At 47.5% G+C, this 144,179-nt stretch overlaps 1 protein-coding gene across 3 annotated transcripts; it reads left to right on the forward strand.

The window, feature by feature from the left end:
• The first annotated feature begins 18,601 nt into the window (after nucleotides 1-18,601).
• PARD6A (par-6 family cell polarity regulator alpha) lies at nucleotides 18,602-117,213 on the forward strand. 3 transcript variants are annotated; one of them, XM_075577120.1, is made up of 5 exons: nucleotides 18,602-18,766; nucleotides 30,357-30,579; nucleotides 73,346-73,456; nucleotides 81,107-81,139; nucleotides 116,180-117,213. In XM_075577120.1, exons 1-5 carry the CDS (start codon nucleotides 18,695-18,697, stop codon nucleotides 116,974-116,976), a joined length of 1,236 nt encoding a protein of 411 aa, XP_075433235.1. In that variant the 5' UTR covers nucleotides 18,602-18,694; the 3' UTR covers nucleotides 116,977-117,213. The 3 variants fall into 3 exon arrangements, with proteins under 3 accessions (XP_075433235.1, XP_075433234.1, XP_075433236.1); XM_075577119.1 differs by having other exon boundaries at nucleotides 18,604-18,778; XM_075577121.1 differs by having other exon boundaries at nucleotides 18,607-18,778; nucleotides 73,346-73,417.
• Nucleotides 117,214-144,179: the final 26,966 nt, after the last annotated feature.

Below are 144,179 nucleotides of genomic sequence, written 5' to 3' on the forward strand. Positions count from 1 at the left end.
TGGACGGTGGGGTGATGTGATGTTACTCAAGCCTCTTGCATGCTGGATGGTGGGGCGATGTGATGTTACACACACTCCTGTTGCATGCTGGATGGTGGGGCGATGTAATGTTACACACTCCCCTTGCATGCTGGATGGTGGGGTGATGTGATGTTACACACTCCTCTTGCATGCTGGATGGTGGGGTGATGTGATGTTACACACACTCCTCTTGCATGCTGGACGGTGGGGTGATGTGATGTTACACACTCCTCTTGCATGCTGAATGATGGGGTGATGTGATGTTACACACACTCCTCTTGCATGCTGGATGGTGGGGTAATGCGATGTTACACACACTCCTCTTGCATGCTGGACGGTGGGGCGATGTGATGTTACTCAAGCCTCTTGCATGCTGGATGGTGGGGCGATGTGATGTTACACACACTCCTGTTGCATGCTGGATGGTGGGGTGATGTAATGTTACACACTCCCCTTGCATGCTGGATGGTGGGGTGATGTGATGTTACACACTCCCCTTGCATGCTGGATGGTGGGGTGATGTGATGTTACACACTCCTCTTGCATGCTGGATGGTGGGGTGATGTGATGTTACACACATTCCTCTTGCATGCTGGACGGTGGGGTGATGTGATGTTACACACTCCTCTTGCATGCTGAATGATGGGGTGATGTGATGTTACACACTCCTCTTGCATGCTGAATGATGGGGTGATGTGATGTTACACACACTCCTCTTGCATGCTGGATGGTGGGGTGATGTAATGTTACACACTCCTCTTGCATGCTGGATGGTGGGGCAATGTGATGTTACACACACTCCTCTTGCATGCTGGATGGTGGGGTGATGTGATGTTACACACACTCCTCCTTCATGCTGGATGGTGGGGTAATGCGATGTTACACACACTCCTCTTGCATGCTGGACGGTGGGGCGATGTGATGTTACACACTCCTCTTGCATGCTGGATGGTGGGGCGATGTGATGTTACACACTCCTCTTGCATGCTGGATGGTGGGGCGATGTGATGTTACACACTCCTCTTGCATGCTGGATGGTGGGGTGATGTGATGTTACACACACTCCTCCTTCATGCTGGATGGTGGGGTAATGCGATGTTACACACACTCCTCTTGCATGCTGGACGGTGGGGCGATGTGATGTTACACACTCCTCTTGCATGCTGGATGGTGGGGCGATGTGATGTTACACACTCCTCTTGCATGCTGGATGGTGGGGGGATGTGATGTTATACACTCCTCTTGCATGCTGAATGGTGGGGGGATGTGATGTTACTCACGTCTCTTGCATGCTGGATGGTGGGGCGATGTGATGTTACACACACTCCTCTTGCATGCTGGATGGTGGGGTGATGTGATGTTACACACTCCCCTTGCATGCTTGGACGGTGGGGCGATGTGATGTCACACACTCCTCTTGCATGCTGGATGATGGGGTGATGTGATGTTACACACACTCCCCTTGCATGCTGGATGGTGGGGTGATGTGATGTTACACACTCCCCTTGCATGCTGGACGGTGGGGTGATGTGATGTTACTCAAGCCTCTTGCATGCTGGATGGTGGGGCGATGTGATGTTACACACACTCCTGTTGCATGCTGGATGGTGGGGTGATGTAATGTTACACACTCCCCTTGCATGCTGGATGGTGGGGTGATGTGATGTTACACACTCCTCTTGCATGCTGGATGGTGGGGTGATGTGATGTTACACACACTCCTCTTGCATGCTGGACGGTGGGGTGATGTGATGTTACACACTCCTCTTGCATGCTGAATGATGGGGTGATGTGATGTTACACACACTCCTCTTGCATGCTGGATGGTGGGGTAATGCGATGTTACACACACTCCTCTTGCATGCTGGACGGTGGGGCGATGTGATGTTACACACTCCTCTTGCATGCTGGATGGTGGGGCGATGTGATGTTACACACTCCTCTTGCATGCTGGATGGTGGGGCAATGTGATGTTACACACTCCCCTTGCATGCTGGACGGTGGGGGGATGTGATGTTATACACTCCTCTTGCATGCTGGATGGTGGGGGGATGTGATGTTACTCACGTCTCTTGCATGCTGGATGGTGGGGCGATGTGATGTTACACACACTCCTCTTGCATGCTGGATGGTGGGGTGATGTGATGTTACACACTCCCCTTGCATGCTTGGACGGTGGGGCGATGTGATGTCACACACTCCTCTTGCATGCTGGATGATGGGGTGATGTGATGTTACACACACTCCCCTTGCATGCTGGATGGTGGGGTGATGTGATGTTACACACTCCCCTTGCATGCTGGACGGTGGGGTGATGTGATGTTACACACACTCCTCTTGCATGCTGGATGGTGGGGTGATGTAATGTTACACACTCCTCTTGCATGCTGGATGGTGGGGCAATGTGATGTTACACACACTCCTCTTGCATGCTGGATGGTGGTGTGATGTGATGTTACACACACTCCTCCTTCATGCTGGATGGTGGGGTAATGCGATGTTACACACACTCCTCTTGCATGCTGGACGGTGGGGCGATGTGATGTTACACACTCCTCTTGCATGCTGGATGGTGGGGCGATGTGATGTTACACACTCCTCTTGCATGCTGGATGGTGGGGCGATGTGATGTTACACACTCCCCTTGCATGCTGGACGGTGGGGGGATGTGATGTTATACACTCCTCTTGCATGCTGGATGGTGGGGGGATGTGATGTTACTCACGTCTCTTGCATGCTGGATGGTGGGGCGATGTGATGTTACACACACTCCTCTTGCATGCTGGATGGTGGGGTGATGTGATGTTACACACTCCCCTTGCATCATTGGACGGTGGGGCGATGTGATGTCACACACTCCTCTTGCATGCTGGATGATGGGGTGATGTGATGTTACACACACTCCCCTTGCATGCTGGATGGTGGGGTGATGTGATGTTACACACTCCCCTTGCATGCTGGATGGTGGGGTGATGTGATGTTACACACACTCCTCTTGCATGCTGGATGGTGGGGTGATGTGATGTTACTCATGCCTCTTGCATGCTGGATGGTGGGGTGATGTGATGTTACTCACTCCTCTTGCATGCTGGATGGTGGGGTGATGTGATGTTACTCACTCCTCTTGCATGCTGGATGGTGGGGTGATGTGATGTTACTCATGCCTCTTGCATGCTGGATGGTGGGGGGATGTGATGTTATTCACTCCTCTTGCATGCTGGATGGTGGGGGAATGTGATGTTACTCACGCCTCTTGCATGCTGTATGGTGGGGCGATGTGATGTTACACACACTCCTCTTGCATGCTGGATGGTGGGGTGATGTGATGTTACACACTCCTCTTGCATGCTGGATGGTGGGGTGATGTGATGTTACACACGCCTCTTGCATGCTGGATGGTGGGATGATGTGATGTTACTCACTCCTCTTGCATGCTGGATGGTGGGGTGATGTGATGTTACTCATGCTTCTTGCATGCTGGATGGTGGGGGGATGTGATGTTACTCACTCCTCTTGCATGCTGGATGGTGGGGGGATGTGATGTTACTCACGCCTCTTGCATGCTGGATGGTGGGGCGATGTGATGTTACTCAAGCCTCTTGCATGCTGGACGGTGGGGTGATGTGATGTTACACACTCCTCTTGCATGCTGGATGGTTGGGGGATGTGATGTTACTCACGCCTCTTGCATGCTGGATGGTGGGGCGATGTGATGTTACACACTCCTCTTGCATGCTGGACGGTGGGGCGATGTGATGTTACACACACTCCTCTTGCATGCTGGATGGTGGGGTGATGTGATGTTACACACACCCCTTGCATGCTTGGACGGTGGGGCGATGTGATGTCACACACTCCTCTTGCATGCTGGATGATGGGGTGATGTGATGTTGCACACACTCCCCTTGCATGCTGGATGGTGGGGTGATGTGATGTTACACACTCCCCTTGCATGCTGGATGGTTGGGTGATGTGATGTTACACACTCCCCTTGAATGTTGGACGGTGGGGTGATGTGATGTTACACACACTCCTCTTGCATGCTGGATGGTGGTGTGATGTGATGTTACTCATGCCTCTTGCATGCTGGATGGTGGGGTGATGAGATGTTACTCATGCCTCATGCATGCTGGATGGTGGGGGGATGTGATGTTACACGCTACCCTTGCATGCTGGATGGTGGGGTGATGTAATGTTACACACTCCCCTTGCATGCTGGATGATGGGGTGATGTGATGTTGCACACACTCCCCTTGCATGCTGGACGGTGGGGTGATGTGATGTTACACACACCCCTTGCATGCTTGGACGGTGGGGCGATGTGATGTCACACACTCCTCTTGCATGCTTAGACGGTGGGGCGATGTGATGTCACACACTCCTCTTGCATGCTGGATGGTGGGGTTATGTGATGTTACACACTCCTCTTGCATACTGGATGGTGGGGTGATGTGATGTTACACACTCCACTTGCATGCTGGATGGTGGGGTGATGTGATGTTACTCACTCCTCTTGCATGCTGGATGGTGGGGTGATGTGATGTTACTCATGCCTCTTGCATGCTGGATGGTGGGAGGATGTGATGTTACTCACTCCTCTTGCATGCTGGATGGTGGGGGGATGTGATGTTACTCACGCCTCTTGCATGCTGGATGGTGGGGGGATGTGATGTTACTCACGCCTCTTGCATGCTGGATGGTGGGGCGATGTGATGTTACACACACTCCTCTTGCATGCTGGATGGTGGGGTGATGTGATGTTACACACTCCCCTTGCATGCTGGATGGTGGGGTGATGTGATGTTACTCACGCCTCTTGCATGCTGGATGGTGGGATGATGTGATGTTACTCACTCCCCTTGCATGCTGGATGGTGGGGTGATGTGATGTTACTCACTCCCCTTGCATGCTGGATGGTGGGGTGATGTGATGTTACACACACTTCTCTTGCATGCTGGACGGTGGAGTGATGTGATGTTACACACTCCTCTTGCATGCTGGATGGTGGGGTGATGTGATGTTACTCACTCCCCTTGCATGCTGGATGGTGGGGTGATGTGATGTTACACACACTTCTCTTGCATGCTGGATGGTGGGGTGATGTGATGTTACACACACTCCCCTTGCATGCTGGACGGTGGGGTGATGTGTTGTTACTCACTCCTCTTGCATGCTGGATGGTGGGGCGATGTGATGTTACAGACTCCCCTTGCATGCTGGACAGTGGGGCGATGTGATGTTACACACTCCTCTTGCATGCTGGATGGTGAGGGGATGTGATGTTACTCACTCCTCTTGCACGCTGGATGGTGGGGCGATGTGATGTTACACACTCCCCTTGCATGCTGGATGGTGGGGTGATGTAATGTTACACACTCCTCTTGCATGCTGGATGGTGGGGGGATGTGATGTTACTTACTCCTCTTGCATGCTGGATGGTGGGGTGATGTGATGTTACTCACGCCTCTTGCATGCTGGATGGCGGGGTGATGTAATGTTACACACTCCCCTTGTATGCTGGATGGTGGGGTGATGTGATGTTACTCACTCCCCTTGCATGCTGGATGGTGGGTGATGTGATGTTACAAACTCCCCTTGCATGCTGGATGGTGGGGTGATGTAATGTTACACACTCCCCTTGCATGCTGGATGGTGGGGCGATGTGATGTTACACACTCCCCTTGCATGCTGGACGGTGGGGTGATGTGATGTTACACACTCCCCTTGCATGCTGAACGGTGGGGTGATGCGATGTTACACACTCCCCTTGCATGCTGGACGGTGGGGTGATGTGATGTTACACACTCCTCTTGCATGCTGGGTGGTGGGGCGATGTGATGTTACACACACTCCTCTTGCATGCTGGATGGTGGGGTGATGTGATGTTACACACTCCTCTTGCATGATGGACGGTGGGGCGATATGATGTTACACACTCCTCTTGCATGCTGGATGGTGGGGTGATGTGATGTTACAAACTCCCCTTGCATGCTGGACGGTGGGGCGATGTGATGTTACACACTGCTCTTACATGCTGGACGGTGGGGTGATGTGATGTTACACACTCCCCTTGCATGCTGGACGGTGGGGTGATGTGATGTTACACACTCCTCTTGCATGCTGGATGGTGGGGCGATGTGATGTTACACACACTCCTCTTGCATGCTGGATGGTGGGGTGATGTGATGTTACACACTCCCCTTGCATGCTGGGCGGTGGGGCGATGTGATGTTACACACTCCTCTTGCATGCTGGACGGTGGGGCAATGTGATGTTACACACTCCCCTTGCATGCTGGATGGTGGGGTGATGTGATGTTACACACTCCCCTTGCATGCTGGACGGTGGGGCGATGTGATGTTACACACTGCTCTTACATGCTGGATGGTGGGGTGATGTGATGTTACACACTCCTCTTACATGCTGGATGGTGGGGTGATGTGATGTTACACACTCCCCTTGCATGCTGGACGGTGGGGTGATGTGATGTTACTCAAGCCTCTTGCATGCTGGATGGTGGGGCGATGTGATGTTACACACACTCCTGTTGCATGCTGGATGGTGGGGTGATGTAATGTTACACACTCCCCTTGCATGCTGGATGGTGGGGTGATGTGATGTTACACACTCCTCTTGCATGCTGGATGGTGGGGTGATGTGATGTTACACACACTCCTCTTGCATGCTGGACGGTGGGGTGATGTGATGTTACACACTCCTCTTGCATGCTGAATGATGGGGTGATGTGATGTTACACACACTCCTCTTGCATGCTGGATGGTGGGGTGATGTAATGTTACACACTCCTCTTGCATGCTGGATGGTGGGGCAATGTGATGTTACACACACTCCTCTTGCATGCTGGATGGTGGGGTGATGTGATGTTACACACACTCCTCCTTCATGCTGGATGGTGGGGCGATGTGATGTTACTCACTCCTCTTGCATGCTGGATGGTGGGGCGATGTGATGTTACACACTCCTCTTGCATGCTGGATGGTGGGGCGATGTGATGTTACACACTCCTCTTGCATGCTGGATGGTGGGGTGATGTGATGTTACACACACTCCTCCTTCATGCTGGATGGTGGGGTAATGCGATGTTACACACACTCCTCTTGCATGCTGGACGGTGGGGCGATGTGATGTTACACACTCCTCTTGCATGCTGGATGGTGGGGCGATGTGATGTTACACACTCCTCTTGCATGCTGGATGGTGGGGGGATGTGATGTTATACACTTCTCTTGCATGCTGAATGGTGGGGGGATGTGATGTTACTCACGTCTCTTGCATGCTGGATGGTGGGGTGATGTGATGTTACACACACTCCTCTTGCATGCTGGATGGTGGAGTGATGTGATGTTACACACTCCCCTTGCATGCTTGGACGGTGGGGCGATGTGATGTCACACACTCCTCTTGCATGCTGGATGATGGGGTGATGTGATGTTACACACACTCCCCTTGCATGCTGGATGGTGGGGTGATGTGATGTTACACACTCCCCTTGCATGCTGGACGGTGGGGTGATGTGATGTTACTCAAGCCTCTTGCATGCTGGATGGTGGGGCGATGTGATGTTACACACACTCCTGTTGCATGCTGGATGGTGGGGTGATGTAATGTTACAGACTCCCCTTGCATGCTGGATGGTGGGGTGATGTGATGTTACACACTCCTCTTGCATGCTGGATGGTGGGGTGATGTGATGTTACACACACTCCTCTTGCATGCTGGACGGTGGGGTGATGTGATGATACACACTCCTCTTGCATGCTGAATGATGGGGTGATGTGATGTTACACACACTCCTCTTGCATGCTGGATGGTGGGGTAATGCGATGTTACACACACTCCTCTTGCATGCTGGACGGTGGGGCGATGTGATGTTACACACTCCTCTTGCATGCTGGATGGTGGGGCGATGTGATGTTACACACTCCCCTTGCATGCTGGATGGTGGGGTGATGTGATGTTACACACTCCCCTTGCATGCTGGATGGTGGGGGGATGTGATGTTTCTCACGTCTCTTGCATGCTGGATGGTGGGGCGATGTGATGTTACACACACTCCTCTTGCATGCTGGATGGTGGGGTGATGTGATGTTACACACTCCCCTTGCATGCTTGGACGGTGGGGCGATGTGATGTCACACACTCCTCTTGCATGCTGGATGATGGGGTGATGTGATGTTACACACACTCCCCTTGCATGCTGGATGGTGGGGTGATGTAATGTTACACACTCCTCTTGCATGCTGGATGGTGGGGCAATGTGATGTTACACACACTCCTGTTGCATGCTGGATGGTGGGGTGATGTGATGTTACACACTCCCCTTGCATGCTGGATGGTGGGGCAATGTGATGTTACACACACTCCTGTTGCATGCTGGACGGTGGGGTCATGTGATGTTACACACGCCTCTTGCATGCTGGACGGTGGGGCGATGTGATGTTACACACACTCCTCTTGCATGCTGGATGGTGGGGCGATGTGATGTTACACACTCCTCTTGCATGCTGGATGGTGGGGCGATGTGATGTTACACACTCCTCTTGCATGCTGGATGGTGGGGCGATGTGATGTTACACACTCCTCTTGCATGCTGGATGGTGGGGGGATGTGATGTTACACACACTCCTCTTGCATGCTGGATGGTGGGGTGATGTAATGTTACACACTCCCCTTACATGCTGGATGGTGGGGGGATGTGATGTTACACACTCCTCTTGCATGCTGGACGGTGGGGCGATGTGATGTTACACACTCCTCTTGCATGCTGGACGGTGGGGTGATGTGATGTTACACACTCCTCTTGCATGCTGGATGGTGGGGCGATGTGATGTGATGTTACACACACTCCTCTTGCATGCTGGATGGTGGGGTGATGTGATGTTACTCACTCCTCTTGCATGCTGGACGGTGGGGTGATGTGATGTTACACACTCCTCTTGCATGCTGGACGGTGGGGTGATGTGATGTTACACACTCCTCTTGCATGCTGGATGGTGGGGTGATGTGATGTTACACACACTCCTCTTGCATGCTGGATAGTGGGGTGATGTGATGTTACTCACTCCTCTTGCATGCTGGATGGTGGGACGATGTGATGTTACACACTCCTCTTGCATGCTGGATGGTGGGGCGATGTGATGTTACTCACTCCTCTTGCATGCTGGATGTTGGGGCGATGTGATGTTACTCATGCCTCTTGCATGCTGGACGGTGGGGCGATGTGATGTTACACACACTCCTCTTGCATGCTGGATGGTGGGGTGATGTGATGTTACTCACTCCTCTTGCATGCTGGATGGTGGGGCGATGTGATGTTACACACACTCCTCTTGCATGCTGGATGGTGGGGTGATGTGATGTTACACACTCCTCTTGCATGCTGGATGGTGGGGTGATGTAATGTTACACACTCCTCTTGCATGCTGGATGGTGGGGGGATGTGATGTTACACACACTCCTCTTGCATGCTGGATGGTGGGGTGATGTGATGTGATGTTACACACTCCTCTTGCATGCTGGACGGTGGGGGGATGTGATGTTACACACTCCCCTTGCATGCTGGACGGTGGTGCGATGTGATGTTACACACACCTCTTGCATGCTGGATGGTGGGGTGATGTGATGTTACACACTCCCCTTGCATGCTGGACGGTGGTGCGATGTGATGTTACACACACCTCTTGCATGCTGGATGGTGGGGCGATGTGATGTTACACACTGCTCTTACATGCTGGATGGTGGGGTGATGTGATGTTACACACTCCTCTTGCATGCTGGATGGTGGGGCGATGTGATGTTACACACTCCCCTTGCATGCTGGACGGTGGGGTGATGTGATGTTACTCAAGCCTCTTGCATGCTGGATGGTGGGGCGATGTGATGTTACACACTCCCCTTGCATGCTGGATGGTGGGATGATGTGATGTTACTCAAGCCTCTTGCATGCTGGACGGTGGGGTGATGTGATGTTACTCAAGCCTCTTGCATGCTGGACGGTGGGGCGATGTGATGTTACACACTCCCCTTGCATGCTGGACGGTGGGGTCATGTGATGTTACACACTCCTCTTGCATGCTGGATGGTTGGGGGATGTGATGTTACTCACGCCTCTTGCATGCTGGATGGTGGGGCGATGTGATGTTACACACTCCTCTTGCATGCTGGACGGTGGGGCGATGTGATGTTACACACACTCCTCTTGCATGCTGGATGGTGGGGTGATGTGATGTTACACACACCCCTTGCATGCTTGGACGGTGGGGCGATGTGATGTCACACACTCCTCTTGCATGCTGGATGATGGGGTGATGTGATGTTGCACACACTCCCCTTGCATGCTGGATGGTGGGGTGATGTGATGTTACACACTCCCCTTGCATGTTGGATGGTGGGGTGATGTGATGTTACACACACTCCTCTTGCATGCTGGATGGTGGTGTGATGTGATGTTACTCATGCCTCTTGCATGCTTGATGGTGGGGTGATGTGATGTTACTCACTCCTCTTGCATGCTGGATGGTGGGGTGATGTGATGTTACTCATGCCTCATGCATGCTGGATGGTGGGGGGATGTGATGTTACACGCTCCCCTTGCATGCTGGATGGTGGGGTGATGTAATGTTACACACTCCCCTTGCATGCTGGATGGTGGGGTGATGTGATGTTACACACTCCCCTTGCATGCTGGACGGTGGGGTGATGTGATGTTACACACACCCCTTGCATGCTTGGACGGTGGGGCGATGTGATGTCACACACTCCTCTTGCATGCTTGGACGGTGGGGCGATGTGATGTCACACACTCCTCTTGCATGCTGGATGGTGGGGTGATGTGATGTTACACACTCCCCTTGCATGTTGGATGGTGGGGTGATGTGATGTTACTCATGCCTCTTGCATGCTGGATGGTGGGGTGATGTGATGTTACTCACGCCTCTTGCATGCTGGATGGTGGGGTGATGTGATGTTACACACTCCTCTTGCATGCTGGATGGTGGGGTGATGTGATGTTACACACTCCACTTGCATGCTGGATGGTGGGGTGATGTGATGTTACTCACTCCTCTTGCATGCTGGATGGTGGGGTGATGTGATGTTACTCATGCCTCTTGCATGCTGGATGGTGGGAGGATGTGATGTTACTCACTCCTCTTGCATGCTGGATGGTGGGGGGATGTGATGTTACTCACGCCTCTTGCATGCTGGATGGTGGGGGGATGTGATGTTACTCACGCCTCTTGCATGCTGGATGGTGGGGCGATGTGATGTTACACACACTCCTCTTGCATGCTGGATGGTGGGGTGATGTGATGTTACACACTCCCCTTGCATGCTGGATGGTGGGGTGATGTGATGTTACTCACGCCTCTTGCATGCTGGATGGTGGGATGATGTGATGTTACTCACTCCCCTTGCATGCTGGATGGTGGGGTGATGTGATGTTACTCACTCCCCTTGCATGCTGGATGGTGGGGTGATGTGATGTTACACACACTTCTCTTGCATGCTGGACGGTGGAGTGATGTGATGTTACACACTCCTCTTGCATGCTGGATGGTGGGGTGATGTGATGTTACTCACTCCCCTTGCATGCTGGATGGTGGGGTGATGTGATGTTACACACTCCCCTTGCATGCTGCATGGTGGGGTGATGTGATGTTACACACTCCCCTTGCATGCTGGATGGTGGGGTGATGTGATGTTACTCACTCCCCTTGCATGCTGGATGGTGGGGTGATGTGATGTTACACACACTTCTCTTGCATGCTGGACGGTGGAGTGATGTGATGTTACACACTCCCCTTGCATGCTGGATAGTGGGGTGATGAGATGTTACAAACTCCTCTTGCATGCTGGATGGTGGGGTGATGTGATGTTACACACTCCTCTTGCATGCTGGATGGTGGGGCGATGTGATGTTACACACTCCCCTTGCATGCTGGATGGTGGGGCGATGTGATGTTACACACTCCTCTTGCATGCTGGATGGTGGGGTGATGTGATGTTACACACTCCTCTTGCATGCTGGATGGTGGGGCGATGTGATGTTACACACTCCTCTTGCATGCTGGATGGTGGGACGATGTGATGTTACACACTCCTCTTGCATGCTGGATGGTGGGGGGATGTGATGTTACACACTCCTCTTGCATGCTGGATGGTGGGGTGATGTGATGTTACTCACTTCTCTTGCATGCTGGATGGTGGGATGATGTGATGTTACTCACTCCCCTTGCATGCTGGATGGTGGGGTGATGTGATGTTACTCACTCCCCTTGCATGCTGGATGGTGGGGTGATGTGATGTTACACACACTTCTCTTGCATGCTGGACGGTGGAGTGATGTGATGTTACACACTCCTCTTGCATGCTGGATGGTGGGGTGATGTGATGTTACTCACTCCCCTTGCATGCTGGATGGTGGGGTGATGTGATGTTACACACTCCCCTTGCATGCTGGATGGTGGGGTGATGTGATGTTACACACTCCCCTTGCATGCTGGATGGTGGGGTGATGTGATGTTACTCACTCCCCTTGCATGCTGGATGGTGGGGTGATGTGATGTTACACACACATCTCTTGCATGCTGGACGGTGGAGTGATGTGATGTTACACACTCCCCTTGCATGCTGGATAGTGGGGTGATGAGATGTTACACACTCCCCTTGCATGCTGGATGGTGGGGTGATGTGATGTTACTCACTCCCCTTGCATGCTGGATGGTGGGGTGATGTGATGTTACACACACATCTCTTGCATGCTGGATGGTGGGGCGATGTGATGTTACACACTCCTCTTGCATGCTGGATAGTGGGGTGATGAGATGTTACAAACTCCTCTTGCATGCTGGATGGTGGGGCGATGTGATGTTACACACACTCCTCTTGCATGCTGGATGGTGGGGTGATATGATGTTACACACTCCCCTTGCATGCTGGATGGTGGGGCGATGTGATGTTACACACTCCTCTTGCATGCTGGATGGTGGGGCGATGTGATGTTACACACTCCCCTTGCATGCTGGATGGTGGGGCGATGTGATGTTACACACTCCTCTTGCATGCTGGATGGTGGGGTGATGTGATGTTACACACTCCTCTTGCATGCTGGATGGTGGGGCGATGTGATGTTACACACTCCTCTTGCATGCTGGATGGTGGGACGATGTGATGTTACACACTCCTCTTGCATGCTGGATGGTGGGGGGATGTGATGTTACACACTCCTCTTGCATGCTGGATGGTGGGGTGATGTGATGTTACTCACTCCTCCTGCATGCTGGATGGTGGGATGATGTGATGTTACTCACTCCCCTTGCATGCTGGATGGTGGGGTGATGTGATGTTACTCACTCCCCTTGCATGCTGGATGGTGGGGTGATGTGATGTTACACACACTTCTCTTGCATGCTGGACGGTGGAGTGATGTGATGTTACACACTCCTCTTGCATGCTGGATGGTGGGGTGATGTGATGTTACTAACTCCCCTTGCATGCTGGATGGTGGGGTGATGTGATGTTACACACTCCCCTTGCATGCTGGATGGTGGGGTGATGTGATGTTACACACTCCCCTTGCATGCTGGATGGTGGGGCGATGTGATGTTACACACTCCTCTTGCATGCTGGATGGTGGGGCGATGTGATGTTACACACTCCCCTTGCATGCTGGATGGTGGGGCGATGTGATGTTACACACTCCTCTTGCATGCTGGAGGGTGGGGTGATGTGATGTTACACTCTCCTCTTGCATGCTGGATGGTGGGGTGATGTGATGTTACACACTCCTCTTGCATACTGGATGGTGGGACGATGTGATGTTACACACTCCTCTTGCATGCTGGATGGTGGGGTGATGTGATGTTACTCACTCCCCTTGCATGCTGGATGGTGGGGTGATGTGATGTTACACACTCCCCTTGCATGCTGGATGGTGGGGTGATGTGATGTTACACACTCCCCTTGCATGCTGGATGGTGGGGCGATGTGATGTTACACACTCCTCTTGCATGCTGGATGGTGGGGCGATGTGATGTTACACACTCCCCTTGCATGCTGGATGGTGGGGCGATGTGATGTTACACACTCCTCTTGCATGCTGGAGGGTGGGGTGATGTGATGTTACACTCTCCTCTTGCATGCTGGATGGTGGGGTGATGTGATGTTACACACTCCTCTTGCATACTGGATGGTGGGACGATGTGATGTTACACACTCCTCTTGCATGCTGGATGGTGGGGGGATGTGATGTTACACACTCCTCTTGCATTCTGGATGGTGGGGTGATGTGATGTTACTCACTCCTCTTGCATGCTGGATGGTGGGATGATGTGATGTTACTCACTCCCCTTGCATGCTGGATGGTGGGATGATGTGATGTTACTCACTCCCCTTGCATGCTGGATGGTGGGGTGATGTGATGTTACACACACTTCTCTTGCATGCTGGACGGTGGAGTGATGTGATGTTACACACTCCTCTTGCATGCTGGATGGTGGGGTGATGTGATGTTACTCACTCCCCTTGCATGCTGGATGGTGGGGTGATGTGATGTTACACACTCCCCTTGCATGCTGGATGGTGGGGTGATGTGATGTTACACACTCCCCTTGCATGCTGGATGGTGGGGTGATGTGATGTTACTCACTCCCCTTGCATGCTGGATGGTGGGGTGATGTGATGTTACACACACTTCTCTTGCATGCTGGACGGTGGAGTGATGTGATGTTACACACTCCTCTTGCATGCTGGATGGTGGGGTGATGTGATGTTACACACTCCTCTTGCATGCTGGATGGTGGGGCGATGTGATGTTACACACTCCTCTTGCATGCTGGATGGTGGGACGATGTGATGTTACACACTCCTCTTGCATGCTGGATGGTGGGGGGATGTGATGTTACACACTCCTCTTGCATGCTGGATGGTGGGGTGATGTGATGTTACTCACTCCTCTTGCATGCTGGATGATGGGGTGATGTGATGTTACACACACTCCCCTTGCATGCTGGATGGTAGGGGGATGTGATGTTACTCACGCCTCTTGCATGCTGGACGGTGGGGTGATGTGATGTTACTCACGCCTCTTGCATGCTGGATGGTGGGGGGATGTGATGTTACACACACCTCTTGCATGCTGGGTGGTGGGGTGATGTGATGTTACACACACTCCTCTTGCATGCTGGACGGTGGGGTTATGTGATGTTACACACTCCTCTTGCATGCTGGATGGTGGGGGATGTGATGTTACTCACGCCTCTTGCATGCTGGGTGGTGGGGGGATGTGATGTTACACACACTCCTCTTGCATGCTGGGTAGTGGGGTGATGTGATGTTACACACACTCCTCTTGCATGCTGGATGTTGGGGTGATGGGATGTTACTCACGCCTCTTGCATGCTGGATGGTGGGGTGATGTGATGTTACTCACTCCTCTTGCATGCTGGATGGTGGGGTGATGAGTTGCAGATCACATTACTACAAACTAAATATTCACTGGTTACATTGTAGCTACGGTGTCATGGGAGACCAGACAATTTACACCTTTTTTACCAGGATAATTCATTCAGCAAAACAAGTTAATGAAATAAATGGAAGTTTATTCGCACAAATTCGCTTACACACAATGATACACAAAATACAGACAAAAAGACACACTTACTGGGGGTGAAAAACTAGACTTTCCTAGGTGCAGGGAACCCTAAATAAGAGTTTTACCCTGACTGGGCCCGGAATCTCCTGGTACCCAAATCGGCATGAAGTTCCACACGCCACCGGTACGTTCTCTTCTGAGAACTTGTTCCCTCCTGTCCGCAAGTTACTCCAAATCTTCTGGAACTCAAATCGGCATTAAATCCCAGCCGCGTCCGCTATGTACGATTTTGAGAACTTGGTCGCAGAAAGTTGGACTTAGTCTCTGGCGGGCGCTTTCTGGCTTGAAATCGAAGCCGGTTGCTCTGCTATTCACACAAGAGCAACTTTGAAAAGCTTGCGCTCTTACTACTGGAGAACTACAATCTGATTGGCTCACAGATTCTTATAGTATTCTGAGTTTCCTTCACAAAACTCAGTAACCAATCATCACATGGAAAAAATCCCAAGCAACCAATCACAGCCAAGCCGGCTAGAAAAGCCGGGTCAGCAGGAAATCTGAACTAGCCAAGGAACATGCGCAAGCCTGCCACATTTGTCTCTGGCTATCTCAATGCCACCTGCTGGGTCAGGCTCCATCCGGTCTGGCAGAGCAAGTGGAAGCCCGGATGACTGCCATTGATCTCCGGACCTGGTACTCCGCCTTTCCCCGCTACCCAAATGCTATTCTCATCTCTGGGCATCCTCTGACTGCTTTGAACTCCGATGTCCAGCAGACTTACCGGCGCCTATGGGTTATCTCGGGCAGCCTGTTTGGACATTGGTTCCAAATGGAAAAGCACATTACATTATTAAAGTATATTTTAATACACTTGGGTATATGTTTTAATATACTTCTGGGTCTCTGGGTACAGGGGACAGAAGAAGAAAGATGTTCTACTTTTATTTCTAACTGCCTTATTCCCCCCACACACACACACCATCTTTAACACTCAGTCAGGACTCTTAGAGTCCCCCCTCAACCTTATATACAGTTGGGGAACCCACGAACCCTACACTGGTTCTGGGTTACCTTGGCACTAGCTTGGGTACTCCCCTTAACCTAGGGATTCCCTCAGCTACAGGGATGCCTATTCATCCTTGTGCCTCATTCTCCTTTCTGGGCTGTGCTGAAGCAGGGTACCCTAGTGGTGAGTCCCGCTTGCGTTTTCAAGGGGAGATTTTGCCGGAACAATGTGCCAACATGTATCCGAGAATCAGGCATGATTCCCGGGTACATTTATGGGGGAACCGACAACTCCGGACCCCAACCTCCTAGGCATATTCTGTTAACGGATCCTCCGCAAAACCCCCCTTGAAACTCCCAACCTACCTATCCCTGCTGACTGGCATGCCAGGAAAGGGAAAAACACCAAAAATACTTTTATTACAGTGTATGGAACCAGTACAATGTTACTGAGCCCAAGAGCTAACTCTCTTGGACCCTTATACACGGATCAGGGGTAACCAAAACGGGCTTAGCCTTTATTTGAGAGCCTGGTTACCCCCTACCTTCACATACGGGACTCCCTTTTTCCTCCTGAAGGGAAGTACCGCTCTTATGTACTGGGAACGGGCCAAGAAGCGCTAAGTGCCCGAGACGGAGCCGCTCCCCTTGATTTTTGGATTGTGTTCTTTTTTATCTTTGTTGTGTTGTTGCCTTTTTGGCCGTGTATAGCACCTTTTTTTGCACTTTATTGTATTGTATGTCTTTATTTATATAGCGCCATAAATATACATAGCGCTTCACAGTAGTAATACACGTGACAATCATATAAATAACAAATAATACAAGTAACAGGTCATGGGAATAAGTGCTTCAGACATAAAAGTAACATTAAGGAAGAAGAGTCCCTGCTCCATGGAGCTTACAATCTAATTGGTAGGTAGGGGAACATATAGAGACAGTAGGAGGGAATTCTAGTAAGTGCGTCTGCAGGGGGCCAAGCTTTATGTATCATGTGTTCAGAATATCCACAGTGCTATTCATATGCTTCTTTAAGCAAATGTGTCTTAAGGTGGGTCTTAAAGGTGGATAGAGAGGGTGCTAGTCGGGTACTGAGGGGAAGGGCATTCCAGAGGTGTGGGGCAGTCAGTGAAAAAGGTTTAAGGCGGGAGAGGGCTTTAGATACAAAGGGGGTAGAAAGAAGACATCCTTGAGAAGAACGCAAGAGTCTGGATGGTGCATATTGAGAAATTAGGGCTGAGATATAAGGAGGGGCAGAAGAGTGTAAAGCTTTAAAAGTGAGGAGGAGAATTAAGCGTGAGATGCGGGATTTGATTGGAAACCAGGAGAGGGATTTCAGGAGGGGAGACGCTGATACAGATTTAGGAATTGTGATATTTATAGTGTGTAACTCTCCCGGGTTACCCCCCTCTGGGGAAGTATTTGTTGGGTAGCTGCATCCTGACAGTGCCCTGTGTAATATGCTCTATTTATGAGATTTCTTTGCTCTCTTTGCATTACATTGCTTTGTGTTTGACCTAATAGTGTCACAGCTGTCTTTGAGTGCTGCAGATACTCTCTTATTTGTACAGTATACTGTCTGCGCTTTGAGTCCCATTGGGAGGAAAGTGCTCTATGAAATGAAGTTATTACTATTGTTATTATTACATTGACCTGGTGCATTAACCCCATTGAAATTCAAAATAAAATAAAAGTATCACTGACTTCCTAGCAGACATGGTGCTGCTTCCTGGAAGAACCCCCATCCAGTGTATCATGTGTCCCCATGTACCAATAACCAACAGCCCCCTGTCACTGTCACCCCCTTTGTGACGCGGGCCAAGCATTGGAATTCTAACACTTCGCTCTCTGGTTGCCCAGGGCAACCATTGTCAGCAGCATTCTACGCCAAGCTGATGCTACATTGTATCCCCGCCCCTCTCCCAAGCCCCGCCCCCCCTCTCTCGGGGGTGACGTCATGGGCGCTTGTGCAGCCCTCTGTGCCCGCAGCTGCAGCAGCCAGTCTGGATCAGAGAGGTGGAGGGGGGCGGGCTGCACCTGCACACCGCGATCTGCATGGTGCTCAGCGGGAACACCATGGCCAAGCACCACCGGACCCCTTCCAGGAGCCCTGACAGCATCATCGAGGTGAAAAGCAAAGTAAGGCGACTGGCAGCGAGCACCCAGCCCCCTTCCCACTGTCATCATTAATAACCCTGTGCCTGCAATCACCCAGGGCAGGCTGCACACAGTATGGTCCTTACTGAAGCAGAACGGTGCACAAGCAAGTGACACCTTTGGTGGCATCAGGCATGGACCTCTCTTCCACCAATGAGATCGCCATTAACATCCCAGTAGCAGATCAAATGCATTACAATCTATTACATGGCCTTACTAACCAGTGTAATATCGCATGTAATCAGTCTCCTTTAACACATCAATTTCAGATCAAGGACATTACAATCATTGCAAGTCATGACTATAACAGCTGTAATATCACTTATGTATGTTAACATCTCAGTATCAGATCAAGTGCATTAACAGCTATTGTGTGGCATAACTATCCCCTGTAATATCACATGTAATGTCTACTAACGTGTCTCCATCTCAGATCAGACCAACTACAATATATTCAAATATATTGCATGTCATCTCTAACCTCTACAATATCACATGTAATCTCTATTAACTTCTGAGTGTCAGATCAACTACATTAGCCCTCATTGTGTTGGTGGCCTCTAGCAGAAAGGGGTTAAAATCCATTGCATAGCACTACTAACCTGTATACTATCACTTGCAATCTCCAACCTACTATAAGAATTCAATAGAACATCAGGGCAACTGATAAAATATATTGCGTGGCATTACTACCCTTTAAAACAGAACTTCTAACGGGCTTATCCCTAAATTAACATCTTAATATCAGATCTGGGAAAGTATTACATTACACTCCATTGCCCAACATCACCTAACCTTGGTAATGTCACATTTCAATGTATATTCCCATCAACAGCAACTTGCTATCAAATGTACTAAACTATTAAAATACATTTACCACCTCAACAATATTCATTTTAATCTCTAGTCGTCTTCCCTGGCAATAGGCATTGATGGACATCCTTGACCTCAACAGTACCAGTTTTAATCTCAACTCCTCTCAAATTAAATGTTAATATAAGACCTGATAAACTATTTCATTCATAGCCATTGCATAGCATCGGTAACCGTTATAATAACACTTGTAATTGGTGTACCCCTAAAATAACATCGAAATATGACAAACTGTTATATTACATACAGTACCATCACTTCACTTTTTCATTTCCATTCCCCCCTATAATAACATTACTGTGTTAGACCCGAGAGATAAGGGAAGGGGAGGGTCACTGTCTCTAACACGGGACCTTGTCACCTGGTGCAAGTCACTTTGCACACCTGTAAGCACTGCAGGACTGGGACTGATACCTGAAAACTTGTAGCCATACTGCACCCTAAAAAACCCTACAAACCCTAACCCCTTACCCATAAAATCGTAACCCCTAATCCTAATCACCAATCTTAGGGTCTAAACAAGTGTCCCCAGCCGTGGAGAAAAAGTCCCTTTCTGCTCTATAACAACACTATGGTTCGAATGACAGCTTAGCATCACGTACTACCCCACATCTATATACTGTGCAGCTATATCTGCTCGAGTATACAGTATGGGAATAACAGGTCTGATTAAACTATTCTGTTTATGTCTATTGCCAAAGTAAATAAATCCATGTGTAACCTTCCTGGGAAGTAAGGGGGTCTCTGGAGATCAGGGGCGGCAAACTCCAGTCCTCAAGGGCCACAAACCGGTCCAGGTTTTCAGGATATCTCTGCTTCAGTGCAGCTATTGAGGATCTTTTGGGGAGGACTCTATGCCTCCTCTGTATGTTCGTGTCTGTTAACCCTATCCTCTTTGCACCGGCAGGTATAAAAAGTATATTTATACTTTATACATCATCATATATATTATATCAGGGTGAGCGGTAGACCACAAGTTATGTATATATCTCTGCTTCAGCACAGGTGGCTCAATCAGTGGCTCAGTCAAGGACTGCACCACCTGTGCTGAAGCAGGGATATCCATAAAGCCACGATCTGTTGGTGGCCCTTGAAGACTGGAGTTGGCCGACCCTACTGTAGATGAGCCGCTTTCATGTCAGCTCCGCCGCAGGGAGCGCCGGTTACTTCCGGGTATTTCACTCCTCGGCGTCACGCGGACCAATAGGAAGGAACGGGGGACGTTGCAGCTTCCTATTGGCCTGCGTAATGTGGGAGCTATAAACGCCTGCAGGGGATACCACCATCGGCACCTTTTCCAGGGGAGTATCTCGGGAACCAGGCGGCCCCTGGGGCTGAGATTATACCCCCTGCTTCCCACCTATGTAAAGAGAACCTTGAGCAGAAGGAACTGCCCCCACACAGGTAGTATTTTAGCCTCTTCGTTGCCAGAGGGGCCAGCAGCAAAGAGGTTAATAACTGCCATTGACCTGAATTGTAGTTACTGTCGGATCCGGCGCAATACTCCACATCGCGTTTTGACGACTCCCGTCCTCAGACTCTTATTACATAGAAATCAATATCCTAGCTGCACTTATGCAGAATAATCAGAGTCTGATCTGATAAACGCCTACATTAAAAAATCCACAGAATTCCAGCACTGCCTCCGAAATATCAACTTTATCCCCAGGCCCCTCCGCTCCCCACAATAATCTTATCAACCCCTCTGCACGGCCGCATTCATAGCCCTGGCACAGGAATAGTACTCCATCTCTAACCCGCAAAGGGATCTAAATATACATATAAAACCATCAGGGAAACGACTCTATTGAAGCTTACAATGCCAGCTTTTTATAGCAGTGTAATGTATGTATCAAGTGTGTATCTATATAACAGTATATATACAGTACATGTGTGTGTCTGTATCTTTTTAACAGTAAATATACACAGGTGTGTGTCTGTGTATCTATATAACAGTATATATACAGGTGTGTGTCTGTGTGTATCTATATAACTGTATATATACAGGTGTGTATCTATATAACAGTATATATACAGGTGTGTGTCTGTGTGTATCTATATAACTGTATATATACAGGTGTGTATCTATATAACAGTATATATACAGGTGTGTGTCTGTGTGTATCTATATAACTGTATATATACAGGTGTGTATCTATATAACAGTACATATACAGGTGTGGGTCTGTATGTATCTATATAACAGTATATATACAGGTGTGGGTCTGTGTGTATCTATATAACAGTATATATACAGGTGTGGGTCTGTGTGTATCTATATAACAGTATATATACAGGTGTGGGTCTGTGTGTATCTATATAACAGTATATATACAGGTGTGGGTCTGTGTGTATCTATATAACAGTATATATACAGGTGTGGGTCTGTGTGTATCTATATAACAGTATATACAGGTGTGGGTCTGTGTGTATCTATATAACAGTATATATACAGGTGTGGGTCTGTGTGTATCTATATAACAGTATATATACAGGTGTGGGTCTGTGTGTATCTATATAACACTATATATACAGATGTGGGTCTGTGTGTATCTTTATAACAGTACTAGCTGAGAGCCCCGGCGTTGCCCGGGATGTTTGTGGTGTGGGGGTGGCATTTGGGTGGGGAGTGATCCACGCGGGCCATGGCGGTGTGCGGTGGTACTGCTGCTGTGGCTGTACTGATGGTGATTGTATCGGTGTGCTGATTTGGGAGGGTTTCTTGCTGATGTGGGGGTGCGGATGTGGGTGTGCCGATGGGGGAGGTGCGAAGGTGCCAATGTGTGGGTGCTGATGGTGTTGATGGGGGCTGGGAATGGTGGGGAGCCGAAAATGCCAGTGTGCTGGGGGGGGGGGGGGCATGGGATACCGGTGTGCTGATGTGGTGGTGCTGGGGATAGTGTGTGTGTGTGTGTGTATACATGTGTGTATACATGTTTGTGTGTATACATTGTGTGTGTGTGTGTGTGTGTGTGTGTGTGTGTGTACGTACGTGTACGTGTGTGTGTGTACATTTGTGTGTGTAAACATGTGTGTGTGTGTACATGTTTTTGTGTGTGTGTACATGTGTGTGTACGTGTGTGTGTGTGTGTGTGTGTGTACGTGTGTGTGTGTGTGTGTGTGTGTAGGGCCAGGCCGGGTGAAGGGCCAGGCCGGGGGGGGGTGACGCGCCGGGCCGGGTGAAGGGCCAGGCCGGGGGGGTGACGCGCCGGGCCGGGGGGGTGAAAGATCCCTTCCCGTGCGGTTACTTACCTCACACCGGGCCGCGCTCCTCCTCCTCCTCCTCGGGTTCCTCGGCGGTCTCCGTTTCCCCCGGCGATGCGGAGCTGAGACGCTCAGGTCAGGAGGTGGTGTGGGCTGCGGCCCGTACAGCTCCCGACTGACAGAGCGGGAGCAGCGCGCGCGGGGATGGTGAGCTGGGGGCGCGGCCTCTAGGCCTGAAGGTGAGAGCGGCGACAGCGTGCTCTGGGGGGGGGGGGTAGGGAGCACCGGGGGAGATGGAGCACCGGGAGAGCGGGTGAGCACCGGGAGAGCGGGTGAGCACCGGGAGAGAGGGTGATGTTGAGGTCCCGCGGAGTGGTGATAGGGGGGGTTCCGTTGTTGCGGCAGCGGCCGGGAAGGGCGGGGGGGGGGGGTCAAGGCCGGGCAGCCGTTAAGGAGGGTGGAGAGAGAGAGAGTGTGTGTGTGTGTGTCAGCCGTTAAGGAGGGTGGAGAGAGAGAGAGAGAGAGAGTGTGTGTGTGTGTGTGTGTGTGTGTGTGTGTGTGTGTGTGTGTGTGTGTGTGTGTCTGTCAGCCGTTAAGGAGGGTAGAGAGAGAGAGTGTGTGAGTGTGGGTGTGTGTGTGTGTGTTTGGCCCGCCCGTCACTCCGCCTCAGGCCTATGAGAGGTGTGCCTCCACCTCAGGCCAATGAGAGGTGTGCGGGGGCGGCCCAAGGGACCAATGAGATTTCCCCTAGGGACACCGGACATCCAGGCAGGCAGGCAGGCATACAGTGCTTTCACTAATATAGTATAAGATATATGCAGGTGTGGGTCTGTGTGTATCTTTATAACAGTATATATACAGGTGTGGGTCTGTGTGTATATAACAGTTTATATACAGGTGTGTGTCTGTGTGTATTTTCTTTAAACTCACACACGTACAATCAGTATATATCATGACATACTATATACCACATCAGTGTGTACGTCATAATGTTAGTGTGAGTACATCCGCATGTCTGTGTACAGATGTAGCAGCCGAGACCGCCTCCGGCACCGGGGTAATCTACGGTCATGTGACCCGTGGCAGCCCCGACGCCGTGGGGAAACCAATCCAGAAGCTTCAGCGCTATCCTGGCGCTAACCGGGCACGGCTTCAACTATTTTACTAGCAGATCTCGAGCCGCTACCTCCCATGCCCCTCCAGCGGACCTGTGCGATATTGTCTGCAGTGCAGTGCCGGCTGCTCTGGGCTCGGGTGATATATGCTATGTGTGACTCCCTGACCCTCTGGCGGACCTGTGCGATATAGTCTGCAGTGCAGTGCTGGCTGCCCTGGGCTCGGGTGATATATGCTATGTGTGACTCCCTGACCCTCCGGCGGACCTGTGCGATATAGTCTGCAGTGCAGTGCTGGCTGCTCTGGGCTCGGGTGATATATGCTATGTGTGACCCCCTGACCCTCCGGCGGACCTGTGCGATATAGTCTGCAGTGCAGTGCTGGCTGCTCTGGGCTCGGGTGATATATGCTATGTGTGACTCCCTGACCCTCCAGCGGACCTGTGCGATATAGTCTGCAGTGCAGTGCTGGCTGCTCTGGGCTCGGGTGATATATGCTATGTGTGACTCCCTGACCCTCCGGCGGACCTGTGCGATATAGTCTGCAGTGCAGTGCTGGCTGCTCTGGGCTCGGGTGATATATGCTATGTGTGACTCCCTGACCCTCCAGCGGACCTGTGCGATATAGTCTGCAGTGCAGTGCTGGCTGCTCTGGGCTCGGGTGATATATGCTATGTGTGACTCCCTGACCCTCCGGCGGACCTGTGCGATATAGTCTGCAGTGCAGTGCTGGCTGCTCTGGGCTCGGGTGATATATGCTATGTGTGACTCCCTGACCCTCCGGCGGACCTGTGCGATATAGTCTGCAGTGCAGTGCTGGCTGCTCTGGGCTCGGGTGGTATATGCTATGTGTGACTCCCTGACCCTCCGGCGGACCTGTGCGATATAGTCTGCAGTGCAGTGCTGGCTGCTCTGGGCTCGGGTGGTATATGCTATGTGTGACTCCCTGACCCTCTGGCGGACCTGTGCGATATAGTCTGCAGTGCTGGCTGCCCTGGGCTCGGGTGATATATGCTATGTGTGACTCCCTGACCCTCCGGCGGACCTGTGCGATATAGTCTGCAGTGCAGTGCTGGCTGCTCTGGGCTCGGGTGATACAGTATATGCTATGTGTGACTCCCTGACCCTCCGGCGGACCTGTGCGATATAGTCTGCAGTGCAGTGCTGGCTGCTCTGGGCTCGGGTGATATATGCTATGTGTGACTCCCTGACCCTCCGGCGGACCTGTGCGATATAGTCTGCAGTGCAGTGCTGGCTGCTCTGGGCTCGGGTGATACAGTATATGCTATGTGTGACTCCCTGACCCTCCGGCGGACCTGTGCGATATAGTCTGCAGTGCAGTGCTGGCTGCTCTGGGCTCGGGTGGTATATGCTATGTGTGACTCCCTGACCCTCCGGCGGACCTGTGCGATATAGTCTGCAGTGCAGTGCTGGCTGCTCTGGGCTCGGGTGGTATATGCTATGTGTGACTCCCTGACCCTCCGGCGGACCTGTGCGATATAGTCTGCAGTGCAGTGCTGGCTGCTCTGGGCTCGGGTGGTATATGCTATGTGTGACTCCCTGACCCTCCGGCGGACCTGTGCGATATAGTCTGCAGTGCAGTGCTGGCTGCTCTGGGCTCGGGTGATATATGCTATGTGTGACTCCCTGACCCTCCGGCAGACCTGTGCGATATAGTCTGCAGTGCAGTGCTGGCTGCTCTGGGCTCGGGTGGTATATGCTATGTGTGACCCCCTGACCCTCCGGCGGACCTGTGCGATATAGTCTGCAGTGCAGTGCTGGCTGCTCTGGGCTCGGGTGGTATATGCTATGTGTGACTCCCTGACCCTCCGGCGGACCTGTGCGATATAGTCTGCAGTGCAGTGCTGGCTGCTCTGGGCTCGGGTGATATATGCTATGTGTGACCCCCTGACCCTCCGGCGGACCTGTGCGATATTGTCTGCAGTGCAGTGCTGGCTGCTCTGGGCTCGGGTGATATATGCTATGTGTGACTCCCTGACCCTCCAGCGGACCTGTGCGATATAGTCTGCAGTGCAGTGCTGGCTGCTCTGGGCTCGGGTGATATATGCTATGTGTGACTCCCTGACCCTCCAGCGGACCTGTGCGATATAGTCTGCAGTGCAGTGCTGGCTGCTCTGGGCTCGGGTGATATATGCTATGTGTGACTCCCTGACCCTCCGGCGGACCTGTGCGATATAGTCTGCAGTGCAGTGCTGGCTGCTCTGGGCTCGGGTGATATATGCTATGTGTGACTCCCTGACAGGGGAAGATCAGGGAAGATTTAAGGACTGGCGTTTGGTGTTTACTCACTACTCTATATTAGTATCGCAGGCAGAATGCCAATTAGGGTCCTACCCGTTGCTGGCAAAACACAGCTAATATTGTAAGGGTGCTCAACTCCAGTCCTCCAAACCCCCTCAACAGGTCAGGTTTTAAGGGTATGCCTGCTTCAGCACAGGTGGCTCAATCAGTGGCTCATTCGAGCCACTTTTGCTGAAGCTGGGATATCCTTCAAATCTGCCCCGTTGGGGCGTCTGCAGCTCAGCAGCAGTGTAATATTGTACTTTTAAATGTTAACTGCAATCTTTGATGCTGGCATTTCCTAAACAGATTGCATCTCTTGTAAATAACATTAGCATTTTAAAGGTTAGCATGGGAGGCACCCCTGTGCGAGACCGCCGGGTGTGCGCCCTTGTACAACGTGGAAGGGATTCCCTCCGTAGTCACCGTGCATTGGCACAGACAGCATTACACAGTAGCAATGCTCAGAATAGTATGTGGGACGTGATGTTCATTGATAGTGAGTGTGTTGATCATACTGTTTAACGAATTAGCCTTCTCTATCCTTCCATGCACTGCGGATTACAGCGTGGGATATCTATCTTTACACGCAGACATACAGTACGATGCGGTTCATGGCATTTTCAGAGCTACCGTGTGTCGTTAAACACAGCAGCTAGAATAGTAACTATTGTCACTTGTAAAGACTTACCTTGTGTCTGAAAGAGGCAACCCAAGACGGCGATTATTTTTATGGCAAGTTTCCCCCCCCCCAGAGAATTGAAGCATGGGGTCACCGGAGCTGAACCCCATTCATTTCGGCTCTGGGGACCCCCTGTCTGCGGAGATACTTGCCTCTATAGTGGATGCTGGTAGCCGGTAGGCTAGCTTGGATCACGTCTCTTCTAAGTTCCCGGGCCCTGCGGGCCAATAGGAAGCTGTGATGTCATCCGGTGCGGCTTCCTATTGGACCACGTGACGCGGGAGCTATTTAAAAGCAGAGGGTATACAGGAACCTACTACAGAGGTCAGTATCTTGGGAAGCAGGGGGTCCCCAGCGCTGAAATTAATGGGGTTCAACTCCGGAGACCCCCCTCCGCCCCCCTGCTTCAAAACTTTGCAAAAAAAAATCCCTAGTTTGGATTGCTGCTTGAAAGCTGCATTTGGACCATGAAATGTTATTATTATTATTATTAGAGATTGTTTCTCAACAATACAGTATGTTGCAATCAACACATTCCTGCATCGTTACGGTGCAGTCCAACTTAAAAGCATACAGTATATTGGAGTTAATACGTAGAGATTACTCATTAAACAGCTTCTGTGCAACATCTCACAGCTGTCTCACTAACTGGGCATTTGTGTATTGACTTTGGGCCAAAATCCTAACTCCAAAAAGCATAATGAGAAATATAGTGGAATATATAGGTGCTGCTCATGTTGGGGGTTCATCAGATACTCAAATATCAATGAGGATATTAATATGTACAGGTTAGAGGATAGAGGGGAGGGGGGAGATATGATCTAAACCAGGGGTGGCAAACTCCAGTCTTCAAGGGCCAACAACAGGTCAGGTTTTACAGATATCCCTGCATCAGCACAGGTGGCTCAGTCATTGACTGAGCCACCTGTGCTGAAGCATGGATATCCTTAAAACTTGACCTGTTAGTGGCCTTTGAGGACTGGATTTGATCCCTCCTGATCTAAGCTTTCAAGGACATTAAGGGTTTCAACAAAACACAAGAAAGAAGCACATTTTGGAGAAAGACGAGTGCTAGAACAAGAGGTCACTCTGTGTGGCTGGGGGAGGCTGGTCAAGGGGAAGAACTTCCAGGAGAAGGTGGCTTCGTGAATAAGAACCACTTAACCCACCTAATGTGCCCATTATCCCACCTGCTGGAAAATATCAGACCCTACTCGATCCTCGACTTCCTTTCATATTTAAGATACTGTAGCCTTAAATAGTCTGTCCCAAGCATGTGTCCATCCCCTTGTATTAGCTCCTAGAGGGAGGCTATTCCACAACTCCACCATCTATTCTGTGAAGAAGGACTTCTCCCATATCCCGCCCTGCGGCGTCAGGGCAGGACCTCTATTTGTAGCACTTCCTTCCTCTGTAATATACTTCCCCCCCCCCCTGCACCTTGTTTAAACCCCTTTATGTATTTGAACGTTTGTCATATCCCCCTCTCCCTTCTCTTCTCGAGGCTGTATATAAGAAAGGAGCAGTTCCGTCTGCGATTATCTCTCCTTCATTCCAGCTGCGTTCATTTGAGATGGATCTTCCCAAGATACTGCCGGTAGCATGCCTGGATGGGTAAACCCTATGAAGGCTTAAATCTGTTGTGGGGCAGTAGCCAATAGGAAGCTGTGACATCATCCAGCGCAGCTTCCTATTGGTCTGCGTGACACAGGGGATCTAAACCTCCATTGAGCACCGGCAGTCTCTATTTCAGAAGCATATTGAAGCATTTTCATCTTCACACATTATCCAGCTCTCACAGCTCTATCTCTGCTTCCCCAACGCCAACTCCTTCAATTATCGCGCAGGCACGCGACACACACCAACCTTCTCACCCCCCCTATACCTTATGTTCCCACTTACCTTTCCTTATAGAGTGTAACCTCCTGGGGGCAGGGCTCTCCTCACCTACTGTAACAATGTATCTCAATGTCTGTTACTTGTTATTTTTCATCCACCAACCCTATTGGACTGCTCTACGGAATATGATGGTGCGTTGTAAATAAATGATAATAATAATAAATCTGAAAGTAAGTATCGCAGGAAGCAGGGGGTCCCCGGTCACACGGTTCATCTCCAGGTATCTCAGGTTGCAGGGGGTCCCCGGTCACACGGTTCATCTCCAGAGATCCCCTGTTTCTAACCTTAAAGCTGCAGTTCAGTCAATATCCTGCATGTTTGTTTTTTTTAATAAATCAGTTCTGTAGTAAGAAAAAATACTTTTAGCATTTTCTGTTTTTAAAAAAACAACTTTGAAAGACCAATTTTCTTGTATTCTATTTTAACAGCCATTTGCTAAGGCACTGCCCCTTCATGTCCTGTCACAAGCCCTGGCACACCCCTCTGTCAGCCCTGCCCTCCCTCTAGCACATGTCAGTGCAGGAGTGCTCATGAATATTCATGAGCTTCCACTGAGAGACAGAAGCAGAAGAAAAACATATGCCAGCTCTAATTATGTCAGCAAATTTCGCCTATCAATACATGGAAAACGAATTGACCTGCAGCTATACAGTTCTTTAGGTAATTAGAGATTGCCCACATGAAACTATTGAAGTAAAAAAATAAATGTAAAAAAAAAAAGACTGAACTGCAGCTTTAATGGAGCGCTGCTGTAAGGTTCTTTAGTCTTTCCTGGTTGGTTTTGTGCTGGAGACCCAGCAGCATTTCTGTGCTTTCTTTCTGCTGTTCTTTCCACAATCTAGTTTGTTTATATCCTTCTGATAGTATGGGGCCATATTTATTAAGCAGTCGCTATACATAACACGCCTTCTAAACATTAGAGCCCATTTGAGTCAATGGCCTTTAATATGTGTGTCTTATGGCAGAAGCGTATTATACTAAATAAACGTACAGTATTACGCTAAATAAATATGGTCTCCAGAACTGAACGCAATGCTTGAGGTGAGGTCTTACCGATGGTCTATAACAGGGGTGCTCACCTCCGGTCCTCAAGACCCCCCCCCCCCCCCCCCAACAGGTCAGGTTTTAAGGATATTCCAGCTTCAGCACAGGTGGCTCAATCAGTGGCTCAGTCTTTGACTGAGCCACCAGTGCTGAAACTGGGATATACTTAACCTGATTTGTTGGGGGGTTTGAGGACCGGAGGTGAGCTTCTCTGATCTATAAGGTGGCATCACTACCTCTGCTACTAATATCTCTCCCTATACATCTTGGCAGCTGCCGACTTTCCCCACGGCTTTGTTACATTGCTAACCAAGTCAGCTGAAATAATGACTTCCATGTTCCTTTCCCCCATGGATCTATTGAAGACAGGTTGACAACCCATTGTATTGTGGCATAGAGGCATGTTGGCTTCTGCCCCCTGACCGTGTTGTCCTTGGCTCAGTTTGATGCAGAGTTCCGGCGCTTCGCCATCACGGGTTCCTGCGCCGGCGGCTTCCAGGATTTCTACCAGCTGATCCAGACCGTGCACAAGATCCCCTGCATGGACATCCTATTGGGATACACCGATATCCACGGGGATTTGCTGCCCATCAACAACGATGACAACTATCAGAAGGCGTTGAGCTCTGCTAACCCGTTGCTGAGGGTCATAATCCAGAGGAAAGGTAGGGCCTGGAGCATGGGATGTGTGTTAGAAGTATTGTGAACATGGTAGGTAACATAGAATGTTGCAGGCCCTGTCCCAAAGAGCTTACAACCAAGCTTTGGTGCCAGAAACACAGGGAGATATATCACGGCATATTTGGAACAAAACAGGTGCAAATTGCAACATGTTCTTCTTGTCTCTGTGCATCCATGTATCAGTCTGTACTATGGGGTTTTGCTCCGCGTGCCTGAGCTGGCGGTTGTTGGGAGTGTTAACCTTCTGTTACTTACATTTCTTAGGGGACTCAGATCGGGGGAGTGTTTGTCAACCAAGTGTTTTCTTTACCCTTAGCCTTCCCTGTCCTTATGAGAGAGCCAAGAAAGATAAGGGGAGGGGTGGGGAGGGGGCTATGCCTGTGCAAACTCTTGTTGAACACACCGTGACATCAGACAAATGGGAGGAGCCAGAGGAAATCTCACCCCCCTCCCAAGTCTCCGCTCATCGGGCTTACAAACTAATTTTAGAAAAATTATTTAATTATACCCGTGTCAGATTTGGGTAAAAATCACCAGTGAAGGAGAAGGAGCGGCTCAGTGAGGAACGACACTGACTGGAAACAATGATACTGGGTGTGAATCAGGAGAACCGGGTTCAAATCCCGGTGTCGGCTCCTTGTGACCTTGGGCAAGTCACTTTATCAGCCTGTGCCTCCGGCACCATGAACATAGATTGCAAGCTCACCTGGGCAAGGACAGTGTCTGTAACTAATCCTGTGTGCTGCGTTCCGCGCACTATACTGTAATTGTGACGCGCTCTGAGTTCCATTGGGAGAAATGTGCTATATGAAATAAAATTATTATTATTATTATCAATTGTCCAGATGTCACCTCTTCACCATGTCCTACTTTGCTCCTAGGAGCGGTTGCCCCTCATACAGAGATTGTTGAGAGAGACCTTTCAGGTCAACCTGAGCAGACGGTCTCAAGGGGAAGGGGCAATTATCTGCCGCGGTCCCACCATGGATATGAGGCCCAGTTAGGTAGTTAGAAAAAAAGTTAAGTGAAATCTGGGGCTCAAAAATATTTTTAGCAACAAGAGACAGTTGAGGGACCTTGAGAAGGGCAAAACATGTTGTCCTTTTTGCCTCAGATCCAATAAAGCTATTTTGTATCCATGATTGGGTGCTGCGTCGCAGCTTTCTCGTTTGCAGTTAGGTATTTAAAAGGCTGTTTTCAGATCATCTTTGGCACATCTATCGTGTTGTTGTTTACGTCTGAGTTGGCATATTTGGGGGTGAGCCGTCACCCTGAGCATTGCGTAGGAGAGAAGTCCTCAGTGTTCTCAGTGTTGTTATCTCTTGGAAGTCACAGTCTCCTGCCCTGCAGGAAACCCGAGATAAGCCACGAGCCTCGAGCCAGCAGCAAAAACAACCCTTTTTTCTAAAAACATTAGTCGCCCTCAGCTTTTTTTCTGTCGCAGTCATTAGTAGACCAGCAGTAACTTAAAGTTACTTTTCGTTTTTTTATCACGGGGCGGTGCATAGTTTTGACGCATTGCTCGATTTTCGTCAAATATAATAACGTGTGCGTCTTAATTTCTTGGCTACAAAAGTTGATGTAATAATAATATAATAACTTTATTTCATATAGCACTTTTCTCCCAATGGGACTCAAAGCGCTTCACAATTACAGTATAGCACACGGTACGCAGCACATAGGGATGTTACAGGCACCATCCCTGCCCAGATGAGCTTACACTGTGTTTTTGGTGCCTGGGGCACAGGGAGATAAAGTGACTTGCCCAAGGTCACAAGCAGTCCGTGTGTTTCCTCACTGAGCCGCTCCTCTTAGTGACACTCCCCACGTTGCAGTCCGACACTCCCAGCACAGAAGTTGAAGTAAAAACCTTGATACACTGCGCAAAGAGACGCAAGATGTAAATGACGCAATTTGTACACTTTTTTTTTTTAAAACACGTGTGGTTTGCTTTCCTCTAAAACAGGGGTTTTTAACCTTTGAAAAGCAGCAATCCCAGCCTGTTTTTTTTTTTTTTTTATGCATTCGACTATTCTTAGCTTTGGGAATTCCCGGCTTCACAAGAAGTTTAGTTATTTTCCGGTAAAATTCAAGTGAAAACAAAGATGCAGTGATACCCTTTTGATTACGTATTGTGATTGTGTGGGACCCCTTTAAAAAATACATTGGGACTATGGAACCCCTATCTGTAAAAATACTCGGAAGACGCTATGTTTTATACCGCGTTGTTGGATGAACGGGTAAACAAAAAACCCACAAAACGTATTATTCTCTAGAAGGCCGTGATGTATGAACAGTTCTACGGTGAATAATTATCCCTGCCAGCGAGACGCAAAGTGAATCTACAAGTTGTTATTTTCAGTTTGTGACGTGGAGAAAAAAGTGCGCTCCAAAAAAATAAAGTGTGTCCTAACAAATGATCTGTGTATAAGATACACAAGGGGTCCCCAACATGGTGCCCGTCAGGGCCGCCGACAGGGAGGGGGGGAGCCGGTACAACTGCTCTTCCTCGTGCAGCGGCCCCAACCTCTTTCTCCACCCCTGGATTGGGCCTGGTCTCCGGTGTTAGCCCCGCCCCGAACATCAGAGGTTGGGCGGTTCGGCACTGGAGGCCTCCAGTTAAGATGTGTTGGGAGGTGGGGGTGTTACAGGAATGGTGGGAGGGGGGGAGGTGGTTATGGGAATTGGGGGGGGGGGTATGGGAATTATTGGAGGGGGGGGTTATGGGGAGGGGGGGAGGTTATGTGAATGGTGGGAGGGGGGGAGGTTATGTGAATGATTGGAGGGGGGGTTATGGGAATGGTGGGAGGGGGGGAGGTTATGCGAATGATTGGTGGGGGAGTTATGGGAATGGTGGGGGGGGGAGTTATGGGAATGGTGGGGGGGGGAGTTATGGGAATGTTGGGGGGGGAGTTATGGGAATGGTGGGGGGGGAGGTTATGTGAATGGTGGGAGGGGGGGAGCTTATGTGAATGGTGGGAGGGGGGAGGTTATGTGAATGGTGGGGGGAAGGGGGTTATGTAAATGGTGGGGGGAGGGGGGTTATGTGAATGGTGGGGAAGGAGGGTTATGTGAATATTGGGAGGAGGGGTTATGTGAATAGGAGCAGGTTATGTGAAGGGTGGGGGGGTTATGTGAATAATGGGGGGTGGTTGGTGGATGGTGGGAGGTTATGAGAATGGTGGGAAGGGGGAGTGGCAACGTGAATGGTGGGGAGCATTTTATGTGCAGTGCTGGACTGAGACATAATTGCGCCATGGGCGGCCTGAAAATTTGTTGCCCCTGTAAAACAATCGTTTTTTTACAGGAGCGCCAAATTTTTAGTCTGTCCGTGTGCTTGAATGGGGGCTCTGTCACCAGGACTACTCACCTTCCTCTGTCCTTGAATTTCCTCGACGCTCGGCTCTTCCCAGCCACAGGGTATCTGGTGCAACCGCCGCTCCAACGCCATTCGTGAGTGCACCCGTGCCCAGCAGGGCACTCATCTTGGTGGCCAGGACACATTTTTCTTAATTTCCCGCGCACCACAAGGGGTTTGGAGGTGTGTCCTGGCTGCTAGGGGCCCTGTGCTCACGTTCGCGGGAAGTGTCTGGGATCGGCAGCACCCTGCAGCTAGGGAGAGCCGAGCGGTGGTGGTGGCAGGTGAGGATGGCAGAGGACTGCAAGGTGACCAGCGGTGGTCCTTGGTTGGCGCTCCGGGCAAGTGCCCAGCCAGACCGCTCCTTATCCTGCCCCAGTCATGTGAATGGTGGGGGAGGAGTGGGGATTATGTGTATTGGAGGAGGGTGCTGCCAGCTGCTGCGTGCTTCCCACCAAGTGTAGTGTAGTCTGTGTGTGTGTGTGTGTGTGTGTGTGTGTGTGTGTGTGTGTGTGTGTTAATTGGTTGGTTCTCGCCACTTTCTCTTGAACTCTCAAGTGTGCTCTTGGGCATAAAATGGTTGAGGACCCCCGAGATACACATATACACTAAGATGTGTATTGCACAAATATATAAAAAAAGTATATACCAAAGTGTTTATAAATATATATATATATCTCAATTATGTGATAAAGTGCATAAACATCATTAAAAATCTGTTTAATAGTAAAAAAATAATAATAATAATTCAAAACCCAGGCACATGTTACACTCACTCATTTGTTATACATACAAATGCAGTCACACCTTTTAAGGGAAGTGTGGTGCCCTTTAGCATATGTCCTCCTAGGTCCTGAATGGTCTCCCAGACATGTCTACTCCCACCTTCTGTTACCTGAGTTCTTCCTGTAGGAGACACGCTGGATTTCCAATTGGCATGTGGCTTGACTGGATACACAACTTGCATCGTTCAATCCTACGTGTTTTGTGGCAGCGTCACTTCATCATATATATGTGTGTGTGTATATATATATGTGTGTGTATACATACATACATACATACATACATACATACATACATACATACATACATACATACATACATAGTGTTATATCCCTGGCGCTCGGCACATATATCAAAACATATATAAAGGATATGTACAACCAGAATCGATGGTACTGGCAGATCCAATGGAGTACTCCACGTGTAGATGGTCAAAGATGGAATAAAAATAAATACAATTACATAGCGTAATACTATATAATAACCTAAACAAATATACACAAATACACAAAAACACAATACAAACAACAAATGCTGAGAACAGACAGGTGACTGATAGTTATAAAAAACACATTTAATAAAACACAATTAATAAAACGCAAATAATATTGCTATGAGTATAAACATGGAATAGGTCCCACTAATACACTCCTGCTGAAGTACCTGCTTTCCAGAAGTAAGAAGGTAACGGGCAGTGGATATTCAGAGAGTATCCCCTCTCACCTGTGGCCAGTCTGCTCCGAGCGTTCCTCTTTGGCATCGGTAGAATGCTGATGTTCGGCGTCGGCTCCCGGGTGGAGCACTCCCCTGCTCTCGCGGGGACAGACCTCTGCAGATCTGTGGCTCCAACCTCTGTGATACGGACAGCCTGTGAATGTGTAACCGCAGCTGCAGATTCGCAACAGCAGATTCACCAGGACCCTGCTCAACAGTGATGTGCGGATAGTAGCGGCAGATTCGCTCGTGCTCTAATCACTGTAATGGTCCAAATCGGTAGTCAGCGGGGATGTCAGCTAGACATGATTATTGTTATACCCCTGAGGAAGGAAGCTACGTCTTCCGAAACGTGTAGGGTGGTCCCGCTCTACACTCCACTACTGGACCACCCTACGCGTTTCGGAAGCAGGTACTTCAGCTACAGCAGGAGTTCATTAGTGGGACCTATTCCATGTTTATACTCATAGCAATATTATTTGCGTTTTATTAATTGTTTTATTAAATGTGTTTTTTGTAACTATCAGTCACCTGTCTGTTCTCAGCATTTGTTGTTTGTATTGTGTTTTTGTGCATTTGTGTATATTTGTTTAGGTTATTATATAGTATTACGCTATGTCATTTTATTTATTTTTATTCCATGTTTGACCATCTACACGTGGAGTATTCCATTGAATCTGCCAGTACCATCGATTCTGGTTGTATATATGTTTATATATGTTTTGATATATGTGCCGAGCGCCAGGGCTATAACACTCTTTCCACTCATTCTTTCTGACCTGGGGTCAGAGTTATATCATAGGCAGCCAGCCATTCTTTCCAAGTGAACTTATCTATTTCCATATTTAATATATCAAGAAATTAGCGCTACCTTATTTGTTTTTCTACATACATATTTCCAAGAGATTATAGAAAGGAAGAAAAGTATTGGTAACAATAGTTAAAAAAAAAGGGGGGAATCAAAATGGCCGAAGTGGGAAATATATAAATATATACATATCCAAAACACTACTCTTGGAGTCTGAGCATGCATATACATCTACATTGATGTCGCCGTTAGAATCTACAGTGTAGTTTGTTAAAGGGGTCAACCAATTATTTTCCTTTTAAATATTTCATTTCTCTGAAATGCTTTAAGCAAATTGTCTGAAAAAGGAACACAAGTTGCAAAATAACACATTTAATGTTTTGTATGAAGAATCCGGTCGATGAGATGTATCACTAATGTATTTTGTATCACTTAAAAAAAACAAGCAAATAATTCCACGATGGGGGCTGCACCGATTTGGGTGAAACTTCTGGCAGATCTAAGTTAGGACGGCAGAAGGGTTTCCTCAAAATGTAATCCGAATCGGTCAAGGTGTTTGGCTTGTGGAGAGAGAACGCAAACACACAGCCAAAGAGGTGACAGTCTAGTTGAAATCTTCACTTCATATCGTTCACTCATCCAATTATTGCTCTGGTGGGTATTATCATTTTGAAAATGACTATTGGTTTAATTCTATATAGTTTGAATGATTAAGTTAGCAAATATGATAAACAGTTATCTCCCTCTTGCCTTATATACCTTGATCATTCTTAATCTATTAAACACTTGATTAGATATTCCCAATTTGTCACATAAAAGTGCATTTAGTTTCTGGGCGAGTTTGCATGGCAAAACTCGCATATTAATGCATAGGTTGTACATAATAATATACAATACTAGCTGAATTATAAGAAACCAACCTCATCCCTCCCCTCCTCCTCTCACCCCCTACCCTCTTCTCTCTCTCCCTCGTCTCTCCCCCCACCCACCGTCATTTCTCTCCCTCATCACTTTCCTCAAATACCTTATGATGTCCCCAATTCTTTCCGCCTCTCTCTTCCTCTCCAGTGTTCTTACTTTCTCTGCACTGACGTCCTCTCTTTCTTTCTTCATCTGCTTTCTGTGTAAATTTAAACCTATCTGACTCTCCTTATCCGCCACCAGGCTATGTGCATTATGTGTCACCAGTATGATGTCACGTGCCAGATATATACCCTGTCAAGTACAACACCCAGTTGCTGACTTGCTTAGAGACATTGTAATAAGTCACAGAATTAAAAATAAAATGTATCCGAACCCCTGGAAGCACGGGAACAACCCGGATGTTTCGGGAATACAAATGAAACAGCAGACTCACAAAGTAGCTCTCTACGCAGATGAGGTTTTCTTAACCATATCTAGACCTCTCACTTCCCTGCCCAATCTGTTTGATCTCTTGGGAAAGTTCAGGGTTTCAGGCTTTAAAAATTAACCAAACGAAATCGGAAGCCCTGAACATAAATCTACCAAAAGAGATGGAAAACTTGACAGCCATTAATTTTAAATGACAACAGAAAGACATCAAATACTTATAATATCACAAACAACTATAAAACTTTATATAGGGCCAACTTCCCAAAATTACACCAGATTCTTAGAAGACATCAGAGTATGGTCGACCTACAATATATAATGGATTGGTAAAATATATTGTATTCAAATGAATCTTCTCCCTCGCATTCTTTGCCTATTCCAGACGATACCTGTGCCACAGAGACGGAAGGACATATTCTCTCGCTTCAGTCTCTGGTCTCTAAATTTATATGGGGTTATAAGAAACCGAGAGTAAAAGGGAAAATACTAAAAAGACCCATTTTGGCCGTGGGGCTGGCGGCACCTTGCTTGTTGTCCTATACTACAAGGTGGCACAATTATGCCAAATGTCTCAATGTCGGGTAGATCCCAGCCGAAAAGATGGGTGAAGATTAGAAAAAGAAGCCTGCTCTCCCGTAGTGCTAGACAGCTTGATTTGGTCCCCAATATCGGTATTTAAAACTATTAAAGAACTGCTGGTCCCGATGACCAACTCTTGGATGATCTGCGAGGCCGCTAAATTGAAATGCTCCCTGACCACCAGAAACTCATTAATGTCCCCTCTGTGGGGTAACCTGGAATTTGCTCCAGGTCTGCACAGTGCAGATTTTACAGTTTGGAACAAGAAGGGATTCACAAGACTTAGAGATCTGGAGGGAAACAAAAGTATCAAAACATTTGAACAAATCAGATCAGAAAAAGACATTCCCCATTCGGAATTTTTTAGATACCTCCAGATCAGAGCATTTTATAATAAACACTCATCCTGCCCTCAATTGACGAATTTCGAACAGCTCTGTTTATTGGAAACAGATACAAGGGGACTTACATCGGAAATGTATAGGTAAGTAGTCCGTTCGAGCCCCGACTATGCCCATAAACTTAGTTACATGGCCTAATGGTAGTCTGACCTGGGTGAGGTGTTGGAGGATATGAAGGAGAGAAGGAACCCAATATAGCACTCAGGTTCACACTCTGGTGGTGAGTGAATGATTTAAAAACATAATCTTTATTAAACAACAATTATAAAATATTGGTCGAGCGACGTACTAAGGGTGGGTTGATCCTAAATAAAGAACACCATTTGGGTCTGGATCAAAATAATTAGTGTGTGCCAGATGAATTTAATAAATCACTGGTACTGAGTTCGCACAGTATTCCTGATGCGGACCTGTGTGGTAGGTGATTAATCCAGGTGTGTCCGGGTAAGTACTGAGATTGCAGGTCACAGAGATATAATATATAGTACTTAATGGTAAGCGTGACCTAACTGATAGACATAAAAAACAAATACACTATGTATATCAGTGGTGGTATAGTACAATCAGCTAAGCTCCTCAATGGTGAAGTGTGTGTGCCCCTATCAGTGTCAGAATGACCTAAGGTTAACCCTCTGCGTGCTATACTTGAGGGGTGTGTGGACCTATATATACCAGCGTGGTAGGAGTCAGAGGTAAGTATCCTGACTAAGGTCATAAGGGTCAGTATCCCAATCTGGGAGACGCTGATGGTGGGGGGCAAGCTGTTGACTCACACTAAACAGAGTGATTTTAATTGAAGCTGAAGGAACCTCACGGATGGTATGCAGCACCCCAACACTGCAGGGCAGCTGCAGTATGCTGAAGGTACGTTCCCTCAGTACTGTGATGCCGGAACACTATCCCTATAAACACCTTCAGGAGGCTAAGAGTGACCGTCGGGGCACTTTTGTCCTGTATAGAAATGCACTCGCAGACTACCGCATTAACTCGCGGTCTCTGAGAGTCATGAGGAGGCAGTCCTGATCTGCGCGTGCACGTGTATACTGAGTGACTCAGTATACACGTGCACGCGCAGATCAGGACTGCCTCCTCATGACTCTCAGAGACCGCGAGTTAATGCGGTAGTCTGCGAGTGCATTTCTATACAGGACAAAAGTGCCCCGACGGTCACTCTTAGCCTCCTGAAGGTGTTTATAGGGATAGTGTTCCGGCATCACAGTACTGAGGGAACGTACCTTCAGCATACTGCAGCTGCCCTGCAGTGTTGGGGTGCTGCATACCATCCGTGAGGTTCCTTCAGCTTCAATTAAAATCACTCTGTTTAGTGTGAGTCAACAGCTTGCCCCCCACCATCAGCGTCTCCCAGATTGGGATACTGACCCTTATGACCTTAGTCAGGATACTTACCTCTGACTCCTACCACGCTGGTATATATAGGTCCACACACCCCTCAAGTATAGCACGCAGAGGGTTAACCTTAGGTCATTCTGACACTGATAGGGGCACACACACTTCACCATTGAGGAGCTTAGCTGATTGTACTATACCACCACTGATATACATAGTGTATTTGTTTTTTATGTCTATCAGTTAGGTCACGCTTACCATTAAGTACTATATATTATATCTCTGTGACCTGCAATCTCAGTACTTACCCGGACACACCTGGATTAATCACCTACCACACAGGTCCGCATCAGGAATACTGTGCGAACTCAGTACCAGTGATTTATTAAATTCATCTGGCACACACTAATTATTTTGATCCAGACCCAAATGGTGTTCTTTATTTAGGATCAACCCACCCTTAGTACGTCGCTCGACCAATATTTTATAATTGTTGTTTAATAAAGATTATGTTTTTAAATCATTCACTCACCACCAGAGTGTGAACCTGAGTGCTATATTGGGTTCCTTCTCTCCTTCATATTCTACAGTTTACACCCAAGCACCGTTCATATCATTTTTTCACCGCAAGAGGCTGCAGCAGGGGTTCCCCTACCATTTCTATGAGGTGTTGGAGGACAAGGAATGGGACGATATCTTTGTAGCAACAGCCAAAAGCGCAATATGTACCACGTTAAGGGAGAACGCACATAAGGTTTTAATGAGATGGCATCTCACTCCGAATAAATCTATCCTGATTTGTTACAGGATACTCCCCGTTGTGTCCAAAACAATGTGGAGACTCAGCTGACCTGGTACATATGCTGTGGTCTTGTCCTCGGATCGTCCCCCTATGGGAAGAAATTAAACATTGGCTTAAGAGGATATTGGGCCTCACAATTCCACTAGATCCATGGCTGTTACTACTGAATAGACCAACTCCAGGTCTAGCCAGGGTAGAGAATAAATTGATTGCCCATTTGGCAACCGCGACGAGGTGCGAGATCGCAGCATTGTGGAAACAAAAAGACATTCCAACGATCCCAAAATTTGGAACAGAATTTGGTTTGTTTGCCAGATGGAGAAGTTGACCAGCTGAGTCAATGACACTGGCGTCAAATTCCAAAAGGTCTGGTTGCCATGGCTGGCTCAGACGGACATCCCAGGAGTGAATGGTACCACAATCATGCTGTGATAGATAGAAAATTGACATAGGAGAAGCTTGCTGATGTACGTAGTTAAACGTAGGTCGGACCGCATGGGAATGAGTACTCAAAGTACAATCAAGCACCAGAGATATGTAGTACAAAGGAAGGATATACCCCACCCCCTCTTCCAATCCCCTTTTCTTTCTATTTGTGGATTTATGTTTCATATGTCTTCAGTATGATTTTATTTTGATTTTATTTGAATGTTGAGCTGTAACAATGGAAGAAATGTGCATTATGCTTTTCTGTGAAACTCAATTAAAAAATTAAGTTACAAAAAAAAAAATGTATCCAATTTCCAAACATAGACAAAAACGTGCTCCTTGATCTTAGGAACCATCATGCAAAACGTTGTTATGGTATGTTAAGAGGTGTCCAAATGCAAAGCAGACAGACAGACGGACAAACAACCTTCCCAAATATATAGTAGACTAGCTGAGAGACCCGGCGTTGCCCGGGAAGTAATTTGGGGGGGGGGGGGGGGCGGACGATAGGGTTGGGCTTCCCCGGGTGACTGGGTGACTGACTGAATGGGTGGGTGACTGAATGGGTGGGTGACTGACTGAATGGGTGGGTGACTGACTGAATGGGTTACTGACTGAATGGGTGGGTGACTGAGTGGGTGGGTGACTGAGTGGGTGGGTGACTGAGTGGGTGAGTGGGTGAGTGACTGGGTGGGTGGGTGACTGAGTGAGTGGGTGGGTGACTGAGTGGGTGGGTGGGTGACTGAGTGGGTGACTGAGTGAGTGGGTGACTGAGTGGGTGACTGATTGAGTGGGTGACTGAGTGAGTGGGTGACTGAGTGAGTGGGTGACTGGGTGTGTGGGTGACTGGGTGTGTGGGTGACTGGGTGTGTGGGTGACTGGGTGTGTGGGTGACTGGGTGTGTGGGTGACTGGGTGTGTGGGTGACTGGGTGTGTGGGTGACTGGGTGTGTGGGTGACTGGGTGGGTGGGTGACTGGGTGGGTGGGTGTGTGGGTGACTGGGTGGGTGGGTGACTGAGTGAGTGGGTGGGTGACTAAGTGAGTGGGTGGGTGACTAAGTGAGTGAGTGGGTGGGTGACTAAGTGAGTGGGTGGGTGGGTGACTAAGTGAGTGGGTGGGTGACTAAGTGAGTGGGTGGGTGACTAAGTGAGTGGGTGGGTGACTAAGTGAGTGGGTGGGTGACTAAGTGGGTGGGTGGGTGACTAAGTGGGTGGGTGACTAAGTGAGTGGGTGGGTGGGTGACTAAGTGAGTGGGTGGGTGGGTGACTGAGTGGGTGGGTGACCGAGTGAGTGGGTGGGTGGGTGACTGGGTGAAAGTGACTGGGTGGGTGTGTGGGTGACTGGGTGACAGTGCGTGGGTGGGAGACAGTGGGTGACTTACCTTGACCCCGTGGCATCTGGCTGGGGCAGGAGGTGAGTTCGGGAAGCTGGCGGGGGGGGGGCAAGAGTGGCAGGAGGCCTGCGCCGTGCTTACCCTCCGTCCGGGAGCCGGTGCACGTGAGGAGGAGGCCCGCGCCGCGCTTCCCCTCCGTCCGGGAGCCGGCGCACGTGAGGGGGAGTGCAGGAGGCCCGGGCCACGCGCGCTTTGCCTCCGTTCCTCGTTGTGAGCGAGGGGGGAGGGGCCTGGAGTTTGCTGCTGAGCAGGAGGGCCGCGCTTCCCCTCTCCGGGAACCGGCGCACGGTGAGGGTAATGGTGCGGCTGGGGATGTTGCAGAGCGTGGGGATTTGGGTGAGGTGGGGAGGGGGGAGAGGGTGAGGGTGAGGGGCACCGGGAGAGGAGGGGCACCGGGAGAGGAGGGGGGGGGGTGTGGAAGGTGAGCTGCGGTCCAACTGATGGGGGAGAGTGAGGCCAAGCAACAGAGACTGTGTGTGTGTGTGTGTGTGTGTGTGTGTGTGTGTGTGTGTGTGTGTGTGTCGTCACTCCGCCTCAGGCCAATGAGAGGTGCGGGGGCGGGCGGCCCAAGGGACCAATGAGATTTCCCCTAGGGACACAGGAAGATGCAGACAGGCATACAGTGCTTTCACAAATATATAATAAGATGCATACATAGAAAATAATTTTAGAAACTTATTGAATGTAAACAGAGATAGAGCTTACACTTTTTTTGCACCATTTCTGAGAACTAAAAACCCTTTTACAAGGAAAACATTTCATGAGAATAGACAGATCATGTATGTAATTTAGACAGAAAGGCCCCAGGTTACAGCTGCTGTGTTATATGCAGGGAGGGGAGTTTAATTTCTACATATTGGTGTGTTGGCGTTTCCAAATGTCTCTTTTATCTTGGAGAGGTTACGCCTGTCTCTGGCTTCATAAATATGCTAATCCTTTAGCACGAGACCAAGGGAAATACTAAGATGTGAGATAACTTCCTGCAATGCCAGATATGTGTGAGCAGAGAGAGAGGAGATTATGATTACAGAGACTGCACAACTCCGATCACTTAATGGCTTCATTCCTCAGAAAGGGAAGGTGATATTTCAATTACTTGGCGCATTTGAATCCCATGGGAAATCTTTGCCATTCACCAAATAGGAAAAAAAGGCTCTTCAATCGTATTAGCATTAGCACCTCTCCATGGTGCTGAACAGATGTGCTGTTAATGGTATTGCTTTATTGGATACTAGCTATAGTGCCCGGCTTCATGTGGGCTGGAGTAATCAAAATTATTAATGCCCTGTCAAAATGATAAACTTCATTATCAACATGCATTACCTCTGTGACTTTTTTTTCTTTCCCCTCCTTTCAACCTCTCCCCTCCTTCTCCCTCTCCACTTCTCTCTTACCCCCCACTCTCCTCTCTTCCACTATCCCCATCTCCCTCTCTCACCCCCTCTTCCCCCGCACTCCCCTTCTCTCTCTCTCTATTCCCCCCCACTACCTCTCGCTCCCCCTCTTCTCATTCTTCACCCTTCATCTCTCCCCTTCCCATCACTTTCCTTTAATACTTTGTGATGTCCCTGATTATTTCCACCTCTCTCCTTCTTCAGCATTCTTGCTTTCACCTCATGTGTCAACTGACTTCCTCTATTTCTTTCTTCGTCTTCTTTCTGTCTAACCTTCATAGCTATCTGACTCTTTATCTGCCACCAGGCTATGTGTATTCCGATGTCACATTACAGATATATAGCCTACCAGGTACAACACCCACTGGCTAACTTGCATGTCAGAGAAATGTTAATAATTCCATAGAATTAATGTGTTTCAATAAAAAAAATAACAACTCGGAAGTGCACACCCCTGGGGTCCCCTTAACATGCATACAAAATGTCAGGTCTCTTGGTTTCACGATCTTGGAGCTATGGCCCTGATAGACATACAGACTCTTTTATTATTGTAGATGAACATTGGAGAGAGAAACCTTGAAGGGTCAGTCCCTCCTAGGAGCAAAGTGTTATAATGGCAGTGACACGGTTAAGGGGTCAGTCCCTCCTAAGGGCAAAGTGTACTAATGGCAGTGACATGGTTAAGGGCTCAGTCCCTCCTAGGGGCAAAGTGTACTACTGGCAGTGACAGGGTTAAGGGGTTAGTCCCTCCTAAGGGCAAAGTGTACTAATGGCAGTGACATGGTTAAGGGCTCAGTCCCTCCTAGGGGCAAAGTGTACTAATGGCAGTGACATGGTTAAGGGGTTAGTCCCTCCTAAGGGCAAAGTGTACTAATGGCAGTGACATGGTTAAGGGGTCAGTCCCTCCTAGGAGCAAAGTGTACTAATGGCAGTGACATGGTTAAGGGGTTAGTCCCTCCTAGGAGCAAAGTGTACTAATGGCAGTGACATGGTTAAGGGGTTAGTCCCTCCTAAGGGCAAAGTGTACTAATGGCAGTGACATGGTTAAGGGGTTAGTCCCTCCTAGGAGCAAAGTCTACTAATGGCAGTGACATGGTTAAGGGGTCAGTCCCTCCTAAGGGCAAAGTGTACTAATGGCAGTGACATGGTTAAGGGGTCAGTCCCTCCTAGGAGCAAAGTGTACTAATGGCAGTGACATGGTTAAGGGGTTAGTCCCTCCTAGGAGCAAAGTGTACTAATGGCAGTGACATGGTTAAGGGGTTAGTCCCTCCTAAGGGCAAAGTGTACTAATGGCAGTGACATGGTTAAGGGGTTAGTCCCTCCTAGGAGCAAAGTGTACTAATGGCAGTGACATGGTTAAGGGGTCAGTCCCTCCTAAGGGCAAAGTGTACTAATGGCAGTGACATGGTTAAGGAGTTAGTCCCTCTTAAGGGCAAAGTGTACTAATGGCAGTGACATGGTTAAGGGGTTAGTCCCTCCTAGGAGCAAAGTGTACTAATGGCAGTGACATGGTTAAGGGGTTAGTCCCTCCTAGGAGCAAAGTGTACTAATGGCAGTGACATGGTTAAGGGGTTAGTCCCTCCTAGGAGCAAAGTGTACTAATGGCAGTGACATGGTTAAGGGGTTAGTCCCTCCTAGGAGCAAAGTGTACTAATGGCAGTGACATGGTTAAGGGGTCAGTCCCTCCTAAGGGCAAAGTGTACTAATGGCAGTGACATGGTTAAGGAGTTAGTCCCTCCTAAGGGCAAAGTGTACTAATGGCAGTGACATGGTTAAGGGGTCAGTCTCTCCTAGGAGCAAAGTGTACTAATGGCAGTGACATGGTTAAGGGGTTAGTCCCTCCTAAGGGCAAAGTGTACTAATGGCAGTGACATGGTTAAGGGGTCAGTCTCTCCTAGGAGCAAAGTGTACTAATGGCAGTGACATGGTTAAGGGGTTAGTCCCTCCTAAGGGCAAAGTGTACTAATGGCAGTGACATGGTTAAGGGGTCAGTCCCTCCTAGGGGCAAAGTGTACTAATGGCAGTGACATGGTTAAGGGGTCAGTCCCTCCTAGGAGCAAAGTGTACTAATGGCAGTGACATGGTTAAGGGGTCAGTCTCTCCTAGGGGCAAAGTGTACTAATGGCAGTGACATGGTTAAGGGATCAGTCCCTCCTAGGAGCAAAGTGTACTAATGGCAGTGACATGGTTAAGGGGTTAGTCCCTCCTAGGAGCAAAGTGTACTAATGGCAGTGACATGGTTAAGGAGTTAGTCCCTCCTAGGGGCAAAGTGTACTAATGGCAGTGACATGGTTAAGGGGTTAGTCCCTCCTAAGGGCAAAGTGTACTAATGGCAGTGACATGGTTAAGGGGTCAGTCTCTCCTAGGAGCAAAGTGTACTAATGGCAGTGACATGGTTAAGGGGTTAGTCCCTCCTAAGGGCAAAGTGTACTAATGGCAGTGACATGGTTAAGGGGTCAGTCCCTCCTAGGAGCAAAGTGTACTAATGGCAGTGACATGGTTAAGGGGTTAGTCCCTCCTAGGAGCAAAGTGTACTAATGGCAGTGACATGGTTAAGGGGTTAGTCCCTCCTAGGAGCAAAGTGTACTAATGGCAGTGACATGGTTAAGGGGTTAGTCCCTCCTAGGAGCAAAGTGTACTAATGGCAGTGACATGGTTAAGGGGTCAGTCCCTCCTAAGGGCAAAGTGTACTAATGGCAGTGACATGGTTAAGGAGTTAGTCCCTCCTAAGGGCAAAGTGTACTAATGGCAGTGACATGGTTAAGGGGTTAGTCCCTCCTAGGAGCAAAGTGTACTAATGGCAGTGACATGGTTAAGGGGTTAGTCCCTCCTAAGGGCAAAGTGTACTAATGGCAGTGACATGGTTAAGGGGTTAGTCCCTCCTAGGAGCAAAGTGTACTAATGGCAGTGACATGGTTAAGGGGTTAGTCCCTCCTAGGAGCAAAGTGCACTAATGGCAGTGACATGGTTAAGGGGTCAGTCCCTCCTAAGGGCAAAGTGTACTAATGGCAGTGACATGGTTAAGGAGTTAGTCCCTCCTAAGGGCAAAGTGTACTAATGGCAGTGACATGGTTAAGGGGTCAGTCTCTCCTAGGAGCAAAGTGTACTAATGGCAGTGACATGGTTAAGGGGTTAGTCCCTCCTAAGGGCAAAGTGTACTAATGGCAGTGACATGGTTAAGGGGTCAGTCTCTCCTAGGAGCAAAGTGTACTAATGGCAGTGACATGGTTAAGGGGTTAGTCCCTCCTAAGGGCAAAGTGTACTAATGGCAGTGACATGGTTAAGGGGTCAGTCCCTCCTAGGGGCAAAGTGTACTAATGGCAGTGACATGGTTAAGGGGTCAGTCCCTCCTAGGAGCAAAGTGTACTAATGGCAGTGACATGGTTAAGGGGTCAGTCTCTCCTAGGGGCAAAGTGTACTAATGGCAGTGACATGGTTAAGGGGTCAGTCCCTCCTAGGAGCAAAGTGTACTAATGGCAGTGACATGGTTAAGGGGTTAGTCCCTCCTAGGAGCAAAGTGTACTAATGGCAGTGACATGGTTAAGGAGTTAGTCCCTCCTAGGGGCAAAGTGTACTAATGGCAGTGACATGGTTAAGGGGTCAGTCCCTCCTAGGGGCAAAGTGTACTAATGGCAGTGACATGGTTAAGGGGTCAGTCCCTCCTAGGGTCAAAGTGTACTAATGGCAGTGACATGGTTAAGGGGTCAGTCTCTCCTAGGGGCAGTGTACTAATGGCAGTGACATGGTTAAGGGGTCAGTCCCTCCTAGGGGCAGTGTACTAATGGCAGTGACATGGTTAAGGGGTCAGTCCCTCCTAGGGGCAAAGTGTACTAATGGCAGTGACATGGTTAAGGAGTCACATCAAGGTGCTTAGTTCCTTTTTGACCCTCACTTATGAAATTTTACATCATTTTTAGTATGTAAGCGCGGTGAGCTGAGACTTGGGAGTGGGGTGATTCCCTCCGGATGTTCCTGTGTATTCAACAAGAGTTTGCACAGGCAAAGCCCCCTCTCACCCCTTCCCCTTATTTTTATTGGCTTTCAAAAAAAGGACAATGTTGCGTAAGTTATTAGAACGAAGCGGCGTTCTTCTCCAGCACTCTGAAGACGTCACAATTTTAAACAAATTACTTTTAGCACAGTGATGTATATTTCCTATGGTCACTGGGTGATTGAGGTATTTAAAAATAACGGGAAAGTATTTCTAATTTGAAATAGTTTTCTTTAAAGCAGCCGTCCAAGCTGCAGGTTAAAAAAGAATCGTTTTAATGTGCGCATCAATCCAATCCACACAATGATAAGTAATTAGCTAAGTTGCCGATCGATCCATTCTCCTGTGATCAATCGGCAAAGATATAGCTCTAGGGTTCACTAAATGGCGGTAGAGGCGTATTCTGCAGTCAGCGTGACTTTGTAAATGGTTGTTTTAGAAACAAAAAATGCTTGTTACATTTAAATGTAATTCATAGTTGTTTTAAAAAAAATGCTACAAGTATTTTCTCATTGCAGTGCAGAACTGATTTATTAATTAAAAAACCACACGTGGGATATTGCTTGGTGCAGCTTTAAAGCTGCAATCCCCGGCACTGCCACAAAGTTTCACTTTTTCGTAACCAGAATGGGAAGCGTTGAGGTGAAAGGAGATATGAGCTCCTGAGATATTTATCTTTTTATGTGCGCTGGTCCCTTTTGGTTAATCAATATATCCGCCCTAGGAATAGCGCGGCTCTGGGCGACCTCTGGTTCTGATTCTGTGAAAAAGAAAAAAAGAAGCGTGTGGTGTTTCCACTTCAATCAATACTCTCACTGTGCGGCCCGCGGGGTGCGGCGGTGGCTGTGCGGCCCGCGGGGTGAGGCGGTGGCTGTGCGGCCCGCGGGGTGCGGCGGTGGCTGTGCGGCCCGCGGGGTGAGGCGGCGGCTGTGCGGCCCGCGGGGTGCGGCGGTGGCTGTGCGGCGGTGGCTGGTGCGGCGGTGGCTGTGCGGCCCGCGGGGTGCGGCGGTGGCTGGTGCGGCGGGGTCCGGCGGCGGGTTGCGGCGATTTCCGTCTTCTCCCCTGAAAATGCTACTGTTTCCCCTGCAGGTCCTGAAAAAAATGGGCGCATGGCGTCGCTGTGATGTCACTTGGCGCCATGTTGCGTGGCATTGTGATGTTATGGCGTCCAACGTGGCGTCTAGCCGCACGGCCATTTTTTTCAGGACCTGCATGAGAAACAGTAGAATTTTTAGGGGAGAAGACGGTGATCGCCGCACCCCGCCGCCGGTAAGAGTTGTGGGGTGGGGCGGGGCTAATTTTAATTAAAGTGCGGCCGGAATCTTCTTTCCTTGGAGCAGTTTGGCCCGTTTCACTGTATAAGTTGTGCAGGCCGCTGTATATGTATATATGTTTATGGGAGGCCGCAGACAGTTTAACAGCTTTGTAAATCTATTTGCTCCATAGGGGTGAGATGTTCCATGTCCCAGATCCCTGCCTGCAGAATCTGTTCCTCCGCCTCAGGCTCTCCCAGTGAATTCCTCTTCTAGAAATAGGAGATAATATACTACATGTGCGTGCGCTAATCCAAGCTGGCCGTTTCTCTCTTCTCTGGAGCTAAATAACATTCATTTCTGCTCTCGGGACCCCCCTGCTTCCGGAGATAATTACCTCCATAGGGGGGCGCCCGTAGCCGCTCTGGCTCACAAGCTGGGGTTCATGTAATGGCCTCTTTTTTAAGCTGCCACGCCCTGCGGGCCAATAGGAAGCTGTGATGTCCTCAGGTGCAGCTTCCTCTTGGCCCATGTGACGCAGGAGCTTTCACCTCGCAGGAGATACCGGCGCCCAGTACGGAGGTAAGTGTCTCTGCAAGCAGGGGGTCCCCGGAACCGGAATTAATGGGGTTCAGTTCTGGAATCTCCCTGCTTCAATCCTGTGTTCAAAACCCTACAAATAGCAGCCTGCTTGGATTATCGCTTTAACAAGAGCCTTGCAATGTGACCTATGTGTTCATGTTCCTCTGGGACACTTGGAATTGTGACAAGGGGGCAGTCTTCTGCATTCTGTGCCCTGTTCACTCCCTTTATAGGTGTGATCCGCCTAGGGTTTATATTTGCTTGTCTCGGTGTACATTAGGGGGTCCCTGGAGTTGAACCTTGTTAATTACATCTCTGGGGACCCCCTGCTCCCTGAGAAACTTACCTCCATAGGTCATGCTTGTTTCAGCCCCGGCTGGGTGAAGGACATGGAGGTTTAAATGTCCCACTGCGCGAGAGCCAATAGGAAGCCACCACAACACCAGGCACGGCTTCCCATTGGCCCTCATGACACGGGAGCTTTAAACCTGCATAAGGAGCCGGCAGAACCTTCGGGGGTACGTATCTCGGGGAACAGGGAGCTGAAATTGACACGGTGCAGCTCCAGAGACCCCTGCTTCATACCTATGAGAAAAAGATGTTGCTGGAAGGCTCATGTAAGGGTGCGGCCCCATTAAACCGGCCCAAAAAAAACAACCTTTTGTACACAGTTTAACAATCTAAGCGTGCTAATAGCAAAGATGGCATTCCTTTTGTTTCTTAGGAAATGAATTATAAATGGCATTGCTTCTGGAAACCTTGAAATAGGGAAAGGGTTTATCAGTTTAGTGTTTTCTTTACCCTTAGCTCACCCTGTGTTTATCAGAGAGCCAGTAAAGATGAGGGGGCTCTGCCGGTGCAAACTCTTGTTGAACTCACAATGACATCTGCCAGAAAGGAGCAGCCAGAAGGAATCAAACTTCCTCCCAAGTCTCAGCTCACCATGTTTACACAGTAACTTAAAAGAATGACTTAAACGTACTTATAGATGGAGGAGATGCTCACTGGGTAAGGACACTGATTCTGACAACCCAGGGCAGCCAGGTTCAATTCCCAGTGTCGGCTCCTTGTGACCTTGGGCGAGTCACTTTATCTCCCTGTGCTTCAGGCAACCAAAACATGGATTGTAAGCTCCACGGGGCAGGGACAGTGTCTGTAACATCCCTATGTGCCGTGTACCGCGCGCTGTACTGTATGTGACGCGATTTGAGTCCCATTGGGAGAAAAGCGCTATATGAAATAAAATTATTATGTCAGATTTCAAGTAAGAAATGCATCCATCAGCCAGATGTGACCCCTTGACCACGTCCCTGCCATTAGTACATAAAGATCTCCGCTGCACACCATAAAATAGAAATAATGACACAATTACCGGCGCTCCCGGTCCGGGGAACGTCTGTCAGGGATCCAAAATCTGCAGGAAAAAGTGAACCGGGGCAGCACGGATTTACGTGAAACGCATTTATTTGCCAAAATTGCGACGTTTCGACCGATGCAACATCCTTTCTCAAGTGTAAGCGCCATTAGTACAACTCGGTCTCAGGAGGGACTGGCCCTTTAAACTCGCCCCTGCCGCACAGAGATGGAAAGTATAATAATTTACACTCTTGGGAGTAGATACATTGATAAATCGCCAGCCTACAAAAAACTACCTTTCTACGTTATTTTAACAACAAAGACAATGCAGAAGGTTTCAGTGGAATCTTCTCTTCCTCTGATAAATCTGGTGCCGATTTTTGCATCACTTTTATTAATAGATATATTGCCCGTACAAATTGCCTTTTAAAGTAGCAAGCTAGCATGCTTTCTTTTATCTATATTTGAAGCAGGGGTTCTCCGGAACTGAACCCCATTGATTTCAACTCCAGGGACCCCCTGCTGCAGAAATACTTTCTTCCATCGAGGTCGCCAGTATCTCTGAAGTTTAAATGTCCCCCGTCACGCAGGCCAATAGGAAGCCGCAATGGCTGATGTCACGCCTTCCTTTTGGCCCGTGTGACGGGGGACATTTAAAAGCCGCCATTATGTTGGGCACACAAGTTCCCTGGCTGCAGCGTTACCGGCACCCCCTAAGGCGGTATCTCTGGAAGCAGGGGGGCTCCCGGAGCTGAAATTAATAGGAGACCCCCTGCATCAATCCTATATATAAAAAAAAAAGCTATTCACTTGGATATCTGCTTTCAAGCTTAGTTTTATTTGTGTTCCAAAGAGCTACATTCACGTGACCACTGTGACATTGCCAGATTCAAATGTAGCTACACGTTTTCTCCATGTTACCTGTGCAATATGGTAATAGGGCTGTGCACTTCTCCTCTTAGAAACCCCTTGGGGAAATCTCCGTGCCGCTTTCCGCTCTCGCTGCTGCGCCGCTGCCAGTATTACTGTGCTAGCCTGGCAGCTGCCCCAAACCCAAGCCAGGAAACACTTTTACTGACAGATTTTTAAAGACAAACACAACGGCGCAGCCGGTCTCACATCGTTCACGCGGATTCTTTCCAGATTGCTGGGTTTACGGGATGAACAACAAACATATTCTTCCACCAGACCAGGAATCCAGACGTTAGCAAACAGATGGGATTCCGATGGTCCGTGTGTGCTATACATGTGCATCACATGTATATCTATCTATATCTATCTATATCTATATATATATATATCTCGGATGAGAAGGCTGGAGCGGGGAGGACGGAGCCGTGTTCGGTGAGGCCTGAGGAGCACGGACACATGGCCCGGGCACCGACTATACTCCACTGGGATCTATTTACACTACAAGGACTTCATTAACCAATTTGTACTGTACATTTCTACCTTCATTTCATATAATACATATTTTTGCGCCCTCTGTCTATATTGTATTGTATGTCTTTATTTATATAGCGCCATTAATGTACATAGCGCTTCACAGTAGTAATATATGTGGTAATCGAATAAATAACAGATAATATAAATAACAGATCATGGGAATAAGTGCTTTAGACAAACATAACATTAAGGAAGAGGAGTCCCTGCCCCGAGGAGCTTACAATCTAATATTGTTCTGTGTTATATATTATACATACATATACACACACTACGTGTGTATAGATCTATATACAGTATATATATCTATATCGGATGAGTTGGCTGTTAGTAATTTTTCATCTGGGGTTTAAGTACTGTATAGTGGGTTTGCTGCCAATGCAGGAGATTCTGCAATCTCTTAATTTAATTATGCTGGAGCTGTCTGATTTGTTATCGTCGCGCGTTTAATTACATTACAGTGGATTCTGCCATTAGGAGGACTGATTATTTTGGACTAAACCCCTAGTGGACTGGGTGTGCCGGCATCCAGATTGACGATTGATTATTGCTAATAGAGAAGCGTGTATCTCCGACAAAGGGCAGGGGCCATCCCATTTCTCCGAGGCGTGATGGTCAGCTGGGCCGGTCGCAGAGGCCGGGGGGCCTGGGACATTGATCAAGTTGCCTATACTGGCTACTAATCAAGTTACGGATTTGTGTTTTAAGAACGCCATGTGCTCTGTGGCCCCTTAGCTTTACGCCTCTAACCCAGTAAAAGAGCACATTTAGAGGGAGGAATACATTGATATTCTTTCATTGTAACCCATTGATAAGGAACCAAGGCCTGAAAAAAACAGATTTGTAATTTTTATTTTAAAAATGGCTTCAGTCTTTCCCAAAAAAATGTTGTTCCTTGTTTAAATTTCAAACATTATGTTTGAGGCGCATGGCGGGTACAACAGAAAAAATACAAAAGACAGCGCACAGCGCTCATAGTGTAGTAAATAAAATATAATAGTTGAAACAATATAAGGTGAGTATTCTGCGTACATCAAAAGATATTTATAACAGCATGTCAAGGGATGTTACCCATGCACCGACCGCAGGAACGGATGTCTCTGGTAGGATATCGGCAGATGCTTCATAGGCTCTTTCACTCCACGATCATCACATTGGCACATTGGTAACTTGTATGCCAGTCCTATTATGGCGGGTATAGCTGTTTTGCGTGGTTGGAATAAGATTTAGTGGCCGGGGCTTAGACTGGTGTATGACGGACGTCGATCTGGGGTTCTTCACTATGGGCTGATCCCTTTTCTCCAGCCCGCACAACATTGGTGGTCGGCAGAGCCAAGAAAGAGATTCCGCTGGTCATTTAATGGTCGCTTTTACAAGTGGGCGTCAGACGGTAAACTCAACCATGAGTGTTCCTGTTGTGGGGGAAATTCTTAACCCTCAGAGGCTTCCACCGAGGAAAGGTCCTGGCGGATTGAGAAGCTCCCAGGGACGTGGGAATAAGCAACAACGCCTTTGGGCTGACCATTTCAAATCGGTTGAGGGGTGCATTGATTTTGGTCTTGGATAAATTGGGCAAACAGGTCACGCAGGGTAGGATAGAAGGTACGTGTGTTGCTCCCCCTTTACTAACAACATTGTTGCTCTTTGGACTGGTCGTTAAGGAAAGAGCAGGGGGCTTATCGCCTTATTCATCTTCTCTCTTACCCCGCAGGTGCTTCGTCAGTGATAATATTAATAAAGCATTATGGAAGGTGTCACACGCTACGCTTGATAGTGCTTTGAATATGGTACGAGACTGTGGACAGGTGACGTGGTTAATAAAAGCTGATCTGGCGTCTCCCTGTCCGCCCTCCCGGCTCTCACTAGCTTGGCTGTCAGTTGGAGGACAGGTTCCACGTGGATATAAGTCTTGCAATGGGCTCTTCCATCCTGTGTGCCTACCTGGAAACCTTTGCCAATTTCCTGAGACACAAAAAAAGAGACGGGCTGTAATTCTGTTATTCGTTCTTTTGATCCTTTTTTTTGTGTGTTTGTTGACCCAGACGGTAAAGGGGTTTGTTCCAAGTTGTTATATACTTTTAATGATATGGTGACGTTTTCGGGGTCCCCCTGGAAGCTGCCAAACTGACGGGCCCTTAAAAAGTCATTAGTGTTTTGGGTATAGAAGATGACATACACAATCTTAGCAAGCTGAAACCCAGACCTACAATATTATATATTTATTTGTGTCCATTGACATGCCACTGGGACAGTGACCAAGTATACTACAATATTGTATTGTATTGTATGTCTTTATTTATATAGCGCCATTAGTGTACATAGCGCTTCACAGTAGTAATACACGTGGTAATCAAATAAATAACAGATAATATAAATAACAGATCATGGGAATAAGTGCTTTAGACATAAAAGTAACATTTCGGAAGAGGAGTCCCTGCCCCGAGAAGCTTACAGTCTAATTGGTAGGTAGGGAGAACGTACAGAGACAGTAGGAGGGAGTTCTGGTAAGTGCGTCTGCAGGGGGCCAAGCTTTATGTATCGTGTTTAGAATATCCACAGTGCTATTCATATACTTCTTTAAGCAAGTGTGTCTTAAGGTGGGTCTTAAAGGTGGATAGAGAGGGTGCTAGTCGGGTACTGAGGGGAAGGGCATTCCAGAGGTGTGGGGCAGTCAGTGAAAAAGGTTTAAGGCGGGAGAGGGCTTTAGATACAAAGGGGGTAGAAAGAAGACATCCTTGAGAAGAACGCAAGAGTCTGGATGGTGCATACCGAGAAATTAGGGATGAGAAGTAAGGAGGGGCAGAAGAATGTAAAGCTTAATAAACAAAGAAACCCCAATACACATCCAATATGACATATTATTTAGTTAATTGCTATATGTTTTTTCTTCTCATAACATTGGGTCATTTATTAACCCTTTGGCCAAAACATTTTAAGCCTGCAACACGTCATGGTCAGCAGGTCCTACACTACCGATTTTACACTGTGTTTCCTTCCACTGCACAGAGAAAAGAGGAAACAAAATAATAAAATAGCCAATAGCATGGGATACGGGACATGTGTGTGGTGCCTAAGGGGATAATATTTAGGTGCATTATATATGCTACAGGGCAGTTAAACTGGTGAAGAACCAGTCGTGCCCTAGTAAATATAATGAGAAAATTATATTTTTTATATTAAGTGCAACAAAATATTTACTTCCCATCTTATTGCCGCATCAAAGGTCATCGCCTCTCTCCTGTGGGAAGAAATCGCTCAATAGATTACCATTCACATGTGTATACTTGGACCTGTTGATTAAAAAGAAGTGGGATGGGTGAGCTTAAAGAGGCACGCCAAGCAATATCCTACACGTTCTGTAGTATAATACAGAATATTCTGATAATATTTACTGCATTTAAAAAAACATCATGCCATTTTTAATGCGTTTTAATACACTGATCATCCTTTGATTTCTATCGCAGGTTTTAGCCACCCCCCCTGCAGTGCAAGATCTTTGTAACACTTTCCTGTTTGTGATCATTTGTTGCCAATGTTTGAGCTGCAAACTGTGACAATAGGTAATGTTACCTTAGTAAGAATACATTGTAGCTACTGAGTTACACTGACTGAAGAATTGATTGCAACCAGAAGGCGGCCATTAAGTGAACCCTGGGAAGCAGGCTCTTTTCTCTGATCACGAGAAAACAAATCAATCGGCAGCTTAGGTAATTATTTTTCAATAAAGGTAATCAAAGGCTGTATGTATTAAAACAAATTTTTTTTTGAAGTGCCACTTGGAATTCCTCTGCTAAGAAGGAGGCCACAAACCCCTGCCCATTTATTGGCCCACCTGAAATAAAGGTTGCCCACCCCTGTATTAGAAGATCAAAAACATTGTCCAGGTGACATGATTTATCTATATTAGGGCTGGCCAACTCCAGTCCTCAAGAGCCACAAACGGGTCATATTTTCAGGAGATCCCTGCTTCAGCACAGGTGGCTCACTGATTGAGCCACCTGTGCTGAAGCAGGGATATCCCTAATACCGGACCTGATGGACTGGAGTTGGCCAGTCCTGATCTAGCGATAGTTTAGCCAGTCTAAATTATATTCAATTAGTAATGGCAATTTTATATAGGTTTAATGTTTTAGTGGTTCTATACAGCAGGGAACAAAGACTGAGAAGGAGTTAAATAAATATAGTGGGGCTGGAGGGGGGGGGTCATTAAACAGCCTACCATCTGCAAAACGAGGGCAAAAATACTGCATCAGATTTATCAAAGGAAAAAATACATTGGTTTGATTGCAGATTCGTTGTAGATTGTGATATTTTATAGCGGTCCAACCATTCGAGTTCTTAATAGATGAAATTGTAGTTTACAAAGCTGCGGAAACCTCATAGCTTTCTTTTTAAAGTTTACTGTGAGTGTTTTGTGTACAGTAAACTTGAAGAAGAAACCTGTGTACATTAGTTATATTTATCTATGGTCCGCTAAAAGGTGCCACAACCTGCTTTTCCCCCGGAATAATACAGCTCCAGGAATTTCGCACTACATACACATTAATGCAATATCGGTTTCCTTGATACTTTGGGTGCGTTTATCCCTGGTTTTGCAGTTGGGACGCAGAGAAAAGTGTGTTTCGATGCACTTCTCCGTTGTTTGGAGTTGTCTCATGTTAGGGGGGCTCAACTCCAGTCCTCAAGACCCCCAACAGGTCAGGTTTTCAGAATATTCCAGCTTCAGCACAGGTAGCTCAATCAGAGACTCAGTCGTAGACTGATCCTCTGATTGAGCCAACTGTGTTGAAGTAGGTATATCCTAAAAAACGGACCTGTTTGGGGGTGGGTGATAGGGCTTGAGGGCTGGAGTTGAGCACCCCTGACATATGTAACAGTTTCTTACATCCAGGGCAAAATGTTCAATTTAGGCCACTTCCGGTCTGGCAGACTTTTTGGCTCAAATAATAGGCATAACGCATGATGCAGAGAGATATACAGATGTGGCAAGGCTCACCTTCTTACTTTGGCGAGTTCTCTGATTTGTTGTTGGTCTTCTGGACTTGTGGCAAAAATAAGGTCATCTGCAAGTTATAGGTGACTCACGTATTCACCGTTAATTTTGAATCCCTTTTCTTCACAATTTAATTTCTTGAACAATTCAAGTGTTGCTGTGAAAAGCTTTGGTGACACCGGGTCTTCCTCGTACTCTCTTGCTGATCCTTATCTTGCCTGCATCTTCAAATAATGTATTGGTTGATGTGGCAGTTTCATAAATGTTCCTAATAATATCAATGTACGTTTCTTCAACATTTTGCCTTCTTAATGCATTTTACACAGCTGAGGTGTAGACAGATATAAAAGGTTTTTCGTCATCTACGAATCCTAAGTGGAGTGGTAGATCGCATTCATTATTTCGGGAAATCACTTCTTGTATGACTTGGAGGTGGTCCATTGTGTTATATCCACCACAAATTCCGACTTGTTCTCTAGGATGGTCTCAAGTCCCAGGGTCTGTTGTAGCAGATTAGCGAGTATCTTCATAAAAAAATCTTGTACGTGATTGGAAGTAGACTGATTGGTCTGTAGTTCTTGAGCTCTTCCTCGTATCCTTTCTTGTGGATGAGGATAACGATGACATTGCTCAGTTCTGGAATTTTACTGTTCTTCAAGCAGCATGTAAAGCGTTTTGCAAGGATTTTCTCTACCTCTACCCAAGCTTATTTCAAGGTTTCAGTTGTAATTCCATCCCCCCCCCCCCCTCGTGGTCCTTCCCATTCTTCATGGATTATGGATTTTATTGCCTTTTCCACTTCTTCTGCAAAGATGCCTGATACATCATTGGGGGTTTCTTCTCCCTCTTCCTCTGCTGTTTTATTACTGTGATATCAGTGCTCTCATACAATTTCATGTACAAATTCTCAACTCTCTTTATGAAAAGTACAGTCTTTTTTTATTGTTGATCCATCGTCTTGTTTGAGTGCAATGATTTGCTTCTCAACCACAAGTCGCTGCTTTGTCTTCTGTAGGCCGCGATTATACCAAAAACTGTGTGCAGCGCCGCGCGCCTCAAAAACATTAAATAAACCAATAGAAGCGCTCGTACCTGTTGCAGCGTGCGCACCACGTGGAATTGTAGGCGGATGTCTCCTGGCGCGATCCTCAGATTTGTTCTTGGCTGGCGACTGCTGCGTCACATGATCGGTTCCAGCCAACGAGGGCGAACCGCTCACATCCGCACCTCCGCCACGCCTCCTTTCCTCCTCTCCTGTCTTCTCCACCGGCTCCCTGGTATAATCACGATGCCGCCGAGCGGCAGCACAGGGTGTCGACACCGGCTCACGCTGCCGCTCAGCCATATCTGGTTTAATTAAGGCCTTAAGCTTCTGTTATCTTCGATAATCTTCTTCCCCATATCACAGTAATATTTTCCTGCATCTTCAGTTACACGTTTGCGTATCATCCTGCACAGCTCTGCATATTTACAGTAATTCTTCTTGCATCTTGGGATTGCTTCATTCATGGCCTTCTCCTCAGTAACCGTTTTGTCTCTTGTGATATCTTCTTGTCCTGTTTTTTATTCGCAATTCCTCATGTATTTTTTTTCTGCGCTTTCAACTGCAATCTTTATCAATTCTTCCTCATTTACAAAGGCTGCCCATGCATTTCGAGACAGATAAAGCAATTTTTCAGCTCTCGTTAAATTCTCGCTGTTATTCTTGAGGTTTCAATTTACTACTTTCCATCTTCGCATTCAGATATAATTTAATCAGTGATCACTCCTTGTGTCCAAACGATTAAGGGACTGTGCGGTCTTCAATCAGTGTATTCTATCGTTGGGGGATGACGCCTTATTTGCCATGCCGGCCTCATTTGTATCATTTGCAAGTACCTTTCGCACTTTAGTTGGGTTCAAGCTTTCATAGTATTGTTAAACCTCCCAGGACAAGTGCCACTCAGTATACACCTCGCTGAACAATCGTTGTCATCTGCCTGCCACTTTGAGAGAAGGATATATATTTGAGGAGTGGCTCAGTGAGTAACGACACTGACTGTACAACAACGAAACTGAGTGGGAAACAGGGGAACTTGGTTCAATTCCCAGTGTCAGTTCCTTGTGGTCTTGGGCAAGTCACTTTGTTTTTGGTGCCTGAGGCACAGGGAGATAGAGTGTAAACTCACCTGGGCATGCAAACGACAATAGACAATAGTATACAAAGGAGAAAATAGCAGGCACATATAGACAAACAAAATATGCCATCTTTAATGAAAAAAGTGATTGTTTCAGCTATCAATGGAGAATTTTTCAAGATAGCTGTGCATTGAGAGATGAAATGATACTATTTTAAATAAAAAAGTGTGTGTGTGTGTGTGTGTGTGTGACGCTTGTGTGACGCTTGTGCTCGCACACACAAGCCAAGACAATGAGGGGGACCCGGTAGTGAGACACGAGATAGGAGAAAGGTGCCGCACAGCTGGGGAGCGGTGCACGTCATCACGTGAGCGTGCCGTGCGCAGGAGAATGCACACCGTGTCCGGAATACGTGCAGCCTCCTTAAAGGCATAGTTCCAGTAACATCCTCCTCAACTCCCTTAAAAAGAGACACGGTTAAGGGCGAATTTATGAAGGAAAAACATAAAAATATATATATATTTGAGTGGAATAAATGCATTAATCACTTGAGTGCTAGAGGGTTCTGCAAAGCATTGCTGTCCTCTCTGGCACTCAAAGGGTTAATAACCAGTTGGCCAACCTTGGTGTTAGGTCTCTGCACTCACAAAAATGCACAACCTTGGTAACCGACCTTGATACTCTGGATGAACTTGAACCGTCCAGGGGGGGATCAAGGGGGAGAAATGACAAGAGACATCCTGGGTGTTTTATCGTTGGTGGAACGATATAATTATAGAGGTTACAGCAGGGGTGGGCAACTCTAGTCCGCATCAGCACAGGTGGCTCAATCAGTCTTCGATTGAGCCACTGATTGAGCCACCTGTGCTGAAGCTGTAATATCCTGAAAACCTGACCTGTTGGTGGCCGTTGAGGACTGGAGTTGCCCACCCCTGGGTGAATCAGCAAGACACCCCAGTTCTGGCCGGGTGTAACCGTGACTGCTCAATGTGATGGGGTAAGAAACCTCCGGGGCATGTTGTGCTCAGGTGGTTAATCATGCTCACAGATTCCGAACCCCGGCGTTCCTCTCGCCTCCAGGTCCTTGATGGGAACAGGTCAATATTTATAGCCGCGGCTAAGTGCCGATTACGTAGGCCAGCCAAGCGGGAACAACATGGGGTACGGGGTTACAGTACAGGAATATTTATATTCTATACACCAGGGATGCTAAACTCCAGTCATCAACCCCCCCCCTTCCCCTCAACAGGTCAGGTTTTTATGATATCCCTGCTTCAGTACAGGTGGCTCAATCAGAGGCTCAGTTAATTTCAACTTCAGGGACCATGCATGCCCAAATTTCCAACCTCTGGAGGTATCTCGGGGTGCAGGGGGTCCCCGGAGCTGAAATGAATGGGGTTCAGCTCTGAACACCCCTGTGCTTCCCACCTACTACAAACACCTGTGCACAAATGCATCTTTAATTGTTCTGGACCCATGGGGTCCCCCAAAGCTGTTCCTTGCTGCACCCCTCGTTCCAACAATCTTAAATAAACACCAATGTTCTGGGGGCGGGGACTGTTTGCTTTAACCCCTTGGCAACCAGAGAGGTGCGTCGTTGTCCTGCCTGGCAGCGCAGGGGTTAAATAAATAATGCAAACCACAATAAATTGGCTATGACCAGGCTAAAGATTGGGATACAGGGAAAAGGGAGACCAAAAAGCGCACCAGCACAAACGGAGCAGGAAGAACCCAGGACAAAAAAATGATTAAAAGGGCACTTTAATGTGGCAAAAGACCCATCCAATGCATTTCGAACGTCGCAGCGTTCTTTTTCCTTGAAAAAGAACGCTGCGACGTTCGAAATGCATTGGATGGGTCTTTTGCCACATTAAAGTGCCCTTTTAATCATTTTTTTGTCCTGGGTTCTTCCTGCTCCGTTTGTGCTGGTGCGCTTTTTGGTCTCCCTTTTCCCTGTATTGCATTGAGTAGCTGCACAGCCTGCCTGCCTGCCCTACCAGGATGTGAGTACTTGTATATTTTTCAGGGGAACCTGCCAATGAGACTGATGGTGAGTGGGTTGCACCACACACCACCTGTCTTCAGGAGGATAGTACCCATTATATGACACAATAGGTACTATATCAATTGTTAGTACCCTGGTACAGTGGTCTGGCTTATTATCATTTTGAGATATACCTGCATTTGAGCGCTTCAGCTATTTTCCATAAAGATTGGGATAAGAGGGCAGCTGTAGGGGTGGGTCGTGGGACAGATCAGTGGTTTGTTTGTGGTCTTCGCCCCTGACAGGCAGAAAATGGTGTATGCCAAGGCCTGCCGGATGTGCCGTATACACGGGATTGTCCTGGTTTCCATTGAATAGTTCCGTTCTCCCTGGAAGGTCTGATGGGACGCATAATTGTCCTGTATTTTCAGGGAGAGCACTGGGACAGATGCCCCGGGCCCCCCGTCAGTGACTAAAGTCCCCCCCCCCCCCCCAGGAGTCTGGGCCAACATCTGCCGGCAGTCTTCCCTGCCCGCCCCTCTCCTGGGTGTTGTGGTGGGGAGATTGTGTGTGTATTGTGGCGATGGGTATTGTGTATATGTTATGGTGGTGGGTGGGATTGTGTGTGTGTGTTGTGGGAGCAGGGGGATTGTGTGTGTGTATTGTGGAGGTGGGAGGGATTGTGTGTGTGTGTGTCGTGGGAGATGTGTGTGTCGTGGGAGATGGGTGATTGCGTGTGTGTATTGTGGAGGTGGGAGGGATTGTGTGTGTGTGTTGTGGAAGCAGGGGCATTGTGTGTATTGTGGTTGCAGGCTGCCCTGTGTCCACCTCTTGTCCTTATTAGAGAATCTATGAAATGACACCCAGCCCCTCCAGCCGCGATAGGAGTTGGAGTTAAAGGGACATCGGAGGGGCCCACTCCCCTCTACATTCTGTGTGTCCTCAGAGGTCGGTTCTGTGCTGAGCTCGGAACCGGGATTCCGTGGGACTAGTTACAGTCATGTGACTGATGCCTGGAATTCTTCTAAGTCCTTGTACGGGGGGAAGGGGGGTTCCCTTCTAGGACCAACGTGTTTAACTCTTCGAGTGCCGGAGGGGCCATGTTTAGTGCTCCACAGCTACAGAAAACTGGTTATGTGGTGTCACACACCATGGTACACCCAAAGGGTTTATGGATCAACTCCAACCCAACTCCCCCGCCCCCCACACCTTAACTTTATTGGTTCTCCGATAAGGACAGGGTGGGATAAGGGGGAAGGAAAGACATGACTGAAACACTGAAAAACACTTGATTCATATCCAAAGAAACAAGAATGTCTGAATCTCTGCTATTAGCGCGGTTACATCCTTTACAAGATTTTTGGGGGGATGGCTATGTCGGATTGCACCTTTTAATGAACTAAAGTGTAGCTATTGGCATGTCATGCGTGTACTGAAAGTGGGAGGGTCACGTAACCCAAATGGCCTCACAAATAGGGTTGCCAGGTGTCCGGTATTGAACCGGAATGTCCTGTATTTGGACACTCTGTCCAGTAAAAAATGAGAGGTACTGTAATACTGGACATGTATGTGTCCTGTATTACCTCCCTGGACATAGTGACCTGACGCACCTTTCACAATTGTGTACAGTATTTTTGGAGAAGCCACCTGGCAACTCTACTCACAAATTAAACATGGCCGCCTCCAGACTTCTGTGAAAGCAGAACCACAACGTGTAAATACAGTAGGAACACATGACTTTTTCTACTAGTGCTACAAAAAAATATCTTATTGAGGAGCCCTAACAAATGTAGTTTACTATAAGCAAAGAGCATGTTTTCACTAACACATTTTGTATTTTCCACACACCCACCACACATCCAACACACAAACACCCACCCAACCACATCTTCATTAGGTACAGTATTTTTGTTTTAAATACGGACAGTCGGGGGGTATGTGAAGGGTGTAGTCTGGTATAAACTCTTTCAGTGCCGGGGTCCCCTGGCACTTCCGCGTCATGTGATCTCACCAGGACCAATCATGTCACTTTTTTGGGGGGTAGGGTTGCCAAGTGGCTTGTCCAAAAGTACTGGACACAATGGTGAAAGGAGCGACGCGCGAGAGAATCGTTGGTGGGGAAGAATGTTATTTATAAATGACCTGACTGTTATGTCATTTTTTCTACATTTCACTCCAAGTGTTCACCAATTTATATTCTATTTCGTAAAAAATCTGGGGAGGGGTCTTGGGAGGGAGCGCCCTTCCGAGGATTGTTTTTAACGAAATAGAATATGAAATAGTGCAAATTGGTGCAAATTGGTGCATGCTTGGAGTAAAATTTAGAACAAATGACGTAATGGTCATATACCAATAACTTACCAGCAGTCATACTGTACATGGCGAGCAATACTGATCTTACTGCTCCTCCCACAAATTCCAAGTTTGTTGCACCCCTCCTCGTCCTCTCTCTCCCCCCATGTCCTCTCACCCTCCTACCCCCCCTTGTCCTCTCCCATCCCTTCATCCTCTCACCCCCCCCCCCCCCTGTCATTATCAGTACTGTAGCTTTTAAATTTAGACTTCAAAATCCAGCTTTAAATTGCATGTTGAATCATGCCATTGGATAAGTAACCTGCTCTGCCTTCTTGGGGGTGATCTGTAAGTACGAGTGCTGCAGAGATTGCAATGCTGCTGTGATGAGAGCTGAGTTATGGAGCCTTTCTGAGAATTTACAATGGGGGTTATTTTTAATAGATCTTGAAAATGGGAAAACTGTTAGTATAGTAAAAGAAAAGTAAGGGTGAGTGAGCAATTAAACAAAGTTGCCAGTACTGTATGTACTGTCTCTCACAGACACACAGACACACAGACACACACACACTGAGACATTCACACACTCACACTGAGGCACACACATATACAGGGAGGAAAGACACACACACTGAGACACACACACACACACACAGGACACAGATAGACACACACACACACTGAGACACACACACAGGCAGGACACTGAGACACACACACAGGCAGGACACTGACACACACACACACACAGGCAGGACACTGACACACACACAGGCAGGACACTGACACACACAGACACACACACAGGCAGGATACACAAACACATACAGACAGGACACACACACATACAGACAGGACACTGAGACACACACACACACACACACACACACACACACACACACACACACACACACACACACACGACACACACACACACACACACACACACGACACACACACAGACTCACCTCTCTGCTGCATGCTTTTCCTCCGCTCTTTGGCCCCACCCCCCAGGCTCCTGCCACCTCCGGATTGGCTGAATTACTCAGCAGCAACCAATCAGAAGCTGCCCAGCCCCCTAGCAGCAGCAGCCCTGCTCTATCCCATGTCCGGTATTATCTCTCATATTTTACCGGACAGGGAGCCAAATACCGGACACCTGGCAACCCTAGGGAGGGGGGTGCTGCCCCAAGAAATTGATCATTTTTCAAATATCACTTCCCCCTACAGGAAATGTCTCCCCCCACACACACACCCCTGTGCACCCCAGGTTTTTTTTTACATGTATAGGAATCCGGAGGTTTCCAGAGCTGAACCGCGGTCATTTCAGCTCCAGGACGCCCGGCTTCCTGAGATACCAGGGCGCAAAGTGCCGCCGGGTCTAGGGGAAACAAAATGGAAGTTTAAATCTAGTGCCCCACATGGGGCTTCCTACTGCCCCACATGGGGCTTCCTACTGGCCCACGTCAAAGAGGGGTTTGAGACCTTCGTGGCGTACCGGTGGCATCTTCTCCGGTAAGTATCTCTGGAACAGGGGGTGCCCGGAACTGAAATGAGTGCCGGTTACCTCCGAAGGCACCCCCCCCCCCCCTGCTTCCCAGCCATGCTGAAAACGGTGAGGTGTGATTTCACTTGGAATGTTCCTCTAAAGCAGGCTTCTTTTTCGTGACCCACTAAAAATGTTATCGCCTATAGGGCCTGCACAGACACACACACAGCCACTGATACACACACACACACACACACACACACAGCCACTGATACACACACAGATACACACACAGCCACTGATACACACACATACACAGCCACTGATACACACACACACACACACGCAGCCACTGACACACGCAGCCACTGACACACACTGATACACACACAGAGCCACTGATACACACACACGCAGCCACTGACACACACACCCAGCCACTGACACACACGCAGCCACACAGACACTGCTACACACACTGATACACACACACACTGCTACACACACAGAGACACTGCTACACACACAGAGACACTGCTACACACACAGAGACACTGCTACACACACACACAAACACTGATACACACACACAGACACTGATACACACACACTTACACTGATACTGATACACACAGACACTGATTCACACACACACACACTGATACAGATACACACAGATACACACACACAGACACTGATAAATACACACACACTCGCTCTCCCCTATATGCACACAGACACAAACAGTGAATTACAGGCAACAACGGATGTGAGTGACTGGAGGGGGGGCCAGGGAAACTTGAGTGGGAGAGGGGGGGGCAGGGACACTTGGGTGGGAGAGGGGGGGGTGCAGGGACACTTGGGTTGGGAGGGGGCTAGGGACACTTGGGTGGGTGGGTGTTAGGGGGCCAGGGACACTTTGGGAGGGGGCCAGGGACACTTTGGGAGGGAGGGGGCCAGGGACACTTGGGTGGGAGGCAGTGACTGGGTGGGAGAGAGTCACTGGGTGACAGTGACTGGGTGGGGTGACTTACCTTGCCGCCGGACGCTTTCCCCTGCTGCCCCCGATATCCCCTGCTGCTCGGGACGGGAGGTGGGCTTGGGGGCACGGGAGGTGGGCTCGGGAGGGGGTGCACGGGAGGTGAGCTCGGGAAGCTGGCCGCGGGGGGAAGCGAGCCGCAGTAGGAGCTTGTACTTCCCCCTCCGTCCCACGTAACGTGCGGGCCGCAGAGGAGCTGGTACTTCCTCCTCTGTCCCACGTTGGGAGCGGGGGGGAGGAAGGGAGCGGGCCCTGCTTGCCCTGCGCAAGCGCGCGGGACCGCGGGAGGAATCGCCGCCATTTTTTTTGAACTTGAGCGGGGGGGACGGGAGACACCTCGCGGCCAGCCTCTCTGCGACCCGGCAATTTTGGTGCCGTGGCCCGGTGCCGGGTCGCGACCCACCATTTGGGAAACGCTGCTCTAAAGGAACAATTAAAGTACTTATTATTATTATTTATTTATTTATTCTTTATTTTTATTTTTTTACGCAGGATTGAAGCGGGGAGGTCTTCTGAGCTGAACCCCAATAATTTCAGCTCAGGGGACCCCCTGCTTCCGGAGATATTTACCTCCGAGGGGGGCGCTGGAAGCTGCCCCAGCTGAGCTAGGTGGGGTTTAAAGCTCCTACATGACATTTGCCCACAGTGCCTGGGAGCTTAGCAAGCGGTTATTACGTGATCCCCACAATGCCAGCTAGCTGAGCCGGAGCAGCTACCGGCACCGTACGGAGTTATGTATCTCTGCAAGCAGGGGGTCCCCGGAGCTGAAATTAATGGGGTTTCGCTCCTGTCCTGAGACCCCCTGCTTCATTTTCAGAAAAAAAAAATATATGTATATATATATATATATATATATATATATATATATATATATATATATATATATATATATCTCTCTCGGATCAGAAATATAATATAATATCACACATTTCCCTTCTACTGTACATGGTGTTCAGTTTGTGCCATCACAAAAACAGGTCCCCAAAAATTCGGAGTCACCCATTAGGAAATTACAGCCGGAATTGTAATAAGTCTCTTGACCTCCTTCCGACCCCCTCCCAATCTTTCTGATGTCCAATTTGCATATACTGATTGTTTTTCTGGCGACGGGGATGGGAATCATAAAAACTAATGACTTGAACTCACCATGTTGAACTTGCACAGACGGAACAAACTGCGAGGATGGGGATTGTGGGTGGATGTTCTGCGTGTTCTGCATGTTCTGCGTGTTCTGCCGTGTGCTCGGTTTGTTCAGCCTGGAAGGATAAAGTAAAAACATACCATAGCACCTCATATTTCATAGCATATGATAACAAATTGAGTGTTTTTTTTTATCATGCACTATATATTAAGATAGGTGTGTGTGTGTGTGTGTGTGTGTGTGTGTGTGTGTGTGTGTGTGTGTGTGTGTGTGTGTGTGTGTGTATATCTATGTATAATGTATGTATAATATGTGTGTGTGTATATATATATATATATATATATATATATATATATACACACACTATATCACAAGAATATTTTAATATAATTATACATAAACATGTGCAAGCATATATTACATCTGTACCGTATATATTTCAATTCACTTAGCATACAAGTGTGTCTGTGTGAGAAAAAGGTACAGTACTTGGTTACAACTACAATGAAATTAGCAGACGATCCAGGGACCCCTTAAAGGCCGTATGTTGGCTGCAAGTTGAAGAGCCGTGGTGTATCATCCTCTCCAGCCAGTGTCCCCCCCACTGCTGGCGGAAGCTTCCCCAGTGATCTCCCAGGTACTGCAGTTACCGCCTCTCTTCCCCACGTCGCTCCCACACATTCTCATCTCATCCTCCCAATCATACTTTTGGTAATTTTTAATCTCTTTTGGAATCCAGTCGAGTTCCATCTTTGTCCAACGATGGTCATTTCTTCTTGCGATATGTCCGCCACACCGCCATTTTAATGACTTCATGGTGATGTGATGATGTCACAGACTGTTGCTTGCAGACCTATTCATTCTTATTCCTGTCTCTTCGGGTAATACCCAGCATACCTCTCTCCAAACTTCTTTACGCGTCACGCCCATACATAAGGACAGGCAAGATACTGTACACTGATCGAAAACTGTCCTTTTGAGGCACCATGTAAGGTTCCCTTGTGAGATTGTCTCGTTTCTTCAAATGCGCTCCATAGCCACTGTACAGTATGTATGTATGTATGTATGCATGTATATAGGTAAGTATACAAACATATGGAAGATCCTGCAAACAGATACCTAAATATCTAGTACCAAAAGCAACCAACCAAATAAAGCTGTAAATCAATCCACTGGCGCTTCTAAGGCCTCGTCCCCACTGCTCGCGCTATGGCGTGCGCGGCGCAAACAAGATACGGCCCTCTATGGGGCTGGCCCCAGTCACTGCTGCTGCGTGCCTGCGCCATGCGCGACCACCTTTGTCAAAAGACAAGCTTTTTGGCGCGGCGCCCAAACGTTTGCCACGTCACGGCAGCGGTTCAGCCAATGAGGGCGAACCAGCCGCGGGATATCATGGCTGTGCCCCCGCTACGCCCCCCCTCCCATCTCCTGCTCTTCTCCCGACGCGCAGCCACAAACCACAGGTCACAGCTGAAACTGGTGCACGAGCCACCAGGCGCTCCGACGCGCGCCAGCACGCAGTGACGGGGGCCGCAGCCTTAGGGGTAACAATCCACTTTTAAGAGTCGTCTTAAAACCCACCTCCTTAACGAAGCATATGAATAGCTCCATGGCTGATACTATACACCTCAAACATTGACCGTGGCCCCGTGCATACACACTTACCAGAACACCTTCCTACTGTACATTCTTCCTACTTACCAATTAGATTGTAAGCTCTTCGGGCAGGGACTACTTTTTCCTTGTGTTAATTTTATGTCTCAAGCTATTCCCTTTTTGTTTTATTATGTTACGTGTATTAATGACACGCTATGTACATAGATGGCCCTACATAAATAAAGATGTACATACATACCAATAATATAGACACCACAGAAGGAAGAAACGTATCCCAGACCGGGCACTCGGGTACAGTATAGAAAAACCAATTAATTAAATAGTCACTAAAAAAAACTATTAAAAACTGATCCCACGCCACCTCAATATTCATTAAGTACATAACCTGCCAAAAACACATAACCTAATATTAATATCAAACAGATACAAGTGTAATCACACTGATAGTATAGAATAGTGGTATACTCTGTATTAAAGGTGAAGGGAGGAATCACACTGAATCCCCCATAACACCACGGCAAAGAAGCACGTGACAAAGACACCAATACCCAAGGAGGACTACACACACACACACACACACACACAGTACTGTAGTACAGAGAAGAGTCCCGAATCCAAACCCAATAATGTCGGGTGACTGATATCCATAGTCAAGAAACTATGACGCCTGTAATACTTAGCCGAATGAGTCCCGGATAAATTCTTGTGAGAAAAGTCAGGCCGAGGCGGCAAAGCGTCTTTGCATCTCGATGAGGGAGAGGGGAATAGAAAAGCCACCGACGTACGTTTCGCCACCGCTTCTTCCAGGGGCTAAATTCCAATGAGAAGGGCGTCGCCTGTATAAGTACCGTCCTCTCAGTGACGTGGACCAATAACCACGATGTAGGCTCGTGACGGCTGATGACACATCTCACATTAAAAGCGCCAAAGATGAGATTTGCTCTTCACTTGCAAAAATGAAACTCAGGCATTTATTAAAAGACTGCAAAACACATTATAGGAACAGAGAAAACCCCAAATAATCATTTTAACCCATAGGCATAAGTGTGCCCAGTTTCACGATCCCTCTACACTCTCGTAAGAGCAGAGATCCCTCCCAGTCTCTGCCTCTAATCCCCAGATAAACTGTGTCAAGGACAAACATGTCGAATTTATGATTAACCATGAAGTGTCTGGCTTCTGCAGTGATCTTTTTCCCTGCAATCAAATCTCGTTGGGCGTTTTTGATATTCCTAATGTGTTCCAAAAAGTGGATTCTCAGTTCCCTAGTCATCATAGAGTAGAGCAGGGGTGCGCAAACTTTTGCTCCTGCGCCCACCTGCCTTGTGTCCCTGGTGCTCGCTCCCCCCCCACGCGTCATGTGACATCACGTTACCCCGTCACGTTGCTATGGCAACACGTGCATGACATCACGCCGCATGACCCCACGGCGTAATTTGACGCAGCATTGCCATGGAGACGCGTCCAGACGCCGGCTGAATCTCTGTCAGCTAAGGTTGCAGAGGCCTCACGTGATCCCACGGCATTTAATTTTAATGCCTTGGGGAAGTACGTGGGGCCTCTGAAACCGCCCACGCCCCCCCCCCCCCCTTCCACCCCCAGAAAAATCTCGCGCCCTCCAGTTTGCGCACCCCTGGAGTAGACAACTCCCTTAGATTTGCCATTGAGGAATTGTCTGACATTTTTTCATACTCGTTGAAAAATTCTTGATTAGGTTTCATGTATGTAGCAATTATTACAAGTAAAAAAAGCCTTTTTATCAACTGGTGACAAAAAGGTTTGTAAAGTTTGGGGGCGATAATGGCTTTGTACAAATGTATCCGCCAAGTTAGGGGCCCGCCTACTGTAAGTCTTATTTTATCTCCTAGCAATGTTCTTAAGTCAGTGTCTATCAATAATACAAGTCAGTGTTCTTGTAGTATGTATCTAAAGGTGGACTAATGACAGAAGGTATCAGCAGCGATTCGCCATCCCGGAATTTGCTTTTATTAAAACCATTTTGTATTACTGTATTACTGTATCCCCTCGATGGAGACCCAGTGCTCAACGCATTCGCTCTGTTGTCAAAAACAAAAGGGGTAGAGCAGTTACGTTTTAATCTTAAAAAATCTCCAACAGGAATCCCCTATATGTGAAAGGGTTGTGCACTGGCGGCATGTAGTCCTGAATATGTGGAGGTCTCTTTTCGATGAATGTCGGTCTCTAGGTGTCCATTTGGATCAATTGAAATCCTTAAGTCTAAAAAAGTCGACATGGGTGGAATCTGACACACTGGTCAACCTGATGTTCTGTTGGTCGCGGTAATTGACGAAGGACAGAAATTTCACCTGTAGACCATCCCACTGGATAAGGATGTCGTCAATGAACCTCAACCACAACAGAACATGAGCAGTAGCAGAAATATTGACACCTGAAAATACTACCTCCCTTCTCCCTAGGAATAGGTTGGCATAGGAGGGTACACCCGTGGCATCCATCACCTTGTTTCTGTAAATAAAACTTCTTTTTGAAAACAAAATGATTGTGAGTGGGTACAAAGGCAAGAAAGTAACGAAATAATCACTGCGATTACGCCCTAGAAAGAAAATAGCATGCCGCCGACAGGCCTCCCTACGGTTGATGCTCATGTAGAGTGATTGTACATCACGTGCCTCTGATGGGCCTTTTATCCAATACTATTTGGTTAAATCTAAAAAAAAAAAACTGTTGTATCCCAAAGATATGAGGGACATGTTTCAACTAATGGGCGTAAAAACAAAATCCAAAAAGTGTCAGATGGGTTCACAGAGCCCCCTATGCCAGACACAATTGTTTGTCCAGGGGAATGGGAGAGGTTTTTATGCATAATATATATACTGCTGTCCAATGGTGTGTGTGTGTGTGTGTGTGTGTGTGTGTGTGTGTGTGTGTGTGTGTGTGTGTGTGTGTGTGTGTGTGTGTGTGTGTGTGTGTGTGATGGATATCTTTGTTATAGACAATGTTGCTGATTTAAAGGAGCAGATGCTCCCCCAAAAATTATCTCCCCCCCGCCCCCTAGATTGGAAGTAGGGGGTCTCTGGAGCTGAACCTTGTTCATTTCAGCATCTGGGACCCCCTGATAATCACCTCTGTAGTGGATGCCAGGAGCAGCTCTGCAGGTTTAATGTCTTGTATCCCGGGAATCAGGGGGTCACCGGAGCTGTTATTTACACGGTTCAGCTTCAGAGACCCCCAGCTGGAACCAAGGAAAGCAGGATTGGTGCAAAACAGAGCATTGAGGATCTTAGACTCAGGGCGTCCCCAAAAAGTTTAGCACTTGTAAGACTTATACTAAAAAAACAGGAAGGAATTGCTCTTAAGTAAAAGATTAAAAACAATTCCCATTAAACCCAAACAAACAGCATTGTTGGAGCTTCATGAATGGAGACCTGCCAGCGTTTTCCAGGTCGGTTTGACGCTACGTACGGCAGGCAGTGTTGTCACCAATCCGGATTTGACCCGGAGACTACGGGTTTTGGCCACGTATCTCAGGGCTACGGGTTTACCTTGTTAATCTCCGGGCGATGGTGGCGTGTGGCAGTGGCGCGTCCCGGCATCCTCCTTCATCTCCCACGGTGACTCCCGTCAAATGGCGCCGCGTTGCCATGACAACGGGATGCTACGTGACGCCCATTGCCATGACAACGTGGCGTCACGTGTCACCTCCGCACCATAAGGCATCCAATTATCATGGCAACTTGTCACCGTGTAGCGTCCCTTAGCATCCTGTTGTCGTGGCAACATGGCATCATTTGACGCAGCGCAGCCATGTCAACGGGAGTTGCAGGGGGAGATGCCGGGAGGATGTCCGAAGGATGCAGGGAGACATCTCCGGTAAGAGAAGATTTTTAACATTTATCTCCGGGTTAGCCTTCAGCAGAAGATGGCAAACCTGACTGCAGGTCATTTCCCAGAATCCTCAGCTTCAGTGGAAGCACTGTATGCTAAATGATACTGGGGAAAGGTAGGGATATAGACCTGTCTGAGACATGTGAATGCGCCCGTGGGATTATTATTTGCTGTATGGTACGTACGGTCATTTAATAATAATAATCTTTCCTTTTCCTTTCCAGAGGTCCCCAGAGCCCTTAAATGGCACGTGAAGGAAAAATGCAGTTCTGCAACTCGCCAGCTGTCTTTGGAAAGTAAGCCACGTAATCCCCACTATATTCTTTTCCCTACAGGTACAGTATCTTTGCAGTGTAATTATTCAAGGGGCAGTTGTTGTTTTTTTTTTTTTTTTTTTTTACCAGCTATAAAAAAACAGTTTTACTTACTTGTAGCTTTAAAAAAAAAAAAGAATATGTTTTGCTTTTCTCCCCGAAAACGGAACTACATAATGTTTGTCGCCTTCATAAACTGCAAACGAAGAACAACACAAGGTCTGACAAAGTCTTATCGCTTAAACATAAGATGTAGAGTGGGAAAAACCCTCCAACTCTTTTGTTTACCACGGAAGTGTTTAAATAAAGTTTAAATGATTATTTAAACACACACACACACGCATACACACATACAGACACACACATACACACACAGTCCTTAGGTCATTTTGGTCCTAGCAGGGACTGCCCCTTTAAGGGGGTTTATTTATCAGAGTCTCCTGACTGCAAAACTGGTATAATTTAATTGGGGTCCCCTTTCTTTATGGAGCCCCCTTTTTTTGTACAGGGGTAGGAAAGCGGGGGTCCCCCGTGCTGACCGGTGTGAAGTTACATATAATATAGGTAGCGCCCGTTCTTCCTTGTATTTAAACCCCCGCGTCACATTGGCTAGTAGGAAGCCGGGACAGATGGCATTGCGGCTTTCTATTGGCCCGTGTGATTTAAATCTCCATTTTGTTTCCCCCAGAGCGGATGGTACTGCCGTTACTTTCAGTTGTGCTCCTCCTGCCAGGAAATATTCGTCCCGCGATCCCCTAATTAATAAATCTTATTGCCGACTCATCAGACTATCAGTAACAAGAGTGACGGATCCCCGGCAGTATAGTGTCCTAAGTGTATTAAGCCTAAATTGCCCCTCAGTGTGTGCAGGCAGCGTGGGGGGTATAGCTGTCACTCACTCTGGGAGTTTCCAAAGTCACACCTCACAATGCCCTGCTACTGTGGATGCAAAGCATTGTGGGGAGCGAAGTTCCTGCTGTTACTGACAACTATATCCCCCGGCGCTAATGTGCAGTTTGGGGCCTTACTAAGTGCGCAGTCCCCACACGGGCTCAGGACCCTGCGGTACTGCCTGGTGTCCGCCACTATAGATCATTATTTTGGTGAACCCTTGCATATGGGGTGGGCAATTAATTTGGCTGCAGGGCCACTTGACGAGCTTTGGTGAGCTTCGCAGGCCACACAATGTAGAATCTATATTAAGTCTGCGGCTCTCAAAACTTACCAAAGCTCCCCTCCTCACCTGCTTCTCCCTGATCCTCTCTTTCTCCCCCTTCTATATTAATTATCACTACCTTCTCTCTCACCCCTTCCTTTCCTCCTCCCCTCACCCCCTTCCTCTCCTCCTCCCCTCGCTCCCTTCCACTCCTCCCCTTACCCCTTCACTCCTTCTCCTCTCTCACTCCCTTTCTCTCCTCTTTCACTCCCTCTCCCCTCACCCCCTTCTTCTCCTTCTCCCCTCACTCCCTCTCCTCTCACTCCCTTCCTCCCCTCACCTCTCACCTCCCCTTCCTCTCCTTCTCCCCTTCCTCTCCTCACTCTCCTCACTCCCCTCCTCACTCCTCTACTTGTGGCACGAGCAGCAGCAGAGGTGGGAGCCCACCCCGCCGGGGATTATGGACGTTGGGCCTGCTTCTGGCCGGTCCTTACTTCTGTATTAGGACCACCGGGACGGGTAAGCCGCATTGCTGCCTCTGCCGGGGAGCGGGTCCCTATTTGTGACGGGCTGTGGCCCCGCGGGGGTACTTTGCCCACCCCTCACTAACCCCCCATTTGCACACCCCTGCTCTAAACCACCAATTCCCCCCACATTTTAATGTAACTGGTGTAATGTTAATATCTTCCCCCCCGGCATGTCCTGCTCCTCAAAAAAATAACCTCAAGGTAACCGTGAGACTGCACTGGGCTCTGGGGAGAGCTCCATTTTAACCTCCCGGACACTTAATAGATAGATATGATACCGTTTTATTAATCCTTATATAGTGCCGACAATGTACTGTACAGAGCGCTGTATCTGCCCCCAAATAGCTTACAATCTAATTCTCAGGTACAGGGCGATAATATGACCTCCCCCAAAGTCACAAGGCTGATACACTGGTAGTCAAACGAGTTTCACCCACTTCCAAGGCAGCCCTTCTACCACTAAGCTGCTGATCCACTTGCATCCCGATCTCGTGGAAAACCATATCTTTTGCTCGGAATTCCTAAATATGGCCGCCAGTGTGATTTTTCTAAAAGGAAAAAAAGTATGACTCCCGATCATCGCCACAGTCTGAGTACGACAATAACGCCGGAGAACAAAGAGAGCGTGCTTCTAATTGTGGCAATCTATTTGCGTCTCATATGTTCGGATTTGTCTCTAACTGGAGCACTGAATTGTGTGTATTTAAAGATCACGGCAGTGAGTGAACAATGGCGTTAATGGGGGATAAGTATGCATCGTTGGGGCAGCAGCGCTATCTGCGTTTGGAATTGCATATATACGCAGCTGTGGGGGAATCAGTGGGTATTGTTATTGCCGTTAAAGCGGGCGTTGTTTTTTCTTGCTATTCTAATTCGGGTGGCCAGATTTTCAGACGTAGAAACTGGGATATATTCACCAGTCTCCTATGTATTTGGGAACCCTGTCTGTCTCTTCGCTATGCATTTGGAAAAGTATCGTAACCACATTTTGTACGACGGTTCCTCAGATGAAGAGCAGGTTGGTCTCTGTGTTTGGATACAATTGAATACGTTCTATTTTTAATTCTATGAGTTATTACAATTTTTCTAAGCCCCTGGGTGTTGTACCTGGTAGACCGTGTACCTGGGACGTGACATCATAATGCACACAGCCTGGTGGCAGATAAGGACAGTCAGATAACTATAAAGTTTACACAGAATGCAGACAGAGAAAGAAGAAAGAAAGAGAGGAGAAAGTAAGAATGCGGGAGAGGGAGAGAGAGGCGGGAAGAATTGGGGACATCATAAGGTATTAAAGGAAAGTGATGGGAGGGGGTGGATGGATGAGGAGGAGGAGGGGATGGATGAGGAGGAGGGGAAGGATGGGGAGGAGGGGATGGATGAGGAGGAGGGGATGGATGAGGAGGAGGGGGTGGATGAGGAGGAGGGGGTGGATGAGGAGGAGGGGGTGGATGAGGAGGAGGGGGTGGATGAGGAGGAGGGGGTGGATGAGGAGGAGGGGGTGGATGAGGAGGAGGGGGTGGATGAGGAGGAGGGGGTGGATGAGGAGGAGGGGAAGGATGAGGAGGAGGGGAAGGATGAGCGTAGGGGGGTGAGAGGAGGAGGGGAAGGATGAGAGGTAGGAGGGTGAGAGGAGGAAGGGAAGGATGAGGGGTAGGTGGGTGAGATGAGGAAGGGAAAGATAAGGGGTAGGGGGTGAGAGGAGGAAGGGAAAGATGAGGGGTAGGGGAGAGGAGGAAGGAAAGGATGAGGGGTAGGGGGTGAGAGGAGGAAGGGAAGGATGAGGGGTAGGGGGTGAGGAGGAAGGGAAGGATGAGGGATAGGAGATGAGAGGAGGCGGAGGAGGGGAAAGATGAGAGGTAGGGGGTTGAGACAAGGAAGGGAATGATGAGGGGTAGGGGGGTAAGAGGAGGAAGGGAAGGATGAGGTGTAGGGGGTGAGAGGAGGAAGGGAAGGATGAGGTGTAGAGGGGTGAGAGGAGGAAGAGAAGGATGAGGGGTAGGGGGTGAGAGGAGGAGGGGTAGGGGGTGAGAGGAGGAGGGGAAGGATGAGGGCTAGGGGGTGAGAGGAGGAAGGGAAGGATGAGGGGTGGGGGGGAGAAGAGGAAGAGAAGGATGAGGTGTAGAGGGGTGAGATGAGGAGGGGAAGGATGAGGGTGAGGGGGAAGGATGAGGGGTGGGGGCTGGGAGGAGGAGGGGGAAGGATGAGGGGTAGAGGGTGAGAGGAGGAATGGAAGGAGGAGGTGTAGGGGGGTGAGAGGAGGAGGGGAAGGATGAGGGGTAGGGGGGTGAGAGGAGGAGGGGAAGGATGAGGGCTAGGGGGTGAGATGAGGAAGGGAAGGATGAGGGGTGGGGGGGAGAGGAGGAAGGGAAGGATGAGGGGTGGGGGTGAGTGGAGAAGGGGAAGGATGAGGGCTAGGGGTAAGGAGGAAGGGAAGGATGAGGTGTAGGGTGAGAGGAGGAAGGGGAAGGATGAGGGATAGGGGGGTGAGAGGAGAAAGGGAAAGATGAGGTGTAGGGGGCTGAGAGGAGGAGGGGGAAGGATGGGGGCTAGGGGTGAGAGGAGGGGGAAGCATGAGAGGAGGAGGGGAAGGATGAGGACTAGGGGTGAGGAGGAAGGGAATGGATGACATGTAGGGGGGTGAGAGGAGGCGGAGGAAGGGAAAGATGAGAGGGAGGAGGGGGAAGGATGAGGGGGAGGAGGGGAAGGATGAGGGGTAGAGTGGTGAGAGGAGGAGGGGAAGGATGAGGTGTAGGGGGGTGAGAGGAGGAGGGGAAGGATGAGGGGTAGGGTGGTGAGAGGAGGAGGGGAAGGATCAGGGGTGGGGGGTGAGAGGAGGAAGAGAAGGATGGGGTGAGAGGAGGAAGAGAAGGATGAGGTGTAAGGGGGTGAGAGGAGGAGGGGGAAGGATGAGGGGTAGAGGTGAGAGGAGGAAGGGAAGGATGAGGGGTAGAGGGTGAGAGGAGGAAGGGAAGGATGAGGGGTAGAGGGTGAGAGGAGGCGGGGAAGGATGAGGGGTAGGGGGTGAGAGGAGGAAGGGAAGGATGAGGGGTAGAGGGTGAGAGGAGGAGGGGAAGGATGAGGGGTAGGGTGAGGAGGAAGGGAAGGATGAGGTGTAGGGGGTGAGAGGAATAAAGGAAAGGATGAGGGGTAGGGGGTGAGAGGAGGACGGGAAGGATGAGAGCTAGGGGTGAGGAGGAAGGGAATGATGTGGGGTAGGTGGGTGAGAGGAGGCGGAGGAGGGGAAAGATGAGAGGTAGGGGATGAGACAAGGAAGGGAATGATGAGTGGTAGGGGGGTGAGAGGAGGAAGGAAAGGATGAGGTGTACGGGGGTGAGAGGAGAAAGAGAAGGATGAGGTGTACGGGGGTGAGAGGAGGAAGGGAAGGATGAGGGGTAGGGGGTGAGAGGAGGAAGGGAAGGATGAGGGGTAGGGGGTGAGAAGAGAAAGGGAAGGATGAGGTGTACGGGGGTGAGAGGAGAAAGGGAAGGATGAGGTGTACGGGGGTGAGAGGAGGAAGGGAAGGATGAGGGGTAGGGGGGTGAGAGGAGGAAGGGAAGGATGAGGTGTAGAGGGGTGAGAGGAGGAAGGGAAGGATGAGGGGGAGGAGGGAAAGGATGAGGGGTATGGGGGTGAGAGGAGGAGGGGGAAGGATGAGGGGTAGGGGTGAGGAGGAGGGGGGGGAAGGATGAGGAGGAGGGGGAAGAATGAGGGGGAGGCGGGGAAGGATGAGGGGGAGGAGGGAAAGGATGAGGGGTATGGGGGTGAGAGGAGGAGGGGGAAGGATGAGGGGTAGGGGGTGTGAGGAGGGGGAAGGATGAGGGGGATGAGGGAAAGGATGAAGGGTAGAGGGGTGAGAGGAGGATTGGAAGGATGAGGGGTAGGAGTGAGAGGAGGAGGAGAAGGATGAGGGGTAGGGGGTGAGAGGAGGAGGGGAAGGATGAAGGCTAGGGGGGTGAGAGGAGGAAGGGAAGGATGAGGGGTAGAGGGGGTGAGGAGGAGGGAAAGGGGGTGAGAGGAGGAGGGGAAGGATGAGGTGTAGGGGGGTGAGAGGAGGCGGAGGAGGGGAAAGTTGAGAGGTAGGGGATGAGACAAGGAAGGGAATGATGAGGGGTAGGGGGGTGAGAGGAGGAATGGAAGGATGAGGGGTAGGAGGGGAAAGTTGAGAGGTAGGGGATGAGATAAGGAAGGGAATGATGAGGGGTAGGGGGGTGAGAGGAGGAGGGGAAGGATGAGGGGTAGGGGGTGAGAGGCGGAAGAGAAGGATGAGGGGTAGGGGGTGAGGAGGAGGAGGGGGAAGGATGAGGAGGAGGGGGAAGAATGAGGGGGAGGAGGGGAAGGATGAGTGGGAGGAGGGGAAGGATGAGGGGTAAGGGGGTGAGAGGAGGATTGGAAGGTAGAGGGGTAGGAGTGAGAGGAGGAGGGGAAGGATGAGGGGTAGGAGTGAGAGGAGAAGGGAAGGATGAGGGGTAGGAGTGAGAGAAGGAGGGGTAGGAGTGAGAGGAGGAGGGGAAGGATGAGGGGTAGGAGTGAGAGGAGAAGGGAAGGATGAGGGGTAGGAGTGAGAGGAGGAGGGGAAGGATGAGGGGTAGGAGTGAGAGGAGGAGGGGAAGGATGAGGGCTATGGGGTGAGAGGAGGAAGGGAAGGATGAGGGGTAGGGGGGGTGAGAGGAGGAGGGGAAGGATGAGGGCTAGGGGGGTGAGAGGAGGGAAAGGGGGTGAGAGGAGGAAGGGAAAGATGAGGGGCAGGGGGAAGCGAGGAGGAAGGTAAGGAGGAGGGGTGAGAGGAGGATTGGAAGGATGAGGGGTAGTGGGGTGAGAGGAGGAGGGGAAGGATGAGGGCTAGGGGGGTGAGAGGAGGAAGGGAAGGATGAGGGGTAGAGGGGGTGAGGAGGAGGGAAAGGGGGTGAGAGGAGGAGGGGAAGGATGAGGGGTAGAGGGTGAGAAGAGGAATGGAAGGAGGAGGGGAAGGATAAGGGGTAGGGGGTGAGAGGAGGAGGGGAAGGATGAAGGGTAGGGGGGTGAGGAGAAGGGGAAGGATGAGGGGTAGGGGTGAGAGGAGGAGGGGAAGGATGAAGGGTAGGGGGGTGAGGAGAAGGGGAAGGATGAGGGTAGGGGTGAGTGGAGGAGGGGAAAGATGAGTGGTAGGGGGGTGAGGAGGAGGGGAAGGTTAAGGGGTAGGGGGGTGAGGAGGAAGGGAAGGATGAGGGGTAGGGGGTGAGAGGAGGAGGGGAAGGATGTGGGTTAGGTGGGTGAGAGGAGGAGGGGAAGGATGTGGGGTAGAGGGGTGAGGAGGAGGGGAAGGATGAGGGGTAGGGGGTGAGAGGAGGAGGGGAAGGATGTGGGGTAGTTGGGTGAGAGGAGGAGGGGAAGGATGTGGGGTAGAGGGGTGAGGAGGAGGGGAAGGATGAGGGGTAGGGGGTGAGAGGAGGAGGGGAAGGATGTGGGGTAGTTGGGTGAGAGGAGGAGGGGAAGGATGTGGGGTAGAGGGGTGAGGAGGAGGGGTAGGGGGTGAGGAGGAGGGGAAGGATGAGGTTGATTGCTAAGAATTACCGACCCATGACGGATACTTTCAGCTAGTTATTTATTAAATAAATGTCCTCACTTAAACATAAATATTATAATGGTATTTGTCTAATAGGAGCGTTCCCATGTACACTGTATGGATTTATTTCTTAACCTAAAATAAACTCCCGCAGCACTCGTAGTATACCGCGCATTACTGTATTACGTATAGCTGCCGGTAATTAGGTTACCAATACAATCACACTGTTTACTCTTTGATATGATCGATAACCGGCAGTGCCTATTTTTACGGTTTTAAGAGGGTTTTTTAAGGGAGTCCGGACAGGGCAAAGCTAAAAACCGGGCCGTTTAATGTAAATCTCATTGCGGTTTGCGCTGTGTGCGTCTCTGTATTACCCTGATCTCTCCATCTGCGTCAGCAGCATCAAAAATGAGTATTTTTCTGTCTTTTTTGCTGCACAGAAACGGACTGCACGAGGCGTACAGATGTTAACGGTATGTACTAAAATAAATAAATATGTTTTTCACTTTTCTTCGTACCAATAAAAACCTGTGAGGTTTAAAGCAGCAGTCCCCACTGCGTTTTAGTTTTATTTTTTCCCCCTTTTAATATGTGCATCCATACCATCCACACAATGATATGTAATTAGCTAAGTTGACAACCTGTTCTCCTGTGATCAATCGGCGAAAATTCGGCACAGGGGTTCACTAAATGGCCGACAGTGCAGCAGAAGAGGGGAAGATCATGTGACCAGGCTGTCACTAGATACTAGTTGGTGCATTGCTAGAGAGAGGGCAGGGCTCAAAAAGGGAGGCGCCAGAGCCTGCTTCAGAAGAGGAAGGGGATGTGACTTTGTAAATGGTTGCTATAGAAACAAAAAATGCTTGTTACATTATAATAGATAAAAAATGTAATTCTGAGTAGTTTTAAAAATGCTAAAAGTATTTTCTCATAGTACAGAACTGATTTATTTAACACACATGTAGGATATTGCTTTGTCTGTAGCTTTAAAGCAGCAATACAGGTTTTATATATATGGAGGTAAGTATCTCCGGAAGCAAGTGGTCCCCGGAGCTGAAATTAATGGGGTGCAACTGCGGAGACTCCCCTGGTTCAACTAAAAAAACAAAAATAAATGTATTGCTGATTTCAAGGTCTTTGAACCATTTCTATAAATTGACAACTTTAAGAGACTTGATCAAGAAGTTAATTTGACACAGATTTGTAAACTTAGATTGTAAGCTCTTCGGGGCAGGGACTCCCTTTCCCAATGTTACTTTTATGACTGAAGCGCTTATTCCTATTTTATATTATTATGTCCCGTGTATTACTGCAGTGACACACTATGTACATGTATTATATTATTATGTCCCGTGTATTACTGCTGTGACACGCTATATACATGTATTATATTATTATGTCCTGTGTATTACTGCTGGGACACGCTATGTACATGGATTATATTATTATGTCCTGTGTATTACTGCTGGGACACGCTATGTACATGGATTATATTATTATGTCCCATGTATTACTGCTGTGACACGCTATGTACATGTATTATGTTATTATGTCCCGTGTAGTACTGCTGTGACACGCTATGTACATGGATTATATTATTATGTCCTGTGTATTACTGCTGGGACACGCTATGTACATGGATTATATTATAATGTCCCATGTATTACTGCTGTGACACGCTATGTACATGGATTATATTATAATGTCCTGTGTATTACTGCTGTGACACGCTATGTACATGGATTATATTATTATGTCCCGTGTATTACTGCTGTGACACGCTATGTACATGGATTATATTATAATGTCCCATGTATTACTGCTGTGACACGCTATGTACATGGATTATATTATAATGTCCTGTGTATTACTGCTGTGACACGCTTTGTACATGGATTATATTATTATGTCCCGTGTATTACTGCTGTGACACGCTATGTACATGTATTAAATTATTATGTCCCGTGTATTACTGCTGTGACACTCTATGTACATGGATTATATTATTATGTCCCGTGTATTACTGCTGTGACACGCTATGTACATGTATTATATTATAATGTCCCGTGTATTACTGCTAGGACACGCTATGTACATGGATTATATTATTATGTCCTGTGTATTACTGCTGTGACACGCTATATACATGTATTATATTATTATGTCCCGTGTATTACTGCTGGGACACGCTATGTACATGTATTATATTATGTCCTGTGTATTACTGCTGGGACACGCTATGTACATGGATTATATTATTATGTCCCGTGTATTACTGCTGTGACACGCTATGTACATGTATTATATTACTATGTCCCGTGTATTACTGCTGTGACACGCTATGTACATGTATTATATTACTATGTCCCGTGTATTACTGCTGTGACACGCTATGTACATGGATTATATTATTATGTCCCGTGTATTACTGCTGGGACACGCTATGTACATGGATTATATTATTATGCCCCGTGTATTACTGCTGTGACACGCTATGTACATGGATTATATTATTATGTCCCGTGTATTACTGCTGTGACACGCTATGTACATGGATTATATTATTATGTCCCATGTATTACTGCTGTGACACGCTATGTACATGGATTATATTATTATGTCCCGTGTATTACTGCTGGGACACGCTATGTACATGGATTATATTATTATGTCCCGTGTATTACTGCTGTGACACGCTATGTTCATGGATTATATTATAATGTCCCGTGTATTACTGCTGTGACACGCTATGTACATGGATTATATTATAATGTCCTGTGTATTACTGCTGTGACACGCTATGTACATGTATTATATTATTATGTCCTGTGTATTACTGCTGTGACACGCTATGTACATGTATTAAATTATTATCTCCTGTGTATTACTGCTGGGACACGCTATGTACATGGATTATATTATTATGTCCCGTGTATTACTGCTGTGACACGCTATGTACATGTATTAAATTATTATCTCCTGTGTATTACTGCTGTGACACGCTATGTACATGGATTATATTATTATGTCCGTGTATTACTGCTGTGACACGCTATGTACATGGATTATATTATAATGTCCTATGTATTACTGCTGTGACACGCTATGTACATGGATTATATTATTATGTCCCATGTATTACTGCTTTGACACGCTATGTACATGTATTAAATTATTATCTCCTGTGTATTACTGCTGTGACACGCTATGTACATGGATTATATTATTATGTCCCGTGTATTACTGCTGTGACACGCTATGTACATGGATTATATTATAATGTCCCGTGTATTACTGCTGTGACACGCTATGTACATGGATTATATTATAATGTCCTGTGTATTACTGCTGTGACACGCTATGTACATGGATTATATTATTATGTCCCGTGTATTACTGCTGTGACACGCCATGTACATGTATTATGTTATTATGTCCCGTGTATTACTGCTGGGACACGCTATGTACATGGATTATATTATTATGTCCCGTGTATTACTGCTGGGACACGCTATGTACATGGATTATATTATTATGTCCAGTGTATTACTGCTGTGACACGCTATGTACATGGTTTATATTAGTATGTCCCGTGTATTACTGCTGGGACACGCTATGTACATGGATTATATTATTATGTCCTGTGTATTACTGCTGTGACATGCTATGTACATGTATTAAATTATTATCTCCTGTGTATTACTGCTGGGACACGCTATGTACATGTATTAAATTATTATCTCCTGTGTATTACTGCTGGGACACGCTATGTACATGGATTATATTATTATGTCCCGTGTATTACTGCTGTGACACGCTATGTACATGTATTAAATTATTATCTCCTGTGTATTACTGCTGTGACACGCTATGTACATGGATTATATTATTATGTCCCGTGTATTACTGCTGTGACACGCTATGTACATGTATTAAATTATTATCTCCTGTGTATTACTGCTGTGACACGCTATGTACATGGATTATATTATTATGTCCCGTGTATTACTGCTGTGACACGCTATGTACATGTATTAAATTATTATGTCCCGTGTATTACTGCTGTGACACGCTATGTACATGGATTATATTATAATGTCCCGTGTATTACTGCTGTGACACGCTATGTACATGGATTATATTATAATGTCCTGTGTATTACTGCTGTGACACGCTATGTACATGGATTATATTATTATGTCCCGTGTATTACTGCTGTGACACGCTATGTACATGTATTATGTTATTATGTCCCGTGTATTACTGCTGGGACACGCTATGTACATGGATTATATTATTATGTCCCGTGTATTACTGCTGTGACACGCTATGTACATGGATTATATTAGTATGTCCCGTGTATTACTGCTGTGACACGCTATGTACATGGATTATATTATTATGTCCCGTGTATTACTGCTGTGACACGCTATGTACATGTATTAAATTATTATCTCCTGTGTATTACTGCTGGGACATGCTATGTACATGGATTATATTATTATCTCCCGTGTATTACTGCTGTGACACACTATGTACATGTATTAATTATTATCTCCTGTGTATTACTGCTGCGACACGCTATGTACATGTATTATGTCCCGTGTATTACTGCTGTGACAAGCTATGTACATGTATTATATTATTATCTCCTGTGTATTACTGCTGTGACACGCTATGTACATGTATTATATTATTATCTCCTGTGTATTACTGCTGTGACACGCTATGTACATGGATTATATTATTATCTCCTGTGTATTACTGCTGTGACACGCTATGTACATGGATTATATTATTATCTCCTGTGTATTACTGCTGTGACACGCTATGTACATGTATTATATTATTATGTCCCGTGTATTACTGCTGTGACACGCTATGTACATGTATTATATCCCGTGTATTACTGCTGGGACAGGCTATGTACATGGATTATATTATTATGTCCCGTGTATTACTGCTGTGACACGCTATGTACATGGATTATATTATTATGTCCCGTGTATTACTGCTGTGACACGCTATGTACATGTATTATATTATTATGTCCCGTGTATTACTGCTGTGACACGCTATGTACATGTATTATATTATTATGTCCCGTTTATTACTGCTGGGACACGCTATGTACATGGATTATATTATTATGTCCCGTGTATTACTGCTGTGACACGCTATGTACATGGATTATATTATTATGTCCCGTGTATTACTGCTGGGACGCGCTATGTACATGGATTATATTATTATGTCCCGTGTATTACTGCTGTGACACGCTATCTACATGGATTATATTATTATGTCCCGTGTATTACTGCTGTGATACGCTATGTACATGGATTATATTATTATGTCCCGTGTATTACTGCTGGGATGCGTTATGTACATGGATTATATTATTATGTCCCGTGTATTACTGCTGTGACACGCTATGTACATGTATTATATTATTATGTCCTGTGTATTACTGCTGGGACGTGCTATGTACATGTATTATATTATTATGTCCCGTGTATTACTGCTGTGACACGCTATGTACATGGATTATATTATTATGTCCCGCGTATTACTGCTGTGACACGCTATGTACATGGATTATATTATTATGTCCCGTGTATTACTGCTGTGACACGCTATGTACATAGATTATATTATTATGTCCTGTGTATTACTGCTGTGACACGCTATGTACATGGATTATATTATTATGTCCCGTGTATTACTGCTGAGACACGCTATGTACATGTATTATATATATATTACCAGGGTTCGACAAATCACCCAAAAATCTACTCGCCCAACCAAAAAATCTACTCGCCACCTAGTCCCGCCCCCAACCCCGCCCCTAGTCCCGCCCCCAACCCTGCTTTTAAATAAAATATATAAATAAAATACATTTAATAAATTCCTAGTCAGAACAACATTCGTTTTTGACATAAATGAATTTATTGTATTACATTATACTACAATTAGTCCTTGTTACGTGTGTGTGTGTGTGTGTGTGTGTGTGTGTGTGTGTGTGTGTGTGTGTGTGTGTGTGTGTGTGTGTGTGTGTGTGTGTGTAAATGTCGGATCTAGAAATAAAAGCCAGGTGTGAATGACTAGTTTCCTGAACCCCTTAACCAGTGTCTGGACGTCCCCGCTTCACAATATCTAAAGAAGCAATCTCGCCTGGGATCTTACCTGATCCGCAGTCCCTCAATGTCCAGGTACCTCATTCCCGCAATGTTATATATTGGAGGGGAGGTGTTCCTTACCTGTCTTCTGGGTTAGGGGGGGTTCCGATGTCTTCCGTGTGAAGCTTGAGTCAGAGCTGGAATAAAGCAGTCTAGGTTATTTCGGTGTAGTATAGGGCAGTTAAGATATATAGGGTAACTAAGAGATCCAGAGAGAGCGAAAGAGACACAGAGAAAGAGACAGAGAGAGACGCAGAGAGAGAGAGACGCAGAGAGAGAGAGACGCAGAGAGAGAGACGAAGAGAGAGAGAGACGAAGAGAGAGAGAGACGAAGAGAGAGAGAGACGAAGAGAGAGAGAGACGCAGAGAGAGAGAGACGCAGAGAGAGAGAGACGCAGAGAGAGAGACGCACACACACACAGAGAGAGACAGAGACACACAGAGAAAGAGACAGAGACACACAGAGAAAGAGACAGAGAGAGATATGAGAGAAAGAGAGATATGAGAGAAAGAGAGAGAAATGAGAGAAAGAGAAATATGAGAGAAAGAGAGATATGAGACCCACAGAGAGAGAGAGATATGAGACCCACAGAGAGAGAGAGATATGAGACCCACAGAGAGAGAGAGACACACAGAGAAAGAGAGACACACAGAGAAAGAGAGACACACGGAGAAAGAGAGACACACGGAGAAAGAGAGACACACGGAGAAAGAGAGACACACAGAGAAAGAGAGACACACGGAGAAAGAGAGACACACGGAGAAAGAGAGACACACGGAGAAAGAGAGACACACGGAGAAAGAGAGACACACGGAGAAAGAGAGACACACGGAGAAAGAGAGACACACGGAGAAAGAGAGACACACGGAGAACGAGAGAGAGAGAGAGAGAGAGAACAAGAGAGACACAGAGAGATAGAGAGAACACACACACAGAGAGAATGAGAGACAAAGACAGAGAGAGTGCGGCAGAGAGAGGGTGACAGGGCGAGGGCGACAGGGAAAGGGCGAGGGCGACACAGGGAGAGGGCGACACAGGATGAGGGCGACACAGGGAGAGGGCGACACAGAGAGAGGGCGACACAGGGAGAGGGCGAGGGCGACAGGGAAAGGGTGAGGGTGACACAGGGAGAGGGTGACACAGGGAGAGGGCGACACAGGGAGAGGGTGAGAGGGTGATACACACTCACAGACACACACAAACACTCACAGACACATACACTCACAGACTCAAACACACACGCACACACACAAACACTCACATACACTCAGACTCAAACACACACACAGACACACACACAAATACTCACAGACACACACACACACACAGACACACACACTCACACAAACGCTCACAGACACATACACTCACAGACACATACACTCACAGACACACTTACAGACTCAAACACACACACACACACAAACACTCACATACATTCAGACTCAAACACACACAGACACACACACAGACACACACACAGACACACACACAGACACACACACAGACACACACACAGACACACACAGACACACACAGACACACACACAGACACACACACAGACACACACACAGACACACTCACACAAACACTCACACAAACACTCACAGACACATACACTCACAGACACATACACTCAGACACATACACTCACAGACACAGACACACAAACACACACAGACACACTCACAAACACAGACACACTCACACAAACACTCACAGACACATACACTCACAGACACACACACACACACACTCACACATACACTCACAGACACATACACTCACAGACACATACACTCAGACTCAAACACACACGCACACACACAAACACTCACATACACTTAGACTCAAACACACACACACAAACACTCACACACACACACACTCACAGACACACACTCACAGACACACACTCACAGACACACACACTCACTCACAGGCACACACCCACACACACAGACACAAACACACACACACAGACACAAACACGGACACAAACACACCCACACACACACTCACAGACACTCACAGGCACACACACACAGAGACACACACACACACACACACTCACAGACACTCACAGGCACACACACACAGACACACACACACACACTCACAGACACTCACAGACACACACTCACAGACACACACTCACAGACACATACACTCACAGACACATACACTCACAGACACACACTCACAGACACATGCACACTTGCAGACACTCACAGACACACACACCCACTCACAGACACACACCCACACTCACAGACACACAAATACACACAAACACACCCACCCACACTCACAGACACCCACACACTCAGATACACACACCCACAGACACACACACCCAGCCACACACCCTCACAGACACAGACACCCACACTCACAGACACCCACACTCACAGACACCCACACAAATACAAACACACACACACTCACCCACACCCACCCACCCACACTCACAGACACACGCACTGGGTGGGTGACTGGGTTGGTATTTATTGGAAGGGAGGGGGCCTACCTGTTCCTCCAGGGCCTGCTTGTCCTCCACATGGTGCTCCACATGCCAGGGGATCGGGCAGGAGTTGCGGGAGGATCGGGGGGCCAGCGGGAGGATAGGGGGCCAGCGGGAGGATAGGGGGCCAGCGGGAAGATCGGGGGGCCAGCGGGAGGATCGGGGGGGGGGGCCAGCGGGAGGATCGGGGGGGGCCAGCGGGAGGATCGGGGGGGCCAGCGGGAGGATCGGGGGACCAGCGGGAGGATCGGGGACCAGCGGGGGGGCAGCCGAACAGGCGCACGGTGCAGCCAGGAGGGGGGTCAGGCAGCCATGCTGGGGGGGTCAGGCAGCCATGCTGGGGGGGTCAGGCAGCCAGACAGGAGGTCGGCATTAGTTGCGGGGGGGATCGGAGGCCAGCAGGGAACTTTGCCAAAAAACCCTTCCCCCCCTCCAGCGCGTGTGCACGCGCACCCCCCTCCCTCTACCTCCCACCAGGCTGCTTCCCTTCTTCCCTGCTCCTATTACCCTGCCCGCGCGGGTGCCAAAGGAGCGTGGGACAGAGGGGAAGCGCCAACCTTGTCTTCCAGCCCTGCACAGCAGCTGCGGGGACCCCCCCTCCCAGCCTACATCCGGGGACCCAGCCTACATCCGGGGACCCCCCCTCCCAGCCTACATCCGGGGACCCCCCCCCCTCCCAGCCTACATCCGGGGACCCCCCCCCTCCCAGCCTACATCCGGGGACCCCCCCCCCCTCCCAGCCTACATCCGGGGACCCCCCCCTACCAGCCTACATCCGGGGACCCCCCTTCCCAGCCTACATCCCGCCCCGGGCAGCAAGCTGGCATCGGGTGCAGAGGGAGGGGAGGGGCTGACCCAGAGCTGCCAGCCGGCCCTCTTCCTCGCGTCAGGCCAATCAGGGATGGAGATTACTTATTTATTTATAAAAATAAAAAAAATTGGCGCGAGCAGGGGAATTCATAGAGCCGCAGCAGCGGCCTAAATCCACTCGCCACGGGCGTGTGGTTATCATTAATTGTCGAACACTGTATATTACTATGTCCCGTGTATTACTGCTGTGACACGCTGTGTGCATGTATTATATTACTATGTCCCGTGTATTATTGCTGTGACACGCTATGTACGTGGATTATATTATTATGTCCCGTGTATTACTGCTGTGACACGCTATGTACATGTATTATATTACTATGTCCCGTGTATTATTGCTGTGACACGCTGTGTACATGTATTATATTATTATGTCCCGTGTATTACTGCTGTGACACGCTATGTACATGTATTATATTACTATGTCCCGTGTATTATTGCTGTGACACGCTGTGTACATGTATTATATTATTATGTCCCGTGTATTACTGCTGTGACACGCTATGTACATATATTATATTACTATGTCCCGTGTATTATTGCTGTGACACGCTGTGTACATGTATTATATTATTATGTCCCGTGTATTACTGCTGGGACACGCTGTGTACATGTATTATATTACTATGTCCCGTGTATTACTGCTGTGACACGCTATGTACATGTATTATATTATTATGTCCCGTGTATTACTGCTGGGACACGCTGTGTACATGTATTATATTACTATGTCCCGTGTATTACTGCTGTGACACGCTATGTACATGTATTATATTATTATGTCCCGTGTATTACCGCTGGGACACGCTGTGTACATGTATTATATTACTATGTCCCGTGTATTACTGCTGTGACACGCTATGTACATGTATTATATATATTACTATGTCCCGTGTATTACTGCTGTGACACGCTATGTACATGTATTATATATATTACTATGTGCCGTGTATTACTGCTGTGACACGCTATGTACATGTATTATATTATTATGTCCCGTGTATTACTGCTGTGACACGCTATGTACATGTATTATATATATTACTATGTCCCGTGTATTACTGCTGTGACACGCTGTGTACATGTATTATATTATTATGTCCCGTGTATTACTGCTGTGACGCGCTAAGTACATGGATTGCGTTATAGAAATAAAGATATGCATACACACGTACTGTATACACAGAAAACCCTTAAGGCACTGTAAGGGGTATGTTACCCAACTATGATACACTGACCCCTTAGAGTTAAATATATTGTTTCTTTTTACTAAAGTTACCTGGCTGCATAACCAGGCAAAAAATAATCACCATATTCATCAAATGAAAGGAATCCAGTAAATAGTCATTGGCGCTTTCTCTTTACCAAATGGTGCAATACTTTGCACTGATTTTACCCCGGTTTTCCTGCTAGGACACTTTAAAGGAGCAGTCCGCCCCCCCCCCCCAGCCCCCCTCGGGTTATTTTTCAGCTGGTGCTCGGTCACCAGTAGATTTTCTATTGGCTGTCGGACTGTGACCTGACCCCGTCGCTATTTTGTGTCTGGTGGGCCCAGGGCCTGAGCGGGGGAATTGCGGGGGGGGGGGGGAGTTTGTGGGTGTCACAGGACCGAGGAAGAGATCTGGGGGTCGCCTATAAAAAAAATCCTGTTACAAATAAAGTTAAAAAAAAAAAGCGCTGATTTAATAACCCCGATTAAGCCGGTGAGCGATGGATATGGCAGACGCTATTAACCCTTTCACTGCGCAATGCATTGATGTTACATTGACAATGTAATGCCACAACAGGCAGCAGCATACAGCGTTATTATTGGTCACCACGGACCATGGTTACGGTTTCAGAGCTCCCGAGCGCTCCGGGATTCACCGAGTTATTCAGTTAATAGCAGCACGGTTTTTCTTGTATAGCGCTGGCAGCGTTCGTACACAGAGTTTGGCGGGCGCAGCGAGCCGCTGCCCCATAGAGCTCACACTTTTATTGTGGTTGCCTGTGCCACAAGGGGAGCGGACACGGCAACCAGGCTAACCCACTTCAAAGGCTGTGCCTTTAACACTAAGCTTCTCCTTCTGCCCATCTATGTAGGGTGACCAGACGTCCCGGTTTTTAGGCCTCTGTCCCGGTTTTCTGTCGATGGCGCATGCGCATAAGCGACCGGCAAGCGCTCACCGATCAAGCACAGTCCGCACTCACGTCTGCGCGCCAATAGCTATTAGACAATGATATATTTATTTTTTCAGTGATTTATTTTTTTGTTTTATAAATACATTTTTAATGTGTTTCCTGGTTTTTCATTTTGAATTCTGGTCGCCCTATTCCTATTGGCCTACGTGCCGGGTGATACTGTATTTAACCACCAGGAATTACCCAGCGTGACGTCTCCGGTAAGTATCTGGGGAAGCACGGCGTCCCCAGAGCTGAAATTAACATGGGGCTCATCTCCAGAGACCCCCTGCTCCCCACCCATTGTACTTATTCTAAATAAATAAATCGGGTTATGCCCATTTAAATGGGACTCTGAAGAGGGGTTGTTTTTTAGGGGAATTGTACCTTTACTAAAAGTAGCGTATATAGTACACTCTGTTATGGATTTTTTCTGTGTGCAATTGTAACCAACTTTCCCTTGTCTGTTCAATAATTAGTTTCATTTGCAAATAGGACGTGGCAAGTAGTTTAATTGCCAGCCCGTTAATACCTCTTAACGGGCTTAGGATAAACACTTCTGTTACAAGGTTCACAAGAAAGGAAACAAAATACTAATAAACAGAAATACATCAACAAGGCCTTCTTCTTCTTCTACTTCTACTTCTTCTTCTTCTTCTACTTCTTCTTCTTCTTCTACTTCTTCTACTTCTTCTACTTCTTCTTCTTATTATTATTATTCTACTTCTTCTTTTCTTCTTTTTTTTCTTTTCTTCTTTTTTTTTTTACTTAAATTTTTATTAATCATTTTTCAGAATTTATGGAAGGGGATACATCAAATAAAAAGGGTGGGGTACATTGATACATATAATCTGGTAAAATCACAATTGGGGAGGAATTAGGGGAAGGGGAAAGGGTATTTTCCAGCGTACCAGGGAAAACTAGGGTGGTTTCCCATGATATTGTCACCAAGCCGGGAATAGCCGTTAAGATAAAACATTACAGGATCCACAAAGCCAGAAGAGGGGCTATTCAGTCAGAGGCAAAGAAGATGCTAGACCTAGGGGTAATTGAGGAGTCCCATAGTCAATGGTCCAGCCCTGATATAGATATACACAGACCCACACCTGTATATACTGTCTACTGCTATACTGTATAGATACACAGACCGACACCAATATATATATATATATATATATATATATACAGGTATACCCCGGTTTAAGGACACTCACTTTAAGTACACTCGCGAGTAAGGACATGTCGCCCAATAGGCAAACAGCAGCTCGCGCATGCGCCTGTCAGCACGTCCTGAACAGCAATACCAGCTCCCTACCTGTACCGAAGCTGTGCGCAAGCGGGGAGACTATAGAGCCTGTTACACATGCGTTATTTACATCAGTTATGCATGTATATGACGATTGCTGTACAGTACATGCATCGAAAAGTGGAAAAAAGGGAGTGCTTCACTTTAAGTACATTTTCGCTTTACATACATGCTCCGGTCCCATTGCGTACGTTAATGCGGGGTATGCCTGTATGTGTGTGGGTGTAACCTATGTTCCTCACCCCTCTGGGAGAAGGACTGAATTACTGTCTAGTGTGGTGCTGAGGCATACCTGCGGGTTCAGGAGAGCTGAGTGCCACGTTGGTAAGGGGCAACAGGACAGGCTTTTGGGTTGTTTCAGGTTCATGGTGTCACCGCCTCCAGCTGTGATGGGATCCTTGGTATATTGATGTCAGTCCCCACCATTCCACTCCTTACCCCTCCTGCCCAGGAACTGACACCCAGGCAGAGGTATAATGAACAGGTAGCTTTATTGGACATGCTGCAACGCTTCATACAGCATATGTGATACTGTCAAACATCCCAAGACTTCAGATGTTGCTCACCACGATAGTATGGGGCCTTGAGTCTTGATGTTCCCTAGGCCTTTTGGCCTAGGATGGGCCAGCTCATCCACGCTATGGAAGAGTCTGACAGCCCATGCTCCTACCTTGGAAGGCAGAGCAAGACTGCTCTAACTTTGGGCCACTCCTCTGATTAGGATTCCAGAAGGGGCGGGCTCATGATCTGTACCTATCCTGATAGGCTTACTCAGGTCATACGTCACCACCTCACTTCTGTCAATCACAGAGGAGGTTGCAGGGGGTGTAATACCCACAGAATTAACCTGTTACAGTGGGAGAGACAGGTAGAATGGACTTACCAAGATATATATATATATATATATATATATATATATATATATATATAATTTTTTTTATTTTTTTTTTTATTTATCAAATGTTTTACCAGGAAATAATACATTGAGAGTTACCTCTCGTTTTCAAGTATGTCCTGGGCATAGAGATAAGATGACAAATAATACATGGTTACAAATACAGTTACATAAGTGAACAGGGTATACATTATATACAAGACATTGCAGCACAGTTAAAGATAATATATATTATAGGCGTATGTAACAGTTACAGACCAGATTAAAATGTGCGACAGCCTTAGTTTTGAAAGAACTTAGACTGGTGGTGGATGTGAGAGTCTCCGGTGGGTTGTTCCAGTTTTGGGTGCACGGTAAGAGAAGGAGGAGCGGCCGGATACTTTGTTGAGCCTTGGGACCATGAACTCGGCTCCTCAAACCCACCTTAGCAAACTTGACACCCTCTACAATTCAATTTGTCGTTTTGTTCTCCAATGCAACTACAACACACATCACTGCGAAATGCTCAAAGAACTAGATTGGTCATCACTAGAGTCTAGGCGCAAAGTTCACCTTTCCTGTCTCACCCTCAAATACTTTCTGGGCAAGCTACCCAGCTACCTGAACAAGCTCCTCACCCCTACCACATGCAGTACCTATCACCTGAGATCAGACTCCAAAATACTATTCATGGTCCCAAGACTCAACAAAGTATCCGGACGTTCCTCCTTCTCCTTCCGTGCACCCCAAAACTGGAACAACCTACCAGAGACTCTCATATCCACCACCAGCTTAAGTTCTTTCAAATCTAAGGCTGTCTCACACTTTAATCTGGTCTGTAACTGTTTCATACGCTCATAATATATATTTTCTTTAACTGTGCATGCAATGTCTTGTATATAATGTATACCTTGTTCATTTATGTAACTGTATTTGTAACCATGTATTATTTTGTTTTACTCTGTGCCCAGGACATACTTGAAAACGAGAGGTAACTCTCAATGTATTACTTCCTGGTAAAATATTTTATAAATAAATGAACAGTCTTTTGGAGTCAGATCTCAGATGATAAGTGCTGCATGTGGTAGGGGTGAGGAGCTTGTTCAGATAGACGGGTAGCTTGCCAAGAAAGTATTTGAAGGCAAGACAGGAAAGGTGAACTTTGCGCCTAGACTGAAGTGATGACCAATCTAGTTCTTTGAGCATTTCGCAGTGATGTGTGTTGTAGTTGCATTCGAGAACAAAACGGCATATTGAATTGTAGATGGTGTCAAGTTTGCTAATGTGGGTTTGGGGTGCTGAGCCGTATACAGTACTATGTCTCCATAGTCGATAATTGGCAATACGCTTTCTGACCAGCAGACTTAGGGAGGATTTGTTCCTGTAAAATACACCTGGTTTGGCATAGGTTTTGGATGTCAGGTTATCAATGTGGATCCCGAATGTTAAGTGGGAGTCAAACCATATGCCCAGGTGCCTGGTAACAGGAGTTATGGTGTTAGCGTTGGTTCTGATCTGGAGCTCAGTCACTGGAAGCTTTAAAAATGTAGTCTTGGTCCCAAATACCATTGTTACAGTCTTGTCTGTGTTTAAAAACAGTTTGTTTTGGGAAATCTAGTTTTCGACTCTCAAAGTCAGACTGAAGTATGTGTTCAAGGTCGGAGAGGCTATGTCTGTGTGCATATAGGATTGTGTCATCTGCATACATGTGTATTGAAGCTTCCTTATAAGCTGTAGGAAGATCATTGATGTACACTGAGAAGATTAGGGGCCCCAGAACAGAGCCTTGTGGGACACCACAGGTGATATCCAGGGGGTTGGAGTTAGAGCCTGAGATGGACACATGTTGGAATCTACCTGATAGGTAGGACTGAAACCAGTTTAAAACATGCTTCACTATTCCAGAGCACTGGAGTTTGTTAAGCAAGATAACATGATCAACAGTATCAAAAGCCTTTGCAAAATCTAGGAATATTGCACCAGTGAGTTGTCCCTGTTCCATTCCACACTGGATTTCATTGCAAACTTTTAGCAGGGTAGTTATGGTGGAGTGTTTGGGGCGAAAGCCAGATTGGAATTGGCTAGGGAAATTTGTCTTGTTATAGTAATCGCTTAATTGGGAGTGAACACATTTTTCCATGACTTTGGATAGTATTGGGAGGAGAGAGATTGCCTATAGTTTGAGACGGTGTCTTTGTCCCCACTTTTGAAGATTGGGACAACTCTGGCAGTTTTCCAGGTCTTGGGGATATTGCCTTCAGGCAGGATAGGGTTGACTATGGAATCAATTGGTTTGGCAATGGCTGGGGCACCAAGTCTTAGGAACTTTGATTGTAGTACGCCAGGTCCACATTGGCTGCTTCGTTTTTATTTGAGGAGCGCTTGTGTAATCTCCTCTTCGGATACTGGGCCAAATTGAAAATTGTAGGCAGTGTTGGGAGGTGGTGGGGCTATATGGGTACTCCTTGGATGAGTTTCATGTTTGTGGTTTGGGTTAAGTTTTGCTAATAAGTTAGTAGAACACCCCACAAACTAATCATTGAATGCATTTGCAATGTCAGTGGGGTTTGTCAGAGTAATAGTAATATCCCCCTTAGTGATATTACTTGGTTGTTGATGGTTAGAAGGCGGTAATATGTTGTTGATAAACTTCCAGAAGTTAGCTCGGTTTGATGTATTCTAGAGGAGATTGTCAGAATAATATTGTGCTTTTGCATGCCTTGTTTGCCTTGTGCACATGTTCCGCAGGCACTTGTAGTGATTGAGATCCTTAGTAGTGCCAGTTACTTTGTAGCTTTTCCACAAGGTATTCCTGAACTGGTAGAGTGCTATAAGGTCAGTTGTAACCCATGGAAGGTGGGCCCCCAGTACCCTTATTCTGCATAGTGGAGCATGGGTAACACAGAGTTTTAAGAACTTGGATTGGAAATAGTCGAGCGCAGAATCAGGGTCGGGAATTAAATCGATTCTGTGCCACGGGCAGTTGGTAAGGTCATCCAGAAACTGTTGTGGGTTAAAGTTTCTAAGTGTTCTAGTGAGAAGAACTTTAGGGCTTGATTGGGGTGGTTTAATTTTCCTTACACAGTAGACTATTGCATGGTAATTGAAAATGTCGGGAAGGATGCCAGAGGATTGGATTCTGCTGGGATTTGAGGAGAGAATCCAGTCTAGCAAGGAATGGTTGTGCGATTTTCAGGTTTGTCTGTGTGGGTTGGGAAATAAGTTGTGATAAGTTACGTGACTTAATTTGTATCTGGATTTTGTGGTTTTTAGGGTCGAGCCAATTGAAGTTGAAATCCCCAAGAACTAGCAGCTCACTCTTTTCATTCAGAGAGGAAATGGAGCCAAGAAACTGGGTGATATCAGCCAGGGACTGTAGAGGGGCTTTATGGGGGGCGATAGATGCCAGCAACCAAGATGGGCTTAGAAAATGGGAGGCAGATTCTGCCAACTAGGATTTCAAATGAGGGTGGGCTTGTGCGGCAATTTAACAGTGTAAATTGTAAGGTGTCTGCAATATAAAATAACACCCCTCCTCCTCTCTTTGACCTATCTCTCCTAGAAATGGAGTATTCCTGAATGGCAATATTTGCATCTGGAGTTTTAGGGGTTAGCCATGTTTCTGTAAGAACGATGGCTTTGGGTTGATGCATAAGGCATTATGCTCGTAGTTCATCCAGTTTGGGCAGCAGGCTCCGGATATTTATATGGGCGACAGATAGACCTTTTTGGAATTTAAAGGTGGAATTCTCAGGGGTATGGGACAGAGCTGAAATGGGAGGACCTGGGGTAGGTTCAATATCACCTGCTAAAGAGAGTAATAGTATGCGTAGAATTTTGAGTAGTTGTTTGCAAGTTGTAAATTTGTGGTGTTTGCCATTAGAGTGAGCGGTGGTTGGTGTGCTGGTTTTTAGAGTTTTCCACCAACATTCAGTAGATAGTGCAAGGCTTTTGAGTAGTCCAGGGTGTATGGTGATATTGGGTGTGGGCCAAAGGGGAGGAGTTTGTAATAGATAAAGGAAGTAACATTTCCATGAGGCCATGAGAAAGAACAAAGTTGAGGTATATACCAGGTTAATTATGCCAGAGGTAGGTAATGCTGCATGGAGCTGTTGTGAGCCAAGTGTGTGTGCAGACTAAACAGCACGGGTGTGCCTTTTCCTTGTCAAATGTTTTTCTGCATAGCAATGCTAGGGACTGCAGTGAGCTGAGTGGTTGAGGGTTTGGGGGGGGGGGTAGTTGTGTGCAGTCAGTGTTCGGAGAGGCTGCAGTGAAATAAGTTGTAAAGGGTGGGGGGTTAAATTGTGCAGGCTAGCAACCATGAGGTCATAGTGTAGTCAGGGTAGCTCACCGTTTGTTGCCTTGTGTAGAAGAGTTTGCAGTAGATCTAGTCCCTAGTCACCTCTAGTCAATATATAGTCTAACTATATATTCTCACTTTAAATGCCTCACTCTAAAATGCCAATGCTGGGGGTGGTGTTACTTTTATACATCTAAAGCAGTCACATGACCCTCCCCCCTCCCCAATAAATCAGTCTGTTACAAGTTGCTCAATTAGCAGCACTCAGTTAAAAGAGGGGGAAAAACACCTTTTGATATTCAAACATACCAAAGAACAATAATAAAGGCCGGGTGGGGTATTTCTTTTAAAACATAGGTATATATACACACACACACACAAACCCACACCTGTGGGTATATTATATATATATATATACTGTTATATAGATGCACACACGTGTATATGTACTGTTCTATATTGGTGACATCATAAGATTGAGTTTTTGCTTTTAAGGGTGATGTCACAAATGGAAAACCTGTTAGCACATGACCTGTATATGTGACATGGGTTAATGCTCACAGCTATCTAGGTGACCCACTTTTCAGCCCCGCTGGGTCCCTCAAATTAGTAATATCTTCCCTCAATCCATCACAAATATACCTTTAGTGCTGCCACCACCAGAAATTAATGTCAAGTTGTACTTGCAGGGTTTTTGGTTCCTGTTTTCTAAGAAAAATATGTAATCAACACACAATCTATTGTAGCAAAATGTGTCCAAAAATGCAATCACTCTTCAAACGGTGCAAAGTTCAGTTAAAGCCCGAAAGATAATATTTATTACATTTTAGATTGAATATACACTAATTAGTACAGTGCTTAGTTACGGAAAAAAGGTTGCAAGAAACATACAGAACAATATATGCAGACATAGCATGGGGGGAGTTCCCAGCACTCCAAATACAATGGCAACAATGATTGTCCCACAATAAGCAGTAATGTCCTTGAAATATTGGATAAATGCAAGAAGTAATCTACCAGAGAACAAATCTGATCCTTGCAATAGGGCATACACAGTGCTACAACAGAATCCTATATGCAAAATAGATATAATCTAGGAATAACTCTTATCAAAGCAAAGGATCAAACCAACTGGTGAATTAGACTGTCGGACAGCCTATTTATATGCCAGTAGTTTTTCAATGTATGTAGTAGTATTTTGTGCTACAGTATATATCCCACTGTGGGATACTTGTTAACAGACAGTTTTCTATTTGTATTTGTATTGACATACTGTATGTGTGTTTGGCTTATTTGGGAGCACTAGTTTTTTTACAGGTGTAACGGGTATCCCCCCCCCCCCCCCAATCGCAGATATATTGTGGGTGCAAGGAACATACGGTGTTACCAGGTGTGTGGTGCGTTACCTGTTGGCTCACAGGAGGGCTGAGCTTCCGCAACGGGGAACCTGGGGCACTATATACTAGGGGTAACTACTTACTCAATTCAGCGCCTCCACCTACGATGGCTCCCACCAGAGGGGGAGTGGTTCCTCGCAGGACAATCACAATAATCACATACACGGTGATGTATAATAACTAATACTATTTACTTAGGAACATAAGATAACACATATCATGACAGGTGTCCCTCTCACGAGGAGACACTAACTGCGACGTCTCACAGGACGCTTCCCCAATACCAGGTGATCCCACCCAGTGTCCAAAGAACCCCACCCAAAGAACCCCACCCAATGTCCCGCACTCTTGCAGAGAGAGGCAATGTGTGACTGCGCAGCCACAATTACACTAAGGGCCCGTTGGTGCACTTAGAACTGTATGGTACCTGTCGAGCACTCCGTTGCTCGGATCAGCAACAACTTCACAAAGGATCAGTTGTAGGATGACGTCATCTGATCCCCAACCGGACTCTTTGCACGCGGACCGCCGAGGGCGATCCCACCCTGGAAACAGTCTCTGAGGACCCCAACTTGGATCCGAACCTCTTAGCAGGAACCGCAGCGTCCGCTGTGTCCCTATCTAATCTACCCTACTGTGACAGTATCCCTAACATAGGACCTGTCCCTACAGCACTAAGTGACACGCTCTATACTATAGGCCGTCCCTACAGCACAGCAACCTGTAATGGCTTTGGGGAAACTCCTAGGGGTCTACAGGGGTTAATAACCTGCCCCACTTCCCTAACTCTTCCCAGTCCTGACTATTAGACAACTAGTCCCAGCGCCTACAGCAACAAGCTGTAGCTCACTGAGTGCTGGCAGCCAACGCGCTGCGCAACAAGGTGCCTGCCTGTCAGACCTCACAGCACTGACAGCCGTGACTCTGACAAGGCAGCACTACACTAAGGGCAGCGTCCCTATCTTGGGCCTCCCTCAGCACTTACCCACTAACCTAGTGGGGAGTTGGGGCCTACCTGGGATGTGAGTACCTATATGGGTGCAGGAGCTGCACTCGCTCCCCGCACCCTTCCTTCCCTCACAGCTCCCTGACTCCAACTTGCAAACCTGAGTGACAGGGTCCCTTAACCTAGGGCAGTCCCTGGCAACACTCACTGTAATGGGGTACTTAGCTACCTCAGGCCCTGGGGGTGCTGGCCTAGTACAGGGAGTCCCTGACTCCCGTACCCTACCTCCTTCCCTGGGCTGCTCTTGTCTCTGACTGACTAGCGTGGGCTCAGCGCGCGAATTGTATCCACTTGCCTGCCTGGAGATCCTAAACCCTATTGACTCCCTGGCATCACGTGGGGTGCGCAGAGGCTCCTGGGATCTGTAGTCCCTGCTCAGAGCCTTCCCTGAATGGCTAGGGCTTCGCGGGCTTTCCCTCCACTGTCCTGCGCCTGCGCAAACTATCGGCGGCTGCCTCAATCTTTCCCTGCCTAGCCTTGTCCTCGCCCCGACTCTGGGGCTCTACCTGCGCATGCGCGAACACTGCGCATGCGCGATAGGCTCCGAGAGCGCCGGGATCCCCGTGACGCGCGTGCGGCCTTGGCAACCGGCCGCACGCGTCCCCGGCAACCCCCGAGCCGGGACCTGACCGCCCTCTCCCCTGCCATCGCCGGACGGAGCCGCCATTGGACACGGCGGCACCCGCGATCGGCAGCTGGGTGAGGGGGGTGCTGACGAGCTGGGGAGACCTGGCTACACAGGGAAAAGGGAAGTACCTAGATTGGATTGATTCTAGGGAACAGGCCAGAAGAAGGGGCTAGGAGCCCCGAAACGTTGCCCCCTTGCTCCCTTGTTTTTTCCTTCCCCTTCCCCCCTTCCCCTTGACCCTTATATAGTGTCTCCCTTGATTTGTACATTTTGCCGCCCCCCCCTCCCCCCTTTGTTTTGATTGCGGTGAGCTATTGAGTATTTGAGTTACGCAGCTGGATCTTGATTTTTTTGGCATTTTTTTGTTGTGATAATTAGCTTACAATATTATCTATGTACATGTATATATACACATGGATGTTTGTTCTACGACATTTCAACTATAAAAATGTACGTTTTTTTGACAATCATTGTTGCCATTGTATTTTTGTTGGAGTGCTGGGAACTCCCCTCGTGTTATGTATTGTAACTTTGGAGGAAATTCGGGTTCCTCTTTGTCCCCGTGCACCATTTCTATTTTTATTTTTCGGTATGTTTCATTTTTAGGTGCTATTAAACACTGTATACACTTAATATATGCAGACAGTTTCATAAAATAAAAAGGGGTAAAATAGAAAACCCAACTTGCATACATAGCCCTACCCACTATGGAGGTCTGTATCTCCGGAAGCAGGGGGTCCCCAGAACTGACATCAGTGGGGTTCAGCACAGGAGACCCCCCTGTCTCAATCCTATGTTAAAAATAAACCAAAGTTTACTGATGGCAGGTGACTCAGAGGTTCAGTTGAAGACCTTGCTGCAGTAGGGACTGATTGAGCCACCTGTGCTGAAGTAGGGACTGAGTATGCCACCTGTGCTGAAGCAGGTATATCCTTAACGTCTGACCTGCTGTTGGGGGGGGGGGGGGGAAGCTTGAAGGCTGGAGTTGAGCCTCTGTCATATGTAACAGTTTCTTATACAAGAGAAAAGAGGCCCCACTGTTACATCCAATAAACAAATTATTTTGTAAATTAATGCAGGGGGCTCAACTCCAGTCCTCAAGCCCCCCCTAAACAGGTCAGGTTTTGAGGATATCCCAGCTTCAGAACAGGTAGCTCAATTAGAGGCTCAGTGGAAGACTGAGCCTCTGATTTGCGCCACCTGTGCTGAAGCAGGGACTGATTGCGCCACCTGTGCTGAAGCAGGGACCGATTGCGCCACCTGTGCTGAAGCAGGGACTTATTGCACCACCTGTGCTGAAGCAGGGACTGATTGGGCCACCTGTGCTGAAGCAGGGACTTATTGCACCACCTGTGCTGAAGCAGGGACTGATTGTGCCACCTGTGCTGTAGCAGAGATTGATTGCGCCACCTGTGCTGAAGCTGGGATAGCCTTAAAACCTGACCTGTTGGGGGGGAACTGGAGTTGAGCCCCCTGTACTGATAAACTGGAGTTGAGCCCCCTGTACTGATAGAAAGGAAAGCAGCGCAGCATGTTCCAGAAACCTCCAGCCACAAATAGGTTCGTTCGTTATTCTTGCCAAGAGGTGTCTGTGAAAACAGTCATTTGACCTTCACACTTTCATATTTTCTGTAGGACGCGGGTCAGCGACTTTGCAATGGTTTTTACGCTTGAATGAAGATTGCATGAAATACACCGTCCCCGGAATAAAGAGCTGCTAGGATGTAGTGGAAAAAAAAAGTAGAAACAGCCTCAGAAAAAATGTATGGAAATTGAAAAATGACTTTTAAATGCTATACAGAAACACGGGTCTGTTCAAAGGAAGAGTAGCAAGAAGAAACCTCTGGGCGCGCGTCGGACTAGAAGTGTCACCCATCCTCCAAAATAGTAACATCAGAAACAAAATCTACAGCACTGGTATGTTCAAAAGTACAAAAAAGTCACATTTATTCAGTCAAATAAGCAGCAGGAAACATGTGGACACAAGGGACGTTTTGGGTCACAATGACCCTTTCGGAAGCTCTAATGGTGGACATGGTTTCCTCCGTTGCTGGGTTTACACTGATATCCAGTGGCAGACTTCCATTTCTGCCACCTAAAGGCTCGGTGGCGGCCCTCTGTCCATGCGTATTGACGTCATAACGTCGCGGCGTCATGTGACGCCTCATTGTCATGGCAACACGGCATAATGGGACATTACGGCGTCATGTGACGTTGGGTCGCTATTGCAACGCTACAGGAGGGGGCGGCTCTGGAAAAGATCAAATCTTTCACACACACACACATTTTCTCCCCAAAAATTAACGCCCCCAAAAAAATGCCGCTATAGCCTACTCAGCCTAATGGGAAATCCACCACTGATATCCCGTTTTGCGCATGCGCGGGCCTCTCCATGTCAGTTGGGAGGCATTGGGCTGCATAGCAATGGGGATGCTTTGAGTCTGAGTAACTGGGCTTTGTTCTCATGTTATATACTATGTAACTACGTAGCGCTTGATCCCTTTGTGCTCATATAGTTTCTTCCAGTCAGTGTCAGCGCGGTGACGTGGACATTACTGCTCATCAGTGGATGCGTGGTGTTGGCGCCGTGCCAACGCGGGGTGAGGGGCTTATTTCTGTATGTGCAATTAGTGGTATGATGCTTGGTGTGGGGGAGTCTGTTTAATAACTACACTATCAGAGAGCTGCTTACTGGTCCTGCTGTGACGTGGCTGCAGGCTTATAACGTTTTGGTCAAAGGGTTTAACGAAATGACCCTTACTCACAAGATTATTGACATATTTGACTATGTATTTTGTCACATTGGGTGCAGCACTGGGCATTTCGGTATTTTGTTGTATACATTTGGCCACGCTCAGTAGCACTCCTTTTGACACTAATATATACTGTATGATGTGGTGGGTTTTGGGGTTTTGAGCTTGCCGGGATTTCGTGTTTATTAACTATAAGAAAGCGACTTGCAACATAGTCGCCATTAGAGCTTGAGAAAGGGTCATTGTGACCCGAACATCGCTTGTTTCCTGCTGCTCATTTGGCTGAATAAATGCAGTTTTTTTTCTATTTTTGAATATACCGGAGCTGCTCGAATCTGCAATATATATATATTTTTTACGGACATAAATTCAAGTGGACCAAGTGGCTGGATCAGTTATATTTCTATAGACGTTTTGCACCAGTTAAACATTGGGGTTAAAAGTAGAGCCAGTCCCAGCCCATAAATAAGAAAGTAGTGTTACTCCATACCCAACACTTCAACTTCTGAGCTGGCGTACGTGCACGGGTAAAAAGTGTAGATTTGTCGCAGATTGTGATACATCTTTAGTAAGCCAACCAGACAGTTTTTGATCCATGAATCTAAATCTCATGGTCATTTTTCCCTACTTATCCTACTCGATATCATGCTGCTGCCTTCGATACTGGTCGATCACTCTCTTCTTCATATTATAAACTCTCTTGGTATCCGCAACCAAGATCTATCCTGGTTCTCATCATACTTGTCCCATCGCACATTTTCGGTCCGTGTTGTTCACATGTCTACATCTCCTGTTGATCTGTCTATTGGTGTACCTCAGGGCTCTGTTCTGGGACCTCTCATTTTCACTCTCTACACCAGTGGTTTTCAACCTTTTTTGGGGGTAAGGAACCCTACAATTATATTGTGAAATTCTGTGGAAACCCAACACAAACTCTAGCGAGTCTGAGATCAGATGCATTGTAAGGAACCCCAACCCTCTCTAATAGCGCGCCTGAGATCAGATGCATTGTAAGGAACCCCAACCCTCTCTAATAGCGCGCCTGAGATCAGATGCATTGTAAGGAACTCCAACCCTCTCTAATAGCGCGCCTGAGATCAGATACATTGTAAGGAACCCCAACCCTCTCTAATAGCGCGTCTGAGATCAGATGCATTGTAAATTCTTCTGTATTTGGAACAATTTTCAAATGGCCTGAAAATTGCAGGGAACCCTCTAAGGATGCTCGGGAGAACCCAAAGCTTCTTAGGAATCCCTTTTGAAAAAGACTGCTCTACTCACCATCACTTAGTGACCTCATCAACACTTTTGGTTTTAGGTATAATCTCAATGCAGATGATACACAGATATATCTAACCATCCCTAAACCTGACCTAATATCCCCTTTTTCCATCATAGTAAACTGCACTCCTATCTATCCTGTCGCCTGTTGCCTAGAAGTGACATTAGACGCCCTTTCCTTCTCCATTCATATTCATAGCATGGCTAAAATGTGTCACCTCTTCCTCTGTAATATCACAAAATCCGCCCTTTCTTCTGTTAATCTACTGCTAAATCTCTACTGCATGCCCTTCTCCTCGCCCGTCTGTATTATTCTGACATACTGCTATCCGGCCTCCCTCACAACTTTGCAAAGGAGAATCTATCAAAAATTCTGCTGCTAGAATAATTTCACTTTCTCCCGAAACAGCCTCTGCTCATCTCCTCCTTAAATCCCTCTCCTGGCTTCCCATCATACTTCGGATCACCCACAAAGTTCTCCTCCTTACCTACAAGGCTCTGCACTCATCTGCTCCTCCCTACATATCTGCTTTGATCTCTCGTTATGCCGCTGCTCGTCTCCTGCGCTTTGCACCTGTCTCTTTTCCACCTCTACTGCTCTCTGTCACATGAAACCGTCTCCCCTCCCTGCCCCTTACCTGCGGAATTCCCTCACACGCAGTATACACCAAGCACCTTCTCTCCCCTCCCTGCCCCTTACCTGTGGAACTCCCTCACACGCAGTATACACCAAGCACCTTCTCTCCCCTCCCTGCCCCTTACCTGCGGAACTCCCTCACACGCAGTATACACCAAGCACCTTCTCTCCCCTCCCTGCCCCTTACCTGTGGAACTCCTTCATACTCTGCATATGTTACGCACCCTATCTCCCCACCTTTACGTCAGTCTTTAAAACTCGCCTCTTAAATGAAGGGGGGGAGGGGGAGGCTTGTGAAAAAGTGAAAAGCGAGATTTAATTGAGTCAAAGGTTCGGTCCTTTCTCCAGACATAATAGCCAGGGACTAACCAAACTCAAATATATACCCCCCCCCCCCCCCCGCAAGCCCTAAAGCACCCGCACCTGTGAGAGCTCCTGGTGTTGCCAGGTAACCACGATGTAAACAGGAAGTAAACCCTGACCCATCACAGTATAAACATTCAAATATATGTATATATATGCCGAGATCAAAAGGAATGAAAAGATCCAGTGTTAGGCATGCATGGTACAATGCAGCTATTTACATTAGTGAAACTAAATAACTTTACAAAATAAGTACCAGAAAGTAATAATATATTAATAAAGCTATAGAGTAAATTAGTCTGGTTGGATAAATGTAACAATATGACATACTGCCTACATAAGATCCAACCAAGAAAAGAGACACCATGAGCCTTGTTATTGATGTTAACATTGAGACATCACATAATGTCCTAAACATTACAAGATGATCTCTGTGTCTGACTATATTCAGTGTAATTCAATAATAAAAGGCGCCGTCTATAATAAGTAGTAAATCACTTGGCAACTCAAAGTGTGGTTAATATTAATGACGAACCCTGTTTGAAAAAATACCACTGAAAACTCAGTTTAATTTATTTACAGAGAATGCAGTGAGAGCATGACGAGAAATCTCATGTAGACGCACACCCAAGTGCCAAACACGTGCACATATAGAATCTGAACTGTAAAGATCACACCTAGTTAGTATAGGTCACTACGTGGGGTCCTATAAACGTTGTCAACCACTAAAGCTTGAAATAAGGTCTCTCTTTTATATCAGAGAACAACAAAAACCATGTAAGAGCTCCAGGTGTCTTAGCAAATAATGCTTTTATGGCATAATAATTAAAGTAATAAAAGGAGCTAACACTGGATAATAGGGAATGAAGAGTTAAGCAGTAACAGTATGATTAAGGATAACTGAGGGTAACCAGAGGGGAAAATAACAGGGACAGAATGGTGTGATATACAATCACTGAGTCCCCATAACCCGGGCTAAGCCCGGTGTGGAGTAGCTTCTACTCACGATAAGGCTGGGTCCATAGAAGGCACGTCCGTGCTGAGGCGTGCGGACGCTCCGCGCTGAGCCCCTGTATCCTCAATGAGGATGTCTTTAGAGGGGGCTCACGCGAGCGTCCGCAGGCGTGCTGAGGCGTTGGATTTTTCAGCCGACAGCCAAGCTGTTTTTCGGAGCGCTGTCGGCTGAAAACATCCAATCAGCGCGAAGCAGCGTCAACGGCGCCGTGATGTCGGTGCGTCACGGGCGATTGGCCCAGCGACGTCACTGCCCCGCCTCCCTCTGCCTCCCCCGCCTCCCGATCGCGCACACTGGCTCGCCTGCATGGGCATGAAATCGTGCAGATTTCAGCAGGCGAGCCTCAGCGTCAGTGCGGCTCCGAACTGCTCACCCCTCTATGGACTCAGCCTAAGACACCGTCTTGATCCCCCTCCTTCCAGCTGCTTCCCTGACGCTGCCAGAAGCGTCTCCCGTTTGGCCTCCGGTGGTGTAGCAGATCCTCTCAGACAGCAGCAGAACAGGGTAAGGATCACAAGAACAACAGCTCCAAGAAAAAAGGTAAGGCGCTCACCAGCAAAAAATGGGTAAAAATCAACTTTATTAGACTACATAAAAAACAAAGAAACAAACAGTGCTAGCTACTCTCCCACGCGTTTCACGCCCACTGTGGCGCTTTCCTTGAGAAAGCGCCACAGTGGGCGTGGGAGAGTAGCTAGCACTGTTTGTTTCTTTGTTTTTTATGTAGTCTAATAAAGTTGATTTTTACCCCTTTTTTGCTGGTGAGCGCCTTACCTTTTTTCTTGGAGCTGTTGTTCTTGTGATCCTTACCCTGTTCTGCTCTCTTTTATATCGAAAACTACAGCCCCAAGATTGCACATGGCACCTTCAAGCATGGATCACATGTAAATTGGCCAATATATCGATGAAAGGAAGTGATCCCACTTACTCCACCAGTTGTACTGATACTGTAACGGCAAGTCTTGAGTGTAAATGTAGCACCCTGCTAACAAATCCCCTTTGCCCTGCGTCAGCCCTGGTAGCTGCAGGCAGTGCCAGGGTTGATTGCTCTCACAAGGCCAGACATGCGAGGCAGTCCCTGTTATGTTTATAAATGTTGCACTTCCAGGCTCTGCGCTTCTTTGGAAGTTGCTAGTGTCACCTGTCTAGTGCTGTGACCAAGTGGCAACAGTTATTCTGCCCAGTTACTGGGGCAGAGTGTTGGGGATCCACCCTTTTATCCCCAGACTCCATTTAACATGAAGAAGACCCAGTAAGCTTGGGGAGGATTCAGGGAGGTATCCTGGCTCTCCTGTACAGCAGCCAACAACATCTTTATTTGTTTTCAGCTAGGGAAAGTATTCCAGTTTAGGCCCTTAGATAAGGGACTGAAGGAATCTGCATTGCTGTAGGCAGCAATCCATTCCCACGGTTAAGGAGGGACCTGGGAGTGGGGTGTCCCGTTTCAGGTGTAGGGTCCAGGGGTGAATCTCTCCTGGGTTCCATTCCCCGGTTTAAGTAGGGATCAGGAATGGACTGACTCGCAATGGGACATTGTGGATGCTGCTCTATTGCATACTGAAAACCTGTCCTGTTATGGATGATGCTGCTATGTTCAATAAAGACTCAAGTTATAAAGTTCCTGGCGCCTTTCTCTTTTTCTTTTGTTAACTCCTTGATTACAAGCCGGCCCGGACTCACCAATGACAACCCTGAGATGGTAACCGCTGAGCTAAATCCCTTCTGAGCAGGTGAAAACCCTGTCACTATTCATAAACTGAATATCTATCTCATATTTTATATGTACACACTTTCCCTGGGTGGGGGGGGGGGGGTGTTACATAGGCTTCACAGGAGAACAGAGATGCCTCCTTAGTGGTCGAAGGATCACTGTATAAATACACTCCAAGTTTTCTCCATACCGCTTGAGTGTCCAAAGTCCAGCACGTACTTGGACGTGAGTACAGATGGGTGATTTCCCACAGAGTCGCCATTTCTTTTTAGCTGCGGACCAGTCGTAAAAACAAAACAAAAATAAAACAGATTTGTTTTGGGAGAGGGAGGAGTGGGGGATGGGAGTCATTGAGCTATATTTCCCTCGGGAATCGGAACCCTGACGACACAGGCACACAGTGCAATAGCATAAGGAGCGATCTGACGTGGAAGATGCAGGACATCAAGCTTCAACGCTTGCTCACTTTAACTGCCGACAGCACGAGCAGGCTTGTGTCGTAACCTTAGTAAAGTCTGTCTCTGATCCTTAATCAACTAGGAAGCGTGAAAGGGATAATGGTTCATTTAACGTCTTCGGCGCCACTGCGTCCAAAAAGGAGATCCAGCGAGAGTCGCTCCGCAGGAAGAGATTACTCCTATTGCCAGCTCGTGTTGGAATATCAACTTGATTGATAATCATATGTCAGAATATGACAGTACATACTGTACATACAGTTTATATACTGTAAGTATGGATGTAGGATAAAGTATCTGTCGTCTAAATTTAGCATAGGTTGAACTTGATGGAGTTACGTCTTTTTCCAACCTCATCTACTATGTAACTATGTAGAACATCATTGGTGTCCAGCTGTAAAAAAAAAAAGTAGAGCCTCCAGTTGACCAGAGTCACTCCATCAGTGCTGCTCTGACTGCAGAACGATGTTGAGCCATACAGTACATTCGCTGAAACATTGTCCAGTTTTTCCGACATATGATGTAGTAACACTTGCTGTTCTCGGTGCCGTACACTAACATGCTCAAATCCGCGGCACCAAAATCAGTTGTGTGGCCCGGGAGGATTAACACTTCGGAGGTCCCCGCTTCTGAATGGGACCTCCAACGCGTTAGTCCTTTACTTGATGGGCCATCAGGAGAGAAGAGAAACCGATGCTAGCCTTGTAGATGAGCTGCGCAGCTGTCTCCGTCTCCGGTCTGTCCCAGCCCCCTGGATGACGTAGATGCCCGAATATGATCCTACAGTATCCCCCTCATGATGTAGAGACCCATATTCGGGCATCTACATCATCTAGGGTTTTGGGACAGACTGGAGACGGCTTCTTACCTTCAGTTCTGCTGGGGGCGGCACGCAGGGACGGCTGTACTTCTCCTCCACATGGTTAGTGTCGGTTTCTCTTCTCTCCTGATGGCCTCACAGGATTAACGCTCAGGGTCCCATTCAGAACCAGGGACTCCCGCAGCGTTAAGCCTGTCTGGCCACTTAATGTTTTGGGGCTGCGATTGTGTCTTACTACATCCGTATATACATTATCCAAAGCAGAGAAAACACAAAATGGAAAAGAAATGGCAACATACTTTGGGGTTTAGAGGTACTGCCCTATATGAAACCCCATTAAACTCATGGCAGTAATAAGTACTGTTCTAAGCCTCATCCGTCCCTTCTCTTCTTCTAGCAGGTGCTCAAACACCCTAATTTCTTCGCGTCAGAAATTGAATTATTATTAAGGTGATTTTGTAGCACAGTAAGTTCGTTTGGACCCATTGAACCAATTTTGGAGCCCAGTTGCATCAAATGTAAGAAACAGTCTCTTCCATCTGGTATCAATTGTTAGAAGCCAAAGAGTTGCGTCACCTTCAATGTGGCGAGTTTTGTATGACGAAGATTGAAGGAGGAGAGAAAGTGTTGCACAGTTTGATAAATCTCATTGTTATTTGTGCATCATGTACCTGCTGCCGACCTCCCCAAATCCCAACCTGGCGCAGGGCCGGCACGGAACATAGCGGGGCCCGTGCAGTGTACGTGCGCAAAAGGGGGGCCTCTTACCCTCCCCCAGAACCCACCCCTCGTGATGACATCATGGTCACGTTGTCACGTGACGTACCTGGAGATGCTGGCAGTTAGAGGCCCCCCACTCTCCCCCGGCCCAACTCTCGTAATCACAGTTTAAATGTTGTGGTGGTTTCTTAAACTGTGATTACGGAAGTTGGGCCGCGGCAGAGCGCGGGGCAAGGTGCGGTGATACCGGCGGCACCGCCATGGAGCCGCCCCTGGTCAAAATCCTTGAGACATTGGCGTGCGGAGGATCAGGATGAGAATGCAGATATTTGCGTGGGTTTGGGCTCCCAATGTAATGAACATTTGAGGAAAACATGCTGCAGATGTATTCGTCTTTGCCTGATAAAGAAACTGCCGTAATTTCGGTGAATATTGCCTAAGTTAGTGTTAGAGTCATTTTGTTCAGGATAAATCATAACATGATCGACATCAATAGGGCATCAAGACATTAATAATAACTTTGTCATATTGCGCTTTTCTCCCAGCGTGTCACAATTACAGTATAGCGAGCGGGACGCAGCACATAGAGATGTTACAGACACAGGTCCCTGCCCCGCAGAGCTTACACTCTATGATTTTGGTGCCTGAGGCACAGGGAGATATAGTGACTTACCCAAGGTCACAAGGAGCTGACACCGGGAATGGAACCAGGCTTCTCCGGTCTAGGACATTTTGGTTGTGGCCGTTTCGCCTGGACCAAATGACCACTAGCTCTCACCCCGCCGTTGGGACACTCAGCTGCCGGCCTCTTCATCGCTAAGGTAAGTCACTAACCTTAACCCTCACCCTGAACCCCCCTAATTCTAACGCTACTCCCTACCCAAAGAACCTTAAAGCTCTTAACTTAACCCCCGACCCTAAAGCTTTCCCTGAAACGGCCGGCGAAGGAGGATCCAGCGGCAAATCGGATGCAGCTCAATGCCGGTGGCTATTTGGTCACGATGAAACTGCCGCAACCAAATATCTCAATCCAAGCTCCCCGGCTTCTAACTTTGTGCCATTGTTTTCAGAGTCAGTTCCTTTATACTCGCTGAGCCGCTCCTTCACTCACTGAGCCACTCCTCCACTCACTGAGCCGCTCCTTCACTTACTGAGTCACTCCTTCTCCACTCACTGAGCCGCTCCTTCTCCACTCACTGAGCTGCTCCTTCTCCACTTACTGAGCCCCTCCTTTTCCACTCACTGAGCAAAGGGCAGGGGGCAAAGGGCAGGGGGAGGGAGGGCAGGGGGCAAAGGGCAGGGGGAGGGAGGGCAGGGGGCAAAGGGCATTGGGAGGGCAAAGGGCATTGGGAGGGCATTGGGAGGGAGGGCAGGGGGGGCAAAGGGCAGGTGGAGGGAGGCCAGGGGGGGCAAAGGGCAGGGGGGGAGGGAGGGCAGGGGGGGGGCAAAGGGCAGGGGGAGGGAGGGCAGGGGGGGCAAAGGGAGGGCAGGGGGGGCAAAGGGCAGGAGGGCAGCGGGGGGCAAAGAGCAGGGAGGGGCAGGAGGGCAGCGGGGGGCAAAGAGCAGGGAGGGGCAAAGGGCGGGGGGGGCAAAGGGCAGGGAGGGGCGGGGGGGCCAGAGGACAGTGAGGGGCGGGGGGGCCAGAGGACAGTGAGGGGCGGGGGGGCCAGAGGACAGGGAGGGGCGGGGGGGCCAGAGGGCAGGGAGGGGCGGGGGGGCCAGAGGACAGGGAGGGGCGGGGGGGCCAGAGGACAGGGAGGGGCGGGGGGGCCAAAGGGCAGAGAGGGGCGGGGGGGCCAAAGGGCAGAGAGGGGCGGGGGGCCAGAGGGCAGGGAGGGGCGGGGGGGCCAGAGGGCAGGGAGGGGCGGGGGGGCCAGAGGGCAGGGAGGGGCGGGGGGGCCAGAGGACAGGGAGGGGCGGGGGGGCCATAGGACAGGGAGGGGCGGGGGGGCCAAAGGGCAGAGAGGGGCGGGGGGGCCAAAGGGCAGAGAGGGGCGGGGGGGCCAAAGGGCAGAGGGGGGGGGGGCAAGGGCAGGGCAGGGAGGAGGGTGGGGGGGGTCAAAGGGCAAGGGGGGGAAAGGGCAGGGGTCAAAGGGCAGGGGGAGGGAGGTTAGGGGGCAAAGGGCATTGGGAGGGGGGGCAGGGGGAGGGAGGGCGGGGGGGGGGCAAAGGGCAGGGAGGTCAGGGGGGGCAAAGGGCAGGGAGGGCAAAGGGCATTGGGAGGGAGGGCAGGGGGAGGGCAGGGGGGGCAAAGGGCAGGGGGAGGGAGGGCAGGGGGGGCAAAGGGCAGGAGGAGGGAGGCCAGGGGGGGGCAAAGGGCAGGGGGAGGGAGGGAAGGGGGGGCAAAGGGCAGGAGGGCAAAGGGCAGGGGGGGGCAAAGGGCAGGAGGGCAAAGGGCAGGGGGGGCAAAGGGCAGGGGGAGTCAGGGACACGTAAAATAACCCATTCCCCTGCGTTTCCTCACCTTGCACACGGCCGCGCTCCTGTTCCTACGGGTACCGGCCGCCCTCCTCCTCCACCTCGGGCTCCTCAGCGGAGAGGCTGAGACGCTCCGGTGAGGAGGTGCTGTGCCTCTCGTGGGGAGAGGTGGAGACAGCCGGAGGAGCGGCCTCTGGGACGGGGAGCGCCGGGTGAGGGGAGAGCCGCGTGCTCTGTTTGTGTGTGGGTGGGGGGGGGAGAGCCGCTCTGTGTGTGTGGGTGGGGGGGGTTGAGAGTCCCCCGCTGTGTCCCGGGGCGCTCGCTCTGCTCCCCCGCTGATTGTAGGCGGCGCCGGGTGGGGGGGAGGAAAAGAGCGCGGAAACCGGGAGACCTGGGGAGAGGAGGAGGTGCGCGCGGGTCCCGATGTGCGCCGCGCAGAGTGTGTGTGTGTGTTGTGTGTGTGTGTGTGTTGGCCGTCACTCCGCCTCAGGCCAATGAGAGGTGTGCGGGGTGTGGGCGGGCCAAGGGACCAATGAGATTTCCCCTAGGGACACAGAGATGCAGACAGGCATACAGTGCTTTCACAAATATATAATAAGATATATATATATAATATATATATATATATATACAGTAGAGGCAACTCTTATTCTAACAAAAACCAGTGGCAATTCCCCAAAAGACCCAGGTACACCCAGGTACATTCTGAATACAAGCCTTAAACTTTCCTTAAACTAGCCCCAGCATTTCTGCATTGATTAATGGTCTATCAGATTAACAGCGGGGTCCCTGGCAGTCCCATTCAAACTGAATTGGACTGCCAGGGATCCCTGCTGTGTTAATCCTATGGGTCGTTAGTCAATGCAGAAATGCCTTAAACATGCCCCAAACTAGCCCAGAACATACCCAGCACATACCAGCACATACCAGAACATACCCAGCACATACCCAGAACATACCACAGCACATACCCAGCACATACCCAGAATGTAACCCGGCTAGTTTACAGCAAATGTTAGAATATAACGTTGCCTCTACTGTATTATACATACACACATACTGTTTATAATATGAGATTACCTCATCTTTATATTATTGCAAGTATTTATCGAAACTTGTACCAGTTACAGGCTCAGCATCCTTATTTATACACCTCGGCACTTCTATAAAGCAGCAATCCCCCACTCCCCCAGAAAACTGGTAGGTTTAACTTCCAGTGCTCAAGCCCCCACAAACAGGTCAGGTTTTCAGGATATCCCAGCTTCAGCACAGGTGGCTCAATCAGAGGCTTAGTCGAAGGCTGAAGAAGGGACTGATTGAGCCACCTGTGCTGAAGCTGGGATATCCTGAAAACATGACCTGTTGGGGGGGGGGAGGGGGGGTTAAGGACAGGAGTTGAGCTCCTCTGGTTAACTGACAGAAGCCAGAAATGATGCTGTACTGGAACATCCCGTCATGTTCTGGGTATCATGCAACTCCTTCTGCCGTCCCATATAATCACGCCCCATATTGCCCAGTAATTCAACCGAGCGAGCTGACAGACATGCCACGCTAGACGTACAATATTGCTGTGAGGCTGGGACACGTTCCCCGGGCATAGTTCATCCTCGGGGTAATTAAAGAGCTGCCAGTTTTGGTTATAAATCTGTTTACAGTTTGGGAATTACAGAGAGGAATACCACAGCCTTTTGTTTCCAAAAAGAAAATGAGTTCAGAATCTACAACCAAAGGTCAAAGGTCCATATTTAAAAAGCAGTGCTGGTCCATCAGACACCGGCTAGCCGGCACTGGAGGGTGTCTTATGGAATATCACCGTTTAGTAAATATGGGCCGAGTGGTGGCACTGTGCCGATTTTCAAGAAATTCTTTAACTGGTAAAGCTGGTCGTGAAGTTCTTTGGCTCCAGTTGTGGAAAGGTGTATACAATATCTACTCTTGGAACAGTAAGTGAGAGAACAAAGACATCCAGATCTCATTTTCTTTCCAATGATATTGGGGTTGTAGGTTTGCAAATAAAAGTAATGGTCCTCCCATTGGGAAAACTAAGAAGGGACTGGTGGAATATTAACTCGCTTTACTGTTCTTTCTCCACAGCGGAACCGGAAAACACTCTTTTTGCGTCCAACTCCCTACAGCGCAGGAAAAAGGGCCTTCTACGTCCTGCTCAGCATCGCGCCCGACCACAACTGCTCATTGGGATGCCCCAGGATTTCCGGCAAATCTCTTCCATCATTGACGTTGATATCCTCCCTGAGACACATCGTCGGGTTCGTCTACACAAGCACGGCTCAGATAAACCACTGGGCTTCTACATACGTGATGGAGTCAGCATTAGGGTGTCTCCACAAGGGGTGGAGAAGGTCCCAGGAGTCTTTATCTCCAGACTTGTCAAAGGAGGCCTAGCAGAGAGTACTGGTCTGCTGGCTGTTAGTGACGAAATCCTGGAGGTCAATGGAATAGATGTAGCTGGGAAGTCTCTAGACCAGGTGACTGATATGATGGTCGCCAATAGCCACAACTTAATAGTCACGGTAAAGCCAGCCAACCAGAGGAACAACATTGTCCGGACAAGCAAAGCCTCGGGCAGCTCTGGGGTGTCAACGGACAGTGCCGCAAGCCCAGCCTCACGTTATGCCAGCAACTACAGCACAGCTGACGGTGACAGCGACGAGGATGGGGATCTGGTTATAGAGAGGGACTATACACCTGTGGCTCATAACCAAATCCCACTGGTGAATGGAGAACTGCAGAGGAGCCTTCAGCGGGGCTTATCACTGCATGGGCCTCCGAATCCATTGCAATATACGAACAATCACAATGGAAGCCCTGGACTTAATAGAAGGGGGCAACAGAATGGAATGAGGGAAGATGGTACCATCATAACACTATAGTGTTCATACAGTGAACTAAGACTACCTCTTTTCCCTCTGTCCTCCTAGTGTTTGCAAGGTCTGTGTCCCTGTTTCCTATGTGTAGACCTTATCGGGAGAAATCCTATGTATAAATATGGACGAGACCTACTCTAGCACTGCATATCAGCTGCTGACTGCTCGTGTATAGCAAGACCAAGCTGGAATTGGTGGCTCTAAGCAATGTGAATGAACAGAAATAAAACACACTAAAGCAAACCTTTACGTTTATTAGAGTGTAACATACAGGAGTCAAACGCTGGACCACTGAAATCAGGTGTAAGTGTTGGAAAGATGTTGATACTTTTCAATGGACCAACAGAAATCCTTCAGTATGTCTGAACATCATGTAGAACTGAATCCTTGGGGATGCTGATGTTAGTTTGTTAAAAGGTAGCATGAGCAGTGGTGGAAATGTGGTGATATCGATGGTGGGTGCAATAGAGAACCACTTTATTTTCACACTACTTTTAAATTGCCAACCTAAAATTCCAGCGATTTCTTTTAGAATGCCTCTCCCCCTATTTTTACAACATAAATATTGCCTAAATCTAAAATACAGTAAAAAAACAAAAAAAAAAAAAGCTCTGACTCAATGTTCAATAAATGTAGATCTTTAAATTAGGAGCAGTTCCACTAGTTCTTATATCCACTTGACCACTGAGCCTAAGCTGCAATAAACGTACACTTCTACACTCTACATCAGTGGTTAACAACCGCAAATCCCTTTAATGATGTATTGTAACTCTGTGAAACTACTTGATGTATTATGGAGCCACGGGCCACTTCTTCTTTGTGCATGAAGCTACTTTGGCTGTCATTAAGCTTATATTTTTATATAAACTAAGTGCCCTCTACATTGTATATAATTGATACCATTTCAATATAATATTTAATAACATTTCTGATTGTATAAAAACTATACTTTTTTTTTTAAATTATGGGTTCTTAAAGGGTAACATATTCAGCATGATCTCATTTTTAACGCCACGGTTCCACGGAATACACAAAATGTTCTGCTCTTTAGGATCAATATGACATGTAAAAACCGGTCTAGCACATGTCGACGCGGTCGTTTCACCGCTGCTCAGCCACCGCCGCGTCACCACCAGAACATTTGGCCGCCGCAGGTAATGTGTCCTCTTACTCCTAACCCTAATAACCTTAACCCCTTACCCTGAAAACCTGACCCCTTTAACTCTTTACCCTAAAAACCTTAACCTCTCCACCCTTAACTACTTACCCTAAAATCCTTTACTTTAACCTTAACCCCTAATCCTAACGCTAATCACCTTCCTCAGGGCCGATACAATCAGCAGCTAAATGGCAGCAGTGGAGACCAACTGTCCTGCTGCTGAATGGGGGCCGAAGCAAAATGGCCGCGTCTAAAAGTCCTATTCCGTGTGAAAACCCCACTACTACAACTTTGCATACCAGAAACAGCTAACGTAATAGAAAATCCCCCATTAACCCAGAGGTTATCTGCTTCATATCAGCAGACGGTGTTCATATTTCTAAGCATGCTGTTTGGTTAATGTGTCATGCTTCCTGAAAGTCTCTTATTTTCAAATATTCATTTATTCTTAAAAACAAAGTCCAACGATATACAGCGCTTTCCAGTAAGAGCATGCCGATAAATGATATACAGAGATTGCAGGTACGTTACAGGGATTAATAGAACGCTTGTGACACGTAGAGAGAAGGGGAGTTCATGCCTTGATGGACTTACATCCAAAGTGTGCCACGCTGGATTCTATTGGACAGTGCCCCAAATCCGAGGTCACTACACTAGCAACTTCCGTACTGCAAACCCGAGATTCAGCAAGCTCCGGAACGGGCTGACGCACCCTAACAGGAGTTAGACCACATTGACTTGAATGGGAGTTGACACCTATTCAGGTGCATTAACTTGTACCGGAGATGGGCGCAAGAGTGAAAATGATGAGAATGGCTGTAGGAGGGACTATACACCGGTGTCCCATGACCAAAGCCGCGTGCTTAATAGGAGCCTTTAGCGGGGCCAACCACTGCTTGGGTCTCACTATACATGAATAATCTAAGAGGATTTAATAGGAGGAGGAGGGTGACATTTAAGGAAGATGGTCCCATCATAAAACCCAAATTGTGTTCATAGTGATCTATGCACACCATTACATTTAATATTCAAGGAGTCCATTTCCACAGGCTCAGTACCACAAGATTGGCGTAAAGCAGATGTGGTGCCTATATTTAAAAAGGGAGCTAGATCACAACCGGGAAATTACAGACCTGTAAGCCTGACTTCAATAGTGAGGAAACTACTTGAAGCTTAGTATGGGATAATTTTCAGGAATACCTAATGGAAAACATAATTATTAGTAATAGTCAGCATGGGTTTATGAAGGATAAGGTTAGTTTGGCACGACCTAATAGTTTCTTTGAGGAGGTTAGTAGGGATTTAGACCAGGGTAATGCAGTTGATATTTTGCAAAGGCTTTTGATACGGTTCCACACGAGGTTAGTGTACAAAATAAAGCAAATTGGACTCAGTAAAAATATATGCACCTAGATTGAAAACTGGTTGAAGGACAGACAACAGAGGGTAGAGGGTAGTAATAATAAATGGAATGTTTTCAGGTTGTTCTAAAGTTGTGAGTGGAGTACCTCAGGGATCGGTACTGGGACCTTGAAGATGGTATAGAGAGCAAAGTCTCCATCTTTGCTGATGATACTAAATTGTGTAAGCTAGTAGAATCAGAGCAGGATGTAATTTCTCTCCAGAAGGACTTGGAGAGACTGGAAACTTGTGCAGGTAAATGGCAGATGAGGTTTATTACAGACTAGCTGAGAGACCCGGCGTTGCCCGGGAGTAAAATGTCGCGCTCTCTCCACTCCCCCTGTCTGTTTCTCCGCTCCCCCCTATTTCTCCGCTCCCCCTCTCTTTCTCGTTCCCCCCCACCCCATGTGGAGCTCCGGAACCCCCACCCCCCAATGTGCAGCTCCGGTCCCCCCCCCCCCCAATGCACAGCTCCTGTCCCCCCCTACAGGATCCCACACACACACACACAGTGTCACAGACACACACACTGTCACAGACACACACAGTGTCATAGACACACACACAGTGGCACACACACACACACACACAGTGGACAGGAGGGGGGGGGGGAGAGTGGAACGGCCGCCGATCCGAACAGGTGGTCCCCCTCCCCACCTTAAACGGGCAATGGATGGAGGGGAAGTAAACATAATTAAGCCCCTTTATAAAGCATTAGTAAGACCACACCTTAAATATGGAGTACAATTTTGGGCTCCACTACATAGAAAATACATTATGGAACTAGAAAAATACAGAAGAGCCACCAAATTAATAAAGGGAATGGATAATCTGATTTATGAGGCTAGCTAAATTAGATTTGTTTACATTAGAAAAGGATGGTGTCTAAGAGGGGATATGATAACTATATACAAATATATTCAGGGACAATACAAGGAGCTTTCAAATAACTATTCATCCCATGGGCAGTACAAAGGACTCGGGGTCATCCCTTAAGGTTGGAGGAAAGGAAATTTCACCAGCAACAAAGGAAAGGGTTCTTTACAGTAAGGGCAGTTAAACTGTGGAATTCATTACCCATGGAGACTGTGATGGCAGATACAATAGATATGTTTAGAAAAGGTTGAACATCTTTTTAGAAAGGGAAGGTATACAGGGATATACCAAGTAAGTATACATGGGAAGGATGTTGATCCAGGGAGTAATCCGATTGCCAATATTTGGACTCAGGAAGGAATTTATTTGTACCTTTGTGAGATATCATTAGATGATTCTGTATTTTTCTCTGGGGTTTTTTGTTTGCCTTCCTCTGGATCAATACTGTAAGTAGAAATATAGGATAAAGTATCTGTCGTCTAAATTTAGCATAGGTTGAACTTGATGGATGTATGTCTTTTTTCAACCTCATCTTCTATGTAACTATGTGAATTTAGCATAGGTTGAACTTGATGTATGTATGTAATTTTTCAACCTCATCTACTATGTAACTATGTGATAGGGTAATATTGTTTGTTCAATGCTGCTTATAGCATCAATTTTCAGCCTTCACTCAAGGATACTTATCATAGTACCTTGCACCTAATTTGATTATACTATGGATCAAGATATCAGTGTATAGGGACATTCCTTCAGAATCCATTGTATTCCAGTCTTCAAGTGTCACCAACAGGTCAGGTTTTCAAGATATCCCAGCTTCAGCACAGGTGGCTCAATCAGTCCCTGCTTCAGCACAGTTGTCTCAATCAGCCCTGATTCAGAACAGGTGGCTCAATCAGTGGCTCGGTCTCCGAGCCACCTGTGCTGAAGAAGGGATATCCTTAAAACCTCACCTGTTGGAGGCCCTTGAGAACTGGAGTTGACCACTCCTGATCTATCCATATACCAAATGGAGGTATGGGACACAAATTATACATCTGAGCTTAATTTACTAGGCCCAGATCCACAAAGCTCTGTTAAAGTGACAATATAATGTTGACATACTGTCACAGAAGACCAGGCAATTTACACCTTTTTAACCAGGATCGTTCACTGAGCAAAACAAGATAATGAAATAAATTGACGTTTATTCGCACAAATTCGTTACACACAATGAAACACAAAATACAGACAAAAAGACACTTACTGGGGGTCTGGGGTCAAAAACAAGGCTTTCCCAGGTGCAGGGAACTCTAAATAAGAGTTTTACCCTGACCAGGACTTAGCCTGGAATCTCCTAGTTCCCAAATCGGCGTAAAGTTCCACACGCCACCGCTCCCTTCTCTTCTGAGAACATGGACTTCCTTGACCGCGACCTATCAGTTCAGATCCTCTGGAACTGAAATCGGCATCAAATCCAAGCCGCATCTGCTACGTTCAATTTTGAGAACTTGGACGCAAAAGTAGGGACTTAGAATCTGGCAGGCAGGCTTTTCTGGCTTGAAATCGAAGCCGCTTGCTTTGCTATTCGCGCAAGAGCAACTTTGAAAAGCCCGCCCGCGCTCTTTCTACCGGAGAACTCTAATCTCATTGGCTCACAGGTTCTTTATAGTATTCTGAGTTTCATTCATGAAACTCAGCAGCCAATCATCACGTGGGAACTTTATCGGCAGCCAATAAGAGCCAAGTCAATATAAAAAGCTGGGTCAGCGGGAAATATGAAATTGCCAAGGGACATGCATAAGTTTGCCACCTCCATCCCTGGCTATCTCAATGCCACCCGCTGGGTCAAGCTCCACTAGGTCTGGCAGAGCAAATGGCAGCCCGAACGACTGCCATTGTTCCCCGGACCTTGGGTGCTTGAGCCCTTCCCTGCTGTCCAAATGCTTTGGCACCTTTGGCATCTATGACTACTTTGAACTCCGATGTCCAGCAGACTTACTGGCGCCAATGGGTTAGCCCTGGCAGTCTGTTTGAGCATCGGTTCCGAAAGTCCCACGCCCATTACTTTATAACTCATTTAATAAAGCATGGTTCTAATAAATTCCTAAGTGTCTGGGTATGGGGAATAGAATAAGAAAGATGTACTTTTATTCCTATCAGCCTTATTCCCCTTACACTATCTTTTGTGACTTAGTCTGGACTCTGAAAGACCCCCACAACCTTATATACGATTGGGGCACCCACAAACCCAAAGCAGGTTCTGGGTCACCTGGGCACTAGCTGGGGTAGCCCTCTTAACCTAGGGATCCCCTCAGCTACAGGAACACTTGTCCATCCCTGTTCCCCATTCACCTTTCTGGGCTGTGCTGAAGCAGGGTACCCTAGTGGTGAGTCACGCTTGCGTTTTCAAAGGAAAGATATTGCCGGGACAATGTGCCTACATGTATCCGGGAATCAGGCATGATTTCCGGGTACATTTTTAGGGGAACCGACAACTTCGGACCCCAACTACCTAGGCACATTGTGACAACAATTCCTCTGCAAATCCCCCTTGAAACTCATCCCCTAGTAATCCCTGCTCGCTAGCATGCCTGGAAAGGTAAAAACACTTTTATTACGCAAAGTACATTGGAATCATACAATGTTACTGGGCCCAAGAGCTAACTCCCTTGAACCCTTATACACGGATCAGGGGTAACCAAAAACGGGCTTAACCTTTATTTGAGAGCCTGGTTACTCCCTCCCGTCACACATACCGTAACTTCATTTCAACAAAGGACAATAACAACCTTACAGTAAGTCACGTTTCTCCTGTAAAGGGCATTGAGTTAACTATAACGGTGGCTACTGTTATTACATGGAAACTAGGCGTAACCATTCCAGCGCATACCCACAAGTGCGTTAAGGTTAACGCGGGATCTTACCGTTACATCAGTTAGGTCATAGCTATTTATTTATCAAATGTGTTACCAGGAAGTAATACAGTGAGAGTTACCTCTCATTTTCAAGTATGTCCTGGGCACAGAGTTATAACAATACATGGTTACATTAAAAGAACAGGGTTATACCGTCAATTCACAGACATTTCATGGACAGTTAGAGTTGGAAAATTTAGTGCATGGGATAAAAGGGTTGGAGAGTGTCAGATTGAAATACAGCAATTTTAACACCAACAAACAGCAGCTAACAGCAGCAAACGGCTCACACCCTTTGGCTGCCTTTCGGCTCTGTGCCTTTGGGGCAACGCAGATGTAGACTGAAGGGGTTCAGAATGAATGCAGCTGTGATTTCAGAGTCCCTTTGTCCTCCAGGGCATTAGCATTCCAGCGGGTGGGGCTGACAAAATACAGCAGTAAGCAAATGCAGAGATTAACCTGTAGAACCTGGTTATGTCCAGAGGGGAGCAGCTCTTGGGGAAACCCCATCAGGTGTCCGCCTTTGGGGCGACGCAGATGTAGGCTGAAGGGGTTCAGAATACCACCGTAAAGTCTTTCCCCTCCTCTCTTTCTCAACTTTAGTTAAACGTCTATTTCTGGGTCTGGATCATACAGAACGTCACATTATTGGAAAATAACGCAACCTCATACTACAGTAACGTGACGATATGCTTATTCTAACGAGATAGAAAGGACGTTGATTTTTGCATATATTGATCTTGTAAAATACGCAATGACCTCAGGGAAGAGAACATACATTTTTTGATTTAGGTAACACCACGTTATGAGTTCTAACTTAACAGCGCTTTGTGAATCTGCCCCAAAAAGGTTCGGAGCACTGCTACATAAAACCGTTCCCCACAGCGACCATCACCCTCATACATAATCATTACATCCTCTTCACTGAAAAAATTGGCAGTAACGCAACTCTCTTGAAAAAGAGCCACTCGTTTATTGCAATGCAACTGGACGCGCCCAGCCATTTTTAGTTCCCAATAACCAGGTATAACAGTGCTTGTCGTAGATCAGGAGGCTAAGCTGTCACGGGAGCTTGTGCAGGGTTATAATATAACACAAAAAAACTGCGTTGAATTGAATGCGACCTTAATATAATAAAGAAAGTTTATTCCTTGAAGAAGGTGAACACACAGAATATACAAATAACACACAGGATATATACACTTACTTAGGGTTTGGGCAATGAAGCAATCAAGATATGGATTGGCAATTCATTCAGCAATACAGGATACAAACGAAGAGACTGGGCATAGGGCTTACACTCGGTTATATGGGATTTAAGCCCTATGCCTTAACATTGGGTGTCAGGTATTGGTTAACAATTACCTGCACCCAATTACCTTGTGCCAGCTAATGTGGGAAGCATTTTGGGACATGCCCCAAGGTAGCTGACACATGCGCACATTCCCTGACTGGGGGTCTCATTTTCGTAACCCCACACTAAAGGAATGGCGCCTCTCAGTCTGCCAGAAGAGGATCTGGACATGAAAACTTTTGTCTGTAGGTGTGATTTATAACACCTACAGAACTACTCAAGTCCTGCTTTTCCCCTCCCTAGCATATACAAACAGGGTGGGGGAGCCTTTGATCAGGGGCCTTGTTGTAGACATTGTGTCGCCCCCTGACCATTAACATACTGCAGGGGCTAGAAGGTTTTGCGGGCTTTCTGCTAGGCATAAAATACAATATATTTCTATGAATACATATCTATTAAAATAATCCGTTCGGCTGGGCCGATCGGGCTGCAAATTGCCAGACCCTCATGCCGGAGGGTATTCTACATAGTGGCCAATTTTCAGCTCGCTGGGACCCACCGAACCGGAGTTACAGAAATACACTTTAAACAGACATGGATTAAAACTTGCATTTCTCTGCCATTGAAGTCAATGGCAGAATCACATTTTAACCATTGACCCATACTCCGTTCTTTTGATCGGAGAGGGCAGGAATTTGCCATGCAATCATGCCGGAGCAGTGACTAAATGCTGGCCAAATCTCAGCCCTCTGGTCCTTACAGAACCAAAGATCTGAGTTCACACTTTTCACCCTTTTGGACTTGGTGTTAAAACGCCATGCGGCTTTTCTCCGCCATTGCGGGCAATGGGAAGACCCTCATGGCCGGCGCAACCCTTTCTCACTGTCATTGACCGTCGGACCCTGTTGGGGTCGAGTAAGGGGGTCCCCTTGAGCTAGGGGCAAAAAGAATTAACCCGCTAGCTGCCTTAGAACCGGAGATACTATTTTTAATGTGAATGAATTTGGCCGTGACCAAGTTCCCACGCCACTTGAGTGATCAAAGCTTTTTATTGAAAATGTATTCGCTTTTGCGGTTTGCGGTCTGGCTGGCTGCCAGCTAGTCTCCGGAGGTCGGCCTCGAGGAATCCCCATTGAAATGCATTACTCCATTCACTTTCAATGGGGAAACGCCGCTCCTCCTCTCGGGCGCCACCTGCAGGTCTTCTCAGGTATTGGGCCCAAATCAGCGGAATCTCCATAGGATTACATGGGGCTCCAATGGCGACCTATGGAGATCCTGCAAAATGGAGGCTGAAAATGCGGGAAAGGGAACAAAGGGCAATAAACACAAAAATACCATCAACCCTTTCCCTCCCGCCTGGATCCCAATGTATGTGTTGGTGCAAACACTGAAATGGGAAAAATACACATTTACTTGGGGACACATATTTGGTGCTGAAGCAGGGGCATAAAAACAATACTGAACATCATTCCAGTTAACCCCTCGCCTCCCATACGAGGATAGGGGGTGGCCAGCTGGGGTGTAACCCCTTTATTACTGGGCCAAGCCCACTCCCCCGCTACATAAGGTAAGGGTTTATATTCACTGACCAGAACGAGGGGACAGAGTCCGGTCAGAGTAAATGTAGTGCAGTTGCAGGCAGATGATCAAGGCTAGAAGCAGAGGTGCCGAGTCTGGGTCACAGGCTGAGGTCAAGGCAGGCGGCAAAGGTGCAGGGTCGGGGTCACAGGCAGAGGCCTTACCTGTTCAGCAACAGGGACACCACAGGGAAAAGGACAGGAGACACTGAGTAAGTAGCACATCTGGGACAGCAATAGAAACAGGAACCTTGCTCGGCCACTTCCTGTAGGAAGTGCAACCTTAAATAGGAGGCTGTCAGGACCCAAGATGGCTGAAAATAGCCAAAGTGTGGGCAAACTCCAGAAAACCCTGGACACAGAGTGCAAAACGGATCAAGCGGAATCCTTACACACGGGCAATCCTGAAGTATGAAGTAAAGGTTATCGACAGGTTGAGGATGGCATGAGACGAAAAGTAGGAATCCCAATGATGAATAGGACAGGGACAGGTTGGTTACCAGCAGGATTGACCAGAATCAAGGCCTCTATATCAGATCCTTGTTGGGGATTGGATTTAAATTCAGGCTGCTGGGGTCACTTTGACCACCTGGATTTGTAAACGCTAAAAAGTTCAAATCTGTCTTATTTTAACAGCCCGCAACAGCAGCCATTTTTAAGGAGCTTTGCAAAAATAGCTTTCACCGCAATATTTATCTCAATTTTCTAGGGGAAAATGCAACTTATACAATTTCAGCCGGCTGTAGAGAACTGGACCTTAAAGGAGCAATTCATGCTGTTTTAAAATGTTAAATATTTTTAACACTGGATTGAAGCAGGGGGGTCTCCAGAGCTGAACCCCGTTCATTTCAGCTCCGTGGACCCCCAGCTTCCGGAGATACTTACCTCTGTAGTAGGTGCCGGTAGCCGCTCCAGCTGAGCTAGCTGGGGTTTAAAGCTCCGTGTCACATGGGCCAATAGGAAGCCCACCATCACGGCTTCCTATTGGCCCACAGGGCGCAGGAGCTTTCAAACTCCGCAATTGCGTGAACCCTGCTAGCCGAGCAGAGAGGCTCCCGGCACCCCATACTGAGGTCTCTCCCACAGCAGGGGCCCCCCAAAGCTGAAATGAATAGAGTTCAGCTTCGGAGACCCCCTGCTTAAATTCAATGTTAAAACAATTTTTAAAAAAATGAAAGAACAAACTACAGCTTGGATTGCTGATTTAAAGGGAACATATGATCAGCATTTGTTTTTAAACACAGGGCAAGGCAGCTGCCTACAGTACCTCCATTCTGCCTTCCCTGACTGGAATAGGGCAGTGCCCGTCTCACCAGTTCCATCAACCCAACATAGGAACTTCTTGCATGTATATGCGACTTAGTCTACATTCTATTCTCGGCACGTCAGATATTCTCTATCGATTGCTGTGCCATTGTTTTCAAATCGACCAGTCAACATAGTTACATAGTTACACAGTTATATAGTTACACAGTTACATACTGTATTAGAGGGGGTTTAAAATAGACATATGTCCCTCAAGTTCAACCAATGCTAAATATAGACGATAATTATCCTATATTTGTATTTACAGTATATTGATCCATAAGAAGGCAAACCACTAACCCCAATGAATCATCATGACTCCAGTAATGGCAATCAGATTTCTCTCTGGATCAACATCCTTTCCATGTTTACTTATTTGGTACTGTATATCCCTGTATACCTGCCCTTTATATATATATATGTATAACACAAAAGAAAAAAGCAACCCTCACAGAAAAAACTCAGAAATGTTGTACCAAAAATACTGAAAAAATACTTTTATTGCATCAATTAAATCAACAACTCCAAACAACACATATCACACATACATAATAAAAAACATAAACTGACTAAAAAAAAGCCTACCAACTGAACTCAAAATAATAAGGACAAAATAACAAGGACTGACTGTTTACTATTGGACAGGGACACATGGAGAAAACCCCCTTATATCAAAATGTACCACACTGGGGATGATGTATCCAGTGGGGTTAAAACCGTCTGGTTATAGCACAAAAAAGGGGGGGAAATCAATGAACCCTACCTATGAGAACTGCACCCTAATGGCTCATAAGAGAACCAAACCAAATCAATGATGAGGGAACATACCAGAGGACATCCACAAACATTCATCCATACAAACAATCATGTGACTCAGAAACCTCAAAAGCACACATCTATGAAGTGTGAATCCTGCCTTAACATATAAAGGCTGCAAACATTGCCTGCAAGGAGAGGAGGAAATGCATTCTAAACAAACCCAGATCAGAATGTGTATAACACAAAGGCACCGATGTGAAATTAATTGGGCTATGCATAGAGAGCCAGCAATATATGTATATACTCAGCTGAGGCAGGTGAGTGATAGTGAATGGATGAAGTGTCCTGCTCGGGGTCACCAACAACAAGGTGCAGTTAGTAAAGAATGTCCAACAGCAGAGTGCTAGTAGTATCAAGTGTCCACGACAGAACAGTGGTACAGCAGTCAGATTGAAACCACTGACGCGTTTCGGCCCGACAGCCTTCTTCCCAGAGTGGTCATATATATATATATATATGCTCAGCCTTTTCTTAAACATATCTATTGTATCTGCCATCATAGTCTCCATGGGTAATGAATTCCACATTGTAACTGCCCTTACTGTAAAGAACCCTTTCCTTTGTTGCTGGTGAAATCTCCTTTCCTCCAACCTTAAGGGATGGCCCAGAGTCCTTTGTACTGCCCGTGGGATGAATAGTTCTTTCGAAAGCTCCTTGTACAGTCCCTGAATATATTTGTATATAGTTATCATATCTCCTCTTAGACGCCTCTTTTCTAATGTAAATAAATATAATTTAGCTAGCCTCTCCTCATAAGTTAGAATGTCCATCCCCGTTATTAATTTACTGGCTTTTCTCTGTATTCTTTCTAGTTCCATAATGTCTTTTTTATAGAGTTGTGCCCAAAACTATACCCATATTCACAGTGTGGTCTTACTGTGGATTTATACAGTGGCAAAATGGTGCTTTCTTCCCTTGCATCCATTCCCCATATTATGCAAGATAATACATTATGTGCCTTTGCAGCTACTAGGCAGACAGAATTACGCTTTTTAGGGCGTGGTATCACCCTGCTCAACGTTATGGAGGGCAAATGCTTTATGATAAATGAAGTCCCACAGCATAAGCGGGTGGTGCTCACAGGGAACAAAATATCATGTATTAGCTAGGAAAGAATGAATCCCTCTGTGTGGCACTAGAGAACAGCCTCAAATGTGTCAAACTAACTTTATTAGTAAATTATTAAAAAATATATATGTTTGGAAGTAACGGCGAACATACGAAAAAGTAATAAAATCAATTAAAAATGGAGAACGGTGTGTAGGCGTATATGTGTTACTGGTCAAGCTTGTAGTGGTGTGCATAGAATGTATAATATAGTAGCACCCAAAGCTAATAATCTGCACAGGTAATGCCAGTTGGGTTTTAGTAGACAGATCAGGGTCTGGCTACTTGTTGTCCTGCCACTATTTGGTGATAGGATATTGTAAATACTTAAGCTGTATAAAGTCCTCAATACTGTTATCCAGTCTATCTTGTTGCTGAGTTATAACCCAGAGTTGTGAGTAGGAAACCAATATTGGAACCTCTCGCCACTAAACAGTTGTTGGTAAGCTGTTTGTTGGGTTGTACTTCAAGTAACACTTAAGTAAAATCACAAAGTGGCTATTATAGTATATAGCTGCAGTGAATAATAGTGATATTTGTAACCTGAAGTTACACTAATTGAAGAATGGCAACATTATATAAAAGTAACAAGTATTTCAAGTATATAACTAAATGTGTTAGAACGCTATTGCTGCCCACGGCTGCAGTCTTCGAAGCGCTCTAACCTCCAGACGCCCACACCCCTCCGATGAGCCGACATCACCAAGGAAGTGACATCAGACGTACCCGACATACGTTTCACCAGGATGGCTTCATCGAGGGCGAGTTCCAAGATATTCCTATAGGGATTATATGTATTGGTGTTGCTATGGTTACTAATTGATCCGTGCACCTCTTTGGTGCTATGGATGTCTGTCAAACTGAAGCGTAGTGTTACCACACCCACCATAATGCTATTTGTGCACTGTTGGGGACTTGTGATACTTGTCCACCTATCGTGTGGTCCTAGGCAGTCTCTGCTCCCAGCAAGAAAAAAGGAATAATAGCCACACAGGCTCCGGTCATGGTGTAAGAGACGTGTTCAGAGGTACGCAATGGAGACTGTTTTAAGGTGAAATTAAAATAAAGCTTTATTGCGCCTGTTGCTTTAAACACAGCAAACATGTAAATCAGCAAACAAAATCCGCTCCACTCTGGACTATATATACACTTGTGATCCAGTTCTCTTTAACTGCGTGGTTAGTCCAGCGATTCACCAGCCCAAATCATAGAGACATTTCTATATATAGATAGACATAGATAATAGTCTTATAAGAAAAGTCTTATCTGTTAGCTGGGTTGCTGTAGGGGAAGCTTCTCTGCTCTCTTGGATCCGCACCCTTGTGTGCTAAGGCAATGTCAGGCTCCAGGTTTAGAATCTTGTCCCCTTTGTCTTGTTGTCAGTTTGCCGCTCAAGACATCTGTCCTTCCTTGGTTCAGCCCAGTTGTGGACTAAGGAATCTCCCTTCCTGTCTCAGAGGCAGGATTTTTCTAACACCTATAATCAGCCAAGTGGTGTTAGTTAATTGTCTACCAGCAGTTAACCACCACACTGCTGGATTAGAGGCACATTTGTGAACAGGGATAAGTCCCCTGTTACACATGGGTACTCCCCCATGATGCTGCTAATGGCCACTCCTCCGTTACCATGCTAGTCCAGATACACTCCGATTATCGGTGTTACCCCCTGACGCTGTTTGTGGACATCCCTCCGTAACCATGGAGATCAGTGAAATGCCGTTAAGTTATTGGAGTATAATTAGTGATGTCAGATGTTGTGCTTGTATAGCACACCCCTCCACAGAATCATGATGACAAACACTGTTCCGAGTGGTGAAAAGATATATATACCGATAAGTTCTCTCTTATGTAGTCTGCTTCTTTTAAGAGAACTATATTGCCCCCTGTAGACGGACGTTCACAGAGGTACACAATTGGAGTCGTTATAATGTGAAATTATAATAGGCTTTATTGTGCCTTTTCCTTTTCATCAGGAAATTATCCAAACACAGGGGGGAACAAAGCTTCCATTCACTTGGGAGTATTTCTAGTGAAATCCTTGCAATTAGTTCACATCTCCATTAGTTAAGCATTTCTCCCATCCCAAACACATAGCATGAAAATAAGCAGATATAAGCAGTCTCTTAATAATGAAAGTCTTATCTGTTTATCAGCTGTAGAGTAAGCTTCTCTGCTCTCCTGGAACCGCACCCGTGCGTGCACAGAAAAATATCAGCATCCAGGTTTAGAAGTCTTATTGGGTGTCTTGCAATCAGCTCTGCTGTGTGGCTGGCAGAACTCAAGACATTGTGGTGTCTCCAAAGGTCAGCTCTCAGTCAGAGCTAAGGAGTCAGTCACTTCCTGTCTCAAAGGCAGGCTTTTTGTAAACAATCTAATCAGGCATGTGGTGTTTAGTAATTAACTACCACACTGCTAGATTAAAGGAACATTACTGAACAGGGATAAGTCCCCTGTTACACCCCCTTTATCAGAAGGTTTCATTATCACATTTTCCAGTTCGGATAGTTCTTTAAGCGCATTTCTTTCGCCCTCTAGCATGTTATCACGTCCTCCTCTGTTTGATAATGTTTCCAAATCTTTGGTTAACAAGTCGAGGAAGACTTCGATGTTTGAGTTAGAACTAAGAGATGGCATAAATTGACTGTGGGGTTTCAGATTAGTGAAGGGACCCTGTCCTGGTTCAATAAGAGAATCTTGCTCTAGGGAGATCAGATCACGACGGTATTGTCTATCTTTGTCATTGAGTGTGGCCATTAATTCTGGGGTTAGGGACTGTTCTTCTCTACATTTGTAGAATTTATGGAGGGCTAACTTTCGTCCAAATAAATTCAGATCCTTAACCCATTCGAAAAGGTTGAAATGTGTTGATGGTACGAATGAAAGGCCTCTTTTGAGGACATTTGTCTGATCTGTGGTCAATTCAACATTAGTTAAATTAACTACCTGAAGTTCATTGTCCATAGTTAATTTGACCTCTTTCTCCCTTTCCTCCCTCCCTCCTCTGTATCCCCAGATTTCTCGATTTCTCGATCTCTGAGATTGGCCCCTACTACTTCTGGTCTTCCCCCTCTTCCTCTGTACCCTCGTCCCCATCCTGGATGGGTTACATCTAAACAAGAAGATCTATCTTCCCCAGGTATTAAAGGGTTGGTTGGTAAATTAGTTCCCTCTGTGTCAGAGTTTTCCCATTCTGTGGATGACTCTTGGTACTCGGTAACTGTTTTGGTTTTTTAGTTTTTATTCTGTATATTTTTCCAGTCTGAAAATCTTTTACATCTCTAATGATTTTTTTGTGCTTTCTTTCTTTGAGTTCTTTATTAAATTTGTCAATATTTTTCTTCAATTTGGTTTCTAAATCTGTAAAGTCTAAATTTTGATTCCACTGGTTAATTTCTTGCAGAGCTGTGTCCTTCTCTGTCTGGGCAGTGTCAAGATGTTTCTTTTCATACTCTAATAGTAATACCATGAGTTCTTTAGAACATCTTGAGAGGCATGATTCCCATTTTTTTTAATTCCTCATCCTGTATTCCATATGATGGAACAGGTTGATTCTTAAACCTCTAGGGATCAAGTCATTTGTGATATACTTATGTAGACTAATGGTTTCCCAATTAATTTAATGTTAGTACACTTTATTTACAAATGCGTATGAGAACTGAGATATACCCTACAAATTACAAAAGGCAAAATTGTTACATTAGTCTCATTTACAGATAAGACTAATCTGATACGCATATTGGAATATAGGTTTTAAAGACATAAAATTGTGCGAATAAAAACAATAAAATACTATTTAGTGGAGGTGAATTTTCACCTCTTTTAGAAAAATTAAGTTCTGTTTAAGAGGTTGAGTGCAACCTTTCTGTTTTCTATCATTATTTTCTATCCCAGTATGCACCCCTCCCATTAATAATTATACACAACCAATTAGCTGAGCAGAAGCTGTCGCTTTATTCACCTAACAGATATATATACCCACACGTCCAGTGATAACATTATTGTGTATACGTGCTGGGGCTGGGTCAAAGTGGTTAGTTACATGAATGTGGATCATTAGCTCATATGTAGGTGGTTAATGCACTCAAACCTAACGTGTAAAGTCAAATGGCCAAACTACAGTCTACATAGACGTTACAAAGTATATAGATATATCTATGTATACAATGGGTCCTTTGTTGTACTGCAGACCTTAGTGTAGTAATTTGTATTGATCTTATGAAGCGGAGATCATAGAACCCTCCTTGGCATAGTAGATGCAACGTGTAGGAACTACACACATGTACTACCGTAAATTGTATAACATATACCACACTAGTTTAAATGACAGACTCCAGGTTTAGATAAATGGCGTGAACAAGAAACCTTCATTCAGTCATTCTGGGGTTAACGTGGACAAGGTGTAAATCCACCGCGATTCTTTTTGTAATCATTTTTTAGCCCAGTTTCCACCTCTTTTTTTTCAGTTGGGACATTGTCAATCCCCTGAAAATACACACATTGGCGTGTCTTGACACCGGGGTATCAAGACTGTTTTTAATTGATCCAATGTGTTCTAGGATGCGCCTGCGACATTCCCGGCCTGTCTTCCCGACATATTTCATGACGCGGTAATCAAATAGATGATCCTTGACGTTTTACAATTAAAAAAACCCACGCATAGTGTATTGTTTGCCTTTATTATCAAAGGTTTAACTCAGTTTAAGGTATTTGCAGGCTTTACATGATCCACACGTGTATGTGCCTGCAGTTCTTTGTGGGAGCCATGTTGTCAGGGGTTCGCTCTTTGGTCTCTGAAAATGACTATGTACATGGGTATCTTTTCCGTTTCTTGAGTGTCTACTGACCATATCTGGTTCTAGATTGAGTGCTTCACTCAGATCATTGTCTTCTAGTAAGATGTGCCAGTGTTTTTTGTATGTCTTTCTGATTTCATTCCACTATGCACTGTAGGTGCCTATAAACTTTACTACATTCTTTTTGTCATTAACCTTTGGTTTGTCCTGCAGCAACGATGGTGTAGATGCTGTTAAAGCATTGTGGTACGCTCTTTTAATATTTGTGACTGTACCCTCTCTCTAAGAACCGTTTTTTCATCAGCTCCGCATGTATTTTAAATGCAGCAGTATCGAAGCAGTTCCTCCATATGCTGAGGAATTGCCCGGTCGGTATACCCCTGATTAATGGAGCTGGATGGTCACTGTCAGCTCTTAGACAACTATTCGTAGCCATTTTTTTAGAGTGAGTTGTAGTACTGATTTTACCTGAGTTGATATTCACACATAGATCCAGGAATACAATGCTATTGTCGCTGATCTCATGTGCGAGTCTTGGGTTGTGGGTATTGGTGTTGAGTACCTCCACAAACCTGAAAAAAAGATCTCTGCTTCCTTTCCATAGGACAAACACGTCGTCTAATCCACAAGATTATATTATCCGTGAATTCTTATAGGTAGTCACTCAGAACCGTCTGTTTTTCCCGCCACCCCAGCTACAGGTTCGCGTATGTTGGGGCACATGTTGTGCCCATTGCGGTCCCCTGTACCTGGAGGTAGATTTTTTTATTAAACAGAAAATAATTATGTGTCAGTACATATAAGAGGAGGTCACACACAAACTGGTTATGATTGGAGTGAAAAGTACTTCTGGTACATGGAAATATGATACCGCTTTGTGTACCCATCGGATGTTGAATGCTGGTATATAATGACTTTACGTCAAGGCTGCATAGGAGGGTGCCTTTATCAACCGTTATCCCCTCTAGCCTCCTTAAAATGTCTTGAGTATCCCTTACGTAGGAGGGAAGTGATGTGACAAATGGTTGTAAGACCTTGTCCAAGTATACACTTGAGCCCTCGGTGAGATTCCCCATCCCCGAGACGACTGGTCGTCCTGAGGGATGTAGTCGGTTTGTATGGACTTTGGGGAGTGTATAAAATGTTGCTACTTGATGTGTTTGGTTCAACATAAATTGATGTTCTTGTTTAGTTATCAATTGATCATCCAGACCCTAGAAGGATTTTTAATTCCCTCTGGAAGATGATAGTTGGGTCTTTATCCAGCACCCTGTAGCAATTCACATCACTCAATAGTCTTAAATTCTCTTTGATGTAAGTGTCAGTTTTTAACAAGACAATGTTGCCCCCTTTGTCTGAGGGTGTGATGGTAATTCCTGTTTTCCCTGACAGATATTTAAGGGCCGCTCTCTCCTCTGTTCATGTTGTCCTTGAATTTTCAAGACGTTGATTTTCACCTCTTTTAGTACAAAATCAGTTAAGTTGATAATACAATTACCATTGTCTGCATTGTTATTAGTTAGTAATAGTCCCCTCGGTTGAAGTTGCCCCTGCTCCTGGGGCGACGACCTCCCTGACCTCTTCTTCCCCTTCCCCCTCATGATCCTTTTGAATACAGGTCTGGTGGACCTGGGGCATAGTCTGCCCCTAAAAAGGTACTAGTAAGTTGTGTAATGAATCAGGGGCTGTCCTTGACCGAGTATTGATAACTGATTTTGTTCTGTCACTCTGTGCTCGCTTGTTTGGTTTTCTCAGTTGTGTTAGTGAACTATCCGTATCTGATGATTCCCAATCAGTGGAATTGTCACTTGGAACTGCAGTTTTATCTGTTAATGTTGGTTTTTTTAATATTGAATCTGCTGATATTGCCCTCTTTATAGTCTTGTGTATCCCGTAAGAACTTTTTGTTCTTTCTGGTTTTAATTTTGTGTGTATAATGTTCAATATTGTTCTTTAATTGTACTTCATAATCCAAGAATTTCTCCTGTGTGTTCCAGGTTTCTGTATCAGCAGTTCATTTTTTGAGATCATTGTTAACTGTTTCAAGTTTATCTTTTTGATATTTAACAATCAGCCTCATCGGGTCTTTTGAACATATGGAGAGGATTTTTTCCCACTCTTTTAGGAAATCTTCCACCACAAATGAATACGACGGAGCCAGATTGAGACGTAATCCCCTGGGAATTAAACTTGATTTAATATAATTTTCCAGGCTTATCACGTCCCAGCACCAGAGCCTGGACTGTTGCTTATATGTTTTGCCCAATATGCGGAGGTAATCCTCGATCTCTGGTGTTTCCACTAAATCTGATTGCTCCGATTCTAAGTTAAAAATATTTTCTGACTCACTTAGCCAAGAGCTGAAGTTAATTTCCCGTCATATGAAACCTGCATGGTAATGAGCGTACGTGTGCTAGGGTTGCTAGAAAGAGGCTATACGCCCCCAATAAGTAACTAGGCAGACAGAATTACGCTTTTTAGGGCGTGGTATCACCCTGCTCAACGTTATGAAGGGCAAATGCTTTATGATAAATGAAGTCCCAGAGCATAAGTGGGTGGAGCTCACAGGGAACAAAATATCATGTATTAGCTAGGAAAGAATGAATCCCTCTGTGTGGCACTAGAGAACACCCTCAAATGTGTAAAACTAACTTTATTAGTAAATTATTACAAAATATATATGTTTGGAAGTAACAACGGCGAACAGACAAAAAAGTAATACAATCAATTAAAAATGGAGAAAGGTGTGTAGGCGTATATGTGCTACTGATCAAGCTTGTAGTGGTGTGCATAGAATGTATAATATAATAGCACCCAAAGCTAATAATCTGCACAGGTAATGCCAGTTGTCAATCAGTACCTGCTTCAGCAGAGGTGGCTCAATCAGTCCCTGCTTCAGCACATGTGGCTCCATTAGTGCCTGCTTCAGCACAATTGGCTCAATCAGTGGCTCAGCCTTTGACTGAGTAACTGATGGAGGCAGCTGTGCTGAAGCAGGGATATCCTTAAAATCTCACCTGTTGGGGGGGTCTTGAGGCTTGGCATTGAGCACCCCTGCTCTACTTAATGAAGCTTCTTCCCAGTGCTGGAGAAGAGATCCACTCCATTCCATGGGACTAAAATCTTCTCCAGACCAGGGAAGCCGCTTCACTGCATATTGCAGAAGGGTCATGGAGTCTGTATTGGAAAATGATCTGTATGGGTACTGTATATAACACAGATTTCTCTATGTCACTGCAACCAGCAGAGCTAAGCTGTCTTAGTGTAGCAATTAAATACATTTGAATGGTAAATACAAGGAGGTCTCCTAGGTACTAAAGGATTTAATTTGATGGGGCAGAGTTTAATTACAAGGGATGTCTGAGCTTGTCATAGGACCAATCAGAGTAACGCACACACTCACACAGGTCTGCCTGTCTTTCCCCATTATCTCTTAGCATGCAGTGCTTCCACTGCAGCCAGGGATTCTGGGTAATGACATGGAAATGAGCACACAGTGCCACCATTTTAGCACGGGGCCCTGTAATCGTATGCCTGCCGTATTGCACAGCTAAAATATCAAGCACTCAGTCACACAACGTACATGTTATAAAGGGGTGTGTTGCAACTTCTGCAGACCATCCTTGGGCCAAAATGAACTAATGGCAGTGACATGCTTTATGGGATACAGCGCTGGGGCTGAATCTAGCAGGAAAGGGGTCAAATGGAATTAGGTGGCACCTTACAGCAGCACTCCGGGTATGAGGTTTTGTGTGTGTTTTGTACAGGTTGCAACACACAAGTAAAACCCTTATTTAACATCCTTATAGTGTTTTCTTAATGTGTGTGAATAGCAGCCGCCATTTTGACTTCCCACAGAGGCATTCTGATATCTCCAGAGTTCAAATAGAAAACTTAAAAAGGAGGCACCACTTCCATTCTGACCGCTCATTAGCCTAATCCTCCCCTAGAACAGGGGTGCGCAAACGGGGAGGGGCTGAGAATTTCTGGGGGGGGGGTGTCGGCGCAGCGCTTACAGAGGCCCCGCGTTCTTCCCGAAGGCATTTAAATTAACTACCGGGGGAGTGGCGAAGTAAGTCCCTCATGTAGGCTCAGCCAGCTTCTGGTGATAAATAATGCCGCATGGTCACGTGACGCCGCTTTGCTATGGCAAAGTGATGTCACATGATGTTGTGACATCAGAACGCCAAAGCCAAGGTAAGGAGGGGGGTGGGCGGTGGCAGGGGGCACAGGGGAGAAAGATTGCGCACCTCTGTCCTAGAAAACGCACCTAGTACATGGGCCTATGGCATGCCAGGGCCTGTGCCACACCGGGCACAGCATAAAGATACTTAAAGAGATTATTCCAATCCTTAAAGTGCTCTAATTGCAGTGACATGTTCAAGCCATGGATGCCTTTTTGTTTTTTAAACCAAAATCAGACATCTACAGTATAAGTATGGGAGAAGGAGCGACTCAGTGAGTAAAGACACTGAGTGTGAAGCAGGGGAACCTGGGAGAAGGGGCGGCTCAGTGAGTAGAGACACTGACTGGCACTGAGTGTGAAGCAGGGGAACCTGGGAGAAGGAGCGGCTCAGTGAGTAAAGACACTGACTGGCACTGAGTGTGAAGCAGGGGAACCTGAGGGAAGGAGCGGCTCAGTGAGTAAAGACATTGGCTGGCACTGAGTGTGAAGCAGGAGAACCTGGGAGAAGGAGCGGCTCAGTGAGTAAAGACACTGACTCTGGCACTGAGTGTGAAGCAGGGGAACCTGGGAGAAGGAGTGGCTCAGTGAGTAAAGACACTGTCTGGCACTGAGTGTGAAGCAGGGGAACCTGGGAGAAGGAGCGGCTCAGTGAGTAAAGACACTGACTGGCACTGAGTGTGAAGCAGGTGAACCTGGGAGAAGGAAAGGCTCAGTGAGTAAAGACACTGACTGGCACTAAGTGTGAAGCAGGGGAACCTGGGAGAAGGAGCAGCTCAGTGAGTAAAGACACCGACTGGCACTGAGTGTGAAGCAGGGGAACCTGGGAGAAGGAGCGGCTCAGTGAGTAAAGACACAGACTGGCACTGAGTGTGAAGCAGGGGAACCTGGGAGAAGGAGCGGCTCAGCGAGTAAAGACACTGACTGGCACTGAGTGTGAAGCAGGAGAACCTGGGAGAAGGAGCGGCTCAGCGAGTAAAGACACTGACTGGCACTGAGTGTGAAGCAGGGGAACCTGGGAGAAGGAGCGGCTCAGTGAGTAAAGACATTGGCTGGCACTGAGTGTGAAGCAGGAGAACCTGGGAGAAGGAGCGGCTCAGTGAGTAAAGACACTGACTCTGGCACTGAGTGTGAAGCAGGGGAACCTGGGAGAAGGAGTGGCTCAGTGAGTAAAGACACTGACTGGCACTGAGTGTAAAGCAGGGGAACCTGGGAGAAGGAGCGGCACAGTGAGTAAAGACACTGACTGGCACTGAGTGTGAAGCAGGAGAACCTGGGAGAAGGAGCAGCTCAGTGAGTAAAGACACTGACTGGCACTGAGTGTGAAGCAGGGGAACCTGGGAGAAGGAAAGGCTCAGTGAGTAAAGACACTGACTGGCACTGAGTGTGAAGCAGGGGAACCTGGGAGAAGGAGCAGCTCAGTGAGTAAAGACACCGACTGGCACTGAGTGTGAAGCAGGGGAACCTGGGAGAAGGAGCGGCTCAGTGAGTAAAGACACAGACTGGCACTGAGTGTGAAGCAGGGGAACCTGGGAGAAGGAGCGGCTCAGCGAGTAAAGACACTGACTGGCACTGAGTGTGAAGCAGGAGAACCTGGGAGAAGGAGCGGCTCAGGAGAGTAAAGACACTGACTGGCACTGAGTGTGAAGCAGGGGAACCTGGGAGAAGGAGCGGCTGTAGAGGGAGAGGGGGGTTGGCCCGGTATTAAAGGGATTGTACCCCATATGGCCACCCCTTGACTTCACCAGGGAGGCAAGGGGTTAACTGGACTGCGGTCCAGGAATGTGGCTTACACCTTGTCATGTCAGGAAAATGTATGTTCCCCTGTTCCCATGTTTCATTATAATCCTGTATTTTAACAATGTTTTAAAGTGCATTTCTGTATCTCCGGTTCTGGAGGTCGCAGAGAGTTGAAATTTGGCCAATATGTAGAGTCACTGTAGGCATTAAAAACTGGCAAATTTCGACCCACTGGGCCCACCAGAACAGAACTTATTAATATGTGAAGATATTAAAGTGTATATGGTATTTTGGATCTGCTCTGAAAATGCAGACTCCATCTGCTATGCTAATAGGTCAGGAAGGGCAGCCGAATGATTTAGCATAAGCCCTGTGATCAAAAGTTAACTGCCCTGATTGTTTACACTAGGAACCAAGTACTGATCAAAAGACTCTGCCACTCTAACTGTTTACCTGAGGGCGGAGAAGCATCAAACTGGAGTGGTTTGTAAGTGTTATATCTACACCTACAAACAATGAAGATCCTGCCAGATACTTCATCTGGTAGACTGGTTGTCACCCCTGATTTAATTATGGGGCTACAGAAATAAGACCCTAAGAGTCCCAGTACGCATGGGCTAACTAGCTGGGGGGCATGGGTTAAACTGTGTTTCCACGTTAGGGATTGGATACAGATAATTGTTTACCAATAGTCTGTATTCAATGTTAAGAATAGGGTTACAAAGGTATATAAACTGTGTCAACCCTACAGTTTTAGTTGTTCTTCTGATTTCACCTTGAATGTCACCGGATTGCTGGAGAATTGCTAGCTGATACTTCTCCATTCCCCAACCCTAAGTAAGTGTTACCTTCTTGCCTGTTAATTGTACTATATTGCCGTGTTCACCTTTTTAAGGAATAAATATATTTTATTATATCTAAGCCTCGTTCAGTTCAACCAAGATATTTGGTGTTTGTTATATCTTGTCATAAGTTACCGTGACAAGTCTATAATTAACTGGTGTCAGTGGCGGGATTGAACTGAACCTGTATTACAGTGTACTGCGGGACCCTGTAATATAGTGGGAACTCGAAGGGAATTGCGAGTTCCTGGGACTAAAGATATTGAACACACAGTAGTGCAACAGTTAACACAAGTTGTAACACCACCTCACTGCTGCGACCGTGAACTATGAGCGAGGCTGAAGGCTCACCCAACATGAGGACCCGAGCTCAGCTGAAGGACAAGTGCCGTGAATATGGACTGCCCTATGAGAACCAGGAGGTCGCAGACATGGTTGACGCAATCGGTGACTATGAAGCCCGGCTTGCAGAGCCTCAGGATACGGCTCAGCTTGCCCTTATACAGCCACCCAGAGATCAGGGAAGGAACGCAGTGCCGGGGCGGGCGGAATCTCGGGGAGGGAACGAGTGCACCTCCCGGGAGCAGTGCAACAGGAGGGGTACTGGTTGCTGCGGCTACCAGTCCGTTCACCCCTGAAATGTTGGCACTAATTACTGCATGGGGAAACAGAGGGACACCGGAGGAGCGGCTGCAGTTTATCACTATGGCAGTGAACAGACCCGCTTATTGCCCCCCTGTCCAACCCAACAAAGATGAACTCAAACTGGATCAGCACAGTCTCACCAAGTTCGTGGAAGGTACTGATCAGATCGACAGCTTTCTAAAGAACTTTGAAACACAGTGTCGGCGGTACAAAGTGCTTCCCCAGCATCGGGTTGCACGTTTGGACCCCTTACTGTCCGGCTTGGCTAAGCAGACGATGATGGCGCTTCCAGATGAGTATGCTGATGACTATGACCACCTGAAAGAACTGTTACTGTTTCAGTACGGTCTTACCCCTGAAGCCTACCGGGGTAAATTCCGGCAGGAAGAGAGGCAGCCCCTGGAGTCCTTTGTTACCTACGTGACCCGCATGGCTTTGTACGGGATACGCTGGGTGGAGGGTTATGAGGCATGGACTTACCAACGCCTGCTGGACCTCATCTTTCAGGAGCAGCTCATGCAGCAGTACCCGCCGGCGGTGAGGACTTGGGTGTACGACAAGAAGCCCAAGTCTTACCAGGAGGCGGCGAGGCTTGCAGACGACTATGTGGCCAGCCGAGCCCTGATGCCCGCCAAAGCAGTAGCCAAGGCGGCGGTGGCGGCGGCACAGGCCAAAAAGTCTGCCAATACCCCCCAATGGACTCAGAGGCCGCCTGCGGACAGCAGTCCACCGAAGGTGGGGGAGCTCCGGCACGAGCGCCGGTGCTACAACTGCAACCGCCCTGGTCCCATCAGACCAGATTGCCCAGAACCCATGCATTCTGGCGGACCCCACCAGGGGCAACGCACCCCAGCTGCGAAGCCAGTAGCCCGCGTGCGGGTGGCTTCCACCAAAGACTCCAGACCGGTCATGGAACCAACTCCCAGCGAGATGTCCCATGCCACACCTGTCCCGGTTTCATCGGTGCCTACAGCCAGGAGCGGAGGACATCTCAGCGCGAACCTGCAGCAGATGGATGGCTGGAGCAGACATCTCACCCCGGTCACAGTCGGCGACCGGCAAGCAGTCGGCTTGATGGATTCAGGAGCTGCAGTGACCCTGGTCTGACCTGATATGGTCCGTGCAGAGGAATTACTCCCAGGCCCTGGGATACAGATTTGTGGCCGACGGAGAGCCACGTTTCCTGCAAGTGGCAAGAATATTTTTGGATTGGGGGAGGGCCAGGGTGTGCGGGAGGTGGGGGTTTTACCCGGTTTGGATGCTGAAGTTCTTCTTGGCAACGATCTGGGTCCGAAGACCTGCAGCTACGACCGAGTGCCCAAACCCGCTGCAGTGGCGGCGATTACCCGGAGCCAGACAGCGGCAATGGCGGCTGCGCCAGTCCCCCAGCCTTTGGGACCAACGTTAGCGGAGGGCGCAGAGGAGCCCGGGGAGGTAAGCCAGGATTATTTGCAACCACAGACTGACTTACTGTTTCCCCTCACCCTTCCCCATTCTCCGGACAATGACATGACTGGGGGGTGGCCAGAATTAGGAGCCCAGTTTAGGGAGGCAGTGAAGACAGACCCTACCCTGGCCGGCGTGAAACTTCGGGCGTCTGAATCTCAGGCAGGGGAGGGCACTGAGCGCTGCCTATGGTATAAGGGACTCCTGTATAGAGAAGAAGGGAACCCAGGGATAGAGGAGGGATTGACTGGTAAGCGACAGCTAGTAGTGCCCCAGGGGTACCGACAGCAACTGTTACGGGTAGCTCACTCTATTCCGTCAGGGGGTCAACAGAACGCGAGCCCGGTTATTACAGCGTTACTACTGGCCGGGGGCATCTCGAGATGTGGGCAATTTCTGCTGCTCCTGTGATGCCTGCCAGCGAGTGGGTAAGGCGGGCGACCGTGTGAAGGCACCCCTGAAAACCCTACCGATAATAGGGGAACCCTTCCAGAAAGTAGCGATGGATCTTGTAGGACCCCTTATGATTCCTAGCAGGTCAGGGAAGCGCTACATCCTTACGGTGGTGGATTTTGCCACCCGGTACCCTGAGGCGGTAGCGCTTGGCACCATAGATGCCAAGACAGTGGCAGCAGCTTTGCTGAACATTTTTTCTAGGGTAGGTTTCCCTAGTGAGATCCTAACCGATCAGGGGTCGCAGTTCATGAGTGAACTGTTACATTGTCTCTGGGATGCATGCGGTGTACAGCACCGGCGCACTACCCCTTACCATCCCCAGACAAACGGATGTGAGAGGTTTAACGGTACCCTGAAGCAGATGCTTCGGACCTTTATAGAGGCGGAGGGGAAAGACTGGGAGATTCATTTACAGCACTTGCTGTTTGCCTACCAGAGGTACCGCAGGAATCTACAGGCTTCTCCCCCTTCGAGCTACTATATGGCCGCAGGGTACGTGGACCTCTGGACCTATTCCGTGAGGGATGGGAAAGGGAGGCTACTGCTACTGATGCTTCAGTGATCCAGTATGTAGTAGATCTCCGAGACCAGTTAGAGATGCTCAAGGGGGTGGCCCAAGACCACCTCAGGGCCGCTCAGACCAAGCAAAAGCAATGGTATGACCGG

Source organism: Ascaphus truei, chromosome 19 (genome assembly GCF_040206685.1).
Source record: "Ascaphus truei isolate aAscTru1 chromosome 19, aAscTru1.hap1, whole genome shotgun sequence".
Classification (NCBI taxonomy): Eukaryota; Metazoa; Chordata; class Amphibia; order Anura; family Ascaphidae; genus Ascaphus; species Ascaphus truei.

What these genes read in the sequence shown, in the direction of transcription:
- PARD6A (XM_075577119.1), top strand. Translation starts at nt 18,695, where the DNA reads ATGGTGCTCAGCGGGAACACCATGGCCAAGCACCACCGGACCCCTTCC. An exon ending in TCATCGAGGTGAAAAGCAAA is followed by an intron (nt 18,779 to 30,356) that starts GTAAGGCGACTG and finishes TCCTTGGCTCAG; the next exon opens with TTTGATGCAGAGTTCCGGCG. An exon ending in CTATATTCTTTTCCCTACAG is followed by an intron (nt 73,457 to 81,106) that starts GTACAGTATCTT and finishes TTTGCTGCACAG; the next exon opens with AAACGGACTGCACGAGGCGT.